This window comes from Bos javanicus, chromosome 8, assembly GCF_032452875.1.
Source record: "Bos javanicus breed banteng chromosome 8, ARS-OSU_banteng_1.0, whole genome shotgun sequence".
NCBI lineage: Eukaryota > Metazoa > Chordata > Mammalia > Artiodactyla > Bovidae > Bos > Bos javanicus.
The window spans coordinates 50,779,950-50,924,128 of NC_083875.1; the positions used below are offsets into that span (position 1 = coordinate 50,779,950).

General features: G+C 37.0%; 1 protein-coding gene across 1 annotated transcript; it reads left to right on the forward strand.

Moving 5' to 3' along the window:
• Positions 1–21,513: 21,513 nt before the first annotated feature.
• On the forward strand, positions 21,514–22,495 carry LOC133253414 (uncharacterized; the record flags this gene model as incomplete). The annotated part of the gene is made up of 1 exon (XM_061427044.1): positions 21,514–22,495. A coding segment is annotated over exon 1 (942 nt), but the record flags the coding sequence as incomplete, so codon positions are not given.
• Positions 22,496–144,179: the final 121,684 nt, after the last annotated feature.

Below are 144,179 nucleotides of genomic sequence, written 5' to 3' on the forward strand. Positions count from 1 at the left end.
TGGTAGAAAGTGAAAAGGAACTAAAGAGTCTCTTGATGAAAGTTAAAGAGGAAAGTGAAAAAGCTGACTTAAAACTCAACATTCAAAAAACGAAGATCATGGCATCCAATCCCATCACTTCAAGGCAAACAGATGGAGAAACAATGGAAACAGCAACAGACTTTATTTTCCTGGGCTCCAAAATCACTGCAGATGGTAACTGAAGCCATGAAATTAAAAGATGCTTGCTCCTTGGAAGAAAAGTTATGACCAACCTAGACAGCATATTAAAAAGCAGAGACATTACTTTGCTGACTAAGGTTCTCTAGTCAAAGCTATGATTTTCCCAGTAGTCATGTATGTATGTGAGAGTTGGGCCATAAAGAAAGCTGAGCACCGAAGAATTGATGCTTTTGAACTGTGGTGTTAGAGAAGACTCTTGAGAGTCCCTTGGACTGCAAGGAGATCAAACCAGTCAATCCTAAAGGAAATCAACACTGAATATTCATTGGAATGGATGACTGATGCTGAAGCTGAACCTCCAATACTTTGGCCACCTGATGCGAAAAATTGACTCACTGGAAAAGACTCTGATGCTGGGGAAAGATTGAAAACAGGAGAAGGGGATGACAGAGAATGAGATGGTGTGATGACAGAAAATGAGATGGTTGGATGGCATCACCGATTCTGGGACTTGGTGATGCACAGGGAAACCTGGTGTGCTGCAGTCCATAGCACTCTGTCAGACACAACTGAGCGACTGAACTGACTGACTGATTGATTTCTTTACTTAACAAATATGTACCTGGTACTTTCAATTGTCAGGAACTCTTCTAAGTATTTTAATGAATGTCAAACCAATTCATTCTCATGTAAGCCCTTTTTAGGCAGATACTATTAAACCCACTTTTGCAAATGAAGAAAGTGAAGTATAGAAAGGGCCTATGTAACAGGCCCATGGTCAAATAGCTAGGAAATGGAAGAATACACAAGAAACAGATACAAATGATAAGCTCAAGGAGACAGGATGGAGCACAGTGGGAGTAGATGGAGCGGGCAGAGGTAAGATAAAGGTCTCTATGTGTACCCTCTTACATTTTTTTGTTTTCAAACTGTGTGGATGAATTATATATTTGCACAAACAAAAGATAGAATTTTTAAAACCTTCTAGCATTTTTTGTTGTTTTCAGTTCCAAGGCTAATTTATAAATCATTTTTATTTCAGCCTTTCTTTTCTGACACAGAGATGAAAAGAATCTTCTCATTTAAATAAAATACTCTTTCCTATACCATTTTAAGTCAGAAAATGGTGATAGCTTTTGTGTTTGAGGAAGCTCTGGGAGTTGCTGATGGACAGGGAAGCCTGGCATGCTACAGTCCATGGGATCACAAAGAGTCCGACACTACTGAGCGGCTGAACTGAACTGATACATAAAATACACAGAATGTTTCATATAAAATATATTCCTAATTTATTGATTTCTCTTTTAGAATATATATACAAATGACTGTTTATGTGTATAAATATAAATATATGTGTATGTATGTATACATATATATGCACAAAAATAAATTAATGTTTCCTACATTCTGGTTTTTTTTGTTTTAAAAAGGCAACAAATTTGTAGAATATTTTTATTGGTGTACAAATGCTTTACAATTTTGTGTTAGTTTCTGACATACAGCAAAGTGGATCAGCTATATATATATATATTCTCTCTTTTTTGGATTTCCTTCCCATTTAGGTCACCACAGAGCACTCAGTAGAGTTCTCTGTGCTATGCAGTAGGTTCTCATTAGATATCTAGTTTATACATAGTAGTGTGCACATGTCAATCCCGTTTTCCCAATTCATCCCACCTCTCTTCCTCCCCTGCTATCTATACATCTGTTCTCTGTGTCTGTGTCTCTATTTCTGCTTTGCAAATGAGTTCATCTGTATCATTTTTCTAGATTCACATATAAGTGATATCATACATTTGTTTTTCTCTTTCTGACTCATTTCACTCTGTATTGCCATCTCTAGGTCTATCCACATCTCTGCAAACTGCAGTTTCATTCCTTTTTGTGGCTGAGTAATATCCCATTGTACATACGTACCACATCTTTATCCATTCTTCTGTTGATGGACATTTAGGTTTCTGCCATGTTCTGGCTATTGTAAATAGAACTTCAGTGAACTTTGGGGTGCATATATCTTTTGAAATTATGGCTTTCTCTGGGTTTATGTCCAGGTGTGGGATTGCTGGGTCATATGGTAGTTCTAGTTTTAGTTTTTTAATGAACCTCCATGCTGTTCTCCATAGTGGCTATATCAACTTACATTTCCAATAACAGTGTAAGAGGGTTGGTTCCCTTTTCTCCATATCCTCTCTAGTACGTATTGTTTGTAGATTTTTTGATGATAGCCATTCTGATTGGTGTGAGGTGTTATCTCATTATAGTTTTGATGTGCATTTCCCTAATAATAAGTGACATTAAATGTCTTTTGATGTGTTTGTTGGCCATCTGATGTCTTCTTTGGAGAAATGTCTGATTAGATCTTCTGCTCATTTTTTGATTGGATTATTTTTTAATATTATGCTACATGAGCTATTTTTATATTTTGGAGGATAATCTCTTATCAGTTGCTTCATTTACATAATATTTTCAATAGCAAGTTGCTCTAGAGCAGTATTCTTAAAAATTAAACTATTTTTTACTTAATTTAGTACTTTTTCATCCACAATATACTACTCTGAAACTCTTGTCTTATTAGAAGCCCCTGAAATGGAAGTGGTTTCCTCCACAAACTTCTGTGTACTTACTTAAGTGTATCTACATGTGGTATAAGAGGAAAAAATTGTAAAAAGCAAAAGGCATTTTCCCTCATAGAGTGTTATCTCATGCTCATTAGTAGCTAATCCAAAATTTCAACTTTGCCTTTAAATACTACAGAGTAAAAAAAAACAGAAAAAAAAAAAAACAGAGAATATCCTTCAGTTCCTAAATATGTGGTCCATACTTTTTTTACTTTCAAATACATCACCATTTCTTTTCCAAACCTCCCAAACCAAAATATATTTTCTTGAGAGCCAATAAAGGCAAACTCTCTTAATTTTAATGGATAGTGTAGTATCAGATAAAGTCTACAAAAAAGTATTCACATAAAGATAGATATACTAATTAAAACAGGAAGAAAAGTTAGATTTTATAAATCTTTAAATACTAAGCTATGTGTGATGAATTCTTCAATAGATAAATGGGGTTTCATCTTCACTGGCTCAAAGATGACAACACTGAATCCATACTTTTCTTATCAATGAAGAGATGATACTGAGTGCTCTCTGCATTCTTAAAAGATATCTGGATCACCTCAGGTAGCATTGAAAAGTCTTAAATAATCCCTTTGATAAATGCGCTTTTCTTAAAATTGAGGAGGCAGCAGAATCAGGACTAAGATATGAGCAGGAGAAAGAGGAACTATGAATCAGAAGACAGATGTCCCAGGAGGGCTAGATTCTAGTAGGGGGAACAATCTGGAAGAGAATAGAAGTAAATGTGAATAAGTAACAATGCTTTTGTCACTCTGATACTAACCAAACATTATGGCTCTCTCCAAGCCCTTGTTTATCAAAGACATTCTGCCTGTTTATTTGAATCACTTTTCAGGCATTAGCCTGTGACCTCACTTCTCCTTACTTCATTATTTTAAGGTAATTTTATAAATTTTTTTATGTTATCAAATGTCACGGACTGAACTATGTCCCCATAAAATTCATATGTTAAAGTCCTAACCCTCACTACCTCATAATACATCTTTGTTTGCAGATAAGGTCTTTATAGGTCTTAAAGTTAAAATGAGGTCATTAGAGTAAGTACTTACCCCACCATGACCAGAGAAGAAGAGTTTCTTCTTCTCATAAGAAGAAGAAATGTGGACATAGGCATGTATAGAAAGATAATACGTGAAAACTCAGGGAGAAGATGGCCATTAATATCCCAAGGAACAGATCCTCCCCTCATAGCTCTCAAAAGAAACCAGACTTGTCAGCACCTTGATCTCAGGCTTCCAATCTCCAGAACTGTTATGTTAAGCAGCCTGTGGTACTTTATTATGGCAGCCATAGCAAACTGATATATCCAGTTTTCTAAATTGAGTAAAATTTACATGCCATAAGTTGTATGTCCAAGAGGGTCTACCTATCAGAATGCCTTGATTTCTGAAAGTGTTGGCGTTAGGTTGGAGTATGAATACAATGAGTAGTTTGGGGCAGAAGGCATGATTTTGCCCCCAGATGGACAAATGCTATATGGTATCTGCTATGTGAACATAAGAGGTAAAAGCTGACCAGGGGATAACAAAAATAAACCAGAAGGTTCACCATATGTTGCTATTACAAATCCAGGGAAAGCATCTTCTGTGAGACCCAAAAGGAGCAAATCTTAGTGAGAGAGTTGTCACTTGTTTCTATTATTGGGTAATATTGAAATGCAATTGTTCTCAATTTAAATTAAGTCAGGTCTTGGAAAATGGCTAGTAATGCAAAATAAACTTAAACCTAAAAGAATTTTCTTATTAAAAAAAGAGGGAAAGCAGACCATCCTGCATTCTAGTATGTTGAGAAAAAGGACTGTTTTATCCATGGGGTCGCAAAGAGTCGGACATAACTGAGCACGCATGAGCACAAGCATGAGCATCTTTTTTGTTGTATTTCATTTAAAATCAACATGAAAATCTATACAAAATGGAATGAAATATTTATCCATGAAATAAATCAAAAAGGTCACTGACAGAGTTCAAAGGAGTCAAATAGTGGATTATAACCATTAATTACCTCTTCCTCCATCTTTAACATTATATAAATATTGATGTAAAAAATTTTTCTTACACTCTTACTTGTTACTTGTTGTGTATTGTTCTTATTATAACTTATAGAAGGTAACACATGGGACAATGTTGGTAATCTTTTTGCTTTTCAAAGGCAAGGAAGGTTTTCAGTACATGAAAATACAGGATATCCACTTATACTTGTATTTCCAATAAACTAGAATAGGTCTTCAGTAAAAGTATGTCCCATGAAACATTTTGGACATATTTTAAAAAGACTTGTACCTTGTTTGACTGATTTAAATTTAATTTGGCACTCCATATTTTATCTGGCAACCCTATGTATAACCTCTATTTTGACTTTTAAGGCAATCACCTTTTACTAGTTCCTCATCAGAGGCCTCGCTAAATATGTTAGCTGAACTTTTCTAGCTTTACCTAAAATCTTAAAAAAAAAAAAACAAAACTCAAGAAACATTTGAATTAACAGAGTTTTACCTTACATCACCTAATATTAAGTAGTATGTCACCAATTGATTATCAGTGGTAACCATGAATATTTCAATGGACACTTTAAATAATGTTATTCTGAAATTAATTCATGTGATGTTTCTAAAGGTATGAATGTTAATTCCAAAACCATGACAACTAGCCATGGAAAAATATGGATGCAAGTATGCAAATAATTAGACACAATTTTATATTTTATAATCACAGACTTTAGGATTCCCAAATGAAGTTAATGTTTATATTGTCAAACTTCTATGAATTATAAATCTGTATGTATATTCATTGTGCTCCAAGTAAATAAAAACAGCAAATAGTTGATAAATATTTTTTATCAATAACACAAATTAGCATAACTTACTTTTAATCCCTACACTCTGTTTTTCTGAAGAATTTTAGCTTAAATTGTGAAATTTTAATTCGGGAAGGTATACAGACAGTCCTCCATTTTCTGAGACACCAAACTTGCTATATGGAGGGCTGACTGTAATAAGCCATTTTATATAAGGGACTGGAGTATTCACAGCTTTCAGTATTCTCGAGGAGGTAGGGGTGGGAAATTCCCCTGGAACCAATCCCCCTGCCCAAACCCCTAGATACCAAGGTATGACTAAATGTAAAATGATTTTTATTTCAGTCTTTGTCATCAAATCTTCTATGTAACTACGTCTTTTCTATTCCTTAATTGTGTCTTGATGTAGGTGAAAGAGAGTGACCAAGCTGGTTTAAAACTCAATATTCAGAAAACTAAGGTCATGGCATCCAGTCCCATCACTTAATGGCAAACAACTGGGGAAAAAATGGAAGCAGTGACAGAGTTTTATCTTCCTGGGCTCCAAAACCACTGCAGACAGTGACTGCAGCCACGAAATTAAAAGACACTTGCTCCTTGGAAGAAAATCTATGACAGACATAGCGCATTTAAAAGCACAGACATCACTTTGTTGACAAAGGTCCATCTAGTCAAAGCTATGATTTTTCCAGTAGTCATGTATGGATGTGAGAGTTGGACCATGAAGAAGGTTGAGCACTGAAGAATTGAAGCTTTTGAACAATGGTGCTAGAGTAGACTCTTGAGAAGCCCTTAGACAGCAAGGAGATCAAACTAGCCAATCCTAAAGGTGTGTGTCTGTGTGTTAGTTGCTTAGTCATGTCCGACTCTTTGCAGCCCCATAGACTGCAGCCCACCAGGCCCCTCTGTCCATGGGATTCTCCAGGTAAGAACACTGGAGTGGGTTGCCATTTCCTTCTCCAAAAGAAACTACAGAAAGAAAGAAAGTGAAGTTGCTCAGTCATGTCCGACTTTTTGCGACTCCATGGACTGTAGCCTACCAGGGTCCTCCATCCATGGAATTTTCCAGGCAAGAGTACTGGAGTGGGTTGCCATTTCCTTCTCCAAATCCTTAAGGTAATCAACCCTGAATATTCATTGGAAGGACTGATGCTGAAGCTGGACCTCCAATACTTTGGCCACCTGAGGTGAAGAATTGACTCATTGGAAAAGGCCCTGATGCTGGGAAAGACTGATAGCAGAAGGAGAAGGGGGCAACAGAGGGTGAGATGATTGGATGGTATCGCCAACTCAATGTACATGAGTTTGAGCAAACTCTAGGAGATAGTAATGGACAGGGAAGACTGGCATGCTGCAGTCCACAGGGTCACAAAGAGTCAGACACAACTGAGTGACTGAACAACAACAGCAGTATCAGGCCAGAAACCCTAACTTTGTGATGAGCTCCAATTATTAGAATGAATAATATATACAAATTTAAAACTTCTAATCTCATGTCAGTTTCAAAGTTCTGTCTAGTTCTCAAGTACACTGAGGCAAAGAGGAAGGCCAGAACTGGAGCTCTTTTCTTGTTTAATCTCTCTGTTTCTTAGGCTGGCCAGCTTGACTGAGTGGCTCTTGTCAAGAACATTAGTTGTTTCTAGTGGTATCCTGAATAGTTTCTAATTTGGGAGATCCAACTTTTCACTTTCATGCATTGGAGAAGGAAATGGCAACCCACTCCAGTGTTCTTGCCTGGAGAATCCCAGGGACAGGGGAGCCTGGTGGGCTGCCATCTATGGGGTCACACAGAGTCGGACACGACTGAAGAGACTTAACAGCAGCAGCAGCAGCTCTGGTTTACTACTTCCTACCCTCTTATACCAGCAGAAGGCACTATAGCTTATTATTGCTGGGGTATCATACCTGGTGGAAAGAGCTCTTAGGTGGAATCTAGCAAGACACTTCAGGCTCATACTCTTCCTTAAGTATCCATTTTGTCAACAGGAATTCAACTATCTTTATTAAGTAGAACTTGGAGAATACATGCTACTCCACGGCTATTTCCTATTTTTGATCTCCATCTTTCCTTTCCCTTTTTTTTTTTCACTCAAATATGCATAGGGGAATGTAAAGAGCTCTACTACCTTGAGGTCCAACCAGCAAAGAGTATATTAATCTTTACAAATGAATCTTTTGGACCATCTCCCACAAACACACAGACCTTGCTGGTAGAAACCTTGATCCTTGCTCTTCTTAACATTGAGTCTACCCATAATTCTAAGATGATAGGAAAATACTCTCCCAGCACCCTATTATGTAATTAAGCACTGTTTTAAATACTTTAGTGGGTTCTTTAATAACCTATATGTCAAAAATAATTTTCTTATAAGATACAATGATAAAAAAGCTCATTATATCATGCTCAGGACACACTTCTCCCAGCTAGTTATTTGCCTGTTAATAGGTTAGTCTATGGAATTTTCAAGACAAATTCATTCCCTACCTCCTCAAAGTTACTATCATATTACTATATACCATTTTTATATTTTATATTTATGTTTTTCAAGTTACCTTTATGTCTTCAAAAAGGTAAAGAGTTGTAAGACTGAAGACCATTCTGAAAGATAAAGCATCCCCAAAAATACATTAGAAAGGAATCCTGTCTCCCAACAGTTTTCCATAATAACTGCTAAATGTTCTATCAACATGTAATGTTCTCCGTATACATATCCTAACTTAATCTTAATAACAGATTTATGAAACAAAAACTATTGTTGTGGCCACTCTTTATAAAATAAAATGAGACTAAAAGAGATTAACAGTATTTTAACCAATGCTTAAAATCACATTTCTCAGAAAGACTATGTTCTGTCTGACTCCAAAGTTTGGGACTCCTACTTATTTAATACCAGACCCTCCTGGAGCACCTGCCCTAAAGCGTTACCAATGGTCCATAGATCAGAGAGTCTTCACTCCCTTTTCCAGCAGATAGAAGCAAGGAACAGTGGTAAAAGAGGAATAGAAGTCCTAATCTCACCAACATTGTTTGGGGATATTTGAATTTCTGAAGTTCCTACAGTAACATGGTGTAATGTGGTGGGTAAATTCTAAAACACCATTAGCACAGTAACAGGGTGCTATCTTTTAGGTGTAACACATTTTAAATAAGCTTTTGCTATCTGGCTGGGAATCTACCCTAATTGCTTTGGGGGAAAGATCAGGTTAGAATAATTGACTTGTACATACATATAATCCATTCAAAAGTTGGAGTCTGCCTTTGATGTACTCTTGCTTATTTCTGTAAATTACACAAGATTTGTGTGCATGCTTATGTATGTTCCTTTGTAAAGAGGGAAAAAAGGTAGATTATAAGTAACTTGAATTACATATTTGTAGGTATGATCAAGAATATGGGATCTGGAGTCAGGCTAGAATCAAGTTAGGGCTCAACCACGTATTAGCTCTGTGACCTCGGTCAAGTTCCTGAGCCTATCCCTGCTCTAGCTAATAGCTGTTCCTTTTGAGACTGTTGTGAAGAGTAGATACAATGAGATAGAAATAATTCTAATGGTTCCTCATACACAGAAAATGCTTCATAAACGTTAGATAACCTTATTGTTGTGGCTGTTGTCACTGTTGTCAGGTAACCTTACTTTCTAAGAGAACAAGGAGAGGAGACCCAGGTATTTGTACCTGTGCCTTGTAATGCTGTTTGCTTTTTTAGAGTGTAACTTTCTTTATAGAATCAAGAAAACCTATACGTTATTTGCTTGCATATGTGAGCAATTTAGAGAGAAGCAATCCAACAAATTTGGTTTAAAAAGTCTAAAAATAGATCTATGTCCTGAAAATTTACTTGAATTAAGAAGAGGCAGACCATCCCCAATATCTTGAAGACACAACTTGTCTCTTACTTCTGAGAGACTGAAGAAAAACATTCCACCTGTAAGACCAGTCTCATTTCTTAACTCTCACTGAAATAAACTAAGAGTATATCTGTAAAAACACGTCATTTTAGTAAGAGTATTAGGGATCCTGTAACAAAGTGGGAAGTCAAGGTTATATATGAAATGCTTCTAAATTTTGGAATCTAGTAAACAAAATGTAGACTTCCATCACTATCTCTTCAAAGATACATTAAAGAATATTATAAAAATACTATATAACATAAACTATGATTACTTTCCACATTAAAATGAAAAATCAAATCAAGCTGAAATGCTACATTAGCTCTCAACAGGAATGTATTACTTTACCACTTCTTTTTAAAGAGATTATTTTCTAGTTATATAGTACTACAACTAGGAAAACAAAAGTATATAATTGAACATAAACATATTTATTTGATGACAGCAGTACACTAGGCACCGATATATTTTTCCTTGTTTTTGATTGTTTAAATATTGTACCCTACACCTTGTTCTTTTCTCTCTGACCCTTTATCCCTTCCTGGTGATTTAACTGAATGCTGATGATGCCTGTAAGTAACTTATGAGAATGGTTTGTTGTCATATTTTATAAATAAATACCAGGCACTGCCATATGAAAACAGAATGCCCAAGTCTGGTTTCAATCCCAACATTCCATCTGTTGTTTAAATAGAAAGAAGTGGTCATTGGTACATCAATCTGTAGCATATTTCAATAAATGTAAAGAGAACATTATCAGATGGTTAGTTGGATTAGAAATAAGAAAGAAGCAGTATTAAGAAGTGTTGTCTTACCTATTCTATAGCACACATACATATGTGTACATATGTGTGTATACATACAAATGTATGTATATATATTCTTTTGCAGATTCTTTATATGTATGTATATACATACGTATGTATACATATGTACACATGAATTAATCACTCTGCTGTACACCTGAAACTAACACATTGTAAATCTACATCATTTTTTTTTAAATGAAGTGCTATCTTTTTCAATTACATTCATAAAAATAGCCTAATTCTCTTGGTTACATAACCAATCCCAAAATTATCTTTTATAAAAAGTTTGTATTTATACGGACACAACTGAGTGACTGAACTGAACTGAACTGAAAGACTATTTATGACGTATTTAAAAGAAATCCAAAAGTCATCTGGTTTTTTATATGATAGGTCTTACTATTTATTTATAGGCTTTTTATGCCTTAAAAACTTAAAACATCATTCTAGCACGTATTATCTTATACAATATTCCACTGTATAAATCTACATACAACTATGACAACAAATTGAACAACCTAGAAGAAATGGATACATTTATAGAAACACACAACCTATCAAGACTGAATCATGATAACACAAAAAATCTGAATAAACCAGTAACCAGTAAAGAGGTTGAAGCAATTATCAAAAACCTCTCAACAAACAAAGGTTCAATACCACATTGATTCACCGGTAAATTCTTCCAAACATTCAAAAGAGAATAGCAGTATGTTTCTTATTCTTACAAAAAACAGAAAAGGATACCCTTCCAAACTCGTTTCATGAGGCTGACTTTACCTTGATACCAAAACAAGACAAAGACATCAAAAAAATAAAGTTACAAGCCAATATCCCCGATAAATAGATTTAAAAATCCTCAACAAAAGATTAGTAAACTGAATTCAACAATACGTAAAAAGGCTCATACCCCATTATCAAGTGGGACTTAATCCAGAGATGCAAGCATGATTCAACAGCTACAAACCAGTCAATATGATACTACAAATTAATAAAATGAAGGATAAAACCATATGATTATCTCCATAGATCCAGGAAAAGCATTCAGCAAAATTGATCATTCTTTTCTGATAAAATTTCTCAACAAAACAGGCATAAAGGAATACACCTTAACATAATAAATGCCATATATGACAATCCCACAGCTAACATCATGCTCAATTGCAAAGAGCTGAAAGCTTCTCCTCCAAGACCAGGAACAAATCAAAAATACCCACTCCTGCCACTTCTATTCAACATAGTATTGGAAGTCCTAGCCAGTGAAATTAGGCAAGAAAAAGAAATAAAAGGCATCCAGATTGGAAAGGGAAAAGTAAAATTGTCACTATAATATATTATATACAGAAAATCTTAAAATTTCATTAAAATCTGTTAGAACTAAGAAACAAATTCAATAAAATTATATAAAATAAAATAAATATGCAAAAATCTATTTTGTTTTGATATACTGTAATAAAATATCAAAATTAAAAATTAAAAAACCCATTTAAAACTGCATTAAAATGAATAAAATATTATTCATTATAATAAAATATCATTATAATATATTATTCAATATAATAAAATATCTAGGAATAAATTTAGCCAAGGAGATGAAAGACCTGTTTATTGAAAACTGCAAGATGTTAATAAAAGACATTGAAGAAGACACAAATAAATGGAAAGATATTCCATGCCCATGCACTAGAAGAATGAATATTGTTAAAATTTCCACAGTACTAAAAACAATACACAAATCTAAGGTAATTAAAACACTATGATATTAGTATAAAAGAGACACATAGGTAAGTGGAAAAGAATAGAGAGCCCTGAAATAAGCCCATGAATCTGGGAAATGCGATTCTAAACAACAATGAGATATCACCTCACACCTTTTGGAATGACTATTACCAAATGACAAGAAATAAGTTTTGATGAGGATGTAGGGAAGAGGAACTCTCCTAAATTATTGGTGGGGGATGTAAATTAAAATACTCCTCCCACATCCATCGTACCACGTGATTCAGCACTTCCATTTCTGGGTGAGGAAATGGCAACCCATTCCAGTACTCTTGCCTAGAAAATTCCATGGATGGAGGAGCCTGGTGGGCTACAGTCCATGGGGTCACAAAGAGTCGGACACGACTGAGCGACTTCACTAACTCAAAAAGATATCTGCACTTCCATGTTCATTGCAGCAGTATTCAACAAATGAAACAACAGAGAGGACGCGATATATGTGTATGTGCACACATACAAAGAGACATGACCGGGCAACTAAACAGAAACACACACACACACACACACACGTATTGTTGTTGCTTTTTAGTCACTAAGTCGTGTCTGACTTTGCAACCTCATGGACTATAGCCCACCAGGCTCCTGCACAGAGCTGTATACACAGAAACACACATACAATATTTCATAGATCTTTTAAAATTTAAAAGATAGTTTCACACTACTCAATTTTGACTTTATTTATACATCTTAGCACTTTAGCATATCATTGTAAGATCATGATAATGATAGTAATAGTTTGTCTACAGCTTACCTGAATTGATAGAAACTATCCTAAGCAGTCTACACACAACTCACAGAAACTCCTTAAGCTTTCCAATTCTGATACCCCATTTACAAATGAAGAAACTGGGGCAGAAGAGCGTTGACAAACTTGCCCAAGATGACACAGTTGTAAACTCTAAAGCTGGGATACAAATCCAGGCAATATTATTTCTGATATGACTCTCTTGACATTGTCTTACACTACCTCCTTTCCTATGCTATTGTTCTACTATTATCAAAAGTTTGCAGGTGAAAATAACTGAGCTCAGAGAAGTGAAGAGACTTGCCTAAGGTCACAGGGTTAATTGTGCCAGGGATGAGACTGAACCCAAAGGGTACACTCTTTTTTTTAATATAAATTTATTTATTTTAATTGGAGGTTAATTACTTTACAATATTGTGTTGGTTTTGCCATACATCAACATGAATCCACCTTAGGTGTACACGTGTTCCCCATCCTGAACCCCTCTCCCACCTCCCTCCCCGTACCATGCCTCTGGGTCATCCCACTGCACCAGTCCCAAGCATCCTGTACACTGCAATATAAATTCATTTGTTGCCTTCCTTAACATGGGGCTGGAGTTTCATTAATTCCTAGCTACTAAGTTGTATAATGTTTTACCTTTGGGTCAATGGAGAAGTTATTTTGCCTCTCTTTGCCTCAGTTTCTCAGTAAGGTAAAAGCAGGGGTCCTGTCCTCTGTCCAAGCAATCAAACTAATATTAATTCAAGTGTCACATGGCCATTGTAAAAATAAGTCTGGCCTCATATACACCAAACTGACAATATACCTATTTCTGAGTATGTCCTGGCTACATGAGGTAAAAAATTAAAAAAAAAAAAAAACAACTGGTCTTAAGTATATACTAAATAATTAAAAATACTACAAAGTGGACTCAAGAATTTCAGTAGTGAATATTTTCCAATTATCTATTTCAGATGAAACTTTAAATATGAGACCACTGCTAGAGATCATTCAGCATCTCTAGATTATATGAAGTTATCTGTGTGCCCTAAAAGTTCAGTTTTCTTTGATTCTTTTAGTATCAAACTCTGGACAAGTGAAATTGGATGAAAGACTTGGATCCTAATGTGAGAACAAATATCAGTTTCATTCTCTGAGGATGATGGAACAGGGAAGGAGAGGAAGAACTTTGCATTTCATAAGGAATTCACTGGAATGCCATCTTTAATCCCCTTGCCCCCCAAAAGGATATAAATGCAACTAAATTAAACAGCCACTAATACTTGCTTTCAGAGAAGGCAATGGCACCCCACTCCAGTACTCTTGCCTGGAGAATCCCAGGGACAGGGGACCCCAGTGGGCTGCCGTCTATGGGGTCGCACAGAATCAGACACGACTGAAGCAACTTAGCAGCAGCAGCAGCAGCAATACTTGCTTTGAGATCTGTAAAGGAAGACAGCTGATGCCACAGTCCAGAGTAGCCATTTATCCTAATGCTTAAATTTATGATTTTTTTTTATGCTGAATGATGCCAGTGGTGAATGTATAGCTACCCACTTATTTTCTTTTGCTACAGCCTCCTCTTGTCTGCCATTGAGGGACATGGAGCATTTCATAGATAAATGATTCTAAGGGCAAGCAAGAGCAGTCAAGTACAAGGTTACAAAGAAAATTGAGCCAATCCTTTATGTCAAAGTAATTTCACATTTTTCTGTATTGACCCAACAATTTTAATATAGAATTGAACAGTTTCACACTGATAGAACTTTATTTTTTACATCACTAATAGTATTATGGAAACCTACCTGCTATTTTGTAAAGGAACTTAAACTTCTTCATAACAGAAAACAATGCAGCCACAAACCTAGTCATCAGAAGTAAACCTAGGCAAATAAACTTTAGTTGTGACTACATGTCATGGTGATTTGAGCTTACTTTCATTAGCTACTATTTAACTACAAGGAAAAATCTCCTAAAAACGATGTCTGTCAATATGGAAAGACCAAATGTTAAGTGCAACAGCTTTGCCCATATCCATAAATATAATGGAACGTTCATGCTTATGTATATACCTTATAATGCTTTATATTACCATGCTATGGGATTGTAAAACTGATTTCACAGCAAGTGGCTTATTAAGACTCTGGCCGTCACACAGCATTCCTGTGCACTGGATTTTCAATTTTGTTGTCGCTCTTGATTCCCTTTTGCATATGTATTTGCTGGGAAAACCAATTACCAGCTGGCACATGGTTATTTTTACATTTTGTATGGAGGGCTTCCAGCTGATAATTATGACATTACAGGAAGACTCCGATGCTTTGCATGAAGACTCTTTGGCAGAGGCCGTCAGAAGTATTTCCATTTGACTCTACACCTTCTGACTGATACACATTTATAAATTATTTATAGATAACTCTCTTAGATATCAGGGAAGAATTTCCTTTCTTTTAAATGGGGTCCCACAAACATAATGTCCACAAAACAATGAAATGGTTTTTTTGTGGTTTTTTTTTTTTCCCATTTCTTCAGTTCATTGGCAGATTAATATCTATTTTAAATATTCTAGTTCAAGGTAACTCAGGACAAATTGGCATAACCATTGCATATCAGAAAGGTCATACAGTCCTGTGGTGTGTGTGTGACCGAGGCTTTCAGACCTGTCAGGTGGCATCTATGTGACAGCATCTAGTCATTTTTTTTATTAGCTCCCTTGCTTTAATGCCTCTGAGGGAGGTTTTAAGAGAGAGGCAGAGAGAAAAGGGGAAACTGAAAGCAAAGGTAATAGTACAAAATTACTATAATTACAATTATGTAGCAGTAATAAATCCAGAATTGCAGTGTAACACACCAGAGTAGAGTCAGGCCTTAAAACACATTAGAGTTAGAATTAATAGGCTATACTTTTGTTAATTTATCAACCTCCAACCCAGAATGCACCTCAGTTCCTAGAAAAACACCATGTTGTGTTCCTGCTGTCCTCCCAACATGCACACCTCTTTTCAGTTACCTTAATCATGTTATTTAAAATGTAGAGTATATAAAATGCTATTTTCTTAAATGTCACCAATGTTTTCCTCTTGACTCACCTCAGTAACAGGAAGTGCATTTTTCCCCTAAATACATACAGTATTGTGGTGGTTAATTTTTTTTTTTTTAATATAAGAGAAGGGTGGTTATTACAGTCCCACAAAACTAATATTGCTTAAATATAATATACATTTTAGGCATATTAATACATTTAAAGTGGGCTGTGAGGAAATGTTTTTAAACAGCTTAATTAAAATTCAGACAATTTTGCCAACTTGTTTCCCAGTTTAAATGATAAAAATAAAATGCTGTGTGGTTGATATGAGAATTAGTCCCTTGAGAATAAAGGAAGGACTCAGTAGAAATCTGTGTGCTTTCAGACTGTATTTTCTTGCTCAACCCAGTGAACATGAAGCATGCATAATTTGGCACCACTGTCTCTGTATTTGCATCCAGCACACATACATTAAGCTAATTAATCATGTTGTGTCCTACTCCCAACAAATAAATTAACTGTTCTATTAACTGATGACAAAAGTGCTATTTTTAAAACAATATCTGCACTAAAAATTTTGATTTGATTCTATTTCTGTTTTAGGTGAGAATTTATTGACAATGGATGCTTTTTGAGAATAACTCTCTTCCTTCTCAACATAATTTGCTTGGTTAATATGACAAAAAGAAAAGGCATGTGCTGAATAATCTGAATCTATGCAAACTGATTGTTCAAACAATTAATATACCTATTCTCCATAAGGAAAAACACAGTGGTCAAAGTGTCTTTATTTAAAGAAGCTTCTTATAAGTTCATAAGAGTAAAAATTAGAAGCATATGGAAGTAATGGGTAAAGGTATCACAATGGAATAGTTCTTCATAATTTCTGATATTAAAGTGACTCCTAAAGTAACTGAATGCTTTCTGAATGTTTTTACTGACTTGTGTCAGTGAAATGTGGATGGCCTCAATGCTGACTCTCATTATAAGGACACCAACTCTCATTAGGAGGACACATTTTTAATCCTCTTGCTGTTCTTGACCCTGATTCTGAAGATTAGCATTCTGCAAAAATGAATCATTGGGTTATTCTGGCAAGTTTTAACTTCATTGACTTAGAGTGGGGTTGTGATCAGTATAGTACACAAGTAAAATATTCCCTGTTCTTCCTGATATTTTTCTTCTCTCATTTTCCGTTAAGGAAAAAATCCTACGGCCATAAAAGATTTTTCAGAGGTCAGTGTTTGAAAGTTTTCTCTAAAACCAAGCTAGTGGAACAAAATAATGGGAAACCAATCAAGATTGAGACCTAATTTAAAGTCATTTCGCCAAATTCAGGTATAGTCTTTCACCTACAGCACTGTACACCCTACCTCCATTTTTCTTTGCAATTAACTTCTGTGGATTCACAAAACACTGAGTATCAAAACACCTAAAAGTAAGCACTTTAAATAAATCTGGAAGAATCTCAAGATTACTATACATATTGCCAACTTGGATAATACATTTTTCCCAAATGGTGGTGCTTGGAACATAGGAGAAAGCTTTGAGTTGTTTTAAGAGAATGTGTTCTGCATACTAAGATGAGAAACATGAAGCAGGTATGCAATTATCAGTTAAGAAAGTGGTTAGATGGTGGAGAATCTAACTTGATGGGCTAGAATTAAGATAAGGAAATTAGTTCATTATATAACTGGGGAAATAACTTTTTAAACTGAAAAAAAATGTGATTATTACACTTTGATTTTGTAGCTGCAGTCATTTAAGTTAAATTGAAGTTTTCAAACTCAAGACATAACAAAACAGTGCTTTCCTCTGTCCTCTCTTAACTTTCTCAAAGATAGTATATGCAAATAGAGTCACCTTATTTCCAATCCCAGATAAATTTAGAAGATCACCAAACCTGTTTTAAAGAAGAAGAAAGAAAGAAAGAAATGAATGAAGGGAAAAAAGGGGAAGATGAACAGGGGTAGGAAGGAGGAGAGGGAAGGAAGATCCTTAGATAGATATTTTAAAAGGAAAATAATTAAATCCTACCAAACAGCAACAAAAATACATACCATTGCAAACAAAAGGACAGGAAAATCAAGCAAAAAGTGAGTATAAAATTTTTACTTTCTCAATCTTATGTTTAGTCTTTTATTAATAAAAAAAACTTACTTTCATCTCTTTTTCTCCTAATTCTTTACTTCTTGAAAACTTTTGATGAGAAACTACTGTTGTAAATTTGAAGCTGATGATATGCCCATTTTTTTATCCAGGAAGAAGTCCTAATTTTTTCTGGACCTCTAAAGGAGCTGAGAGCTCTGTCCCCTACAATAAAAACACACATTTCTTGTAAGAATAAATAGTCCTTAAGTTACAAAATTTTTTAACTGACTCAGGGGAAATGAAAGATATTGATATGTACAGATATTCATGCATCCTCTTTTTTTGTATTTAAAAATGGAAGTGAGGCAACAACTATATTTTTTGAAATCTATGCGAATATGCAAATACAGAATGTGTCACTTTATAGGGTTTTAATAGAAATATTGTCCAGCTCTTTCTCTTAGTCTGCAAGTCATCTTGATTCTTTGATCAAAATGAATCAGGCCATTCTGGATGGCTGCAAGCTTGGCTGGACTGCCATTGCTGTTGCCTAGTGTCATATAGCTGTGTTACATGTCACACGACAAGGTCACTGCCCAGGATGTGCTGCTTCCCTGCTCATCAGCACTCAAGCAGCACACATCAGCTAGTCTGGCCCACGTGGGAAAAAAAAAGCTGATGTCACAGTCACCTTCTGAGAGGCCGGCAAGAGTGGAATGGGGTGTGAGAAAAGGATGCTACAAGACACAATCAAATGATTTTGTGTTTTTAGTGGACGTTAAGACAGCACGGTATCAATATCTTGGTAACTCTACATGGTGACAAGAGAGTAATCAGAACAATCCTTTGAAATCAAGCAACTGGGAAATAATTCCCCCATACTTGTTCTCTCAATCATGTTCGTGTCTTTTCATTTTATGTAAAGTGTAACTCGTATAAAATGAGAATGAAGTATAATCTCAGAATTTTCTTAGCCTTATAAAATAACCTCAATGGAAAGATATTGCTTATGAAATCGGGTTGCATGAGTCCATCTGTGAGGTGAAGGACAGGGTCCTTTCTTGAAGAGAGGTAAGCCTCTTACTTTCTAGGAGTTTGAGCTTGTGCAGAGGGAAGAGAAAGGAAGAAAGCATAAGCAACGCTGTTCAGAGAGAAATTGGTTTTGATTTGACACCTTCCATCTGAAAAAGTATATCATCAGCTTTAAAGTAATAATGAAGAAAGTCTGACTTACTTTCTTACAGCATTACTTTACCATGTCAGATATTTTTAATCAAATGCCATTGATTTATTTAAAACAAAGTTGAGATGTATTTTTAAGATTATCAGATCATAAAAGGCAAGAAGAAGAGGGAGAAGGAATATTTTCACTAACTTTATGTCAGAGCAGCACAAAATGCTTTTTAATTATTAATTTAGAAGATGTTGTTTGACAAAGAAGTTTTCCCCCCAAACCCCACTTCCTCCTTTATTTTTGTACATACCGAAAAGTCCAAAATTAAAGTAGAAATTAAATAAAACCAAAGTTCATGATCTCTCATGTTGACCACAAATCTGCTTCTCAGCTTCTATTCACTATTTCAATGTTAAAATCAAAGACAACAAATAAACACAGTTAATTTTGCTTTCAACTTTTAGAAAAATTTTCAACACACACTTAAACATAAGGTAGAAAACTGGGTAAATGTACTATTTGGTAGCAGTAACTTGAATTTTTTGTGAGATAAAATGTGAGAGTAAAATGAAGCTATAAATATGGAAGAAGGTAAAGAATGCTAAAAAAAAAAAAAAAGCTTGTCTCAGAACAGAAGCACCAATTAAAAAGTTAACATTTCAGCCAAATCATCAGCTTAAGAGTACATTTTTTGTTTTTTTTTTCCTCCCTCAGAACATATTTTGACATATTGCCAAATAACTTTTTTTTTTTTCCTACTGAATTGACCAAATTAACTGATGGCTTTCATTTACAAAATTTCAACCCAAGGATGGAGAAAGTTTCAAATTTGCAGGTGGATTGTTTCTACTGTCTGCTAAACAAATGTGTTGAACATCTTGCAATTTGTCCATCATGTGCAGACTGGGTGTTCTTTCTCTTTCAGACTTTAATTGCTTCTTGAGCTAAATATAAAACTAAGTCAGCCTTACTATTGTTGTGCACTGTTAACATACCACCTTAATAAATTAGTTTTGGGATGGAAATCCTGAAAGAAAACCATACAGATTACTGCTTTTGTTGAAACTGTTGTTATTGTTGTTTTAAGTATATTGCCTCAGTTCTGTTTCCTTTGTCCTTTACCTGCCATTGAAATGTGCTGTCACTCAAAAAGCTGGTTCCTCCTCCTGTCTCTGCCTTCATGTTCCTATGTGAATATCTCAGCTAAAGAGGCAGATACCAAGTCGCTACATTCTATTGCTCACTGTAAGTTTTAAGTTTTTGCACTTTGATGTGGTCTAGGATTTACAGTGGAGCAAAATCAAGAACATAGAAGTAAAATAAAGTTTATTTATAGGAAATAAAATGCATGTGAAATTTACACAGAAATATTCCCAAGGGTCTGAGTTGACCTACTTTTTTTTTCTGTAAAAATTAGAATGGAATAATATGAGTAGCTGTCCCTGAGGTCCTTTACAATTAGTCAGTCAATCAGTGCATATGTTTGACGCTCTAGCAGGTAGGAGGCATCATGCAAGGCTTGAGAAGAAAGAGACTGGCATATTCATCTCTGACCACAAGATTGCAAGGAAAAACATGGAAAGTAGGATGTGAAGAGACAGAAGATGAATTTTCATGTTCTAACACTTTCTCTTTCCTAGTCACATGGCTTTGGTAAAACTGCTTATCCCTTTCAAACCTAAATCTCCTCATCTATAAATGAAAGAAATATTCTACCCTACAGTGATTTTGTGCAGATCAGTAAGATAATACATATGCATAATGTTTTGAAAATGATGGAACCCCATTCTAATGAAAAGTATTATTTTTAAAAAGTTGGGCTAGGTCATTCTTTGCTGTGGGTCTGTTCTGTGCCTTATAAGATATCTAGCAGCATCAATGGCCTCTACCCACTAGAAGCCAGCTGCAGTCCCATCCCTAGGTTGTGATAAAGAGAATGGCAAATTGCCAAATGTCTTCTGACGGGTGGTGTGCAGGGAAGATTTTCCCATTGCTTGAAAACATTATATACATGTTCAAGAACTAAAAATTCAGAAATAAAACATCTAGTGTCTACAGATGTCACTGACAAAAACATGGTAAACAAACACCTACCTAAGAAGAGGACCTGTTTGGAATTAATGTTTGAGGGGGCTCTTTCAGACATGTTTTGCATGGTCATACAGACAGACTACTTTTTCCTTGAACAACCAATACTATCTCCATCCAAAGTAGTGTGACCTCTTTGGCACTTTCTCCCGTTATAGTGGTCTCACTAGTTAAAAGGAATATTTATTTATTTTCTAAGTGATTATAGAAGTTAAATGCTAAACTTCTCATTTTTATAAGCTTTATTAAAATATCTTTGAAAAGGATAATCCAGTGAAATGGATCAAAAGGAGAGTTTATGTTAGAAGAACCAACTGGGAAAAGCTAAAATGAAAGGAGAAGACAAGAGCAGAACCCAACCTTGAAGTTTTGTTATACTGATATGCCATTTGTTAACTGTGTTCCTGACATTGTACAGGAGACAGGGATCAAGACCATCTCCATGGAAAAGAAATGCAAAAAACCCAAATGGCTGTCTGGGGAGGCCTTACAAATAGCTGTGAAAAGAAGAGAAGCCAAAAGCAAAGGAGAAAAGGAAAGATATAAGTATCTGAATGCAGAGTTCCAAAGAACAGCAAGAAGAGATAAGAAAGCCTTCTTCAGCAATCAATGCAAAGAAATAGAGGAAAACAACAGGATGGGAAAGACTAGAGATCTCTTCAAGAAAATTAGAGATACCAAGGGAACATTTCATGCAAAGATGGGCTCGATAAAGGACAGAAATGGTATGGACCTAACAGAAGCAGAAGATATTAAGAAGAGATGGCAAGAATACACAGAAGAACTGTACAAAAAAGATCTTCACTACCCAGATAATCACGATGGTGTGATCACTCACCTAGAGCCAGACATCCTGGAATGTGAAGTCAAGTGGGCCTTAGAAAGCATCACTATGAACAAAGCTAGCGGAGCTGATGGAATTCCAGTTGAGCTATTTCAAATTCTGAAAGATGATGCTGTGAAAGTGCTGCACTCAATATGCCAGCAAATTTGGAAAACTCAGCAGTGGCCACAGGACTGGAAAAGGTCAGTTTTCATTCCAATCCCAAAGAAAGGCAATGCCAAAGAATGCTCAAACTACCGCACAATTGCACTCATCTCACACGCTAGCAAAGTAATGCTCAAAATTCTCCAAGCCAGGCTTCAGCAATATGTGAACCGTGAACTTCCTGATGTTCAAGCTGGTTTTAGAAAAGGCAGAGGAACCAGGGATCAAATTGCCAACATCCTCTGGATCATGGAAAAAGCAACAGAGTTCCAGAAAAACATCTATTTCTGCTTTATTGACTATGCCAAAGCGTTTGACTGTGTGGATCACAATAAATTGTGGAAAATTCTGAAAGAGATGGGAATACCAGACCACCTGATCTGCCTCTTGAGAAATTTGTATGCAGGCCAGGAAGCAACAGTTAGAACTGGACATGGAACAACAGACTGATTCCAAATAGGAAAAGGAGTACATCAAGGCTGTGTATTGTCACCCTGCTTATTTAACTTATATGCAGAGTACATCATGAGAAATGCTGGGCTGGAAGAAGCACAAGCTGGAATCAAGATTGCTGGGAGAAATATCAATAACCTCAGATGTGCAGATGACACCACCCTTATGGCAGAAAGTGAAGAGGAACTAAAAAGCCTCTTGATGAAGGTGAAAGTGGAGAGTGAAAAAGTTGGCTTAAAGTTCAACATTCAGAAAACGAAGATCATGGCATCCAGTCCCATCACTTCATGGGAAATAGATGGGAAAACAGTGGAAACAGTGTCAGACTTTGTTTTTTGGGGCTCTAAAATCACTGCAGATGGTGACTGCAGCCATGAAATTAAAAGATACTTACTCCTTGGAAGGAAAGTTATGACCAACCTAGATAGCATATTCAAAAGCAGAGACATTACTTTGCCAACAAAGGTTCGTCTAGTCAAAGCTATGATTTTTCCTGTGGTCATGTATGGTTGTGAGAGTTGGACTGTGAAGAAGGCTGAGCGCCAAAGAATTGATGCTTTTAAACTGTGGTGTTGGAGAAGACTCTTGAGAGTCCCTTGGACTGCAAGGAGATTCAACCAGTCCATTCTGAAGGAGATTAGCACTGAGATTTCTTTGGAAGGAATGATGCTAAAGCTGAAACTCCAGTACTTCAGCCACCTCATGCAAAGACTTGACTCATTGGAAAAGACTCTGATGCTGGGAGGGATTGAGAGCAGGAGGAGAAGGGGATGCCAGAGGATGTGATGGCTGGATGGCATCACTGACTTGATGGACGTGAGTCTGAGTGAACTCCGGGAGTTGGTTGATGGACAGGGAGGCCTGGCATGCTGGGATTCATGGGGTCACAAAGAGTCGGACACGACTGAGCGACTGAACTGAACTGAACTGAACTGTGACCTTAGGTCAGACACTCACAATTCTAAGCCACTGTTTGCCCAGTTGTAAAAATAATAAAATAATGCAATCTTCATAAAATATGTTGTAGCTATGTGAAGCTCTCAGGAAAAGGCTCTGTAACTTTATACAAACTCAATATGTTATTTTTTTCCTTCCTTTAATAACAATAAGCACGTTTTAGTTTTCTGTAGTTCATAAGACAATTCTTCAAAACATATTTCACTTGACTGCCAAACAAAAAATTAATGAGCCATGTATTAATATATTCATTTTACACTGAAGCTCAAAGAAGTTCACAAACTTGCCCAAAGTCACACAAAGATGTGATAGAGACAAAAAATTCAAATGGCCATTTTCTGGCTCCAATACTCACTGATTTCTTCTACATCACTCTTAATTTTATGACTTCTTTAACTATTTGCCTTCTCTGCACCTCATTTTTTTTTCTATTTGAGAATATAAAAATTAGACATTGTCCAAAATTTTTCCAATCTAAAGAATTTTTCCATTATCTCTACTTGGTATAATCTAATGTATACCAAGGTCAAAGATGGGATCACCATGGATAAGGACCCTGACATTTATTTGGGGCCAATAATAAGCTCAATGCCAAGTGATTTCATTTATCATTTATTTTGATCTAAACTTCTCTTAAAGGCATCCATGGTGGCTCAGACAATAAAGAATCCGCCTGTAATGTGGGAGACCTGGATTCTATCCCTGGGTTGAGAAGATCCCTTGGAGGAGGGCATGGCAACCCATTCCAGTATTCTTGCCTGGAGAATCCTCATGGACAGAGGACCCTGGAGGGCTACAGTCCATCAGGTCACAACGAGCTTGACATGACCGAGCGACTAAGCACCTAATTCAAAATTAGTTTTCAACTGTACATCAGACAGTTTCCTCTCATGAAAAAATGATGGTTACTCAGGAGTTAAATTTTCTCTTGCTTCTGCAATTATGACAATTTGTGTATTTCTGGTTTAATGTGTGACTATCCCAAGGGACTCAAGGTGCCATTAGTGAATGCAGAGCTATTGCTGAAGAAATGCTAAATAAAATTAAGGTCTTTGGATTTACTAACCCCAAACACAGCCTTATTCCCTAGGCACGTGACTGTGGAAAGGCCTGTGCATATGAGCCTTAAACTCAAGAGACCACAGCATTGTACTACAAAGAAGATCGCCATTTAGTAACATCTGGTCTTTTCGTTAAGCTGAAAAAGGTAGTAAAGATGAAGGGAAATGCATTTATTATAACTATGCTATAATTAATTTGAGAAAGATGACACAGCAGTAATGATTGTTTCCTTGAAGAATTCTTGCCTCACAAGGCTTTTCATTTCTGAAAGTAGGCTATAAATGAAGGTAATTTACTTTTTCCTATAAGGTCTATGAAGGGATGAGCAGGGATACAGAGAACAAGTTGTTATGGAAATCTCCAGTTCTTCTCTTAAAGTTCTGAGGTAAAATGGTAAACTCTTTCACTTTTCACTTTCATGCACTGGAGAAGGAAATGGCAACCCACTCCAGTGTTCTTGCCTGGAGAATCCCAGGGACGGAGGTGCCTAGTGGGCTGCCGTCTATGGGGTAGCACAGAGTCGGACACGACTGAAGCGACTTAGCAGCAGCAGCAACAGCTCACAACAGAAAAGCTGAGGAGACTCTAAAATCTTACCCTACTGTACCCCTTCTCTGTGATGGACTTCGGGAGAAGTGGAATGAAATGATTTCAATGAGGCAGGGGGTTCCTCCTCTACTGTCTTCCCTCCAGGGAGACTTCTCAGATTCAAGGTTCAAGACAGAAATCATGTCGTCATGTCTCAGAATCAGTGTCCACTGCAGAGAGACGCATTGCATCTTCTTCTCTGCCTTTCCCTCAGCTGGGGATTCTGATGCCCCACCTCTTCAAGAATAATCCTGCCCCATTGCTAAATAATCTTAAACAGTTAACACCCTCAAGCTTCATTACTTGCCAGTAAAGAAGAAAGAAGGATTTTTTAAAAACAAAAACCTCAATCATACTTTCCAAAGGCAAGGTCTGCTGTCTCAGCAATTAATTTTTTTCACAGGAAATATCAGCCATGCTTCAAAACCAGTCTCTCTGCCAATCAGACTCAGATACTGTATCACAGATATAGCCCATCATCTGGGAAAATCCACTGGTTCAATATTATTCATTTCCCCTATATTAGTTTCATTGATTTCTTCTTGTGATTGTTAAGTGTGTTGTTTTACTCTACATCCTGAGTCAACTCTAGTTAAATTCTGAGTACCTTTCCTAATTCTTGTTCACTCTTCATTTCTGAGCTGGATTCTTCCCTCTCTTTATATTTATTAGTAGGAAAAATGCTCTAAATATATGAAGAAATGCTCTAAATATATGAGGACATGCTCTAAAGTATGTTAGCATTATGATAAGCCCTTTGTCCCATCTTTAATATGTGCATTCTACATAATGTCAGTCAGTTGCTCAGTCATGTCCAACTCTTTGTGGCCACATGAACCACAGCCCGCCAGGCCTCCCTGTCCATCACCAACTCCTGGAGTTCACCCAAACCCATGTCCATTGAGTCGGTGATTCCATACAACCATCTCATCCTCTGTCATCCCCTTATTCTCCTGCCCTCAATATTTCCCAGCAACAGGATATTTTCAAATGAGTCAGCTCTTCGCATCAGGTGGCCAAAGTATTTGGAGTTTCAGCTTCAACATCAGTCCTTCCAATGAACACCCAGGACTGATCTCCGTTAGGATGGACTGGTTGGATCTCCTTGCAGTCCAAGGGACTCTCAAGAGTCTTCTCCAACACCATAGTTCAAAAGCATCAATTCTTTGGTGCTCAGCTCTCTTTATAGTCCAACTCTCACATCCATACATGACTATTGGAAAAATCATATCCTTGACTAGACGGACCCTTGTAGCAAAGTAATGTCTTTTGCTTTTTAATATGCTGTCTAGGTTGGTCATAACTTTCCTTCCAAGGAGTAAGCGTCTTTTAATTTCATGGCTGCAGTCACCATCTGCAGTGATTTTGGAGCTCAAAAAAATAAATTTTGACACTGTTTCCCCATCTATTTGCCATGAAGTGAAGGAACTGGATGCCATGATCTTCGTTTCCTGAATGTTGAGCTTTAAGCCAACTTTTTCACTCTCCTCTTTCACTTTCATCAAGAGGCTCTTGAAAGTTCTTCTTCACTTTCTGCCATAAGATTGGTGTCATCTGCATATCTGGGGTTATTGATATTTCTCCCGACAATCTTGATTCCAGCTTGTGCATCATCCAGCCCAGCATTTCTCATGATGTACTCTGCATATAAGTTAAATAAGCAGGGGGACAATATACAGCCTTGATGTACTCCTTTCCTGATTTGGAACCAGTCTGTTGTTCCATGCCCAGTTCTAACTGTTGCTTCCTGACCTGCATATAAATTTCTCAAGAAGCAGGTCAGATGGTCTGGTATTCCCATCTCTTTCAGAATTTTTCCACAGTTTATCGTGATCCAAACAGTCAAAGGCTTTGGCATAGTCAATAAACCAGAAGTAGATGTTTTTCTGGAACTCTCTTGCTTTTTCCATAATCCAGCAGCTGTTGGCAATTTGACCTCTGGTTCTCCTGCCTCTTCTAAAACCAGCTTGAACATTTGAATGTTCACGGTTCATGTATTGCTGAAGCCTTGCTTGGAGAATTTTGAGCACTACTTTGCTAGCGTGTGAGATGAGTGCAATTGTGCGGTAGTTTGAGCATTCTTTGGCATTGCCTTTCTTTGGGATTGGAATGAAAACTGACCTTTTCCAGTCCTGTGGCCACTGCTGAGTTTTCTAAATTTGCTGACATATTGAGTGCAGCACTTCTTGATTTGAAATACCTCCACTGGAATTCCATCATCTCCACTAGCTTTGTTCATAGTGATGCTTCCTAAGGCCCACTTGACTTCACATTCCAGGATGTCTGGCTCTAGGTGAGTGATCACACCATCATGATTATCTGGGTAGTGAAGCTCTTTTTTGTACAGTTCTTCTGTGTATTCTTTCCACCTCTTCTTAATATCTTCTGCTTCTGTTAGGTTCTTACCATTTCTGTCCTTTATTGAGCCCATCTTTGCATGAAATGTTCCCTTGGTATCTCTAATTTTGTTGAAGAGATCTCTAGTCTTTCCCATCCTGTTGTTTTCCTCTATTTCTTTGCATTGATCGCTGAGGAAGGCTTTCTTGTCTCTCCTTGCTATTCTTTGGAACTCTGCATTCAGATGTTTATATCTTTCCTTTTCTCCTTTGCTTTTGGCTTCTCTTCTTTTCACAGCTATTTGTAAGGCCTCCTCAAACAACCATAACATCTCATATTATGAGACAGTCATAATGTCTCCCTAACGTCTTATATTACTGAATTTCAGACAACCGCAACAGAAGCTCATAGGATCACTGGGTTGGATTGATGCTAACAGCCATGTAGAGGCATCTGTTACCCAAGTCAGAGAAGAAACATTTTACAAATGCTTTATTGTTATATCTATTGATTTCTTTATTGTTATATCTATTGATTTCACATCTTTTAACTGAAATCATCTACACATCACCATAACACCTCTCACCCCTTAGTAAGCAGGCTTCTATTACAGAGGGTCCACGAGAATAAAGTTCTGTTGATGTTTATCCATGGAGAGGAGGATCCCAGCTGGTACCTGTATAAACACTGTGAGACTCTGACATTTCATGATTCAATTAGGGTTGAAAGATTTCCAAATCCATTTCATTTTCCCAACATATGGCACTAGGCACGACAATAGACACAAACCTCTGTTGCCTCCAATTTCAACAGTCATGCATGAAATAAGGTGAGCAGCTAAGTTACAGAATGCCTAGATGGAAATATACAGGAGGGAGAAAAACCTAATTTCTAACATCTTCACTATGTCCCAATTTTATCCATATCTTCCCCTATCTATTACTACCGAGTTTGAATCTGCATCATCTCTCCTCTGGATCACTGGGGTATTTTCTGAACTGGTTCCTGTGCTTCTTCTGCCTCTTCTACATAGCATCCAAACTGATCTCTGGAATACAGAAATCAGATAGCATTACCCTCCTCCACTACTTAAAAATCTTTTTAAATTCCCCTGCACACTTCAAGTGGAACACAAAGTTCTTATCTTGCTTGCATGGTGGTATTTAATTCAACTCCTACATCATACTGCCAGCTTGCTAGCTCTGTTACCCACACTGGTCTTCTTTCCCCTTCTCCCAGCCAGTTCACACGGCATCAGGGCCTTCATACCACCTGTTCTTCATGTCTTGATGTTTTTCATCTCAGTACTCCTAGAGCTGCTCCTTCTGGTTATTCAGATCTCAATTCACTTATCCTGTTTAGATCAACCTTCCATGACCATCTAATGGACAAATGTGACACCAGCTCATTTTCTATCATGTCACCTCTGCCTAGCACAGAAAAAAATGTGCTTGGTCTCTCTTCACTTAGTGGATTTTTATCCCACAGGAGTGAGGCTTTTTGTCTGTTCTATTGACTGGTGCATATCTTAAATACAGTAAGCACTTAGGAAAAATTTGAATAAATAAATGAATAAATTACAAGTTACAAAGAGGCTAAAGATCCACTGAGCTAAAAGTGAGAACATCCAGACCTTAAATAAGTATGCGAAGCACAATGAGAAAAGTTATTTTGGGAAAACAAACAAAGGAAACCCTTCAATGAGTTTAGGGATAAAATATAATAATAATAATAATAATACAGTTTAAGGACTGCTTGCTGATGCCCTGCCTAACTGCCAAGTAAAAGAGCTGCTGGGAAAGTCTTACAATAGTTCTCTAAATATTGGATTACAACTCTCCCCCATCTTCACCCCAGATCTCACCACAATTCTGCCTGAGTCTGCAATGCACTTCAACATTAGACCACCCAGCTGCCCCTACTAAGCCCAGCTGTTGCTTCTAAGTTCCTGTTCATGTTATTCTAACTTGACTTTAGAGAGGGAACTTTGACTCACTGCTCTCTGCCATTCCCAAATTGCTAAAAATCTCAGCATGTTTTTCAATACAGAACCCACAGAATGTCAACACCTCAAGTAATATTATGTAAATATTCTAATTTAACTTCCTGCCTTTCTGGCAGTCCAGCTGAATCCAGAATTAAGTGTTGCAAATGTCCTGAAGAATTCAGAGCCCCCAAGGACATGAACATCCTCAAAAACCAAATGTCTCATGAAAATATTAATGGCCACATATTCCATGGTATTTTAATTAGATCATGGCTTATAAAAAACATGCATGGTCAATAGGAATATATTATTGTATAGTACAGTATGGTTACACAAATCTAGACATGTGTCAAAATTAATAAAACTGTACAAAGGAAAATACATTATATAATTTCTTAAGTAAAAATTAAATATATAAACATACATTATGTGTGTGTTGCAAAACATCCAAATAGGAGAAAGAGATACATATAAAGGAAAATCTAAAAGCCTCTTCCTTCCTCTAAATTCTGCTTTCAGTTGGTAGCTGTTAATGAGATTATGTAGTTCCATAAAAAGTTCCTAGGCATTCTTGAGTGTCTCTCTCTCTATAGCTAGCTAGATAGATAGATCAATACATGTATATAGAAATGCATGTCTATAATCTGTGAATGTCCATATATACAAAAAATTTGAACAAATGGTATCATGCAGTATTGTTATGTAATTTGCTCTTTTTAAAACACAGCTTCACAGTCATCTTGTTATATCAACATAATCAGAAGTAACATTGTTTTATTTTTACAACTACATGATATTCTAATGCACAGATGACATGATTTATTTAGGTGTGCCTTGTTGATAAGCATTTAGATTTTTTCTAAATGTGTTATTTTGTGTTTGTTTTACTGTTTTAAGTAAGACTGAAGTGAATGTTCTTTATACACATTTTTTTGGCATACTTGGATGAGTATTTTTGCAAAAACAATCCGAGATGAGTTACTAAGTAAAAGAGTATACCCATTTTAAGTTTTTGTAGACACTGCTAAATTTCTGTCTGTCAAATAAAAACAAATCCTAACAGAAGTAACAAGAGGCTCTAATCAGAAAGACTGGGGCTGCAGAGTGAAGCGGCCTATTACAGTAGGAAGATCATCGCAACTATAGAACTGCCAACATCTCAAAGGTCGGATGGAAAGGCAGTTTTATTTTACAGAGAGGAATAAACAAAACTATTAAGAATCGGGTGTTGGGGAGTGGGCTGAACGGGTGATGTAATGGGACAGTTGATCAGGAAAAGTTTTTCCCTGAGGTCAGATGATTCTTGCGAGAGGCATTAAGGACAGGTTGTTCCACGTTTAAGCTCCAGTGCTGAAGGGTGGGCCAAAGTTCAGGGGCCTGGAGAAGGAAGGCAGCCTGGCTAAAGCCTGGTCAAGTTGAGTTAGCAGGTATTTTTGTACAGATTGCTCATTGGAGACAGACAGTCCAGCCACTCATTTATGAGACCAAAAATAAAAACAAAGCAAAACAAGAATTTGGACATGTGTCTTGTGGTAAGTAAATACAGTGGTCATCTTTAGGTCTTGTCTAAGTCATGAGAGAAAGACTGGGTCTTTGAAATAAGCCATTTCTGGGAATACAAAAGGATGGCAGGGGGATTTTTTGGGCATCGTGGTTTCCAAGGCCATAGTGCTTAAGTAAAGCTAACCACTGCCCCCTCTAAAAATGATTGCTTTGATTTATTCTCCTTAGTGATGTGTCTATTCAATCTTCCCTGGCCAACACTCAATAGGAAAGGCTTTTTAATCTTCTCAGTGTGAAAGAAAAAAAAAATGTTATTTCACTCTTGCTTTAATACACAAATCTCTCATCGTGTGTCCCCACCTCATCCCTAACCTCTGAAAACCATTAATCTCTTCTCTGTCTCCATGATTTTGCTTTATTTCAAGAATGTTATGTAAAAGTAATGATATAGTATGTAATCTGTAATAGGTGGCTTTTTCACTCAGCATAATTCCTACAGATCCAAGTTGTTGAATATACCACTAGTCTCTTTGTTTTTACTGCTGAGTAATATTCCAGAGGACTCATGTAACACATTTTCTTTAATCATTCATCCAGTGAAGAACATTTGTGTTTCCAATTTTTGGCTATTCCAAATAAAGCTTCCATAAACATTTGTATACAGGTTTTTGTATAAACATAAGTTTTCATTTCTCTGGGATAAATTCCCAAGTGTGTAATTGCTGGAATGTATAGAATTTGCATGTTTAGTTTTATAGGAAACTGCCAAATTATTTTCCAGTGTGGCTGTAACATCTTAAATTCTTGCCAGTAATATATGAATGATTCAGTTTTTCATCATCCTCACCAGCATTTGATGTTTTTAATACTTTTTATTTTAAACAGAATTTCAGTCATTCTAATATCACTATCACTAGATATGATCATCATTACACCTAAATTTTCATTTTGCTTTTAATTTTAATTTTGTTATTGACTATGTTGAGTTTCTTTTCATGTGCTTATTTGTATATCTCCTTCAGTGAAATGCCTGTTGAAGAAATGCCTGTTAAATTGTTCAGTTTTGAGAATTGATTTTATTCTAGATGCAAGTCTTTGTCAAATATGTGGTTTGAAAATATTTTTACCCCATCTCTCTTGCTTGCAGTTTATCCTTTTAAAAAAGCAGATTTTATCTTTTGTGAGGTCCAATTTATTAATTTTTCCCTTTGAGTATCAGGCTTTTAGTGATAGGTTTAAGAACTATTTACCTAATCCTAGATATCAAAGATTTTCTCCTATGTTTCCTTCTAAAAGTTTTGTAGTTATACACTTTCACTTAAGTCTGTGATTCATTTTGAGTTACTTTTTATGTAAGATGTGAAGTTTAGATCAAGTTACTTTTTTGAATTTTTTTTTTTTTTTTTGCTTACAGTTGTCCAGTTGCTCTAGCACCATTTGTTAAAAGGCTGTTCTTCCACTGAATTACTTTTGCACTTTAGTTGAAAGATTAATTTGGGGAGTATTGACATCTTTGCTAATGTGAGTTTTCAAGCTGATGAGCCCACTATGTCTCTTCATTTCAGACTTTAGTTTCTTTCATGAGCATTTTGTAATTTTCAGCAGAGAGATTCTTAATCTGTTTTGTTATATCTAATTAAAGTATGTCTCTTTATTTGGAGCATGTGTATTTTTAACTTCAGTTATTAACCTAAGTAACAATGTTCATTATTAGTATGTAGAAACTCAATTGATACCTTCTGTACTGGCTTTAAGGGTATTTTTTCCGGCTTTATTGAGATATAATTAGAAAAAATATCTGCACATAATGTACACAATTTGATGTGTTTGGACATATGCATACATAAATGTTACTACCACCACAATGAAGGTAATAAATAATTCTTCACCTCCAAAAGTTTCCTTGTGTCCCTTTGTTTTCCGTTTGTTTGACCTGTGATAAAAAATATTTAGCAGGATATTTAACTTCTTAACAAAATTTTAAGTGCATAATACTTCATTGTTAACTATATTGTTAACTACAGGCACTTAATTATACAGCAGATCTCTAGAACTCACTCATGTTGTATTAACTCTATATCTTTTCAACAACTTCCTATACCTTCCTCCCTCCCATGCTCTGGTAAACACCATCCTGCCATCCTACTGTCTATTTCTATGCATATGATATGAAAGCAATCATGTAGTGCTTGTCCTTCTGAAATCAATTCTACTGAACTCATTAATCCTAGGAATTCTTTTGTAGATTCAAATTTTGCATAGACAACCATGGCACCTGTAATTTGGCACACTTTTATTTCTTCCTTTCCAATGTGCTTTTTATTTCTTTTTTCTATTGTGTTATAATTTCTAGTACTATGCCAAGTAAGTGTGGTCAGTGTAGACACCCCCGTCTTCTTCCTCATGATCATGGGAAAGTTTTCAGCAGTTCAACCTTAAGTATGGAAATAACTTCAGTTTTTTCTTTTAACACCTTTTAATCAATTTGAGGAAGTTCTTTTATTTTACTGAGAGTTTTCATAATGAATGGATGCTGAATTTTCTCAAATTATTTTTTGTATCAGTTGTTATATTAATTTTTCTTCTTTAGACCAATGAAATGATAGGCTACACTGATTAATAACTTTTGAGTGCCACATCCTTGCATACCTGGGATAAATCTCTCTTGGTCTTGATGTGAAAGTCTTTTTATACTTTGCTGGATTTAATTTCCTAATACTTTGCTGATATTTTAAAAATTAATCTCATGGGAGACATTCATCTCTTTCATTTTCTGGTTTTGGTATTAGGGTAATACTGGCATCAGATGAGTCTAACTCAAAGTTCCAAAGCTACTCTGTTATATAATTTTGCTGACTTTGAGAAGACTATGTCAAGTTTGCTAAATGAAAAATGTATAGTTTGGCAGTGCCTCAAGATATGTTACATTTTATTTTACCAGTGCTGTTTTCATTCTAACTGGCATTTGCAGAATTTTTCTAGTTTCTTCTTGTGAGCTTATTTTTCTCACACCTTGTCAACAATCATGTTATGATAGTGTATGTGTTGTTGACCTGTTGCTCTATTTAACACCAGAAAATTATATTTCAGAATTGAATGAAGTGCTATCCTAGAAATCTGCTATATGAATGCATGGCAAAATTACCAAATGTGGCATTTTGGGTAAGCATATCTGAAAGCAGTATTTTTTATGATATCAATTTCATTAAAATGTTTTTGACATCCTACCTCACAAAAATAATCAGGGACAATGATAAAGTAGGCAATGTACATATGTGCTTGCATGCTTTATGTAAAACATTTAAATGTATTTGATAAGCGGGCAGATCATTGAACATGGAAACACAACATTTAGTTCACATCCTGCCGCTTATTAGCTGTGACTTTGAACAAATCATCCAACTTCTCATATTGATATAGTATAGATATTACCACTGATTTTATCTAAGGGAGATTTAAATAAGATAATTTTTGGAATTAATGATATGCAAATTTTTACTATAACTACTTGTATTTCATTGTACCATTAACTGGCTTTAGTATATATTTTATGGAAGGGATATACAGCACTGATGGTGATATACATCAAATGATTTTGAAATATGGTCAATCTGTAGTAGAATCTTCAAATATCTCAAGCTGAGGGTCTCAGAGGCTGTGAGTAAATGAACTTTGAAAGAAAAACAATGTTTTCATGGAAGAAGAATACTGGAAAACACTTCTGGAAAAAAGAGGGGGTAAAATGAGAGGATTTTCTGAGTTTAAAAAAATGTCAAAATGCTATAACTCCCATTTAATAATTCACTATGCACATTAGTTAACAAATTCTCTGGAAAATCCTGAAATAAAGAAGCTGGTAGAGCTTAATTTAACCCAGCATTTAGCACTTCTTTATGCATGAAGTTCTTCTTAAAAAAAAATAAAAATACAAACAACTAATTTTCTTCATAAAACACTGTAGGAAATCCGTGGGTACTCAGAGAAAAGCAAAGCAAAGAAACTAACACAAGGAAATGATACTTGTGAAAAAAAAAATATTGTTTTCTTAGTAAACTTTTGTTAAACCTAGGTTAAGTAAATGAAGCTCAAAGAATGTAAGACATATAGAAAAGATAGAGGAGCCATATATATTTATTCAAATCATGTATACTTTTTGCAACATTTTAATTTATTGCATTTTTGAACTTTCATGAACATTCATGAACTTTCATGAGTATATATCATATCAGCTGCTCAGTCGTGTCCAACTCTTTGTGACCCTGTGGACTGCAGCATGCCAGGCTTCCCTGTCCATCACCAATTTCCAGAGCTTGCTCAAACTCATGTCCACCCAGTCGGTGATACCATTCAACCATCTCATCCTCTGTTGTCCCCTTCTCCTCCCGCCTTCAATCTTTCCCAGCATCAGGGTCTTTTCCAAGGAGTCTGTTCTTTGCATCAGGTGGCCAAAGTATTGGGAGTTTCAGCTTCAGCATCAGTCCTTCCAATGAACATTCAGGACTGATTTCCTTTAGGATTGAACGGTTTGATCTTCTTGCAGTCCAAGGGACTCTCAAGAGTTTTCTCCAACACCACAGTTCAAAAGCATCAGTTCTTCGACACTAAGCTTTCTTAATGGTCCAACTCGGACACAACTGAAGTGACTTAGCCACATTGGACTCTTTGCAACCCCATGGACTAAGTCCACCAGGCTCCTCTGTCCATGGGATTCTCGGTAAGAATACTGGAGAGGGTTGCCAGGCCCTCCTCTAGGGGATTTTTCCAACCCAGGGATTGAACGGGCACCTTTTCTGTCTCCTGCATTAGCAGGTGGGTTCTTTACCACTAGCACCACCTGGGAAGTGCTATATATACATATGTAGATTTACATATTTAAATTTATAAAACACAAATATATAACGTAAAATGTATTAATATATTATTCTATGTATATAACATAAGGAAAAATTATAAAAGCTAAAATACAAGATGAAAGTGAAAGTGAAGTGAAGGTTGCTCAGTCATGTCTGACTCTTTGTGACTCCACAAACTATAAAGTCCCTGGAATTCTCCAGGCCAGAATACTGGAGTAGGTAGCTGTTCCCTTCTCCAGGGGATCTTCCCAGCCCAAGGAATGAACCCAGGTCTCCTGCATTGCAGGCAGATTCTTTACAGCTGAGCCACCAGGGAAGCCATAAAATATAAGTTGGATATGTGCATTTGACATAAACTAGAGACATAAAATTTTAAAGGTAAAATCATGTGATGCATTTCTCAGGTGAATCTACTTTTCCTCTTACCCTAAGAATTTTACATGCACGGATGCTCAGTTGCTTGCATCTCCTGGAACAAAATTCTCAGTTCAACAGAACTGTCTTTAAAGTGAGGGTTTTAAAACTACATGAAGATTTAACTTAGTATTTTAGTAAAGGCTGCTTTTCTCTGTTCATTTTATTGTTCACTAATCATGATAAAGAATTGAACATGGTTCAAAATTGGGAAAGGAACATGACAAGGATTTATACATCACCCTATTTATTTATCTTCTGTGCAGATTACAGCATGCAAAATTCCAGGCTGGATGAATCACAAGCTGGAATCAAGATTGTTGAGAGAAATATCAACAGCCTCAGGTATGCATCCTATCTAATGACAGAACATGAAGAGGAACTAAAGAGCCTCATGATGAGAGTGAAACAGGAGAGTAAAAAAGCTGACTTAAAACTCAACATTCAAAATGCTAAGATCATGACATCCGGTCCCATCACTTCATGGCAAATAGAAGGGGGAAAAGCGGGAACAATGACAGATTTTATTTTCTTGGGCTCCAAAATTACTGTGAACAGTGACTGCAGCCATGAATTTAAAAGATGTATGCTCCTTGGAAAGAAAGCTGTGACAAACCTAGATAGCATATTGTAAAGAAGAGACATCACTTTGCTGACAAAGGTCCCAAAGGACCACATCATCAAAGTCAAGGGTAACTTCTTGTAGTACCAGCAGTACCCAATAGTACCAGCAGTTTTTTGTTTTGTTTTGTTTTACAGCAACCACACATGTAACAGGTAATATTCAGAGGCTTGCCATGTTTCCCACAGACTTATTCATATGTTAAGAAAATCTGAAATTAATTTTGCACTGAATTTGAAAACTATAATATTTGCAATCAACACCACAGCTAATGATACAAAGCATTTACATCATATATTCAGTGAACATATGTTGATACAACTATATGCTCAGCAAAACCAAAAAAAAAAAAAAAGAAAATAAAGCAAAACAAAAAAATATAGTTATAAATTTCTGCCTACATTCAGCCAATGCAGACCTCAGAGTAAAGAAGTATGAGTTTGCTGTCCCTATGCACCTATGACTTGATTACCATCACACCACTAGCCACCCTGCCACTCTGCCAACTCCACTAAGTATGAACCTCTCATCAGGCTAAAGAAGACTCCACTGGTCAGATGTAAACACACACACACACTGATTAGAACCATGAATCTTTTTCTTACAATAAAGGAAAAACTAACTTTGTTAGACTCAACAAAGATTTGTGTATGACACATATAATGTCCTTTATTGGCTACTTAAAGAGTTGTGAAGGATAATTTTTTATCTTTCACATAGCTTAATGCATTTCACTGATAATGTATTAGTAATGATCACTTGTTATGAATGGTAGTATAAATAATACAGTCTGCAACATATATGTGATTTTCATAGTATATACTATTCTAATTCTAATTTGAACTCTATCTATCTAACCTATCTGTATCAGAATGCCAATAAATCAAGCTAGCATTATTAGAAAAATAATCTTGAATCCCCCATAATTTACTTTAAACTCATATCTATAGGCCTGATGATAATTATATTAATGACAATAATAAATTCCCCTTGGCATATTAATGAAGACATGCCATAGTTGAGAACCACTGATTCAGAAAACATTTTTTTAAAAAATAATGAATGACACAGACATAGAAAACAAGTTTCTGGTTACCAAAAGCAGAAGGGAGTGGGGAGGGAAAAATTAGAAGTATGGAATTCAAAAATAGCAATTACTATACATAAGAAACAAGGATTTATTATATGATGCAGGAAAACATATTCAATATTTTCAATAATCTATAGTGGAAAATAAGCTAAAATACACAAAAATATATACATATGCAGTGCTGTGCTTAGTGACGCAGTCGGGTCCAAATCTTTGCAACCTCATGGACTACAGCGTGCCAGCTGTAGCTCTGTCTATGGGGAATTGAGACTCTCCAGGCAAGAATACTGGAGTGGGTCACCATGCGCTCCTCCAGGGGATCTTCCCAACCCAGGGATTGAACTCAGGTCTCCTGCATTGCGGGTGGATTCTTTACCATTTGAGTCACCAGGGAAACCCCATAAATATACATACATATATATATTGTGTATTAATATATATACACACATAACTGAGTGACTTCACTGTATGAAACTAACTCAATATTGTAAATCAATTATACTTCAATTTTTTAAAGTGAGTTAAATGTTAAAAAGGGGGAATTTGGGAATGAAGATGGTAGAGTAAGAGGACATGGTGCTCACCTCCCCCAAAGAACATATCAAAAGTACATTTACATGAGGAATATCCCCAATGAAAACTGAAAACTAACTGGAAACTGGCAGGAGGACTACTATACATCCAAAGCTGGAAGGAAAATGCACACATAATTGGATAGAAAGAAAGAAAGAAAGTGAAGCCGCTCAGTCTTGTCCGACTCTTTGCGATCCCATGGACTGTAGCCTACCAGGTTCCTCTGTCCATGGGATTTTCCAGGCAAGTGGGTTGCCATTTCCTTCTCCAGCGGATCTTCCCAACCCAGGGATTGAACCCAGGTCTCCCATATTGCAGGCAGATGCTTTACCGTTAAGACCAGAAGAAAAGTGGTCAGGTCAGGGCATGTGCCCCTGGGAGGGGACTCAGAGAAAAAGAGATTATAAGAGTGGACACCCATCATGGAGAGTGAGTGGTGGATCAAGCCAGAGAGTGGGCACCCCAGACCTGGGACCCTTTGTGGAGGGCAAGCCACCTTGGCTAGTTGGCAGTCTTCTGGGTCAGATGGGAAGATTGGAGAAGGTGGACTCTGCTCATGAGGAGCACAGTTGTCCTGACTATACCCTAAGGCAGGGTAGGGAGATATCTGTTCTAGCAGCTATCCCATTACCCATGACTGGCTTGCCACATGCTCCAGCCCAAGCTGAGTGAATGCACAAGAAACAGAAAAAGTCAGAGTGACCCATAAAATATCATAAGAGGCAGTGTGGTATAATTCTCACTTGTTCCTTGATATGTCTTCTGCAGGAAGTCAGTTGCCAAGTCATTTACTGCCTTATGGAGAGGTCCATATGACAAGGAGCTGAGAATCTCTGCCAATAACAATTGGAGTGGACTTGGAATTAAGATTCTCTAGCCCCAGGAAAAGTTAAAAGTGCCTGAAACCTCAACCAATATCTTGGGTGCAACTTCATAAGATACTCTTGAAGCAGAACCATTCACCTAAGACAACTTGAATTTCTTACATTCATGAACTTCATTAAATAATAAATTATGTTTTTAAGCTGCTAAATATTAGATTAATTTGTTATATGGCAATAGATTATTAATTCAGATCTTGGTACCCAATGCTGCTAAGAAAATAATATATATACATATATATACACACAGATATATATAAATACGGAAGTGTCTTTGAACTAAGCAGTGGTCAGAAGCTGGAAAGGTTTTGAAAAGAGGGTCCGCGAAAGCTTAAAGTGCCTTGGACACAACTGTTCATAGAATTATGAACTGGGGGGCAGATGATCTTGCAAAGGAGACTTTAAACCAGACACTGTTGATGTTGCCATCTGGTTTCTTCTTGCTGCTAATGGTGAGATGTAAGAGGCAATGCAGAAGCTAAAGGAAGAACTGTTAAACAAAAAGAAGCCAGCCCTGGCTTATTTTGAAAATTCTGTCTCCGCAGATGGCAAACAATGTTAAAATCAAGAAAGGACTTCTGAGTGGAGGTCAAATTCAGGAAACTCTCAGGATACCATGGTCTAAAGATATTGAAGTTGTGACTATAAATCCTTTGTTAAGACTTTGGAAATATCAGACATGACACCTTAGACTCCATTCTTTTAAATAAGAAGCTTTCTAACAGTATAACAAACAGATCTCAATCAATCAAGATTTAGTAAGCTTGATTTTAAATATATTATTCTTTAGCAGAAGCCCAAGTCAAAGAAGGGTTTAAGCTCTTGCATAACAAAGGAAACTATAAGCAAGGTGAAAAATCAACCCTTAGAATGTGAGAAAATAATAGCAAACGAAACAACTGAAAAAGAATTAATCTCCAAAATATACAAGCATACGAGCAGCTCATGCATTTTAATACCAGAAAAACAAACAACCCAATCAAAAAGTGGGCAGAAGACCTAAACAGACACTTCTCCAAAGAAGATATACAGATGGCTAATAAACACATGAAAAGATGCTCAAAATTGCTTATTATTAGAGAAATGCAAATCAAAACTACAGTGAGGCATTGCTTCACACTGGTCAGAATGGTCATCATCAAAAAATCTACAAACAATAAATGCTGGAGAGGGTCTGGAAAAAGGGAATGCTCTTACATTGTGGGAATGCAAACTCATACAACCACTATGGAGAATAATATGGAGATTCCTTAAAAAACTAGGAATAAAACTACCATGTGACCCAGTAACCCCACTACTGGGCATATACCTTGAGGAGCTGACTGTGGCTCAGATCATGCATTAGGTGTTTCAAAATTCAGACTTAAATTGAAGAAAGTAGGGAAAACCACTAGACCATTCAGGTATCAGTTTAGTCACTCAGTCATGTCCAAACTCTTTGCAACCCCATGGCCTACGGCATGCCAGGCTTTCTTGTCCATCACCAACTCCCAGAGCTTGCTCAGACTCATGTCCATCGAGTTGGTGATGCCATCCAATCATCTCATCCTCTGTCATCCCCTTCTCCTACTGCCTTCAATCTTTCCCAGCATCAGGGTCTTTTCCAATGAATCAGTTCTTCGCATCAGGGGCCAAAGAATTGAAGTTTCAGCTTTAGCATCAGTTCTTCCAGTGAATATTCAGGACTGATTTCCTTTAGGATTGACTGGTTTGGTCTCCTTGCAGTCCAAGGGACTCTCAAGAGTCTTCTCCAACACCACAGTTCAAAAGCATCAATTCTTTGGTGCTCAGTTTTCTATATAGTCCAACTCTATATCCATACATGACTACTGGAAAAATCATAGCTTTGACTAGATGGACCTTAGTCAGCAAAGTAGTGTCTCTGCCTTTTAATAGGCTGTCTAGCTTGGGCATAGCTTTCCTTCCAAGGAGCAAGCGTCTTTTAATTTCATGGCTGCAGTCACCATCTTCAGTGATTTAGAAGCCCCCCATAATAAAGTCTGTCACTGTTTCCATTGTTTCCCTGTCTATTTGCCAAGAAGTGATGGAACCAGATGCCATGATCTTCGTTTTCTGAATGTTGAGTTTTAAGCCAACTTTTTCACTCTCCTCTTTCAATTTCATCAAGAAGCTCTTTAATTCCTCTTGGCTTTCTGCCATAAGGGCCATATCATCTGTGTATCTGAGATTATTAACATTTCTCCCAGCAATGGTGATTCCAGCTTCTGCTTCATCCAGCCTGGCATTTCACATGATGTAGTCTGTGTATAAGCTAAATAAGCACGGTGACAATATACAGCCTTGACGTTCTCCTTTCCCGATTTAGAACCAGTCTGTTTTTCCATGTCCAGTTCTACCTGTTGCTTTTTGACCTGCATACCGATTTCTTAGGAGGCAGGTGAGGTGGTCTGGTAGTCCCATCTCTTTAGGAATTTTTCACAGTTTGTTGTGATCCAGACAGACCTTTCAGGTATGATCTAAAGCAAATCCCTTATAATTATATAGTGGAAGTGACAAATAGATTCAAGGGATTAGATCTGATAGAGTGCCTGAAGAACTATGGACAGAGGTTCATAGCATTGTACAGACAGCCACTCAAATGGCCTCTAACAATTCCTGCTACTCTACTCAAGTGTTAACTGTCTTAATTACTTATTTGTAATGAATATACGGTGATGGTGACAGTGTGTGATTCAGAGACTAGATTATAAAAGACAGACTGATGTCACTCTCTTTCAAATCGTTCACTTTTGAAGGAAGCCAGATGTGATATTATAATCAGCCCTACAGAGAGACTTATATGGCAAGGAACTGAGATAGCACCTGCCAACAGCCTCAAGTAAGCTTGGAAGCAGACACTTCAGCATTGGACAAAGGTTCTGATTGATGACTTTTGTTCAAGCCAACAGGTTTGAATATAACTTCATGAGAGACCCTGAGTCAAAATAAGCTGTCTTAGCTATTCTTAAAATCTTGACCTTTAGAAAAACTCTATGAGATGAAAAAAGAAAATGTTGATATTAAAGAGGAAAGAAGGTACTTAGTACTTTAAGGTACTAAGCTTTGAGAAAAAATTTTGTGTAGTGGTATATAACTAACAACCCACTCCAGTGTTCTTGCCTGGAGAATCCCAGGGACGGGGGAGCCTGGTGGGCTGCTGTCTACGGGGTCGCACAGAGTCAGACATGACTGAAGTGACTTAGCAGCAGCATATAACTAACACAACATGAAACTGAAGAAAGCAAATCTGAGCAAAGATATCTAGTAGAAATAAATATTAGGTGCAATCTAATGTCCCATTTACCTTGAGAACTATTGTATGTGGTTAGCCAAAAGAGAGCTAGCACTTGAAGACAGTACTGACATCTTTCAGTCACAGGCATTACCTCATAATACAGCAAATATTTTCAGCCAATACATTTTCTATACACCGTTGAGTTAAGTGAATTGCCTATTCCTTCTTGGCCTATTCCTCCCTGTTTCTGCTAATAACTACATTCCAATAAATAAATTTCTAACATAATGGCCAGCAAAATTTTTACTTTTTTGCCGGCCATAACAAAAGTTATACTTTTAAAACTATTCTCTGTAAAATGGTCAGAGATCAGCAGGAAATTAAGGAAAGTAAAGAATCTTTTGATAATACTGTAATTCTGCAGCCCAAGGAAGAAACCAATACAATGAAAGACATATCACAGTGCAAAAGAAAGCATACTATAATAAATAATTTATTATACAAATCCAAGTGGGAAACTCAAGTTTTGATTCCCAGTTTAGTTCAATGTTCAGTTCAGTTCAGTCCAGTCGCTCAGTTGTGTCCGACTCTTTGCGACCCCATGAATTGCAGCACGCCAGGCCTCCCTGTTTATCACCAACTCCTCTGAGTTCACTCAGACTCACGTCCATCGAGTCAGTGATGCCATCCAGCCATCTCATCCTCTGTCATCCCCTTCTCCTCCTGCCCCCAATCCCTCCCAGCATCAGAGTCTTTTCCAATGAGTCAACTCTTCGCATGAGGTGGCCAAAGTACTGGAGGGGTCCATAAAATTGTGCCAGAATCTCATCTGGACAAAATATCTTTAATGTTCATGTACTTTCTCCTTTCAATCAGACTAGCAACAGAGAGGAAACATTTTTTCCCATAGCATTTCAACACTGTTGCTCCTAGTCCTGGCCATATTCCAGGAATGGAAAGTTGAAAGAAAAATGTTAACCACAGTTTTTTTTTTTATTTTTAAACTTTACATAATTGTATTACCACAGTTTTTGAACTTTACTATCTGAGTTTTGGTCCCAGTTCTTAACAGAGTGTTAAAAGAATTTCATTTTGGTATCCTGTTTCTTGTTCTCATTAATGTGTCATAAAGGTGAGCAACAGGTCCAAAGATTAATAGCAAAGGCAATTATAAATTCAGGAAAAAATCTCTTTTATTAGTAGAATACAGATTTCAATATAAAAAGTTTTAGCCACAGTTTAAAGAAGAGATGGAAAGAGGCAATGAGAATTGAAGCTTTTCCTTACTTGAGTAATTTTATGTAGTTTGTTTTTCATGCATACTGTCATCAAGTAAGGCCATGCACTGAGAGTTTCTCAGTGACTACCATTTCTGAAAGTCTCTGAGACCTACTCATGTATCTTCCAAAGCAATTTGTATCTGAAAAACACTAGCTGAAGGTAACTATTCTACTACACACAGTTGTTTCCTTGATGTTATAACCTTGATCATAACCATGATGTTTTCACAAGCATTTGTTTCATTGTCCCAGTCAAGCCCTTAAATGAAGATGAATCCTTGCATTTTATAGAATCATATAAGACCATAGATTTACAGAAGTTTCGGTCATCCACATGGATTTTCCTTGCAAAAGAGTATTTGTTTTCAACTGTAACATTAAATCAATGCAGATACTATATTATAAAGCCAAATGGAAGGATGTCAGCTTGCAAGTTGAAGATTATAGGTAAACTTGAATGTGATGTCTCAAACCAACTATTAATAGCATGATTGATTGTAGTGACAATAAATCACCAGTCTGTGCAAAGCCATCCTGATGATCTTTTCATTTTCAGAAAATGCCAGAATTTAATGACAGCAGGATATATCTTATTGTTGATTAAATGTCTTTTTCATGTGGATCTGAGCTTTCAGAGGTCTAACATATTATGATAGAATATATTAATGAAGGCAAGCATGCAGATAGTTCAGGTAGTGAAAAACTTATGTTCAAGAAACCAATCACAAAGTTTGAAAAGGTCCTTACCTTCCACTCTCTTCTACCTCTATCAGTTCAGTTCAGTTCAGTCGTTCAGTCATGTCCGACTCTTGTGACCCGGTGAATTACAGCACACCAGGTCTCCCTGTCCATCACCAACTCCCAGAATTTACTCAGACTCACATCCATCGAGTCAGTGATGCCAACCAGCCATCTCATCCTCTGTCATCCCCTTCTCCTCCTGATCCCAATCCCTCAGCATCAGAGTCTTTTCCAATAAGTCAACTCTTTGCATGAGGTGGCCAAAGTACTGGAGTTTCAGCTTTAGCATCATTCCTTCCAAAGAACATCCAGGACTGATCTCCTTTAGGATGGACTGGTTGGATCTCCTTGCAATCCAAGGAACTCTCAAGAATCTTCTCCAACACCACAGTTCAAAAGCAGCAATTCTTCGGCGCTCAGCCTTCTTCACAGTCCAACTCTCACATCCATACATGACCACAGGAAGAACCATAGCCTTGACTAGATGGACCTTTGTTGGCAAAGTAATGTCTCTGCTTTTGAATGTGCTATCTAGGTTGGTCATAACTTTCCTTCCAAAGAGTAAGTGTCTTTTAATTTCATGGCAGCAATCACCATCTGCAGTGATTTTGTAGCCCCCCAAAATTAAGTCTGACACTGTTTCCCCTGTTTCCCCATCTATTTCCCATGAAGTGATGGGACCAGATGCCATAATCTTGGTTTTCTGAATGTTGAGCTTTAAGCCAACTTTTTCACTCTCCTCTTTCACTTTTATCAAGAGGCTTTTTAGTTCCTCTTCACTTTCTGCCATCCTTCACTCACACTGGTATCAGGGTCTAGAAGAAGGAAGTAAGGATCAATGTTGTATAGAAATGAGGACAATGAGGGGGAAAGAGAAAAAGGCACAATCTAAGAGAAATAAAGGCACAATGCTAAGAGAAATGTCATTTTAAAATGAAATACATTTAAGTGCAACAAATATGTAATTGTGCCTCTAGCAATCAGTGTTAGTGAAGGTTTGGTCAAATAAGATTTGAACAGATTGTTATTTACACAGACTGTACTGACAATTTACAGTGGTCTCACAGAAAGCTTGCTGATAAGGACAGAGAGGAGTGTTGTTTGGGATTAACTTAAAGGAAGAATAAAGCTAGGCCTCTGTTAAGTACATACTAGAATCTGAACAACATTTCTGTCAACTAGAGAAGGCTAACCTACTGACTGACTCTTGTTGGAGAGCTGAGACTGGTGCTGGCTGAGACTCATAGAACACTAGATCACAGGCCAAGTAGAAGAAAGGAAAATATATATATATACTGAAAACAAAAGTACTTTCCATGAACAGCTTGGTTCTGTGAAGGAGGAGTAAAAATGAATTAGAATTCTCTAAATATTGAGATTCAATTGTCCTAATATGCTTGCGGGCATTATTGTGGAGTTGAGTGCATGGAGGCAGATGAAGGATTTGACCCAATGCCCTTATCCTGCAGCCCTTCAACTCCAATCTAATGAACACATACTCATAATTATTTCTCAAATAGTTTTTATCTAATTTTAAAGTGGATAATTTATACCACTTGTATAAAAATGCATTAAGTTTCATTAAAATATTCAGCATTAGTAGAACTTTGAGCAGAATATATTTCTTACAGTTTCACAAAGTCATACATATTTATAATATTAAAACTCTTCAGTTGCTTTAATAATAGAATCTCTATCCCATAGATCTGAATACTAATTTTAATATGCTCCTGTAGAAGAAAGCTATATGCACAAGAAAATGCATTTGCATTTTATACTTTCTTGTTTTGTGGCTTATTTCTTTTTTATTATACTTTCTTTTAATTAAACTTTGCTTTTAAGCAAAATGCTTTTCTTCTCCCTTTTTTAATTCTTTTATTTTTTGTTTACTTTTGTAAGTTAAAAATACAAGAGTTTGGAAGGTATTTACCACACTCTGTTAAGGAACTCAGGCAAGAATTTCATCTTATCCTTCCAGTAGTGTGTTTCACATTATTTTGACTGGTTTTCTTTCAATTCAAGGCTTTGCCTAATGGGTCATTCATTTTTGAGACTACACACATTTGGGACAAAGAACACTATATGATGGTACATTGCTAGTTTCTTGTGGAATCTTTGAAAAGAGAAAAGGCAAAAGATCAAACTGGGATAGACCATTTCTAATGCAGCCTGCCTTCCACAATTCAGTCATCTCAGAGAACTTTAGAAAGGGATGAATTAAATACTCATAAAACAGTGACTCTGAAATCAAAGGAGCCATGATCCATCTATCACCTATCCATCTATCTTCAGAATCAGAATTTAACTGGCTGATGCACATAACTCTGAAAAGTGATCATGTATACACACATAATAGTTCCCATCAGCCTGGGAAATAGCATACTTTATTGAGAGAGGAATATGGGCTAGAACCCAGGAGCATTAGCTCTTCCCTTCCTCAAAGTGCTATGAAATCTCTAACTCTTACAGTCCCAATAAGAATGCAGAAAGAGATTAAATATATGCCTCTAAAACAATCCATAAACTAATGCTCAGATCTGATATTTCTGATCTCCAAGGAATTCAGACACCCAGAAACTTGACACTGAAAATCTTCTGTGGCCTTGTGAAGCTGGAGTGTAGTGGTTTATTCTGTCAGATAGATGTCTAAAATAGAAAGATATCAACCTGGGATGGCTGAATTCCTGACTCCATATATTATAGTTAATCTTAAACTAATTTAACATTAGGCCATTGTTAAGTCAGTGGTCTGAATCTGAAAATTAGGCAGACTTGGAGATTTCGCTCTAAATCTGAATTACTTCCTCAAGCATTAAATTTGGAGAGTGGGTTGTCATGTTGCTAAGGACAGAGTGAAGTCTGGTGAAGCTGACACTGGCTTGGGAATCTAGTGATCAGTATTCCCTTCCTTAGCTGCACATTAACTATTAGACCTAATGACAAACTCACTGAACATCTGGGAGGTTTTGTTTGCTTTTTTTGTAATGTAAAATGTGGATAATAATTTTCACTATAAGTTAAAATGGATTATTTTTTTCAAATTGGTTGAGGCCCAAAGACTCCTAACCTTTCAAAATGAGATGCTAAAACACCTAAATGGGACTTAAAGCAGTAGGGATAGACAATGTGGTTTCCCAGTCCATCTGCCCAATATGCTACTAGTGATCAGTGGAGAAATAACTCCAGAAAAAATGAAGGGATGCAGTCAAAGCAAAAACAACACCCAGTTGTGGATGGGACTAGTGATAGGAGCAAGGTTTGATGCTGTAAAGAGCAATATTGCATAGGAACCTGGAATGTTAGGTCCATGAATCAAGGCAAATTCGAAGTGGTCAAACAGGAGATGGCAAGAGTGAATATCGACATTCTAGAAATCAGAGAACTAAGATGGCCTGGAATGGGTGAATTTAACTCAGATGACCATTATATATACTACTGTGGGCAGGAATCCCTTAGAAGAAATGGAGTAGCCATCATGGTCAACAAAAGAGTCCGAAATGCAGTACTTGGATGCAATCTCAAAAATGACAGAATGGTCTCTATTCGTTTCCAAGGAAAATCATTCAATATCATGGTAATCCAAGTCTATGCCCCAACTAGTAATGCTGAAGAAGCTGAAGTTGAACAGTTCTATGAAGACCTACAAGACCTTCTACAACTAATATCCCCAAACAATGTTCTTTTCATTATAGGGGACTGGAATGCAAAAGTAGAAAGTCAAGAAACACCTGGAAACAGGCAAATTTGGCCTTGGAGTACAGAATGAAGCAGGGCAAAGGCTAATAAAGTTCTGCCAAGAGAACACACTGGTCATATTAAACACCCTCTTCCAACAACACAAGAGAAGACTCTACACATGGACATCACCAGATGGTCAACAGAAAAATCAGACTTATTATATTCTTTGCAGCCAAAGATAGAGAAGCTCTACATAGTCAGCAAAAACAAGACCAGGAGCGAACTGTGGCTCAGATCATGAACTCCTTATTGTCAAAATCAGATTTAAATTGAAGAAAGTGGAGAAAACCACTAGACCATTCAGGTATGACCTAAATCAAATCCCTTATGACTATACAGTGGATGTGAGAAACATATTTAAGGAACTAGATCTGATTGACAGAGTTCCTGATGAACTATGGAGGGAGGTTCGTGACATTGTACAGGAGACAGGAATCAAGACCATCCCCAAGAAAAAGAAATGCTAAAAAGCAAAATGGCTGCCTGAGGAACCTTACAAGTAGCTGTGAAAAGCAGGGAAGCATAAAGCAAAGGAGAAAAGGAAAGATATACCCATTTGAATGCAGAGTTCCAAAGAATAGCAAGGAGAGATAAGAAAGCCTTCCTCAGGGATCAATGCAAAGAAATAGATGAAACAATACAATGGGAAAGACTAGAGATCTCTTCAAGAAAATTAGATATACCAAGGGAACATTTCATGCAAAGATGGGCTCAATAAAGGACAGAAATGGTAGGAACCTAGCAGAAGCAGAAGATATTAAGAAGAGGTGGCAACAATACACAGAAGAACTGTACAAAAAAGATCTTTATGACCCAGATAATCACGATGGTATGATCTCTTACCTAGAGCCAGACATCCTGGAATGTGAAGTCAAGTGGGCCTTACGAAGCATCACTACAAACAAAGCTAGTAGAGGTGATGGAATTCCAGTTGAGCTATTCCAAATCCTGAAAGATGATGCTATGAAAGTGCTGCAGTTAATATGCCAGCAAATTTGGAAACTCATCAGTGGCCACAGGACTGGAAAAGGTCAGTTTTCATTCCAATCCCAAAGAAAGGCAATGCCAAAGAATGCTCAAACTACCGCACAATTGCACTCATTTCACACGCTAGTAAAGTAATGCTCAAAATTCTCCAAGCCAGGCTTCAGCAATACGTGAACTGTGAACTTCCTGATGTTCAAGCTGGTTTTAGAAAAGGCAGAGGAACCAGAGATCAAATTGCCAACATCTGCTGGATCATGGAAAAAGCAAGAGAGTTCCAGAAAAACATCTATTTCTGCTTTATTGACTATGCCAAAGCCTTTAACTGTGTGGATCACAATAATCTGTGGAAAATTCTGAAAGAGATGGGAATACCAGACCACCTGACCTGCCTCTGGAGAAATGTGTATGCAGGTCAGGAAGCAACAGTTAGAACTGGACATGGAACAACAGACTGATTCCAAATAGGAAAAGAAGTACGTCTGTATATTGTCACCCTGCTTATTTAACTAATATGCAGAGTACATCATGACAAATGCTGGGCAGGAAGAAGCACAAGCTGAAATCAAGATTGCCGGGAGAAATATCAATAACCTCAGATACACAGATGACACCACTCTTATGGCAGAAAGTGAAGAAGCACTAAAGAGCCTCTTGATGAAAGTGAAATAGAAGAGTGAAAAAGTTGGCTTAAAGCTCAACATTCACAAAACTAAAATCATGGCATCCAGTCCCATCACTTCATGGCAAATAGATGGGGAAACAGTGGAAACAGTGGCTGACTTTATTTTTTTGAGCTCCAAAATCACTGCAGATGGTGACTGCAGCCATGAAATTAAAAGACGCTTACTCCTTGGAAGGAAAGTTATGACCAACCTAGATAGCATATTAAAAAGCAGAGACATTACTTTGTCAACAAAGGTCCATCTAGTCAAGCTTATGGTTTTTCAAGTAGTCATGTATGGATGTGAGAGTTGGACTATAAAGAAAGCTGAGCACCAAAGAATTGCTGCTTTTGAACTGTGGTGTTGGAGAAGACTCTTGAGAGTCCCTTGGACTGCAAGGAGATCCAACCAGTCCAACCTAGAGGAGATCAATTCTGGATGTTCATTGGTAGGACCGATGTTAAAGATGAAACTCCAATACTTTGGCTACCTGATGTGAAGAGCTGACTCTTTTGAAAAGACCCCGATGCTGGGAAAGATTGAGGACAGGAGGAGAAGGGAACGACAGAGGATGAGATGGTTGGATGGCATCACTGACTCAATGGACATGGATTGGGTGGACTCCAAGAACTGGTTATGGACAGGGAGGCCTGGCGTGCTGCGGTTCATAGGGTCACAAAGAGTTGGACATGAGTGAGTGACTGAACTGAATTGAATCCATCTGCCCTCTTGCAATCTTTACCAAAGTCTTTAAGATATAAAAGGATTAATTTGGTCACCCCAGAGGTATTGGAGATTAGAGGAGGGTTTCCTTAGGGGCAGTTGTTAATATGAGAGGATTTCCTGCACTCCTATGGAAAGTAAGATGGGATAGATACTTTAATTTTGCCTCAAGGTTGGTGAGAAGGGCTTCAAGGAGACTATAGAGTGGATGTGACTCATGTGCCCTCTAATTTGGGGGAATATTATGGACTTGGATCTGGCTCCTTCCTTACAGAAGTTCAAAAGACTGTAGTTGGAGTTGTTTAGGCAGCTGAATGAAACAAGGCTGGTGGTGAAGTCAAAGGTACCTGGTTACTAATCTCTTTAGAATACTTCATCTACCAGGGTGAACAGACCTCAGCAAAAAATGTCAGGATGTATATACTGAACACCTAGATGCAAAAAAGGAATGATAAATCATCAACTGGAGTGGAAATATACACTTCCTTCATATAAACTGAAAGTGATAATTTCCCAAGTTAGAGGAACTGTGAATCACACATAAAAGTGTCCTATGAGAGAAAACATGAGCTTTAAGCATCTGCCATTACCAGAGAAAATCAACATCGAATGGGTACCTGCCAGACATGTAAGCTTTTCCTGTTCCCTAGACTCCCTCTCTTCTACGACAATGGAAATGACCTGAACCAACTGATCGAGTAAACTCTGGACTTGGAATTAAGAAGGACACAAGCTATTTTCATCTTACTTTGGATTACAATACTAACTTCACATTCATGTGACCATATTATAACAAACAGTAATTAGAATTTTAAAAATTTATGACTAACAAGGAAATCTGTGGGGCTTGCTCTAGGTTTCATCCAGAGGCTAGAAAAGGATCGGCCCTTCAAAGTGTATTTGAATGGCTGATATGGGGAAGTAATAAACTTGTCCGATTATCATAGAACTTTTTCTTCTGAGTTGTTACAAGGATAAAATAAGATAATGAATGTAAAAGCAGAGTTGCCCTATAAAATTCATGTTAAGGGACAAGTGCATATTGAGGAAGGAGGGCTGTTTATTACCCTTAGGATCCTGTTTATCATGGGATATTTTGGTAACATGTTTGCATGAATCCTTTGAAATACAGAAGGCAAAAGAGACAATAGCTAACGTACACAATAATTATTCCCTAACATTAGATCAGGCTTCTTCACCCCAGGGCTATGGAGGATGGTGGTTTGAATGGTTTCTGTAATTGGGTTGGAAAAAATGAAGGGGTGCATCTCCACTGGCTTCCTGAGGGTGGGAGTGGCTTGCTTCGGTGGGGAGACGTTTTACCCTCCTGTTGTTGAGAGTTGCTAGTGCATGGTAACAATGGCACCCCACTCCAGTACTCTTGCTTGGAAAATTCCATGAATGGAGGAGCCTGGTAGGCTGCAGTCCATGGGGTCACTAGGAGTCGGACACAACTGAGCGACTTCACTTTCACTTTTCACTTTCATGCATTGGAGAACGAAATGACAACCCATTCCAGTGTTCTTGCCTGGAGAATCCCAGGAATGGCGGAGCCCGGTGGGCTGCTGTCTATGGCGTCGCACAGAGTTGGACATGACTGAAGTGACTTAGCAGCAGCAGCAGCAGCAGCAGTGCATGGTGAATAGGAAGCAGTCTGACTTTCTAAGTCAGATCTGTTGTTTTTAGTTTTTCAACAGGCAGTGCACCCTCTCATTTCTGGCACTTGGGATGGACTGCTCTCATTGCCTCTTCCTTCTCTGCCTCGTATATGACACTGCATCAGACCCAGAGGTGTTTTCTTTCAGCTTCTAGTCCAAGAGACATCAATAAGGGTGTGGAGAAAATATATGCCTAACCTTTGTTAACCTATGATTTTCTAGAACTGATTCTAATACCTAGATGGACTAAGCAAGTCTCCTCTTGCTCCCCAACTCTCCATGAACATTTCCACACTGCCAGTATAATCTGCATTGCTGACAATGGCCTTCCCAGACAGATAAGAGCTGTTCTTAGTTACGAGCACACAGGTAACTTCAAACAAAGTTTTGTGGGAAAAGTTTCCCTGAAAAAAGTTAAGCTCAGTATCTCTACAGACAGGGCCTGTGGTAAAAGAAAGAGTCCAGAGGGTAAAAAGACTTCTTTCTTATAAACTTCTTAAAACCAAATATAAGATTAGAGGGGCTTCCTTGATAGCTCAGATGGTAAAGAATCTGCCTGCAATGCAGGAGACTCAAGTTCAATCCCTGGGTCAAGAAGATCCCCTAGAGAAGGGCATGGCAACCTACTCCAGCATTTTTGCATGGAGAAGTATACCAACAGAGGAGCCTGGTGGGCTACAGTCCATAGTGTCGCAGAGAGTGGGACACAACTGAATGACTAACACTTTAACTTGCACAAGATTAGAACCGTGTGGCAGTTCACAAGGGGGCCACATCCATCTGTGTCCAAGAGAGGCCATCAGCTTTAATTGTTCTGAAAATGGAGGAGTCCGGGTGGCCAAAAGAATAGGGACTGCAGTGGACATGAACATCTAAGAGTAAATTCAGGTATCATCACCTCCTACAATGAAACTGTGCTGATTAATTCATGTTTGTTATCAGTTTCCTTGCCTTTGAGATGAATGCCCATCCTGGAACTGTCCTGAGACGTTAATGAGCTGACATGGGGTCAATATCAAAATGACCAGTGTAGCTCCTGGTCCCACTATAGGCAACCAGTGTGCATTTGCCTAGTTAATTATATAATGAAGGACTCAGAATCATGACTGGCACAGAGCAGGCAATAAGAGATGTTCTTTCTCCCCCTCTTTTTGTAGAGCATTCAATAAATTAGATAGAATAAAAAAGCACCACATCTTCAGGTAACACTTTATGAAGGAAAAGACTTATATGTGTAAACATTTTTTCATGGTCAACTGGAGAATGAATGCACTTTGAAATTATGATTTGGTATTTTTACTACCTTGAGTAAATTAACATATATTGGTATTTTTCCTTCATCTGTAAAACAAGAGGTAAGAATTCATTTTTTCCCCAAAAATTGAATCATGTATCAAAGTGTCTAACAGCGGTTGGCAGAAAATCTTCAGTGCAAATTTTTTTTCCCTTGTTCCTGTCTTATGCTGAATAAGGAGGATGGAAACAAGATGATCTTTGAAGTACAATACCATTTAAAAAATATTTTTGGTAATAAGATTATCAGTTGGCCTATAGATTCACCTCAATTCTTCTTAGCACACTGTTAATCAAAAAGTAAAACCTACAGGGGAAATAAAAGTTCAAAAGCAGATACGTCTACAGGGAAAATGATAATCCAGACAGATAAAGCCCTGTACTGAGACATACAGTATCAAAGCTATTTTTAATTGGTTCTCTATAAAAATAAAAGACCATATCAGAATTGTAAATTGCTGATGTAGTGAAATCATTACCCAATATACATGATGATAATGCCTTAAAATATTTCTTTTCTATAATGCTAAGTCACTGTCAAACTACTTGGCGTTAGGGATGAAGGTAGGGCCCAGGGTTTATGGATACTCTCACAATTGGACATTTTTCCAAGTGGTGAGCAAGCTGGTCCAGTCCACACTTTCCAAGAACCGAGAATTTTGTTATTATCATGGAAATTTGCCCTATAGAGATGAAGGGGTGGGGGAGGGGGATGTTATCTTTGGCAGGAATTTGTCAATAAGAAGGCTAAATTCAAACAGAAAGCTCATAGATCTACTTCAAATGTGCTTTACAAGTGAATTAGAGTCACTGTGATTTATTCTAAGCCAACCACACTTCAGTCCAATTTGGCTAACTCCAATGTGCACCTATAAAATACTCTTCCTTAGAAAAGAAAAAATAGTGAAAGGCTTTCAAAAAGCATATACAAGGAAATCCTTACAACTGTATTTAATATATTAATCCACTCCTGTTAAAGACAGTCCTTAGAGTTAGTTCTCAAAAATATGTATTCAAATGCTGACTAGACTTTTGTTTAGCTTCTCATGACTATTCTCCAGTTGAGATTTCTTTTAGGAAAGAAAATGTTGAATACATGTAGAAACTAAGGTCTGCCTTTCTTCTCTTTTTCATCAAGTTAGCTTATATGTGATTTTCCTAGAATGGATTGAGAGGTATGAAATTTCTAATATTTATTATACAGATTTTCTTCAGATTTCAGCAGCCTCAGAGTTTGAAATGGAAGAAACTAAACAGCTGGTTCTTTATTTTCATCTAAGTAAACATAATTTAAATCCTTTAAGTTTTTACACTATATGTAACAGAAAAAAAATTATTAGGGAAAATTTTATATATCTTCAATATGTCTTTTACAAGGAGATTCAGATTATAGAGACAAATTTTTAGCTAACAATAATTTCAATATGCTGGGTGCTGTGATGGTGATGGTTGCTGTTTAGTTGCTAAGTTGTGTCCAACTCTTTTGCAACTCCAAGCACTGTAGCCCTCCAAGCTCCTTCGTTTATAGGATTTCTCAGGCGAGAATACTGTGCACTGTGGAAGATAACATTAATTAATTAATTAATATGTAAAAATAAAAGTAGAGATGATAAGTCAGTAAAGTTGCCCCGAATAAGAAATGGAGACATCTAGAAGGACTTAGAACAGGATAGCTGACATGGGTGAAACTGGCAGCTGAATGGGGCCAGTGGAGGGGAGACTGAAAAGAAACAAAAATATGGCTTCTGAGTAAGAGGAGAGACCATTAAAATGATGTCAGATGGGAGTTTTCCAGGGCTAGGGAGGTGAAATATTATGAGTTAAAGACTATGGCCTCTGTTCTCTTTCTCCTGTATGAAATCTTTAGGAAAATATCTGCTTTTTTCCCTCTATTGCCCCAAAGAGTATATTTTATTTGAATCGAAGTTCTGAGCTTTACTATAATACAGGGGCAGATCTCTTATAGCAGGGCCACATTTATTCAAATACTATATGGATGCAATGAGGGTCTTTCCTCATAGCTCAGTTGGTAAAGGATCTGCCCACAATGTAGGAGACCCAGGTTCAATTCCTGAGTCAGGAAGATCCGCTGGAGAAGGGATAGGCTACCCACTCCAGCATTCTTGAGTTCTCCTATGGCTCAGCTGGTAAAGAATCTACCTGCAATGTGGGAGACCTGGGTTCAATCCCTGGGTTGGGAAGATCCTCTGGAGAAGGGAAAGGCTACCCATTCCAGTATTCTGGCCTGAAGAATTTCATAGACTGTATAGTTCATGAGATCACAGAGAGTGGGGCATGAGTGAGTGACTTTCACTTTCACTTTTCATACCGATGAGAGTGAAAGTGTTAGTCCCTCAGTATTGTCCCACTCTTTGTGGCCCCATGGACTGTAGCCTGCCAGGCTCCTCTGTCCATGGAATTCTCCAGGCAGTAATACTGGGGTGGGTTGCTGGAGAATGGAATGGCAAACCACTTCAGTATTCTTGCCTTGAGAATATTCTTGCCATGAACAGTATGAAAAGGCAAAATGATAGGATACTGAAAGAGGAACTCCCCAGGTCAGTAGGTGCCCAATATGCTACTGGAGAGCAGTGGAGAAATAACTCTAGAAAGAATGAAGGGATGGAGCCAAAGCAAAAACAATACCCAGCTGTGGATGTGACTGGTGATAGAAGCAAGGTCTGATGCTGTAAAGAGCAATATTGCATAGGAACCTGGAATGTCAGGTCCATGAATCAAGGCAAATTGGAAGTGGTCAAACAAGAGGTGGCAAAAGTGAATGTCGACATTCTAGGAATCAACAAACTAAAATGGACTGGAATGGGTGAATTTAACTCAGATGACCATTATATCTACTACTGTGGGCAAGAGTCCCTCAGAAGAAATGGAGTAGTCATCATGGTCAACCAAAGAGTCTGAAATGCAGTACTTGGATGCAGTCTCAAAAATGACAGAATGATCTCTGTTCATTTCCAAGGCAAACCATTCAATATCACAGTAATCCAAGTCTATGCCCCAACCAGTAACGCTGCAGAAGCTGAACAGTTCTATGAAGACCTCCAAGACCTTTTAGAACTAACACCCCAAAAAGATGTCCTTTTCATTATAGGGGACTGGAATGCAAAAGTAGGAAGTCAAAAAACACTGGGAGTAACAACAAATATGGCCTTGGAATACGGAATGAAACAGGGAAAAGACTAATAGAGTTTTGCCAAGAAAATGCACGTCAAAGCAAACACCCTCTTCCAACAACACAAGAGAAGACTCTACACATGGACATCACCAGATGGTCAACACCGAAATCAGATTGATTATATCCTTTGCAGCCAAAGATGGAGAAGCTCTATACAGTTAACAAAAACAAGATCAGGAGCTGACTGTGGCTCAGATAATGAACTCCTTATTACCAAATCAGACTTAAATTGAAGAAAGTAGGGAAAACCACTAGACCATTAAGGTATGACCTAAATCAAATCCCTTATAATCATACAGTGGAAGTCAGAAATAGATTTAAGGGCCTAGATCTGATAGATAGAGTGCCTGATGAACTATGGAATGAGGTTCGTGACATTATACAGGAGACAGGGATCAAGACCATCCCCATGGAAAAGAAATGCAAAAAAGCAAAATGGCTGTCTGAGGAGGCCTTACAAATAGCTGTGAAAAGAAGAGAAGCAAAAAGCAAAGGAGAAAAGGAAAGATATAAGTATCTGAATGCAGAGTTCCAAAGAATAGCAAGAAAAGATCAGAAAGCCTTCCTCAGCTATCAATGCAGAGAAATAGAGGAAAACAACAGAATGGGAAAGACTAGACATCTTTTCAAGAAAATTAGAGTTATCAAGGGAACATTTCATGCAAAGATGGGCTCGATAAAGAACAGAATTGTATGGACCTAACAGAAGCAGAAGATATCAAGAAGAGGTGAAAAAATACACAGAACAGTACAAAAAAGATTTTCATGACCCAGATAATCACGATGCTGTGATCACTGACCTAGAGCCAGACATCCTGGAATGTGAAGTCAAGTGGACCTTAGAAAGCATCACTACGAACAAAGCTAGTGGAGGTGATGGAATTCCAGTTGAACTGTTTCAAATCTTGAAAGACGATGCTGTGAAAATGCTGCACTCAATATGCCAGCAAATTTGGAAAACTCAGCAGTGGCCACAGGACTGGAAAAGGTCAGTTTTCATTCCAATCCCAAAGAAAGGCAACGCCAAAGAATGCTCAAACTACCACACAATTGCACTCATCTCACACACTAGTAAAGTAATGCTCAAAATTCTCCAAGCCACGCTTCAGCAGTATGTGAACCGTGAACTTCCTGATGTTCAAGCTGGTTTTAGAAAAGGCAGAGGAACCAGAGATCAAATTGCCAACATCCACTGGATCACAGAAAAAGCAAAAGAGTTCCAGAAAAACATCTATTTCTGCTTTATTAACTATGCCAAAGCCTTTGACTGTGTGGATCACAATAAACTGTGGAAAATTCTTCAAGATATGGGAATACCAGACCAACTGACCTGCATCTTGAGAAATTTGTATGCAGGTCAGGAAGCAACAGTTAGAACTGGACATGGAACAACAGACTGCTTCCAAAAAGGAAAAGGAGTATGTCAAGGCTGTATATCGTCACCCTGTTTATTTAACTTATATGCAGAGTACATCATAAGAAACACTGGACTGGAAGAAACACAATCTGGAATCAAGATCGCCAGGAGAAATATCAATAACCTCAGATATGCAGATGACACCACCCTTATGGCAGAAAGTGAAGAGGAACTAAAAAGTCTCTTGATGAAAGTGAAAGTGGAGAGTGAAAAAGTTGGCTTAAAGCTCAACATTCAGAAAACGAAGATCGTGGCATCCTGTCCCATCACTTCATGGGAAATAGATGGGGAAACAGTGGAAACAATGTCAGACTTTATTTTTGGGGCTCCAAAATCACTGCAGATGGTGACTGCAGCCATGAAATTAAAAGACACTTACTCCTTGGAAGGAAAGTTATGACCAACCTAGATAGCATATTCAAAAGCAGAGACATTACTTTGCCAACAAAGGTCCGTCTAGTCAAGGCTATGGTTTTTCCAGTGGTCATGTATGGATGTGAGAGTTAGACTGTGAAGAAGGCTAAGTGCCGAAGAATTGCTGCTTTTGAACTGTGGTGTTGGAGAAGACTCTTGAGAGTCCCTTGGACTGCAAGGAGATCCAACCAGTCCATTCTGAAGGAGATCAGCCCTGGGATTTCTTTGGAAGGAATGATGCTAAAGCTGAAACTCCAGTACTTTGGCCACCTCATGCGAAGAGTTGACTCATTGGAAAAGGCTCTGATGCTGGGAAGGATTGGGGGCAGGAGGAGAAGAGGACGACACAGGATGAGATGGCTGGATGGCATCACTGACTCGATGGACGTGAGTCTGAGTGAACTCTGGTAGTTGGTGATGGACAGGGAGGCCTGGCGTGCTGCGATTCATGGGGTCGCAAAGAGTAGGACACGACTGAGTGACTGAACTGAACTGAACTGAGTTGCCATCCCCTTCTCCAGGGGATCTTTCAGACCCAAGGATCAAAGCTGGGTCTCCTGCACTGGCAGGCAGATTGTTTACAGTCTGAGCCACAAGGGAAGCCAGCTTTACATTGTTGTTGTTGTTCAGTCGCTCAGTCGTCTCTGACTCTTTGTGACCCCATGGACTGTAGAATGCCGGCTTCTCTGCCCTTCACCATCTCCCAGAGCTTGCTCAAACTCATGTCCACCAAGTCAGTAATGCCATTCAACCAGCTCATCCTGTGTCATCCCTTTCTCCTTCTGCCTTCAATCTTTCCCAGCATCAGGTTCGTTTGTAATAAGTTAACTCTTCAAATTAGATGGCCAAAGTATTGGAGTTTCACCTTTAGCATCAGTCCTTCAACGAATATTCAGGATTGATTTCCTTTAGGATTGACTGGTTTGATCTCCTTGCTGTCCAAGGGACTCTCGAGAGTCTTCTCCAACACCACAATTTCAAAAGCATCAGTTCTTCAGCACTCAGACTTCTTTATGGTCCAACTCTCACATCCATATATGACCACTGGAAAAACCATAGCTACAACTAGATGGACCTTTGTTGGCAAAGTAATGTCTCTGCTTTTTAACATGCTGTCTAGGTTGGTCAAAGCTTTTCTTCCAAGGAGCAAGTGTCTTTTAACTTCATGGCTGCAGTCACCATCTGCAGTGATTTTGGAGCCCAAGAAAATAAAATCTGTCACTGTTTCCATTGTTTCCCATCTATTTGTCATGAATTGATGGGACTGGGTGCCATGATCTTTGTTTTTTGAATGTTGAGTTTTAAGCCAGCTTTTTCACTCTCCTCTTTCACTTTCATCAAGAGGCTCTTTAGTTCCTTTTCGCTTTCTGCCATAAGGGTAGTGTCATCTGCATATCTGAGGTTATTTATGTTTCTCCCAGTAATCATGATTCCAGTTTCTGCTTCATCTAGCCTGGCATTTCACATGATGTACTCTACATATAAATTAAATAAGCAGGGTGACCATATCAGATCAGATCAGATCAGATCAGTTGCTCAGTCGTATCCGACTCTTTGCGCCCCATGCATTGCAGCACACCAGGCCTCCCTGTCCATCAACCAACTCCCGGAGTTCACTCAGACTCATGTCCATCGAGTCAGTCATGCCATCCAGCCATCTCATCCTCTGTTGTTCCCTTCTCCTCTTGCCCCCAATCCCTCCCAGCCTCAGAGTCTTTTCCAATGAGTCAACTCTTCGCATGAGGTGGCCAAAGTACTGGAGTTTCAGCTTTAGCATCATTCCTTCCAAAGAAATCCCAGGGCTGATCTCCTTCAGAATGGACTGGTTCGGTCTCCTTGCAGTCCAAGGGACTCTCAAGAGTCTTCTCCAACACCACAGTTCACATACAGCCTTGATATACTCCTTTCCCAATTTAGAATCAGTCTGTTGTTCCATGTCCAGTTCTAACTGTTGCTTCTTGACCTGCATACAAGCTTCTCAGGAGGCAGGTAAGGTGATGCGGTATTCCCATCCCTTTAAGAAGTTTCACTGTTTGTTGTAATCCACTCAGGCAAAGCTTTAGTGTAGTCAATGAAGAAGAAGTACATGTTTCTCTGGAATTTTCTTGCTTTTTCTATAATACAACAGGTGTTGGCAATTTGATCTCTGGTCCCTCTGCCTTTTCTAAATCCAGCTTGATCATCTGGAAGTTCTCACTTCACATGCTGTTGAAGCCTCACTTGGAGAATTTTGAGCATTACTTTGCTAGTGTGTGCTGCTGCTGCTGCTAAGTCGCTTCAGTCGTGTCCAACTCTGTGTGACACCATAGACGACAACCTACCAGGCTCCTCCATCCCTGGGATTCTCCAGGCAAGAACACTGGAGTGTGTGACATGAGTGCAATTGTGGGGTAGTTTGTACATTCTTTGGCATTGCCTTTCTTTGAGATTGGAATGAAAACTGACCTTTTCCAGTCCTGTGGCCACTGCTGAGTTTTCCAACGTTAGGTAGAATAGTGATATTAAATCATGTTTTAGTCACATAAATGTCTACTTTATTTATCCTCATTTCATCCATATAATGAAAATTTTTAATTCATTTTAAGTAATTCCTTTTTTAAAAATGAAAAAAAAGTTACCTCATTGATATAATAGCTAGAACTTTTTGTTTTTGTTTTTCCAAGTTTTTAAGTTGATATCCTTAATTGCTCTTATTAGCATCTGCAAGCCCCATTGAGAAGGCCTAAATGAAGCTTTCTAAACCAATTTTTCTCATTCAAAAAAGTTCATAAGTTAATTTGACTTTTATTTTATACTATACAGATAATCATTTGAAAAGAATATTCAACTCTTACTAAAATCAGGAACTATGCTCAAGAGGGAACATCACAAAGAATTTCTGTGATTTCAGTTGGAATTCTAATACATCAGTTGTAATTTCAACAAATTCAGTCGGATAGTTACTTTACATGTCTATTACACTGTATATTTTACATATATATGTATAAATATACATGTATATATGACATCTGCTATGCAATGAGCATCAGTGGTGGAAAGGTATAGATTTTGAATCTGTAGACACTATTGCTTGAGAAGCACATTGTTAATAAGTTTCAAAGTATCTTCCAAAATCAATTTGCCTATGACAGGCAGTCTATTCTCGAATATATATCACCAAACCTTTCTTCTCCTTGACTATCAACTTCTAAGAATCCAAAATTCTTCCCCAACATCAATCACATGCTCATTTCTCTTTTCTTCTCAATCCCTCTCATAGTAAAACACTTTTCTTCTTAAAGAAAAGGGAAATCTTCAAGAGGCAATGATATTTGATAAAAATAACACAAGCTAAGTAAGAATTGCTAGACGGAGAAAAAGAGAGGAATGTTCACGCCAGAGGGAAAAACAGGTACAAAGAATCTGAATGATAATGAACATGGACTGTTGAGAGTGTAGCTGATGTCTACTGGGAGTGGTAGAAGACAAAACTAAAACAAGAGATTTGAGGAGATGCTTAATGGCCTTGTATAGCCAACTAAAGAAAAATTAAATCATCTTGTAGACCAGAAGCCAATGAAAGTGTTTAAAAAAGAAAATAACATGATCAGGTTGTTTATTGGAAAGGTTACAGGCTAAGAAAGGATGAAAGAGGATCCATCCTGAGACACAGACAAACAGAGAAGTTTCTGAAATAGTCCAGATGATCTGTAGTAAGATATTAATAGGAGTTGCTGGAATAGGAAACAAATTAATGGGTACCGACAATAAAAAATTGCTAAGAATTGGTGAATGACTAGATGTGGAAATTGAGAGAGAGGTTGCAGAGAATGGCTTGAGCTTTGGGTGAAAAAGATATCAGAAGTGGAAGAGAGTTTACAAGAGTTTGCATGTGGTAGATGATTAGATGAAGGTTCTGTAAAAAGATACACTCTATTTGCATTACTTCTGATGCAGTTCTTATATAAATGTCCTACTCTTCAAAGTTCTTATAAAAATTTATCTTTAAAATATTCAAATTGTAAAATCATTGTTTATAACTAGAAGAAAGAAAAACATAGCTTTCCTAATTGGCAAAATCCATTATATAAGGGAAAAAACCAAAATCACTAAAGGTTTTAAATAATGAGAAAATAAACTTAAAATAAAAATTAGTAAAAAAAAAAAGACTAAATTTTCTTCAATTAAAAATAATTTTATTTTCACATCATGATTCAAATATGAATATTCTGTTTACCCTAAAATGCTGATTAACTTTCTATTTTCTATTTAAAATGTAAAAATAGATTTATTCTAAATATAAAGTGAATAATATGTTAAACACCATTGGTTTGTTAAATACTATTAGTCTTGAGCTATCCTACCAGTGTTTTTCAAGAAAATTTTTATCATCCAAATTGGTTTTGCTTGTAAGGTCAAAGATAATATCTCATTTCCTATTATTTAAAACTGAAGAAGAACATTGCTTACATTTTTTAATAAGCAATTTATAAACAAATAATTATAACAATCATTATTCCAGTTTCACATCAGTTAGTATTCTGGTCCTACTAAAAACTTCATTCTCTATGAGAACTAAGAGTTGTTTGGGACAATTACTGAGTAATAATTGTTTAGAAAAAAAGACTATCAGACTTTGCAATCAGCTATTTGGATTGGGGTTTGGGGAATGGAGGTGAAGCCATTGTTTTTTTAGACTGTATGATTTCAGATTAGATTCCTGGATCCCAAAGATGCCCTGAAGAATGAAAAGACAACCCACTCCAGTATTCTTGCCCAGGAAATCCCATGGACAGAGGAACCAGGCGGACTACAGCCCATGGAGTTGCAAAGAGTTGGACACGATTTAACAACTAAACAACTTTACATGCAGACACACAGTGAATAATAATCAATTTAAATACTTCTTTTTATAAAATTTAGTCCTTTCCAATTTTTGTTCTCTTAACCTTGTAAGGCTATCAAAAACATTGTTCTTATTCTCAAACTTTTAGCCAGGAATCAGCTTGAAATCAATAAATGTTCTCAAGGGAAAAGTGGGCACCCCCCGAGAACAGGAATACATCTCTCTGATTTTTTTCTTCCATATATTTCTTCATCCTGTATTAGATCTCAAATGTTTTTAAATTGATTTGTAAAATAAATCTGTTCAATTGTTCCAAGAGGATTCACCTGAAACATAAGAAGGAAACATCCTAGGGTTTGATTCAGGACCAAGGTATTTTTCTGCCTTTATCATTGAATTTCCTTCTCCATAACTGTTTTTCTCTGAAAAATTCTAAAGGCTTGGATTTACTAAACCATACCTTCCTAGCAGCAATTTTGCATTCGGAGAATGCTTTTTTAATTTGTTCATCATCATTAGTTTTGTATCTCTAGTTTTTACCATATTTGAGGGTAGGATAAAGGTTACCACTTTGTTAATCACATGGTTCACAGATGTGACCTTATACTGAGAGGATACTGAAAATCCCCCATCTTAAGAGTATTTTACAAGTGGCCAAAATAGCTCAGTTTGGAGAACATTAGACTGAAGAGTACATCAGTTTACTCAAAGACCTACAGCTGGAGCAACATACTAAAGGGGATATTCTGAGTTGCAAATAAGGAACTCACTGCCTGAAAGTTCTCTGTTCTGATCAGTTAGCTAGCTGGGCATAACTGGTTTCTCAGATCTCAGTTGTCCTCATACTAGCTGAACTTCCCTTGATGGACACACAGACACAGACTGACAGTCATTACCTGATGCACTTTCACATATATACACCTTTATCCTGTCATGACTTAAATATATTTTTGATTAATGATTAATCATATTTTAATATTTTACAGAAAATTCTGACAACCCAGTGGTGCTAGTGGTAAAAATCCTGCCTGCCAATGCAGGAGACATAAGAGACACAGGTTTGATCTCTGGATCTGGAAGATCCCCTGGAGGAGGAAACGGCAACCCACTCCAGTATTTTTGCCTGGGGAATCCCATGGACAGAAGAGCCTGGTGGATTTGGACACAACTGAAGTGACTTAGCATATGCATGTATACTCATGTACAACAGAACTTTAACACTGCAATATGGCACAGTTACTTTATCTAATGTAAGCTTTTTCCAATTAAAACTTCATTGGAAATCTTTCAAGATGTATTTACTATCAGTGACTATTCAGTAAAGCACTCTACCCCCACTACAATCAAAATTTTAGATAACATCCATCTCTACTCTGTCCTGTAAATGTCTATGGAGAACCCGTGAGAATGATAGTGTCAAAAAGACTAATATGAAACCTATGAAAGAAAGAGTTATGGTTGCCGATGTGACAGTTACATGAGAAGATACATCAAGTCCACAAGTTTGAAATCTAGTAAGTCAATAATGATGGAAAATTAATTCTGGTTTGTGACGTGTTTGGTATGCAAGGAAAGAATAGATATACAAATTGAAACAAGTAATGAAGACTTAGAAGAGAAGCAAGATGCATCAGAAATATGGAAATGGAGCCACTGTATATTTTTATTATTAAATAAAACATATAGTTAAAAAAAAATTAGTGTATCATGTGTGCCCAAAAATTCAGTTGTCTCTGATTCTTTGTGACCCCATGGACTGTAGCCAGCCAGGCTCCTCTGTCCATAGAATTTTCCAGACAAGAATAGTGGAGTGGGTTACCATTTCCTAAATAAAACATACTTTTTTTTAATTTAATATACCTTAATATGTTTATACAGTTAAAGTAACAACACAGATTATAACTGAAGTAGGGTGACTACATGAAAATAAGTTAAATGAGTTTAGAGAAATTATGTATCAGGACTCGGGCTGAATGAAAACTTTTCTGATGAGAAGAGAGAAACTAGAAAAAAACAGAATTACTAGCTTCACATATTCAAACCTAGCCTGTTTCAAAACATTAAGAAAAACAAACATTTGCATTAATTAAAAAACATAATTGAATTTTATACAATTGCATGTTTAAAACTGAAAATAAATTATGGACTAGTATTAATCTTGCATGCTACACTCAATATGTCAGCAAATTTGGAAAACTCAGCAGTGGCCACAGGACTGGAAAAGGTCAGTTTTCATTCCTTTCTCAAAGAAGGGCAGTGCTAAAGAATGTTTCAACTACCTTACAATTGTGCTCATTTTGCTAGTAAGGTTATGCTCAAAATCCTTCAATCTAGGTTTCAGCATTATGTGAACCGAGAAATTCCAGATGTACAAGCTGGGTTTAGAAAAGGCAGAGGAAATTGTCTTTTCTCCATTGTATATTCTTGCCTCCTTTGTCAAAGATAAGGTGTCCATAGGTGCATGGATTTATCTCTGGGCTTTCTATTTTGTTCCATTGATCTATATTTCTGTCTTTGTGCCAGTACCATACTGTCTTGATGACTGTGGCTTTGTAATAGAGCCTGAAGTCAGGCAGGTTGATTCCTCCAATTCCATTCTTCTTTCTCAAGATTGTTTTGGCTATTCAAGGTTTTTTATATTTCCATACAAATTGTGAAATTATTTGTTCTCCTGCTGCTGCTGCTAAGTCACTTCAGTCATGTCCAACTCTGTGCGACCCCATAGATGGCAGCCCACCAGGCTCCACCGTCCCTGGGATTCTCCAGGCAAGAACACTGGAGTGGGTTGCCATTTCCTTCTCCAATGCATGAAAGTGAAAAGTGAAAGTGAAGTTGCTCAGTCTTGTCCAACTCTCAGCGACCCGGACTGCAGCCTACCAGGCTCCTCTGCCATGGGATTTTCCAGGCAAGAGTACTGGAGTGCTCTGTGAAAAATACCATTGGTAGCTTGATAGGGATTGCATTGAATCTATAGATTGCTTTGGGTAGTATACTCATTTTCACTATATTGATTCTTCTGATCCATGAACACGGTATATTTCTCCATCTATTAGTGTCCTTTTTGATTTCTTTCACCAGTGTTTTATAGTTTTCTATATATAGGTCTTTACTTTCTTTAGGTAGATATATTCCTAAGTATTTTATTCTTTTCATTGCAATGGTGAATGGGATTGTTTCCTTAATTTCTCTATTTTCTCATTATTAGCATACAGGAATGCAAGGGATTTCTGTATGTTGATTTTATATCCTGCAACTTTACTATATTCATTGATTAGCTCTAGTAATTTTCTGGTGGAGTCTTTAGGGTTTTCTATGTAGAGGATCATGTCATCTGCAAACAGTGAGCGTTTTACTTCTTCTTTTCCAATTTGGATTCCTTTTATTTCTTTTTCTGCCCTGATTTCTGTGGCCAAAATTTCCAAAACCATGTTGAATAGTAGTGGTGAGAGTGGGCACCCTTGTCTTGTTCCTGACTTTAGAGGAAATGCTTTCAATTTTTCACCATTGAGGATAATGTTTGCTGTGAGTTTGTCATCTATAGTTTTTATTATGTTGAGGTATGTTCCTTCTATTCCTGCTTTCTGGAGGGTTTTTATCATAAATGGGTGTTGAATTTTGTCATAGGCTTTCTCTGCATCTATTGAGATAATCATATGGCTTTTATTTTTCAATTTGTTAATGTGGTGTATTACATTGATTGATTTGCAGATATTGAAGAATCTTTGCATCCCTGGGATAAAGCCCACTTGGTCATGGTGTATGATCTTTTTAATGTGTTGTTGGATTCTGATTGCTAGAATTTTGTTAAGGATTTTTGCATCTATCTTCATCAGTGATATTGGCCTGTAGTTTTCTTTTTTTGTGGGATCTTTGTCAGGTTTTGGTATTAGGGTGATGGTGGCCTCATAGAATGAGTTTGGAAGTTTACCTTCCTCTGTAATTTTCTGGAAGAGTTTGAGTAGGATAGGTGTTAGCTCTTCTCTAAATTTTGGTGGAATTCAGCTATGAAGCCGTCTGGACCTGGGCTTTTGTTTGCTGGAAGATTTCTGATTACAGTTTTCAATTTCTGCGCTTGCGATGGGTCTGTTAAGATTTTCTATTTCTTCCTGGTCCAGTTTTGGAAAGTTGTACTTTTCTAAGAATTTGTCCATTTCTTCCAAGTTGTCCATTTTATTGGCATATAATTGCTGATGGTAGTCTCTTATGATCCTTTGTATTTCTGTGTTGTCTGTTGTGATCTCTCCATTTTCATTTCTAATTTTATTGATTTGATTTTTCTTCCTTTGTTTCTTGATGAGTCTGGCTAATGGTTTGTCAGTTTTATTTATTCTTTCAAAGAACCAGCTTTGGCTTTGTTGATTTTTGCTATGGTCTCTTTTGCTTCTTTTGCATTTATTTCTGCCCTAGTTTTTAAGATTTCTTTCCTTCTACTAACCCTGGGGTTCTTCATTTCTTCCTTTTCTAGTTGCCTTAGGTGTAGGGTTAGGTTATTTATTTGACTTTTTTCTTGTTTCTTGAGGTGTGCCTGTATTGCTATGAACCTTCCCCTTAGCACTGCTTTTACAGTGTCCCTCCGGTTTTGGGCTATTGTGTTTTCATCTTCATTTGTTTATATGCATATTTTGATTTCTTTTTTGATTTCTTCTGTGATTTGTTGGTTATTCAGCACTATGTTGTTCAACCTCCATATGTTGGAATTTTTAATAGCTTTTCTCCTGTAATTGAGATCTAACCTTACTGTATTGTGGTCAGAAAAGATGCTTGGAATGATTTCAATTTTTTTGAATTTAACAAGGCTAGATTTATGACCCAGGATGTGATCTATCCTGGAGAAGGTTCCATGTGCGCTTGAGAAAAAGGTGAAATTCATTGTTTTGGAGTGAAATGTCCTATAGGTATCAGTTAGGTCTAACTGGTCTTTTGCCTTAACAAGTGGTGCTGGGAAAACTGGTCAACCACTTGTAAAAGAATGAAACTAGAACACTTTCTAACACCATACACAAAAATAAACTCAAAATGGATTAAAGATCTAAATGTAAGACCAGAAACTATCAAACTCCTGGAGGAGAACATAGGCAAAACACTCTCGGACATAAATCACAGCAGGATCCTCTATGACCCACCTCCCAGAATATTGGAAATAAAAGCAAAAATAAACAAATGGGACCTAATTAAAATTAAAAGCTTCTGCACAACAAAGGAAACTATAAGAAAGGTGAAAAGACAGCCTTCAGAATGGGACAATAGCAAATGAAGCAACGGACAAACAACTAATCTCAAAAATATACAAGCAACTCCTGCAGCTCAATTCCAGAAATATAAACGACCCAGTCAAAAAATGGGCCAAAGAACTAAACAGACATTTCTCCAAAGAAGACATACAGATAGCTAATAAACACATGAAAGATGCTCAACATTACTTTGATAATGATGCTCAACATCATTATCAGATAAATGCAAATCAAAACCACAATGAGGTACCATTTCATGCCAGTCAGAATGGCTGCTATCCAAAGTCTACAAGCAATAAATGCTGGACAGGGTGTGGAGAAAAGGGAACCCTCTTACACTGTTGGTGGGAATGCAAACTAGTACAGCCACTGTGGAGAACAGTGTGAAGATTCCTTAAAAAACTGGAAATAGAAGTGCCTTATGAAAAAAAACAAAGAAGTGCCTTATGACCCAGCAATCCCACTGCTGGGCATACACATCGAGGAAACCAGAATTGAAAGAGACACGTGTACCCCAATGTTCATCACAGCACTGTTTATAATAGCCAGGACATGGAAGCAACCCAGATGTCCATCAGCAGATGAATGGATAAGAAAGCAGTAGTACATATACACAAAGGAGTATTACTCAGCCATTAAAAAGAATACATTTAAATCAGTTCTAATGAGGTGGATGAAACTGGAGCCTACTATACAGAGTGAAGTAAGCCAGAAGGAAAAACACCAATACAGTATGCTGCTGCTGCTAAGTCGCTTCAGTCATGTCCGACTCTGTGCGACCCCATAGACAGTAGCCCACCAGGCTCCCCCATCCCTGGGATTCTCCAGGCAAGAACACTGGAGCGGGTTGCCATTTCCTTCTCCAATGCATGAAAGTGAGAAGTGAAAGTGAAGTCGCTCAGTCGTGTCTGACTCTTTGCAACCCCATGGACTGCAGCCCACCAGGCTCCTCCATCCATGGGATTTTCCAGGCAAGAGTACTGGAGTGGGGTGCCATTGCCTTCTCCGATACAGTATACTAACACATATATATGGAATTTAGAAAGATGGTAATGATAATCCTGTATGCGAGACAGCAAAAGAGACACAGATGCATAGAACAGTCTTTTGGACTCTGTGGGAGAGGGAGAGGGTGGGATGATTTGGGAGAATGGCATTGAAACATGTATAATATCATATAAGAAATGAATCACCAGTCCAGGTTCGATGCATGATACAGGATTCTTGGGGCTGGTGCACTGGGAAAACCCAGAGGGATGGTACAGGGAGAGAGGTGGGAGGGGGTTCAGGATGTGAACACATGTACACCTGTGGCGGATTCACATTGATGTATGGCAAAACCAATGCAATATTGTAAAGTAATTAGTCTACAATTAAAATAAATAAATTTATATTAAAAAAAAGGAAAAAGAAAAGGCAGAAGAACTAGAGGTCAAATTGCCAACATTCACTGCATCATAGAGAAAGCAAGGGAATTCCAGGAAAACATCTATTTCTGCTTCATTGACTACATGAAATCCTTTGACTGTGTGGATCACAATGAATTGGAAAATTATTAAAGCAATGGGAATACCAAACCACCTTACTTGTCTCCTGAGAAACCTGTATGCAGATCAAGAAGCAAGAGTTAGAACCTTACATGGAACAACTTACTGGTTCAAAATTGGGAAAGGAATAAGACCAGGCTGTATGTTGTCACCCTGCTTATTTAACTTCTATGCAGAGTACACCATACAAAACGCCAGGCTGGATGAATCCCAAGCTGGAATCAAGATTGTGGGGAGAAATATTAATAACCTCAGATATGCAGATGATACCACTCTAGAGGCAGGAAGTGAAGAGGAAATAAAGAGCCTATTGACAAGGGTGAATGAGGAGAGTGGAAAAACCTGGCTTAAAACACAACATTCAAAAAATGAAGATCATGGCATCTGGTCCCATCACTTCAAGGCAAAGAGATGGGTAAAAAGTGGAAGCAGTGACAGATTTTATTTTCTTGGACTCCAAAATCACTACAGATGGTGACTGCAGCCATGAAATTAAAAGACGCTTGCTTCTTGGAAGGAAAGTTATGACAAACCTAGACAGCAATTATTAAAAACCAGAGACATCACTTTGATTCCAAAGATCCATATAGTCAAAGGTATGGTTTTTTCAGTAGTCATGTATTAATACGAGTGTTGGACCATAAAGTAGACTGAGTACTAAAGAATTTATGCCTTTATATTGTGGTGCTGAAGAAGACTCTTAAGAATCCCTTGGACTGAAAGATCAAACCAGTCAATCCTAAAGGAAATCAGCCCTGAATATTCTTTGGAAAGACTGATTGCTGAAGCTAATGCTCCAATACTTTGGCCACCTGATATGAAAAGCCAACTCAATGAAAACAATTATGGTGCTGGGAAAGACTGAAGGCAGGAAGTTAAGGGGATGGCAGAGGATAGGATGGTTGGATGGCATCACCGACTTGATGGACATGAGTTTGAGGAAGCTCTGGAAACTGGTGATGTACAGGGACGCTTGCTGCAGTCCATGAGGTCACAAAGAGTTGGACAAGACTTAGCAACTGAACAACCACAACATTAATATTAATTAAATTACAGTGATATAGACCACTACTCTATACATTTGGTATAAGTAGATCATTATATTAGATATAGCAAAACAATGCAATTTTTAAAATTAATTAGAATAATTCTTGGGGTTGGAAAAAAGGGTGCATAAATGCTTCTCTCTGTAAAGGACCTCTATCTCTCCCCTTAATTCCATATGTGTCCTTTTTTATTGAAGTATAGTTGTTTTAGAGTGTTGTGCTAACTTCAGGTATACAGCAAAATGATTAAGTTATATATATAATATATATATATTCTTTTTTAGATTCTTTTCCATATGTATCATTTTTCCTGCTATTTAAATTTATAGTCCCTAAGAAATATATTTTCAAGAAATGCATTTTCAAAACTAATTTGACTTATGTTCATTATTACTGTTAATTGGAAAAGGAAGTCTTTTATGTAGAAATTGTATGTGTATACTACTTTATATTTTATATGTTGTAGATTTGTCTGAAAGTTGTGATATATTCCATTCCAACCCTTCATACCTTCTCTGACAAATAAATGTTGGTGTATATACCTTTAAAAAAAGAATCTGGGGCCAAAAAGCCAAGTATCCCATATGGAATAGAAGCTACCAAGCCAGAGTATTGGGAGGCGGAGTGGATACAACAAAGAAAGTAAAAGTACAGAATTGGCAAAGCTGGAGAATATATTACTAATAAGACACACATTTCCCAGAAAATTTTGTAGTCTGCGTAGACTATAAATAATGTGTGATCACAGGAATTCTCAGATAGTGAACCTATTGCTTCTAAGTAGAAGTATGAATGTGTTGCAGAAAGGGAGGGGACTTAATTTCAAGTTAAATGATACAGTTCTGCCACCAAGGATTAGTATGACCTTGGAAGGACAGACAGTTTCAACAACCTCATCTATACATTGACAATTTAAAGAATCTCTGAGATATTTCCTAGCCTGAAAATGATGTCTACTATGATGAGGAAACGGAGAAGGCAATGGCACCCCACTCTAGTACTCTTGCCTGGAAAATCCCATGGATGGAGGAGCCTGGTGGGTTGCCGTCTGTGGGGTTGCACAGAGTTGGACACGACTGAAGCACCTTAGCAGCAGCAGCAGCAGCAGCATGATGAGGAAATACTCAAGGTAAAAGTTAAATGACTCCAAGAAGAGGTTGAAAGCAAATCTATCCTAAGCAAAAAGGCAGCAATCCAAGCAATGGGATCTGAGAAGAACAGCTAGACTCTGTGTACATTTGGGGGCCTGCTATAGCATTATTCCCTCCTTTCACCTGCAATAAATCCTGCAGCACTATCTCTTCTCTTGGTGTTGTGAGCAGAAGGTGGTTTAAGGCCTAATTTTCACAGATGATAGTCCTCCCCTTTGATCACTGATCACTTTGATCACTTTTGATCACTGGTATCAACTGTGTTTTTGTTACTCCCTGACTATTTTTCTTTTTTCCTTTCTTTTTTTTCTTTTTCAGTTATTCTATATGGAATCCTATAGGATCTTCCCTGGGTGTTTTGTATTTACTTTGCATTTATGCTTTTACTTTTGAAGGAATATCTGAGTAACTTACAAACTAGTAACACATTGATTTTGACTCTTACCAAATATGTGGAAGGGGAAATTTAAGTCCTCATCATAACTCACTCTTCTATACTACAATAACAAAGTAAATATTATATAAATATGATAGGTTGATGGGGAAAAGGAGACCTTTTTTAACAAATAAATTATTATTTGTCATAACTTTAATAAGGTCAGGTTATTTAATTAGATTGATTTTACCTTACTGAAAAACTTCCATTTTTTTTTAACTTATAATTTTACATTAGAGTATAACCGATTAACAATGCTGTAAAAGCATCAGGCGGACAACAAAGGGACTCAGCTATACATATACATGTATTCATTCTCCTCTAAACTCCCCTTCCATCCAGGCTTCCACACAACACTGGTTAGAAAAAAAAAAAAATCTTAGATTAACTTGCTTGGCTTATTCTTTTTAGATTTATGAATACAAGGGAGACAAAACAGGGAAATGGAGTGTTTGTTAATGAGCTGAGGATCTACTGCAAGGAGGAAATAGGCCCCAAGGCAAGAACAACAGATCCCAAGATGATAATCTTGTTGCTCAAGCATTCTAAAGTATCAAGGAACAGAGTCAGGCCAAATAATATGTATTTTTATAATTTATAAACTTATTTGTATAAAACCTTACAAAGGTGTAGAATTTGCCTCACAGTAAACAATCAGCTGAACTGTTAAAAAAGTAAAATGCCAATTAAAACCCACCTAGAATGCATGATTGCCACTGTTTAGAGGCAATATGTTTAGGACCATAGTTGTAGGCATGCCAAAATGAGGGATGAGAATGTTTAGTGTGAGAAGGTTGGACCATTCTATTTATTGTTCAATCTCTCCATGCCTCAGTTTGCACATTTACAAAGTGGGGTTACTTATAGTACCTAATTTTATAAGAAAATATAAACCTTAAATTAATTAATGTGCAGTTCTTAAAACTGTGCCAAGCACGTTGAATCAACAAATTTCAGCTAATACGATCAGTAAGTACTGCTGCTGCTCTTGTTGTTGTTATATACATCACAGATATCTTGGCTAAGAACTGAAGAACATGCACTCTAGTTCAGAGATTAAGTATTTTGGCTATGGTCTTCACAGAAAAGACATTCTAGTTGAGAGATTAGGTATTTTGGCTATGGTCTTCACAGAAAAGAGATGACATGGTGAAGCAGTTTAATGGAGGAGAGTTTAACAAAGGGACTTTTTTATTTACAAAGTTATGGAGAATATTAAAAAAGAAATCAACAAAAGACAGCACTCCACCCCAAGGCTAGCAACATTAGGGAGTTTTAAAGAAGGCAGAGCGCTGAAGGCAGAGCGCTGAAGAATTGATGCTTTTGAACTGTGGTGCTAGAGGAGACTCTTGAAAGTCCCTGGGAAAGCAAGGAGATCAAAGCAGTCAATCTTAAAAGAAATCAACCCTGAATACTCTTTGGAAGGACTGATGCCTAAGCTGATGCTCCAATATTTTGGCCACCTGATGTGAAGAGCTGACTCATTGGAAAAGACAATGATGCTGGAAAAGATCAAAGGCAGAAGGAGAAGAAGGCGACAGAGGATGAGATGGTTGGATGGCATCACCAATTCAATGGTCATGAACTTGGAGGAGACTATAATGGACACAGAAGCCTGGTGTGTTGCAGTCCATGGGGTTGCAAAGAGTCAGACACTACTTGGCAACTGAACAACAACCAGTTGCTAAAAAGTGACAAGAAAGGAAAATAGTTACCAGAACCCAGAATGAATAGCTATAAGGGAGCAGAAGATTGGCTATGACCTTTAGTAGAGCAATGGAGACAGACCATAGCAATCTGACAAAGAATTCAGATGAGTAAATATCACAGTCATCCATTTTTCCCATCCTCCAAACCCACTGGCCATATACAGTTCAGTTCAGTTCAGTCACTCAGTGATGTCTGACTCTTTGCAACCCCATGTACTGTAGCACACCAGGCTTCCCTGTCCATCACTAACTCCTGGAGCTTGCTCAAACTCATGTCCATCCAGTCGGAACTGGACGTCAAAAGTGAGGGGACAATTTTATACTATCTATAGAGATCATTTTCCTGGGCACAAAGAAAGGTAGAGAAAGACAGAGGAACAAATGGGAATTATCCAGCACAACTGTGCAGATGAAAGGAAAGAAAAGTTGAATACATGGACCATTTTGAAGGATTTATCCCAACTCTAATTCCACCTCAGAATAGGGATTAAGTTTAGGTAGAAAATAGGACTGACAAACATATAAAAATTACTGAGGAAAAACAGATCCTGGGTTTTCCCCTGCTCCCGAAGTAAAAACAGCAACAAAAAAACAAACTTTTTCTAAAAATCATGTAAATTAAAATTTTATCATTTGAAAAACTTAATTCACATTTAGAGGTTATACTCTGGGTAAAACTTTGTATTTATATTCCAAGCTTCACCTTTCACGCATAACGGTTTATTTCTGTTAAAATTTTAATACCTCTGGGGGGACAGTCTACTTAACTGGGTTTTAATATCTTAAATCCCTATATGAAAGAAAAGTCTGAAGTAATGACGAGGATTAAGAGGGAAGAAGGGGAAAAGGTGGACGGGGCACAAAATGGTGAGTATAGAACGTCACTTTACCTTATTCACAACTTTCCTAAGGTCAGTTTATTTCACCCTAATAAAAAACAAAATAACAAAAGACTCTTTATCTTACACTTACTATCAGTAGGCAATTGATGAGGTGAAACAGACATCTAATATAAGAATGAGCCTCTAAAAATCTAGCCAGGTGGACAGACAGAACACACGCAAGAGCTCGGAAGAGAGAGCCATTATTTCCATTTGTATCAATGGATTGCTTCTTATTTCTTGAATACATTTATGAGAATCTCATATTTTTTCTAGTATAAACATGTCTCTATGTATCTTTAATATTTTGATTTATATTTTATCAGCTGCACTTTCATTTTTATTTATACTTTCCTTTGTTTATCTTATTTTTTTACTCATTTTACTTCCTATTTCACTTTTTACTTCATTTATGCACATTATATTATTAATAATGACAACACTTCAGTCTCTGAGTCTTCCTCTGAACTGCCTCATTGGACATATCCCAAAAAGAAGCACGGCATTCATCATTGCTTTTTCTAGAGTTTGTTGACCCCTGACTTTTCATTTCCAATTTTACTCAAATTCATTTCAGTTCAGTTCAGTCATTTAGTAGTGTCCAACTCTTTGCAACCCCATGTACAGTAGCACGCCAGGCTTTCCTGTCCATCACCAACTCCAGGAGCTTATGCAAACTCATGTCCATCCAGTCGGTGATGCCATTCAACCATCTCATCCTCTGTTGTCCCCTTCTCCTCCTGCCTTCGATCTTTCCCAGCATCAGGGTCTTTTCCAACGAGTCAGTTCTCTGCATCAGAGGGCCAAAGTATTGGAGCTTCAGCTTCAGCACCAGTCCTTCCAATGAATATTCAGGGCTGATTTCCTTTAGGATTGACTGGCTTGATCTCCTTGCTGTTCAAGGGACTCTCAAGAGTCTTCTCCAACACCACAGTTCAAAAGCATCAATTCTTGGGCATTCAGCTTTCTTTATGGTCCTACTCTCACACCCATACATGACTACTGGAAAAACCATAGCTTTGACTATATGTATCTTTGTCAGCAAAGTAATGTCTCTGCTTTTCAACATGCTGTCTAGGTTGGTCATAGCTTATCTTCCAAGGAGCAAGTGTTTTTTAATTTCATGGCTGCAGTCACCATCTGCAGTGATTTTGGAGCCCAAGAAAATAAAGTCTGTTACTGTTTTCATTGTTTCCCCATCTACAAATTGGGTTAGGTGAATACAGGGTTTTTTAACTTCAAAGTAGTTGGATTTCTTCTTCTTTGATCGTTTTTAAACTACTTGGTAGGCTTATTGTACTGTGCTCATGGGATGAGGTCCATACAATCTCAGCTTTCCAGATCACAAATATTTGGCCTCAAGATCTTTCTTTAAACTCTTACAAATCACAGAAGACCTTAAAAAGCTTTTCTTCTTATGAGTTATATCTATCAATACTTAGCTAATTAATTCTGTTTACACTCTAGAGCCAGGAAATGATTAGAAGGAAGACTTTTCTTCAGAATTTCTAGTAACAAAACAGATTTTTCTGTTTTTCTCTGCTTTTTATCACTGTTAATCAAGGCATGATGCATCAATGGGTCATTAGTAAGCTGAACATGAGTTTAAATCAGATTTTTAAAATCTCTCTAATGAAATTTAAAATTTTAAAAAGTTGTTGCTGATTGATTCCTGAGAGAAGTAGATCTTTCAGGGGAAGATATGATTTATAATAATATCAAGATCTACCTGTATGAGCCAAAATGCCATATTTTGTTATATTTACATAACTGATGGAATTCCAGTTGAGCTATTTCAAATCCTGAAAGATGACACTGTGAAAGTGCAGCACTCAATTTGCAAGCAAATTTGGAAAACTCAGCAGTGGACACAGGACTGGGAAAGGTCAGTTTTCATTCCAATCCCAAAGAAAGGCAATGCCAAAGAATGCTCAAAGTACCACACAATTGCACTCATCTCACATGCTAGTAAAGTATTGCTCAAAATTCTCCAAGCCAGGCTTCAGCAATACATGAACCGTGAACTGAACTGAAAATCTAAAATAACCCCTGTTCTATACCTGATTCAGTTCAGTTCAGTTCAGTCGCTCAACTGTGTCCGACTCTTTTTGACCCCATGAATCGCAGCATGCCAGGCCTCCCTGTCCATCAACCAACTCCCGGAGTTCACTCAGACTCACGGCCATCGAGTCAGTGATGCCATCCAGCCATCTCATCCTCTGTCGTCCTCTTCTCCTCCTGCTCCCAATCCCTCCAGCATCAGTCTTTTACAATGAGTCAACTCTTCGCATGAGGTGGCCAAAGTACTGGAGTTTCAGCTTTAGCATCATTCCTTCCAAAGAACACCCAGGACTGATCTCCTTTAGAATGGACTGGTTGGATCTCCTTGCAGTCCAAGGGACTCTCAAGAGTCTTCTCCAAACCCAAGTTCAGAAGCATCAATTCTTCGGCTCTCAGCTTTCTTCACAGTCCAGTTCTGATTAGAGACACCAAATTTTCCATTGATATACCTTACCTTAAGCCAACCACAGTCTCTCACACATTACACAAATACTACCATCTTTCACATATTATACACCTTGTACAGCAACTCTACATTCTAAAAGCTAGTTATCATCAGAGCACAACAATAAATATTCCAGGTCTTCTTAGGGCATATACATAGAACTAACAAACAGTTGTTTTTGCCACATTTCTTTTTTTTTTTTTTGGTTGAAGCACATCACAAGGTCAGCCAGATTCAAGGAGAGGGGTTGCATATACACGCATGTGTACTCAGAGGCATAGTTTATTTGGGGAGTGCCCAACCACAAAGAAATAACCTTCCTGTACAACTAGCCATACATGGATGAGTATTAAATAATTGTCTAAAAAAATGTGTCTGTGTTTTAAGTTTTAAAGCATTTCTTCAGAAAGCCTTGCTTTGCTAGTAGTACTCAAAGTCATGAAGCTAAACTTATGGCTGGATACCAGAACAAATTTTCTGCAGAAAGAGAATAACAATAAAGATTTCCAATTACACTGTGCAAGTCAATAACAGCAGTTAAAAGTTGCAGCATTGTAAATTTTAATAAGGCTCATTCCTAAATCTCATTCACAAGCCTTGCAGAGAACTGTAAAGAGATACAAGTTGATGTAGATAACTTTCCACACTACAATGATCTAAAATAGAATGAAACTCAATCTCTATAGATAATCCTATACACGCTGCTATATTTAAAATAGATAATCAACAAAGACCTACAATAGCATAGGCAGCTCTGCTCAGTAGTATAAGCAGCCTTGATAGGAAAAGACCTTGAAAAAGAATAGATACATGTACATGGGTAACTGACTCACTTTGCTGTACGCTTGAAACTACTATAACGCTGTTAATCAACTACATTTAATATAAAATAAAAAGCCACAAAATATAATGTATATCCTTCCTGTCCTTTTTCTTATGTAAATCTTTGAGTAATACGACAGTTAAATTTAGTTCCCAGGAATATATTCCCAGAGAGCATCAAGAAAGAATATAAATTTTTAAGCTAAGAAAAGAGTAGCCCCAAAACACAGAATCTATCAGGATCTTATGAGAAAGACTCAAATGACTTTTAGATATATAAGAATAATCACTAAATTAAATACGTAAGGAAAGAACACAGGGATCAGGCTTATCTCCTATTGTATTTAAGATAAAACACTATGAAGGAAATCTGTATAGAAGTAAAAATTGTATTGTTAAGAGAGACCAAAGCATTAAACATAGTAAAACATTACACAAAAATGTTTGGAGTTTTCTACTCCACGAACCATCACAAATTAACTGGATAATTCAAAAGTTTGAAAAATATTTGAGTGACAATTATAGGAAGTCACTCAAATTCAATACAATTGGAAACATAGGTTATTCTTTTTAATTTGTAAACAATTTCACTTATATCACCCACATAATCCTTCTAACTACTCAGTGAAGTAGATACTTACATTTTAATTTCAGTGATCAAATGATACCTTTTCTAATTGGCTGAAGTCTTATTTTCTCTAATTTAGTGTCATTTTCTATTATGAAAGCTCACAGAAGATAAAAAAGATACAAAATTTGTACTGAATTAGTAATGTATTATGTGAAGTTACTGGGAAGGTCTTGGACCATGAAGGCATATATAGCTTACATGATAAGATAATAAGTTGCCAGCACTCCAGCCAAATCCTACCCAAAGTCTCATATGGCAACAACTGAGTAAAGTAGAGTGGTGACAGTTCCTCATTCCAGATGGAACATGTATTCTTCAAGGGAAGACTTATGATCCTATATTTGTGATATTTCTACCACTGTATTTCCCTTTATCTTGCCCCCTTTTCTCACTTGTATTACATACCTGGTACCTGAAGGCATGTGTTTTATAGCTCCTAACTGACAATGAAAATAACAAATGGAAATTTATTTACTACAGTTAAAGTATGCAAAAGTGTTCATTAGATCCTACAGTTAGCTAGAGATTAGTTTTTGACCGAGGGATACACAGATGTAGGTTATTAATACAGCCCAGCCACTAAAGTTCTGCATGAGACATCCCCAGCTATTGATGGCCTTCTTTGGGGAAGGACACTCAGAGCGAGCAAGAGACAGTGTCAGGGCATAAAGATGCTAAAATAAGTGAACTCTTCTTTACTTGGAAACAGGCGCCTGCACAGATAGAACGAAGGCATTATCAAAAGACTAGCTGAGCTTGTGCTTAGTTGTGTCCAACTCTTTTCAACCCACTGGACTATAGACCACCAGGCTCCCCTCTCTGTCCATGGGATTTCTCAGGCAAGAATACTGGAGTGGGTTGCTATTTCCTCCTCCAGGTGATCTTCCCAACCCAGGGATCGAATCTGCATCTCCTGTGTCTCCTGCATTGCAGGCAGCTTCTTTACCTGCGGATCCACTGGGGACCTAATTAAACTTAAGAGCTTTGCACAGTGAAGGAAACTATAAACAAGTTGAAAAGACAACTCTCAGAATGAGAGAAAATAATAGCAAACAAAACAACTGACAAGGGATTAATCTCCAAAATATATAAGCAGCTCATGCAGCGCAATACCAGAAAAACAAACAACCCAATCAAAAAGTGGGAAAAAGACCTAAAGAGACATTTCTCCAAAGAACACATCAGTTCAGTTCAGTTCAGTCACTCAGTCGTGTCTGACTCTTTGCATCCCCATGAACTGCAGCACACCAGGCCTATCTGTCCATCACCAACTCCCAAGCCTACCCAAACTCATGTCTACTGAGTCAGTGATGCCATCCAACCATCTCATCCTCTGTTTTCCTCTTCTTCTGCCCTCAATCTTTCCTGATGCTTTCTTTTTTTTTTTTTTTGACTCAAGAAAAACATTTATTATGCTTATGTTTTGACTTGTTCTGTAGATTCTTTTTTTTTTGACAGAATTTAATATTTTTTATTGATTTTTATTATTTTTTAAATTTTATTTTATTTTTAAACTTTACATAATTGTATTGGTTTTGCCAAATATCAAAATGAATCCATCACAGGTATACATGTGTTTCCCATCCTGAACCCTCTTCCCTCCTCCCTCCCCATACCATCCCTCTGTCCTGATGCTTTCAAAAGCATCAACGCATCAGGGTCTTTTCAAATGAGTCAGCTCTTCACATCAGTTGGCCAAAGTACTGGAGTTTAAGCTTTAACATCAATCCTTCCAATGAACACACAGGACTGATCTCCTTTAGGATGGACTGGTTGGATCTCTTGCAGTCCAAGGGACTCTAAGGAGTCTTCGTCAACACCACAGTTCAAAAGCATCAATTCTTTGGTGCTCAGCTTTCTTCACAGTCCAACTCTCACATCCATACATGACTACTGGAAAAACCATAACCTTGACTAGATGGACCTTTGTTGGCAAAGTAATGTCTCTGCTTTTCAATATGCTGTCTAGGTTGGTCATAACTTTCCTTCCAAGGAGTAAGCATCTTTTAATTTCATGGCTGCAATCACCATCTGCAGTGATTTTGGAGACCAAAAAAATGAAGTCAGCCACCATTTCCACTGTTTACCCATCTATTTCCCATGAAGTGATGGGACTGGGTGCCATGATCTTAGTTTTCTGAATGTTGAGCTTTAAGTCAACTTCTTCACTCTCTTCTTTCACTTTCATCTAAAGGCTCTTTAGTTCTTCTTTGCTTTCTGCCATAAGGGTGGTGTTATCTGCATGTCTGAGGTTATTGATATTTCTCCCAGCAATCTTGATTCCAACTTGTGCTTCATCCACGCCTGCATTTCTCATGATGTATTCTGCATATATGTTAAATAATGTTTGGCTCTAGGGTGACAATATACAGCCCTGACGTACTCCTTTTCCTATTTGGAACCAGTCTGATGTTCCATGTCCAGTTCTAACTGTTGCTTCTTGACTTGCATGCAGGTTTCTCAAGAGGCAGGTCAGGTGTTCTGAAATTCCTATCTCTTTCAGAATTTTCCACAGTTTATTGTGATCCACACAGTCAAAGGCTTTAGCATAGTCAATAAAGCAGAAATAGATGTTTTTCTGGAACTCTCTTGCTTTTTCGATGATCCAGGGGATGTTGGCAATATGATCTCTGGTTTCTTTGCCTTTTCTAAAACCAGCTTGAACATCTGGGAGTTCACGGTTCACGTATTGCTGAAGCCTGGCTTGGAGATGTTTGAACATTACTTTACTAGTGTGTGAAATCAGCGCAATTCTGTGGTAGTTTGAGCATTCTTTGGCATTTCCTTTCTTTAGTATTGTAATGAAAACTGACCTTTTCCAGTCCTGTGGCCACTGCTGAGTTTTCCAAATTTGCTGGCATATTGAATGCAGCACTTTCACAGCATCATCTTTCTGAATCTGAAATAGCTCAACTGGAATTCAATCACCTCCACCAACTTTGTTTGTACTGATGCTTCCTAAGGTCCACTTGACTTCACATTCCAGGATGTCCGGCTCTAAGTGAGTGATCACACCATCGTGATTATCTTGGTTGTAAAGATCTTTTTTGTATAGTTCTTCAGTGTATTCTTGCCACCTCTTCTTAGTATCTTCTTCTGTCAGGTCCATACCATTTCTGTCCTTTATTGAGCCCATCTTTGCATGAAATGTTCCCTTGATACCTCTAATTTTCTTGAAGAGAATTCTAGTCTTTCTCATTCTGTTGTTTTCCTCTATTTCTTTGCTTTGATTGCTGAGGAAGGCTTTCCTCTCTCTCCTTGCTATTTTTTGAAACTCTGCATTCAAATGGGTATATCTTTCCTTTTCTCCTTTGCTTTTCGTTCTCTTCTTTTCACAGCTATTTGTAAGGCCTCCTCAGACAGATTTTGCTTTTTTGCATTCCTTTTTCTTGGGGATGGTCTTGATTCCTGTGTCCTGTACAATAATAGATGGCTAATAAACCCATGAAAAGATGCTGAACATCATACATTATTAGAAAAATGTAAGTCAAAACTACAATGATGTAACACCTCACACCATCAGAATGGCCATCATCAAAAAATCTAAACAATAAATGCTGGAGCGGATATGGAGAAAAGGGAACTCTCTTGCACTATTGGTGGGCATGCAAATTGATAGAGCCACTATGGAAACAGTATGGAGGTTCCTTAAAAAAACTAGGAATAAGACTTCATATGACCCAACAATGCCGCTACTAAATATAAACTCTGAGGAAACCATAATTGAAAAAGACACATGTACCCCAATGTTCACTGCAATACTTTTTACAACTAGGACAGGCATTTTAGTAGAATATAAGAATTCATGATATGATATTTTTTCTGAATTAGTTTTTCTTCCCAATCAAGAATATAATATATTTGACTACACAACGTTCCTCATACAAATACTATGTGGTAAATTTCTTCCAGATCTCAAAAACAACAAAATATCTGCTTCTAGAGACATGGTGACATGCTTTATTCTCCTAATTCCCAAATCTTTTTGTTTTTCTCTTTCGCATGGTTGCTGTAAAGTTTAGTTTATTTGTTTTACGAAATTGTAGTAGGTTTTTAAGAAACATAGATTATTGGGATTTCTTTTTTTATATCCTTCCCTTATCCTTCATTGACTGATCTGTCAACAGAAACAAACCAAAAAAAAATCTTATATTAATTTTTAATTAATTTTTTAATTTTTAAATTAATTTTTTGTGTGCCATATAAATTTTATGTTTCATTGTAATGTTAAATCTTCTTATAAGTAAATAATTTTTACATATATCTCTTTGTACATTTTTCTGAGGGATAGTACTGATATCAAAATAACTTTTTTGACTAATTCTTGATAATCACTTATTTGTCAAATTACTTTTTCCTGATATTTGAGATTTGGAGTTATAAAAAAGATGTGCATTATTTCTTACTTAGAATTCATTTTCTCTGTGTTATTAAGTCAGTCACTTAGATTTCTCCTGTTTTTCTACTTGTCATATAGAGTCAAGGATGTCTATTTCTCAGGATTATTGAGCAAATCCAGTGAGATAGTATATGTGACACCATTTTATAAACTATGAAAGTGAAGTGAAGTTGCTCAGTCGTGTTCAACTCTTAGTGACCCCATGGCCTACAGCCCACCAGGCCCTCCGTCCATGGGATTTTCCAGGCAAGAGTACTGGAGTGGGGTGCCATTGCCTTCTCCGTTAACAGTGGCTTTATATTACCTGAAGTATACCAGCTCCAAGTAAATATAATAAACTATGAAGTGATAGCCTAAATTGTTACATTCTTTCATCACATAATAAAGCACAGGAAAGCTAACTTTTGATAAATTTATATTCAGGATTAGTTGGAGTTTAATATTAATGGAACATGAGATTTAAATGTCTTCCTCTTGAAATGAGCATATATGGTTTAAGTAAACCTGATAAATTACTTAATGGCTGTCAATCACATAAATAAAGCAAGCTTTACATGGGCTGTGTTATTGGGTCAGCCTCAAAAAGCAATGAATAAATATTTGTCAATTTCATTCATTTACTTTCCTTTTACTCTTCTCTTACCAAACTATACTTACTTTGGATAGTATTTTGGATATGCACTTTGCTTTTTTATGTATATAGTTCCTATCATATTTTTCAAATGTTCATTAACTTTGTCTAATACCAATGTTGTCTGTCTTCAATCACCAGTCCTAACAGGCAGAGAATCCATTCACACAATTGCCAAAAACATCACTTCATAATGATCCAAGCATAAACTGACACAGTTATGAATTCTATCTGTTAGTAATCACATACAAGAATGAACATTTTCATAGTAAAAGTATATCCCTCCTCCTTGCTCCTCTTTGTAGTAGTATAAATCTAGAGAACTGAGACCTAATCTACTGATGTAACTAAAATATATGCAAGTGGAAACATATAGCAATTTTAATGTATGTTTTGCTACATTACTTTCAACTAAAAGTAATCTTTTAAAAATGCATTTTAGTATCCAGATGGGAAAGTAGAAATGGAAAATAGGAAAGATATTTCACTTGGTTCTGGAAGGAAAGCACATCAATTAACAGATTTTAAATTATTGGCCTGCTTTCACAAATTAATGTATTTTGAGGCAGTGTGTATATGTAGAAAGGAAGTTTCATAGTATCTGTTACTATTCCTTTAAGAGCTGTAACTTCAGTAAAAAAGTAATGAGTTGAAAGAATTAGAAAGACATCAGGAGCCTTCTAACAATTAGAAGAATCTGTTAATTAGCACAGAATATGAATCTTAAGCTGCCTTGCTCATCAAATCATTTATTTTAATGAAGCAATGTAGATCAGAAACCTTGCTAACACAAAAAAATAATTATAAGAAAAATATTTAAATAAGCAAAAGCCTTCTATAGCAATATGGCCCAAGACTACAAGATGTAGGAGCACTTAAAACTGGAGTTATCATGCCATGTACCTTCCTCTTAGGGATTCTGTCAGGATTTATTAACTGGAATTTGCTTCATGAGTATTAAAGAAGAGTAAGGAGTATGTCCACCATTCCAAAATGGTGCAAATGGCTCATTCAGTTCATCAATTTAAAAGGTCAGAGAAAATAGGAGTGGCTCAGAGTCAGTCTAAATAAGAACCATGGGAGTTCACTATTCATAATGATAAAGAAATGACAAAATTCTATGAGCAGCCATTCAGACTTCATTGATTGAAATTTCACCAGATTTTAAAGTATCAAATATGAAAGATAAAAGAAATATCAGTGAATGTAATGGAGACACAGAAGAATATACAGTAGAATGGTATGTGTGCTTGCATAGATACAAACATCATTTATGGCTTATCTAGTTTCATCATCTTTTGAGAATTCATTTCATGTGCCCAGTCAGTGTAATTTTTCTTAGTGTCTCTAAAACTCCAGTAATTTGTCCTTCCATTAGGAGCCCCTTCTGTGTGTTCCACTGCGTGTATTTAGTTTTTTAAGTGAATTTTTTTCTATCTAATGTGCACTGCAAAATGCTGGCTGCCTACTTTACTTAAAAGCAGAATGTTTGTGAAGTCTTATTACTGTCTAATCTGAGAAGACACTATGATGTGAATCTGAAGCAAGAGAGAGACAGAGAGAGAGAGAGGAAGAGGAAAAGATTAGATATTAGGAGCAATAGACACAGTGCCAAGAGTCCAGGATACATTCATAACTCCAAGAAAATGTTTTAATTTCTTTCAAAATTGGGGGAAAATGAATTTCTGGCTTGAAGAAAACATTGTACTATATCTTTGTACTGATACTGTAATATTCTTTTTATTAATTAATTAATTTTTAATGGATAAAAAGATCCATGAAGGCAAAAGTGCCTAAGGTCCACCAAAAAAACACTATACAGCCCTGAAAAAGACAAAGAAAGAGAAAGTAAAAAAAAAGAATCTGTTGCCTTCTGTGAACAGAATTACTTCCTGGTTAAGGTATGAGATGAACTTCATTGTGATACTTTTTTTCATGTAACAATATCAAATGTCTCCTATCCCCAGGAGTTCAGGAGATATTTCTGTTTTTCGTTTTTCTACCATCATATAACTTAACTTGGTTATTCTAAACTAATACGGTTTAGGTTTTAAAACTAGATTCTTGAACAAAGACCTAAGTTCAATGTGTTGCTAAATAATATTGCCAATTATTGTGCATTTACTTTGTGTCAAGTTTCTGATGTAATACCTCATTTATTTATCTTAATAACCCCATGAGACAATGAGTAATGTTAATAAACTTTCAAATATGAGAACTGAAGTATAAAGACATTAAAAGGATCTATAGATTCCCAGCATATTATGCCTCAAATGGCTTACAGGATTAGAGGGAAAGAATCAAAAATCCATTTTATTATCCACACACTTGTTCAGATTCTCAAATGCATGTTCTTTCAAATTTATAAAACTTTTTTAACCGACAAATATTTCCCACCTAAAGACTTCTTATAAAAATAGAAGTTTACTTCTAAAGAAGAGTTAATAACATTTTAATTTCAAACTGCTAATGTTACATATTAAATCTATTTAAAAAGCCATTCTTGGAAAAATTGGTATAACACCTTTAAAAACCAGCTTGGTAGTATCTGGTAAAGATAGATATATGCACATACCAAGACCCAATAATCCCATTCCTAGATATATATTCCTAGAAAGAAATTTGTGTATATGTGTACCAAAATATTCAAGAATATTTAGAACTGGAAATATCTTATATATTCATCAAAGTATAAATAAAATGTACTATATTCACATTCATACAAAGGAATACTCCACAGCAATAAAAATTAACTAACTATACACCCACATAAAACCATGGATGAGTTTTACAAATATATTGTTGTTGGACTGCAAGGAAATCAAACCAGTCGATCTTAAAGGAAATCAACCCCAGATATTCATTGGAAGGACTGATGCTGAAGCTGAAGCTCCAACACTTTGGACACCTGATGCTAAGAACCAACTCACTGGAAAAGACCCCGATGCTGGGAAAGATTGAAGGCAGGAGGAGAGGGGGACAACAAGGAATGAGGTGGTTGGATGGCATCACTGATTCAATGGACACAAGTTTGAGCAAACTCCGAGAGATGGTAAAGAACAGGGAAGCCCGGTGCTGAAGTCCATGGGGTTGCAGAGTTGGACATGACTGAGCAACTGAGCAACTGTTGAGTGAAAGAGACCCTATACAAAAGGATGCAGACTACTGTATGATTTCATCTGTAGAAAGTTCAGGAAAAGCCAAAATGGAACTACAGTTCTAGAAGTTGAGACCATTGTCCAACTGGTTATCTTGGGCAATGATAAGATAGGTTGTGATTGAAATGGATCACCAGAATGACTCCTAGGTTCTAGCAATAATCTACTTTTTTTGACCTGGGACTGATTTTAGTACTGTATTCACTTTGTGATAATTTATTAAGCTTGTGGTTTATGTACTTTTGTATGTATGTCATATTTTGGTAAACATTTTTTTTAAAAACCTAGGGTAAAAATTCCTGCAACTTAATTTCTACATAGTATTTAATATATTGTGTTAATACTCTATGCAAATAAAATATAATAGATTGGAATTTTTCTTATGAGACTTGCTAACTTGAAATTATTAAAGAAGAAGCAAGTGTGAATTATTCTGACATACTTTGTGGGAATAACTCATATGGTTATAGTACAGAGACAAATTTCTGAGATGATAAATGATGACACAGAGAATTAATTTAATTGTGATGAGGATAAAATCAACGCAGTAGATTAACACATCTCCTAAATTTAAAAATCTATGTATGTCCCCCTGAAAGGATTTAGTTATATTTTCTGAAGTAGCAGTCTGATTTAATCATAGAATATTCTAAGGTAGAAACTTACTAAATTGATAGCTCCTAACCTGTTTTTCTAAAACACTGTGTGTTAAAGTTATATGAGAGAAACATTATAACAATAACTTTAGAATTTAAAAATGAAAGGAGAGCTTAAAGCTAGAAAAATCATATTTGACAAATATTTATAGCTTGGTAACTCTAAATAACGTCTTCTATATTCTTTCTGACATGTTTTGGTCTAAAATGGATTAGATAAATGATAAAATCCATGCTGGGCTCTGCTTTCGTCTGCATGCTGCTGAGCAATCATCAAAGTTATCTAGTAATTTAAGGGACTGATCTATTATTATATCCTAATGATTAGGTCAAATCAGTCAGGTTGGAATCCTCATTAGCAATGACAAGGGTCTCTGTGCCACTACTTCTTAATAACTTACAATACAGCAATGCTGTGATATTTAATAAACTTATAAGCTATACATGAGTGGTAAACTTCCTTCCTTTCCATCATGAACAACCTGCTATGCTCAGCAAAGCACTTTTTAAAAAGCCCTTGCCTGGCAGCCATATCTATGTTTTACATAAAGGACAAGCATTTCATCATCACCTGCACAGAAGATTCACAATGAACTACTGAGAAAAATAACAGAAGTATAATTAGCCTACTATTTAAACTATACAGGATTACCCTTAGGCTCCCAGATGACCTGCCACTTCTGAGAAATCCTTGCATACAAGAAGGCTTATAGATACTCTTGCCAAATGCTAGTAATGTTTGTGAAAATGTACAGAAGGTAAGTCAAACTTTCAGTTCACAGTTGATCCACCTACCAGCTCTTAACTGAGGTCCTCATTTTCATTGTGGATTCTATTTCCATATCCCACAGAAACCCATTATCTCATCATTATTTATCATATCAAACACCTCCTTTTAATTTTAACTTCAATAGATTTTTTTTAAGTTGAAGGGGAGCTACCCTCCTCTTTCCACTTTCCTTCTATCTATTTTTATAAAGATATTTACAACCTTTGGGAGAAAAGGAAACTGTTTACACATATAATTGCAGCTAAAAATCAGATTACTAATTCAGTGTAAACTGTTTGATCCAGAACATTGCTAGAAATTTAATTACTTGTCAAAAAAGTAAAAATACTTCTACAGTTCTGGGTCCATTAAGCAAGTAAGGTCTGCTAGTGAGACATTTAAAAAAAAAATGAAGCTTTGATGAAATCAGAATTTTAATTGATAGATACTCAAATAAAGAAAATGAATAATCATCAAAATAAATCCCACAATGGCTGATGTCTTTTTAAAAAATATTTTAATGGAAAAATTAGTGGTTAACTTGCATAGAGAGGGGAGATTGTGCTTCATTTTCTTTAAGATTAAGGCTAAACTGTTTATCCTAGAATTTTTATCACGGAATCCATGGTTTTAAGAAAACACACCGTTACGTACATGAGATACAAAAACTGGATACACACAAAATGGATCACAGAACTAAATGTAAGAGATAAAACTATAAAACTCTTAAAAGAAAATGTATGATTTTGGTTGGAAAAGCCTTTTTAAACAGCACATCAAAAGCACAAACAACAAAAGAAGGAAACAGATCAATTAGAATTCATCAAAATTAAAAATGTCTTAGCTTGAAAGTGACACTATTAAAGTGAAAAGAAAACCTACAGAATCAAGAAAATATGCACAAATTATAGGTCTGATAAGGGATTTGTCCCCAGAATGTATAAACAACTCAAACTTAATGAAATAATAAACACATCAATTTTTTTTAGATGAGCAAAAGATTCAAATAGACATTTCTTCAAGGAAGACGTAAACATGCACATGGAAAGAGGGTCAGAATTACTAACCATTAGGGAAACATGAAATACTACTTTATACCCACTAGGCTGCCTATAACCAAAAAAAGATAGTAACAAGTAATGGTGAGAAAATGAGAAATTGGAACCTTCATATACTGAAGGAGTGAATGTAAAGTTGAAGCTGCCTTAAAATATTGTTTGACATAAACATGGAAATATCATATGACCAGTAATCCCACTCAGGTAAATTCACAAAAGAAATGAAATACACCTCCACACAAAAATTAACACAAATGTTCACAGCAACATTATTCACAATAGCAAAGAGTTAGAATAACTCATATGGCATCAACTGGTGCATGATAAATAAAATGAGATATATCCACATGATACAATCTTATTGAGAACTAAAAGAAAATGAAAGACTGAAACATGCTAAATCATGGATGACTCTTGAAAATATTATGCTAAAACTGAAAGAAGCTCACATCACAGAAGACCACATAATTCCATTTATATGAAATGTACAGTATAGACAAATCTATAGAGACAGAAAGAAGATTATTGACTGAATAAGATGTGTGTAGGGGTAGTGGAAAAGGGAGGCTGGGGATGTGGAGTAACTACTAATGGGTGTGGGGTTTCTTTCTGAGGTGATAAAAATGTTCTTATATTGACTGCAGTCATAGCAGCACAACTCCATGAATATACAAAAATCAATAAATTATACACCTTAAACGGGAGAACTAAATAGCATGTGAATTACAGCTCAATAAAATTATTTTAAAAATTTGAAACTCCAGTTGGTCAAGCACATATGGAAACAATGATGTAGAACAAGGATCATAACAGATATATACACGAGGTGCTCCAGGAGCACAGCAGAGGGAAACGGAACTGTTCTGTGTCACTGATTTAGTTCTTATTTCCCTCCATGTGTCACTGTGTGTGTGGCTGTCAGAGTATATGCGTAAATACATGTATACATATATAACAGAATGGCCTGGTTTAGTCTCATATGCTTGGTCTGTGGAGTAATAACAATACTTTAAAAATGCAGATGTTTATATTCATGGTTCATTACAGAGTGTAAGGAATGGTGTGCTGGAGTTAGCTCACATTCGTTCCAGAGAACTGACTGTAAGCATCACTTTCCAATTCCATGTACACATTAGAACCCTGAAATTGGCCATGCTGGGAGCATTTACATCATGGAAATCAGCAAATGCTACAGGTCAGGGCTCCTCCATCCCAGACTGCTGGTTGTTGAACATTTACCAAAATACCACTAGTTCTAAAAGTCCCTTTGAAAAATAATTCACAAAGTATCATACTTGAGATTCAGATATATTCATAAATAGCTAGAAAACTGGAGTCATTCAGAAGCCGAATTGCCTGGGGGGCACCACCAAGTCTCTGAGAAAAGATGTGTCATAAGGGACCATAGCATGATGATTCCCTTTAGCAACAAAAGCTGAGTATCAGGAAGAATCAAGCATTCTAGGTAAAACTCAAAGGCACATCAGCACCTCGGAAGAAAATCACTTTGAAGAAAACTAAAAAGTGCTAGACATAAAATTTTGGAATAAATAGGTGCTCAAGTAACCCTGATATTGGGCCCTTTTTAAGATACAAAGGGCAGTCACTTCAGAAAAGACTGCCCAGTACGCCCAGAGTTGGGATGAACTGCAAGGACCGGAAGCAGGATAGTGCAGGCGGCCCCTCAGTTTGCACTGAAGAGCTGCTGAACTGACCATCAGGGTGGCAGTGGTAGCAAGTGAAGATTACTCAGAATAAGATGGCAAATAGGATTGTCTGGTGAAGCGGGGCACCTGAATGAGTAGAAGCCAGAGCAGCAGCAGTGTGGCACTGGAGAAATATCTGGGAGAAGGGAAAACCTTAACTGATATGTGAATTCAGAATACCCTGAGATATTCGAGGGTTGCTGCTGCTGATGCAAAGTCGCTTCAGTCGTTTCGGACTCTGTGTGACTCCAGAGACAGCAGCCCACCAGGCTCCCCCGTCCCTGGGATTCTCCAGGCAAGAACACTGGAGTGGGTTGCCATTTCCTTCTCCAATGCATGAAAGTAAAAAGTGAAAGTGAAGTCGCTCAGTTGTGTCCGACTCTTAGCGACCCCATGGACTTCGAGGGTTAGGGAATCTCTAAGAGAATCTAAGCAGCCACAGTATATGTATGTGGCTCTGGGGGAGGTAGCTATCACCACCATAAACTGATCCTATGTCTATGGTAAAATCCATGCCGTAATTACTTATTTTCTTAACTTGACACCATAATATACTGTCAGCACCTTAGAGAAAATTTTCTTTTATTTCATCTTACCTCCTATGGCATTCAGAGGGCACAGTATGATCATTTGATGTTTGTTAATAATAGTAAGTGCTAATAACTACTCTGTGTAGCATTTACCATGTGCCAGGCACTGCTAAAAGAATTTTACATACACTCACTTGCAGTTTACCAGAAGGTATTAATATTCTTTCTGTCTTCCAATGTAAAAATAAACTGAGACACAGAGAAAAATAAGTAACTTACTCATGATCTTATATCTACCAGAAAGCTAGACATACAAGACAGACATGAAGTCATTCAGAGAACATAGTTTACTATCCAGGTTTTGTCACTTTTTGATAATGTGTTCTTGGTTGTTTCAAACTATGAATGGAATATCTAATTTAATGGGTCACGGAGATCAGTTTAGTGGATTACACCTAGAATTTTCTGAAAAAAGTAAAATAGATAAGCGTGCATGTGTAGCAAATGTGAGTTGTTTTGTAAAATCATTTTTTACAGTTTTGCAAGTATGGAGGGATGTGCTTTAGGTCATAATACAAAATATTTTTTCTACTGTGGTTTGATGTCAAAATTTGAGAAACTTTGATCTAGGGCATTTCATCTTAATAGCCTCTGACCTTTAGTTTCTCTAAAGGTTTCACAGGAACCTTATTGTGGGTATGCAGTTTTCAAGAGTAGGTATTCTAAAAGAGATAAGTTTCACTTTAGAGGCTTGAAGCTTTTTTAATAGAATTAAAACATTGGGGAAAATAATTTAAATTAATGAACTACTATATTAGGGAAGTAACACCATGATCTGATTTTTCTTTTCAGAAGAGGTGTTACAGATGTTATGACGAACATGTAAGATTTTTTTAAATTGCTGAGAGCTGTGTCCAAATCACTGTGGCTCTGGCAATATTGAATAGAAAACACTACCCATGAGATTACCTCAGATGTATTATTGAAGTTATGACTGGATCACAACACTTCATTTCCACACCAAGAATGGGATAATAATATCACTATTAATGCATGATTAAATTAGCTCTCCTCTTTTAAGCAGGCTCCCAGTTCTGGAGAAAAGCCTCTTCTATCTACCTCCACCTCAAAAAAGAGAAAATCCAAAAACTCCTGACACCTTTCAGGGAAAAAAAGAAATCACCCAAGCAGAAGGCTGAAACCAGTGCAAGCAGGATATGACTTTTGTTTAACTTTGTTTTGGATAAAAAGATATAAAGAATTATATGATTGCCATTGTCATTCGTTTTCTGAATTTCTTACTTGTTACTATACTATGTAAAAGAATGAGAATTCAGAATAGCTCAAAGAAGGGAATCAGTTCTTTTTGCATATTCTTAAGTGCATATATTTAAGTATATGCAAATTATATAAGCTATGACAAACCTAGACAGCATATTAAAAAGCAGAGACATCACTGTTCCCACAGAGGTCCATCCAGTCAAAGCTATAGTTCTTCCAGTAGTCATGTATGGATATGAGGGATATGTGGAACCATAAAGAAGGTTGAGTGCTAAAGAACTGATGTTTTTGAACCGTGGTGCTCAAGAAGACTCTTGAGAGTCCCTTGGACAGTAAGGAGGTCACACCAGTCAATCCTAAAGGAAATCAACCCTGAATATTCACTGGAAGGACATATGCTGAAGATAAAGCCCCAATACTTTGGCCACCCTATGTGAAGAGCTGACTCATTGGAAAAGACCCTGACTCTGGGAAAGACTGAGGGCAGGAGGAGAAGAGGGTGACAGAGGATGAGATGGTTGGATGGCATCACTGATTCAATGGACATGAGTTTGAGCAAACTCTGGGAGATTGTGAAGCACAGGGAAGCCTGGCATGCTATAGTCCATGGGGTCGCAAAGAGTCAGACATGACTTAGTAATTAAACAACAACAACAAAAACATATAGTTATTTGCAAATTATATACTGTATATAAATCCTATTTATTTAACCATCTAACTTGTGGAATATTATTTCCACAAATTGAAAATTAATATTACCCTCTTTTTAATCTCCTTCAGCATCTAGCAATTCTCAAAAATTTAAAACAGATTCCTGAAATAACAAATGCCTTCTAGTGAAATGTGTCGAGTCTTAAAAACTAGGACTCCACATATTAATTGTCTGTCTTGGCTAGAGATTTCACATATCTTATCTCATTTTATTTCATAAAAAGTCCATAAAATAAGTGTCATGACTCTGATTTTAGGAAAAGAGAATGAAAAGTTATTTGGCTAGTAAGTTGTTAACTCAAGATTCATACTGGGAAGGGAGTCTGGGGGAGAATGGATACATGCACATGTATTGCTGAGTTCCTTTGCTGTTCACCTGCAACTATCACAACATTGTTAATCGGCTAGACCTCAATACAAAATAAAAAGTTTAAAGTTTGAAAAAAAAGAGTCAAAGAGAAAAACAAATTCATGCTGAAGCCTCTCTATGCCCAAGTCTCTCCATTACATTTAAGAGCAGCTAAGCCATCGCTAAAAGGGAAATATAAGCATTATATACCACCACTTCACAAAGCATAACCTAGAGATACTTTGCCCTGTTTTTAGAGTCAATGTATTATCGAAATGAGAGGGACTGATCCATAAATAGGAGACATTTAGGCACTACAGTGACATTTTCTTTCATGATTGCATTTCATGTCATTTGCCACATGTTTGCCTCTAATCCCGTGCATGTTCCTGTACCTATGCAATATTCAGTGTGAAATTCTGTGTCAGTATATTTAAACTTCCAAAAGTCAGTAGGTTCAGAGTTGTGATTCCCATAGCAACCATAATTCCACCCCTTTGTTTTTATATAGCATTTGTATAACTGGGGAAGTTGTTAAGTTTTATATCTTAATATAAATATGCAGTCATGTTGAGTGTCTTTTTATAGCTGCTCTGGGAACCACAATTTAGAATTTTCTGATTTTCTTTGCATTTCAATTCCCAATCAGATTATTGCAATTACCGGCATTCCTCTCATTTTATTGAAGCAGTGGAAATGGGAAAAAGGAATAGCAATTTTGTTATACATTCCCATAGCTTCTATTTTAAGACATTATTTAACTGCTACAAAATTTTAAAAGATGAAGAAAGCATATTTTAAAATAAAATGGTACAAATGAAAGAATACTATGGTAAAAAGTGAATTTTATATGTGTGCAATCACCAAATATTTTGAAATGTTTCCTTTTGGTCACTAAGAAGTAAGTGTTAAAATATAGAGACCTATAAGGTTCTTAGGTCTCTTATTAGCAGGCACTGATGTGCACTTTACAGGAGTGAAAAGAGTGTGTGTGGTTGCAGTGTGTGTGTGTATATATGTGTGTAATGCATTTCTCTTTCCATTCAATAGAAGAGTTAAGTAGAATTAATCTTGATACACACATAGTATTTGCATGTGATTCAGTATCCTTATAAGTCCTCTGGGACTACAATGCGAATGTGTGTTTAACACCAGGAATCTTCTATTTAATAAAAGCTTACAAAAATCTTGTATAATAGTGTAGGTGTTTGGATTGAAGAAAGGAGTTTGAAGTCAGAATGGATATGCAAACAAATGCAGTAAAAAATTTAACTCATTAATACTCCCCTCCTCTACAGCAGCCCCAGTTGGTTGTCTGCAGTATGTCCAAAACTCACAAGTCACAATTTAAAAACCATTAGTGTAGACAAACTTCTACAATAAGAAATGAGCCAAATTACATGACCTGGTAATGTATTTCTTTAGTGATTTCTAGATAGTATCTCTGAAGCCATATAGGTGGCAATGTTTATGATGATTGGTCTGTTTTTTTTTTTATTTTCCAAAAAAATCAACCAAAAATGTGTTTTGATAGGCAACAGTATCTGTTGCCTCAAAGTTGATTAAAAAAGATTTTGTGACTTATAAAATCATATCCTTTTACTCTGAATTTTTTTTTTTTTGGTAAATATTCCTACCAGATTGAACTGACAAAAATGGGGCTTTGGTGAAGTTATAGAAATATAAAGCATTGTAGAGCTTTTTGGCTTTCCAAGGTAGAAAGAAAGTAAACCCCTAATATTCTATCAGTAAAGGACAAGATAGTTCTACAGGTTCTGAGTAACAAATGTCTCTCTGTTGAAATCATTTACTGCCAAGACTCCTTGGCAGTAATTCAGACTGGTGGAGTATCTCCCTGAAGGGACCAGAGCTGATGTTCATCAACAGGACTCAAATCCCAGAATAAGTCAACATGGGTCCCATCTCTTTCCCCCAAAATCCATCATAGCCTCAGTATCAATCAATAGAGCTACCTGTAGGCCTCAAGCTTAACTTGAGAAGCAAAACTTTATCCAGGTCATGAAGCAACATTAAAACAGTCAAAGATAGAGCCAGTGTCTGCTTAGGAAGAGCCTGAACTCCAGTCACACAGCCTGGGTCATCCCAAGGTCAACCTGGATACACTGACAATCCCAAAAGTGAACTATCAACTTGGATGAACCAAGAAATGGTGTTACTCTTTGAGAATCTGTACTAAAATGTCTTCAGCTAGATTGATTCGAGGTGTGCCCTATCTCTTCTCTGACAGTATGATCAATGTTACAGTAATTTCATATCTGAGTGCTGTTGGACAATGGAGCAAGACTCAGCAAGGTTCAGTTAAGTTCGGTCACACAATTGTGTTTGAATCTTTGTAACCCCATGGACTACAGCATGCCAGGCTTCCCTGACCATCACCAACTTCTATAGTTACTCAAATTCATGTCCATTGTGTCGGTGATGCCACAAACCATCTCATCATCTGTCATTCCCTTCTTCCACCTTCAATCATTCCCAACATCAGGGTCTTTTCAAATGAGTCAGTTCTTCATATCAGGTGGCCAAAGTGTTGGAGTTTCAGCTTTAGCATCAGTCCTTCCAATGAATATTTAGGACTGATTTCCTTTAGGATGAATTGGTTGGATCTCCTTGATGTCGAAGGGAGTCTCAGGAGTCTTCTCCAACACCACAGTTCAAAAGCATCACTTCTTCGGCATTCAGCTTTCTTTATAGTCCAACTCTCACATCCATACATGACCACAGGAAAAACCATAGCCTTGACTAGATGGTCCTTTGTTGGCAAAGTAATGTCTCTGCTTTTTAACATGTTGTCTAGGTTGGTCATAACTTTTCTTCCAAGGAGTAAGCGTCTTTTAAATTCATGGCTGCAGTCACCATCTGCAGTGACTTTGGAGCCAGAAAAAATAAAGTCTGTCACTGTTTCCACTGTTTCCCCATTTATTTTCCATGAAGCGATGGGACCTGATGCCATGACTTTAGTTTTCTGAATGTTGAGTTTTAAGCCAAGTTTTTCACACTCTTCATTCACTTTCATCAAGAGGCTCTTCAGTTCTTCATAGTTTTCTGCCATAAATGTGGTATCATCTGTATATCGGAGGATACTGATATTTCTCCAGGCAATCTAGATTCCAGTTTGTGCTTCATCTAGTCCAGCATTTCTCATGATGTACTCTGCATATAAGTTAAATTAGCAGGGTGACAATATACAGCCTTGACGTACTCCTTTCCTGATTTAGAACCAGTCTTTTGTTCCATGTCCAGTTCTAACTGTTGCTTCTTGATCTGCATACAGATTTCTCAGAAGGCAAGTCAGGTGGTCTGGTACTCCCATCTCTTTAAGAATTAGCCACAGTTTGTTCTGATCCACACAATTAAAGGCTTTGGCATATTCAATAAAGCAGAAGCAGATGTTTTTCTGGAACTCTCTTGCTTTTTCGATGATCCAGCAGATGTTGGCAATTTGATCTCTGCTTTCTCTGCCTTTTTTAAATCCAGCTTAAACATCTGGAAGTTCACAGTTCATGTACTTTGAATCCTGGCTTGGAGAATTCTGAGCATTATTTTAGCATGTGAGATGAGTACAATTGTGCAATAGTTTGAGCATTCTTTGGCATTTTGTTTCTTTGGGATTAGAATGAAAACTGACCTTTTCCAGTCCTGTGGCCACTGCTGAGTTTTCCAAATTTGTGGGCATATTGAGTGCAACACTTTCACAGCATCATCTTTTCGGATTTGAAATAGCTCAACTGGAATCCCATTACCTCCACTAGCTTTGTTTAAAGTGATGCTTCCTAAGGCCCACTTGACTTCACAGGATGTCTGGCTCTAGGTGAGTGATCACACCATCAGGATTATCTGGGTCAGGAAGATCTTTTTTGTATAGTTCTTCTGTGTATTCTTGCCACCTCTTCTTAATATCTTCTGTTTCTTTTAGGTCCATACCATTTCTGTCCTTTATTGTGCCTAGCTTTGCATGAAATATTCCTTTGGTACCTCTAATTTTCTTGAAGAGATCTCATCTTTCCCATTCTACTGTTTCCCCCTATTTCTTTGCATTAGTCACTGGGAAAGTCTTTCTTATCTTTCCTTGCTATTCTTTGGAACTCTGCATTCAAATCGGTATATCTTTCCTGTTCTCCTTTGCCTTTCACTTGTCTTCTTTACACAGCTATTTGTAAGGCCTCCTCAGACAACCATTTTGCCTTTTTGCATTTCTTTTTCTTGGGGATGGTCTTGATCACTGCCTCCTGTACAATGTCACGGACCTCCATCCATATTTCTTCAGGCATTCTATCAGATCTAATCCCTTGAATCTATTTGTAACTTCCACTGTGTACTCATAAGGGATCTAATTTAGGTCATACCCAAATAGTCTAGTGATTTTCCCTACTTTCTTCAGTTTAAGTCTGAATTTGGCAACAAGGAGTTCATGATCTGAGCCATAGTCAGCTCCTGGTCTTGTTTTTGCTGTATAGAGCTTCTCCATCTTTGGCTGCAAAGAATATAATCAATCTGATTTCAGTGTCAACCATCTGGTTGGTGATGTCCATGTGTACAGTCTTCTCTTGTGTCGTTGGAAGAATGTGTTGGCTATGACCAGTGCATTCTCTTGGCAAAACTCTATTAGCCTTTGCCCTGCTTCATTCTGTACTTCAAGGCCAAATTTGCCTGTTACTCCAGGTGTTTCTTGACTTCCTACTTTTGCATTCTAGTCCCCTATAATAAAAAAGACATCTTTTCTGGGTGTTGGTTTTAGAAGGTCTTGTAGGTCTTCATCAGTTCAGTTCAGTTCAATCACTCAGTCGTGTCCGACTCTTTGCAACCTCATGAATCACAGCACGCCAGGCCTCCCTGTCCATCACCAACTCCTGGAGTCCACTCAGACTCATGTCCATCGAGTCAGTCATGCCATCCAGCCATCTCATCCTCTGTCGTCCCCTTCTCCTCCTGCCCCCAATCTCTCCCAGCATCAGAGTCTTTTCCAGTAAATCAACTCTTCGCATGAGGTGGCCAAAGTACTGGAGTTTCAGCTTTAGCATCATTCCTTCCAAAGAAATCCCAAGGCTGATCTCCTTCAGAATGGACTGGTTGGATCTCCTTGCAGTCCAAGGGACTCTCAAGAGTCTTCTCCAACACTATAGTTCAAAACCATCAATTCTTCAGTGCTCAGCTTTCTTCATAGTCCAACTCTCACATCCATATATGACCACAGGAAAAACCATAGCCTTGACTAGATGGACCTTTGTTGGCAAAGTAATGTCTCTGCTTTTCAATATGCTATCTAGGTTGGTCATAACTTTCCTTCCAAGGAGTAAGTGTCTTTTAATTTCATGGCTGCAGTCACCATCTGCATTGACTTTGGAGCCGAAAAAATAAAGTCAGCCACTGTTTCCACTGTTTCCCCATCTATTTCCCATGAAGTGATGGGACCAGATACCATGATCTTCGTTTTCTGAATGTTGAGCTTTAATCCAACTTTTTCACTCTCCACTTTCACTTTCATCAAGAGGCTTTTTAGTTCCTCTTCACTTTCTGCCATAAGGGTGGTGTCATCTGCATATCTGAGGTCTTCATAGAACCATTCAATTTCTTCAGCATTATTGGTCAGGGCATAGACTTGGATTACTGTGATATTGAATGGTTTGCCTTGGAAACAAACAGAGATCATTCTGTCATTTGAGATTGCATCCAAGTACTGCATTTCAGGTTCTTTTGTTGACTATGATGGCTACTCCATTTCTTCTATGGAATTCCTGCCCACAGCAGTAGATATAATGGCCATCTGAGTTAAATTCCCCATTCTAGTCCATTTTAGTTTGCTGATTCCTAAAATGCCGAGGTTCACTCTTGCCATCTCCTGTTTGACCACCTCCAATTGCCTTGATTCATGGACCTAACATTCCAGGTTCCGACGCAATATTGCTCTTTACAGCATCAGACTTCACTTCCATCACCAGTCACATCCACAACTGGGTGTTGTTTTTGCTTTGGCTCTGTCTCTTCATTCTTTCTGGAGTTATTTCTCCACTGATCTCCAGTAGCATATTGGGCACCTACCAACTCATCTTTCAGTGTCCTCTCTTTTGTCCTTTTCATACTGTTTATGCGGTTCTCAAGGCAAGAATACTGAAGTGGTTTGCCATTCCCTTCTCCAGTGGACCACATTTTGTCAGAACTCTCCACCATGACCTGTCTGTCTTGGGTGGCCCTACACGGCATGGCTCATAGTTTCATGGAGTTAGACAAGGGTGTGGTCCATGTGATCAGAGAGGTTCAAATAAAACCTGACCATCCTTCCAGTATCCTTTGTAATGGTCAATGTCCTATAAAATATGGTGTCGGCATTTCAAGGGAATATAATAAACACTATATTTAACTGTCTCATATTATAATACCCAGGAATACAAAGAAGAAATGCCCAAGGTAGGAAAATCTTCATTAAACTGACCCTAGGTTTTGACATGCTTACAACTGCTATTTGCAAAAGATGGCAATAACCACTGCTGTCAAATATAACAGACAGCTGCAAGGAGTAGTAGTCACTTGGAAGACTCAGCATAAATGGATAATTTTATACCAATTTATGAGAATTGGTGCTCTGAGACAAAAGACGTTATTGCCACCAAAATATAGGCTGTCAAAAATGGGGATCTTAGCCCCTAGAATGTGTCTTATCTGAGGAAGAATTTGGTTCAGAGTACAAACTCCTCTATCTTCATGTTGCTTCGTATTTCACATTGAGGCACAATTTAAACTGATTGAAAGACATAGGATAAATATTTTAATTCCAAGAAGTATGAATAATAAAATTAAGGAAAATTTCTCTACAATAAAACATTTAATGAAATACCAGAATGGAGTCTATCAAACAGAAACTCAATAGCTCTTTCCCACTTAACCTATATTTCTCTGTCATCACTATGTTTGTACTTTTTCTGCCTTCTTCCCATTTAAATCCCTAATGAGGAATAAAATAGAAGTAAAAAATTTGCACATTAAATGAATGCTATCAAGTTTATTGAGACTGGGTTCAATTGCAGATTATAGGAAAATTCTTGAGGATGATAGATATTTCAAAATCAAAAAGTTCATTGCCTTTTCTGTCTGCAACATTCTCCAGTCCAATGTTCTAATTTTCTTCACTTTATTTTCTCTATAGAATTTCTTTTCACTCTTCCATTGAGATTTCTGGTATCTGCTCAGTCAGGAATATGTTAATTTCCAGCAATCTCACTGTAGGGGTTTCCCAGGTGGCGCTAGCGGTAAAGAATCTGCTTGCAATGCAGGAGACATAGGAGACGTGAACTCAAGATCCCCTGGAGGAGGAAATGGCAACTCACTCCAGTTTTCTTGCCTGAGAATCGCATAGACAGAGAAGCCTGGCGGGCTACAGTCCATGGGGTCACAAAGAGTGAGACACGACTGAGCGACTAAGCATGCACAGATGCAATCTCACTGTTGCCCACTTTTGCTCAGTGATGCAAAGCGGGTGGGGCAGAAGCCATCAAAAGTAAACAAAACCAGCCATCTCACTTTAGATATCTCTTAGACACTATTTTCTAGTGCTCTGACTCTCACAGTATTCGATTTTTTTTTACTTAGAGACTTAGCTGCAAATCCAGCAGGAAAGACCCGCCCAGGCAGATTATCTGACGTTTTCTATTATCTGTGCTTATGCTCTCCTCTGCTACTTTTGGTAACTGGCAGTGGACTCGTGGTGATATGTCTACTTTCATTGTCTAGCCTTTTTATTTACAAGAATGTAGTCCCTTTACATATAACAGGTCAAGAAGAGGTCTCTAATTTTAGGCACCCCCTTCAGTCTTCAGTATAACTAAAAAATTAGCTAAACACTAAATTGACAGTTTCATTCATTCCACATTTATTCAAAAGATATTTAAATAGCTCATTTTATCAAAACTATGTCTAAACTATTCAACATATTTTGAAAAGATGGGAGGAATGACCCTTTCCTCTAAGGTAGTATAGTCCATGGTTCCTAAAGTGAGTTAAAAAATATGTATATATAATACATATTGTAGTGAAGTTGCTCAGTCGTGTCCGACTCTTTGCAACTCCATGGACTGTAACCTACCAGGCTCCTCGGTCCATGGAATTTTCCAGGTAAGAGTACTGGAGTGGGTTGCCATTTCCTTCTCCAGGGGATCTTCCCAACCCAGGGATCGAACCTGGGTTTCCTGCATTTCAGGCAGACACTTTACCATCTGAGCCACCAGCTGCTGCTGCTGCTGCTAAGTCCCTTCAGTCGTGTCCGACTCTGTGCGACCCCATAGATGGCAGCCCACCAGGCTCCCCCATCCCTGGGATTCTCCAGGCAAGAACACTGGAGTGGGTTGCCATTTCCTTCTCCAATGCATGAAAGTGAAAAGTGAAAGTGAAGCCACCAGGGAAGACTATAAAAACACACAACTGATATATATAGAGAGAGGAAGGAAGTAAGAAAATATCTCCTATGTCTACATTCCCTCACTTAGTGTCTCCAAAAAAAAAAAAATGGTAAAATTCAGAACATTCACTGGGCCACTCAAGCAGGTCCTTTTTTTTTCTACCTCTTCCTGTTGTTGATATGAAGATGATGCCTTCATTAGATATATATCACTATGTAACAAATCTCCCCAAAACTTGACAGCTTAAAACAACAAATATTTATTATCTTATACAGATTCTGGGAGTCAAGAGTCTGGCTGCAGCTTTGGAGACAGTTTATGGCTCAGAGGCCCTCATGAGGTTGCAGTCTAGAAGCAGAACAGAACTTCAGTCAGCTGAAGCTGTGTGGTGTCCGCTTCAAGCTCCCTCATGCGGCTATCACCAGGAGGCCTCAGTTCCTTATTATGTAAGTCTCTCCACGGGCCTATTAAATAACACCTGGATTCTCCAAAGTGATCAAAGACACAGTGTGACCAAGATGGAAGCTGCAGTATCTTTTATAACTTAATCTTGAAAGTGCCTTACCATCACTTCTGCTATATTTATTGGTCACACAAACCAACTTTGGCACAATGTGGGAAGGAAGTAGACAAGGTTATGAATCTTAGGAGTCGGGGATCAATAGGGCTATCTTGAAGATTGACTACACAGTTTTGAGTGTTCTCTTTCTCTTCTCTCTCTGCGTGTTCATGCTTCAAGCTCCTACCGTATAGCTTGACCACAAAAAGTAAAATCCCTGGATTTGTATGTGGGTTTATAGAAAGGATGCTGAGGTCTGAGGTTAATCTACATGCTTTAAATCAGTTTCAACAATACTCTGTACTTTGCTTCTCACTTTTGTGTATAGCTCCCTTGATGAGAGGTTATTTAAAGGACAGGATTGGGCACTCTCAGATCTTCTGGTTTGGGGTTAAAAGTCTTCAAAACCATCAAAACTCTTGACCTGCATGGTGTGTGTGTGTGTGTGTAGGTGTCTCGGATAAGACAGTGAATAAACACATTAAAGGGGACTTCCCAGGTGGCACTAGTGGCAAAGAGCCTGTCTTCCAGTGCAGGAGACTTAAGGGACACAGGTTCAAACCTGGGTCAGGAAGATCTCTTGGAGGAGGGCACTGCAACCCACTCCAGTATTCTTGCTTGGAGAATCCCATGGATAGAGAAGCCTGGCAGGCTGCAGAGCTGTACATGACTGAAGTGACTTAACACACATTCTTAGGACATGAGATCTTAGAGATGGATGAGGGAATGCATTTCGAGGGACCTGTAGGCCATTGGAAATATTGGTTTTAATATGGGTGTACTGGGGAGACATGAATAGTTTGTTTTGAGCAAAGGAGAGTAGATAAAATTTAAACCAACAAAGAAATAAAGATACTATCTATATATAAGTAGGTTTTCTCAGGTAGCACTATGATAAAGAACCCGCCTGCTAATGCAGGAAACTTAAGAGACATGGGTTTGATCCTGGGGTCAGGAAGATCCCCTGAAGGAGGCATGGCAAGCCACCCCAGTATTTTTGCCTGGAGAAACCCATGGACAGAGGAGCCTGGCGGGCTATTGTCCACGAGGTCACAAAGAGTCAGACACTACTGAAGCAATTTAACACACACACACACACACACAAGTAAGCATAGGGCTATGTTCTGTTTGTATTTATGCCTGTGGTGTTTTCATGTCCAACTGGATGATATCCAGGCACAACCAACACTACTTCTCCCTCAATTCCACTCTCAACATTTTCCCCTTTAAAATTCAGACATTAACAGCTGGCTCTCTGCAGAAAGCATGCCCTGATGGTATCATGTGTAATTTCCATGATATAAATCCTCTCTTCATGACTGATTTCAAAGATGGCTGTGCTTACCAACTCACTCTTGAAGTTTTAACAGTTATCCCTGAGAGTATGTATGAGACAGTTCCAGGATGCTATTGTTTATATCCCACAGAGAAAACACCAAACATGACTTTTACTTACAGTAGATAGTAAACAACCATTTAACATACTAAAGTCAGTAACTATCAGTTTCCGAGTACCTATTATGTGCCAAGCATATAATTCTTCCCTTATCTATCATTTCGTCACATGTCTTAAAATTACATATATAGAAAGTCATCATGTTTTTCTGTATTATAAATGAATACACTGGTGCTCCTGGAGGAAAAAGTTGCCCAAATTCACTAATTAGTGATACAGTCATGATTCGAACTGCAAACTGTTTATGAATTAAACAAATGAATATAAGATTCACTATACAGTTTCACATATCTGCTTATTTTAGGTAATTCTACATGTCACAAATTTATGATAATATTTAAACTATCATATACTTCAAAAATTAGAATAAAGCACTGGTTAGACGAGCTCTAGAATGAAACTTAAGCTCTAATTGGGAAACTTACTTCATCTTTCAAGGGCTCATTTTCTTCATTTGTAAAATGGGGGTGATTTTATAACAATACATACATAGCAATAGAAGATGATTGGCAAACAGTAAGCTACCAAATAAATATTAACAATCCATTCACTGTTAAGTTTTCACTGGAGAATCTCATGGACAGAGGAGCCTGGTGGGCTGCAGTCCATGGTGTCCCAAACAGTCAGGCATGACTGAGTGACCAACACATAATTACTTTTCACTGTTAAGTAGATTGGTAAACAAAAAATACATTTAGTTGATTAAATAATGATTTATGTTAAGGGCCAAGGTCATGGATAATTACGTTGCTTAACAGATCATCATTTATAATACAAATAATAATAATTGCTGCTACTAACTGGACATGGAACAACAGACTGGTTCCAAATAGGAAAAGGAGTTCATCAAGGCTGTATATTGTCACCCTGTTTATTTAACTTATATGCAGAGTACGTCATGAGAAACGCTGGACTGGAAGAAACACAAGCTGGAATCAAGATTGCCGGGAGAAACATCAATAACTTCAGATATGCAGATGACACCACCCTTATGGCAGAAAGTCAAGAGGAACTCAAAAGCCTCTTGATGAAAGTGAAAGTGGAACGTGAAAAAGTTGGCTTAAAGCTCAACATTCAGAAAACGAAGATCATGGCATCTGGTCCCATCACTTCATGGGAAATAGATGGGGAAACAGTGGAAACACTGTAAGACTTTGTTTTTTTGGGCTCCAAAATCACTGCAGATGGTGACTGCAGCCATGAAATTAAAAGACGCTTACTCCTTGGAAGAAAAGTTATGACCAACCTAGATAGCATATTCAAAAGCAGAGACATTACTTTGCCAACAAAGGTCTGTCTAGTCAAGGCTATGGTTTTTCCTGTGGTCATGTATGGATGTGAGAGTTGGACTGTGAAGAAGGCTGAGTGCTGAAGAATTGCTGCTTTTGAACTATAGTGTTGGAGAAGACTCTTGAGAGTCCCTTGGACTGCAAGGAGATCCAACCAGTCCATTCTGAAGGAGATCAGCCTTGGGATTTCTTTGGAAGGAATGATGCTAAAGCTGAAACTCCAGTACTTTGGCCACCTCATGCGAAGAGTTGACTCATTGGAAAAGACTCTGATGCTGGGAGGGATTGGGGGCAAGAGGAGAAGGGGACGAAGAGGATGAGATGACTGGATGGCATCACTGACTCAATGGATGTGAGTCTGAGTGAACTCCAGGAGTTGGTGATGGACAGGGAGGCCTGGCGTGCTGCGATTCATGGGGTCGCAAAGAGCCGGACACGACTGAGGGACTGATCTGAATCTGAATCTGAATTTTCCCAAAAGGCATATAACATCAAAACTTAACTCACACTTTCCTAACTATTCTAAGGAATCTCACAAGTACAATCTACTGCTGATTTCACATTGAGTTTGTTTCTTTTTTAATTAATTTTTATTGGAGTATAGTTGCTTTACAATGTTGTGCTTAGTGAGTTTGTTCTCTTAATTGTGTACTATTTTCTAGCATAGATGATACATGAAAATTGCCATGTCCCTTTCATTCCTGGATTATGCCATACTATCAGTATCTGAAATACAAAGTTTGCATTACACAAAGAATACGGGAGCGAACAGGGGAATGTTTTAACACAGTTATGATTACCATATTTGATCTCTTGCTGAAATCATTAGCTTGATAACCACTGTTACCCAAAAAAATGATTTTTTCTATATTCTCTTCCATCCTCTCCTTTATTCAATGTTAGGTAAACTTCAGCTTAAAAATAAATAATTTTAGAGATTTTTTAAATAAGCCCATTCCCTAATCCTGTAATGGGTTTCTTAATTTCCACAAAGTTTATTTTATCCAATTTGGTTTGGTTTCCCCATGTTATTCTCTCAGCTAAGATATAGCTTTCACAAAGCATGCTCTCTTCTTTTTTTCTTTTACTTTCCTTAATAAGAGTTTATGTTTTCTTGTGAATCTTGCTTCCAAATTACCATTATGTCCACAATTCTTAGGGTTGTAGGATGTGCGCAAATTTTTTTAGAGCAAATTCTGCTAATATTTAGCAAAACTGGCTATACCATAAGGGCTGATAATTTGTTAAAAGCTCCTTAAAAATAATTCTGACAACTTTTGTCATGAATTCTACATTATTTTTCCCTTTGTGAGGACAACTTTGTATGTAAACAAGCCAGATAATCAACCTGACTCTGTGTACACAAATAAAATTTTGGTTTGTGTAACAGTTTTCACATCTAAAAATACAGCTCAAACATATTTACTGAAATTTACTTGTTTTTCCAGATTTATGGTTTTCAAGACAAGCTTTGAAGGTGATTTATTATAAAATATATAAAAAATCAGAAACACAAAATGAGTTTGTTTTTAAAAAAAAAAAAAAAAGCTCTGGGTTTTCCTCTTAGATATGGCCTTCTTTCTCCTTACTTTACCACTTCAAACTCTATAATACATTACACTCTCCAAGTTCTTCTTATACTCCTTTTATAAAAACATTTAAATAAAACATCAGATTGCCTCTTGCCTGACCTGGAAGGCCCCAAGCCGATTAATCCCATTCGTATACTATTCCTTTTACAATATGTAGTCAGCTCCTTTGTTAATGGCCAGCTGAGAAGGAGTGATGATAAGTAAAAAGGAAAAAAAAAAAAAAAGATTTGCTTCCATTCTCTTCTGGAAAGGAAGAACTGTTTATTCAAGACATAACAGTTTCTCTGCAATTCTCCAGTTTTGTTTGGAATTCTATAGTTAGGCCCGTTTAAGACAAACACTATTTAATAGAATTTAGCTTTATTGAGACCCGGTTTTGAATGGGCAAACCTATCTAGAGGGACACTTTTAGCACATGCCCCTGCCCTTCCCACTATCCCCGACACCATGGCTCTGTACTGGATGTGTGCTGTCACATTAATAAAGGACATCAAGTCTAATAGAGACGTGCTGGGGTTCTGCAGAGTGTGAATTATTAACTCGGGTGTAGGAGAGAGTTTTAAACGAACCTGGGAGGCAGAAGGCACTGTTTAATGCTCTGTTTGTATCTGATTCTTTTCTGTTTTCATACACCAATAGAAACCAGGTAAGAATGCTAACAAGAAATTTTAAATAGATAAGAGAGAATTTTGAACTGTTGCCATCAGTCTCTGCATCTGTCAGTGCACGAAGTAAACAACTTCAAATGAATTAGGCAAAACTGAGAAAGACAAAAGATACAGCAGAGAGGGAAATCAGCACCAGCGCTGTTCCTGTATACTCATTACCAAAGCTCAGTTAGCTAAGCCCTACACTCACGTGAGACAGAGGCCCAACACCTCCTTTTATTTCTGTGCCACTTCATAGGAAATCTGAGCGCTTATGAGAAAGATTGGCCTGAAAATACAGACCAATTTTTTTATCACATCACTTTTCTCTTGAAATACTTAATTTTTATAAAATATCCCATCCTTATGGTAAAATGGAATAATCTAGAACAATACCACACAGAAAAGAACATTCTTACTAGGAAAACTAGGGCTAGTCTGGGTGTTTTAATTAAAAAGTTGTTTTAAACTAAGGACTCATAAAAGTAATTCATACCTATCCAAATACTGTAAACATTTCAACTTAAAACAAAAAAATGTGCATGTGATTGCCGATTGCTACCCCTTTGATGTAGTACCAAAGTTTTTTCCTTCTTATTTTAAAATAAGGCCTACTCACAATATACCTTCCATGATTTTTAGGATCTAGGATCAGCTTTTTTTGAACTTGAATGAGTATTCAAAAGCTGTGAACATCCTTTATAATAAGTAGAACAACTATTCTAAGTGATTATTACTAATGCCCCACTGGTTGAATATTTTGAACACTGTATTTGCTTGTAAAGTAATGTGAATGAACAATTTTCTAGATTTGTAAGATTTTCTTCTCAACTATTTTATAGTTGTGTCATCCACAGTTAAACTGCATTTTTAGCAACATACCTTTATCAAGTCTTTCCCAAAGAATCACCCATTTTCAAAGGAGCAACTATCTTTCTCTTTACACTTCTATTTGATCCATTTGTGAAATAGTAAATTAAATAAGATGAGCAAAACAGTAAGTACAATCACTGAAAAAGTTTGAGGATAAACCATGGCTCTTGGTGGTGGGTGCAAGCTCAGTCATCTCCAACTCTTTTCCTACTCCCTAGACTGTCGCCCACCAGGCTCCTCTGTCCATGGAATTTTTCAGGCAAGAATACTAGAGTGGGTTGCCATTTCCTACTCTAGGGGATCTTCCCAACCCAGGGATCAAATCTGCATCTGTTGCATCTTCTGCATTGGCAGGCAGATTCTTTACCACTAGTGCCACCTGGGATGACTCTTGGTAAGCATACAAATAAACTTTAGATGCATTAGATGTCTTAGAAAGCACATACAAGATGCAAGAACTCAGTGAGTCACAGGCCATAATCTATACATCACAGAAGAATGAGAAAGCACTGATCAATCCAGTAGATTAGTTGCCTTGAAGTTAGTTAAGAGAGTATACACTACATTGTCATAGTGGTTAATTGCAAAGATAAAACTTTATATATAATATCTCAGCACATAACATAAGTTTATGAAATTATAAATCTTCTATAAAGAAAAATGAAGTCAGGACTCAACTCACCAGCTGCCTCAAAACTATTTGCTTTGTTCACATGGGAAACTAAACCATAAGTTGATTACTGCTTAACTATTGTTGTTCAAGTTGTGTCCGACTCTGCAGCCCTCGTGGACTGCAGTACATCAGGCCTCCCTGGCCCTCACTATCACCTGGAGTTTGCCCAAGTTCATGTTCAGTGCATCGGAGATGCCGTCCAGCCATCTCATCCTCTGACACCCAACCTCCTTCTGCCCTCGATATTTCCCAACATCAGGGACTTTTCCAATGAGTCTTCCGTTTGCATCAGATGATCAAAATACTGGACCTTCAGCTTCAGGATTGATCCTTCCAGTAAATATTCAGAGTTGATCTCCCTTAAGATTGACTGGTTCGATCTTGCTGTCCAAGGGACTTTCAGGAGTCTTCTCCAGCACCAAAGTTCAAAGGCATTAGTGCTTTGGTGCTCTGCCTTCTTTATGGAGCAGCTCTCACAACTGTACATGACCACTGGGAAGTCCCAGGAAAATAAAGACCGTTTATTTCATGTTTATTGGTACATAGATAGGGTGATTCTTTGTACTAAATGGGTTCCATTTATATTTCTAATGTAGAACTAAAATAAAATGTCTATCTGAGTAAAGTCCAGTGACCTCTTTGAGTATAATGAAAAACCCTGATAAGTCAGAATGTACCTGTGGTAGAAAGACTTCTAACCTGACCTTTACCCCCAAGATTCTCAGCCCCAGAGGTTAGCATATGTTCCCCCAGGTATTCAAACAAGTGCTAACCTAGGTACTTCTCTGAAGGCATTTTGTAACCTTAATTAAGGTTCAAAATCAGTTGATCTTATAATAAAAAGATTATCCTTTCAGGAAGATGTCATGAGTATGAAAGTTCAGGACTTGAAGGTCAGGGACAGAGGAGAACTGTTATGCATAAGAAAAAGAAAGGGTAATACAGAGAGGCAAAAAGTTTCTTGAGTGTGGTTGGATGCGAAATGGATTAGAGACCTTATGAGACAGGACTTGAAAATCAAAAGCTGGCAGGCAAAATTGAAAGCAAGGGTTAGGAACAATGGCTATTGCCCAATAGGAATTTTTGTTAGAAGTTGTTAATCAAGTTAAATTTTCTTTTCTACTACTCCATTAAATGTTCAGTAGAATTCTACATCCATTGCCACAACAAATTATCAGTGATTATCTAGGGGTATTGATAATAACATTGTATTTATTTTCATATTTCTTCTCTGCTCAAATTTGCTTCAGTGAACATGCACTAACTTTGTAATCAGAAAGTATGACAAACATTATTTTATAAAAATCAACTTTGTTTAATTATGGCAGAGTTGAGCTCCTTTTCTGAGGATACAATGGAGTACTGAGTGCTGTTTTATGGGGAGGCTAAGAAGAAAACAAAGGCTGCTCACCAACGATTATTTACATGTGGCTTACAGTTGTTCATGGACATCAAATTAGCCTCTGAACTTCAAGTTTAGTAACTGAGTAGAAATAATTAATTACCAATTTTCCTATACTCTATTGAAATCATTAGCAGAAAATAAAATTGACATAATTCTGATAATATATTCAGATAGACCCTATCAGTTCAGTTTAGTTCAGTCACTCAGTCATGTACCATGGACTTCAGCACGCCAGGCTTCCCTGTCCATCACCAACTCCTGTGCCTTGCTCAAACTCATGTCCATTGAGTCAGTGATGTCATCCAACCATCTTGTCCTCCATAGTCCCCTTCTCTTGCCTTCAATCTTTCCCGGTATCAGGGTATTTTCTAATGAGTCAGTTCTTCACATCAGGTGGCCAAAGTATTGAAGTTTCAACTTCAGCATCAGTCCTTCCAATTAATATTCAGGACTGATTTCCTTTAGGATAGACTAGTTGGATCTCCTTGCAGTCCAAGGAACTCTCAAGAGTCTTCTCCAACACCACAGTTCAAAAGCAGCAATTCTTCGGCAGTCAGTTTTCTATACAGTCCAACTCTCACATCCATACATGACCACTGGAAAAACCATAGCCTTGACTAAACGGACCTTTGTTGACAAAGTAATGTCTCTTCTTTTTAATATGCTGTCTAGGTTAGTCACAGCTTATCTTCCAAGGAGCAAGTGTCTTTTAATTTCATGGCTGCAGTCACCATCTGCAGTGATTTTGGAGCCCCCAAAAATAAAGTCTGTCACTGTTTCCATTGTTTCCCTGTCTATTTCCCATGAAGTAATGGGACCGGATGCTATGATCTTAGTTTTCTGAATGTTGTGTTTTAAGCCAATTTTTTCACTCTCCTCTTTCACTTTCATCAAGAGGCTCTTCAGTTCTTCTTAGCTTTCTGCCATAAGAGTGGTGTCTTCTGCATATCTGCATATTGATATTTCTCCTGGCAATCTTGATTCCAGTTTGTGCTTCATCCAGCTTATAAAGAGGTGATTATCAGTGTGGTACCCAGACTAACAGCATCAGCATCATCTGGGAACTGGAAAATGCAAACACTTAAGATCCACCTCAGATCTACTGAATCAGAAACTCTGAGAGTAGGTTGAGAAATGTGTGTTTTAGTAAGCACACCAGGTGATTTTGATGCATGATCAAGTTTAATAACTGTTGCTAGAGAAGACCCGATCATTGCTACAACCTTACTGCCTGCTTCTGGTCACATACCATTAGGACCATGTAAAAGTTGTCTGTCTTTATCACAATCTTTGTATGTCCATTATGTTACACATAATTCATTCTTTACACATAATTCATTATTTTCCCTTGGGTTTTGTCTCTTCAAAAATATAGATGTGAACATGTTATTGTTGTTCAGTCACTAAGTGGTGTCCAACTCTTTGCAACTCCATGGATTGCAGTATGCCAGGCTTCCTTGTCCTTCACTTTAAAAACCTTCCTTGTCCAGTGAATGATGGTAATGCCTTCTAACCATCTGATCCTCTGCCCTGCTCTTCTCTTTTTGCCCAAAATCTTTCCCAGAATCAGGGTCTTTTTCCAATGAGTCAGCATTTCACATGAGGTGGCCAAAGTATTGGAGTTTCTGCTCCAGCATCAGTCAGTCCTCCCAATGAATATTCAGAGTTGATTTCCTTTAGGAATGACTGGTTTGATCTTGCAGTCCAAGGGACTTTTAAGTCTTCTCCAGTGCCACAGTTCAAAAGTATCAATTCTTTGGCACTCAGCCTTCTTATAGTCCAACTCTCATATCCATACATGACTACTGGAAAGACCATAGCTTTGACTATATGAAAATTTGTCAACAAAGTGATGTCTCTGTCTTTTAATACACTGTATAGCTTTGTAATAGCTTTTCTTCCAAAAATCAAATGTCTTTTAATTTCATGGCTGCGGTAACCATCAGAAGCAATTTTGAAGTCCAAGAAAATAAATTCTGTCACTGCTTCCACTTTTTCCCCATCTATTTGCCATGAAGTAATAGGATCAGATGTCATGATCTTCATTTTTTGAATGTTGAGTTTTAAGTCAGCTTTTTCATTCTCCTCTTTCACCTTCATCAAGAGGCTCTGTAGTTCCTTTTCACGTTCTGCCATTGGAGTGGTATCATCTGTCTATCTCAGGTTGTTGGTTTTTCTCCCAGCAATCTTGTTTCCAGTTTATGATTCATCCAGCCTGACTTTTAACATGATGTACTCTGCATATAAGTTAAATAAGCAGGGTGACAATATACAGCCTTGACATACTCCTTGCCCAATTTGGAACTAATCCATTATTCCATGTAAGATTCTTTCTGTTACTTCTTGACCTGCAAACAGGTTTCTCAGGAGATGTAAGGTGGTCTGGTATACTCTTCTCTTTAAGAATATTGTAAAGTTTGTTGTGATCCACACAGTTAAAAGGCTTTAGCATAGTTAATGAAGCAGAGTAGACAATTTTTCTGGAATCCCCTTGCTTTCTCTATGATCTGACAAATGTTGGCAGTTGACCTGTGGTCCCTCTGCCTTATCAAAACCCAGTTTGTACATCTGGAAGTTATTGGTTCATGTACTGCTGAAGCCTATCTTAAAGGATTCTGAGAATAAACTTACTAGCATGAGAAATGAGTTCATTTGTATGGTAGATGGAACATTCTTTGACACTGTTTTTATTTAGGATTGGAATGAAAACTATTATTTTTCCAGTCCTGCAGTCACTGCTGAGCTTTCCAAATTTGCTGACATATTGAGTGCAGCACTTTAATAGCATCATCTTTTAGGATTTGAAATAGCTCAGCTGGAATTCCACCCCTTCCACTAGCTTTGTTTGTAGTGATGTTTCCTAAAGCCCACAGGGCTTCACACTCTAGGATGCCGGGCTCCAGGTAAGTGACCACACCATCATGGTTATCCAGGTAATAAAGACCTTTCTGTATTATTCTTCTGTGTATTCTTGCCACCTCTTCTTAATCTCTTCTGCGTCTGTTAGGTCCTTACCATTTCTATTCTTTATCATGCCCATCCTTGCATGAAATGTTCCCTTGATATCTTCAATTTTCTTGAAGAGATCTCTAGTCTTTCCAATTCTGTTGTTTTCTTCTACTTCTTTGCATTGTTCATTGAAAAAGGTCTTCTTATCTTTCCCTGCTATTGTCTGGAGCTCTGTATTTAGTTGGGAATATCTTTCTCTTTCTCCCTTGCTTTTTGTGTAAAGCTTCCTCAGACAACTACTTTGCCTTCGTGCATTTCTTTTTCTTTTTGGGGTGGTTTTGGTCACTCCCTCTGTACAATGTTATGAACCTCTGTCCATAGTTCTTCAGGCACTTTGCTTACCAGATCTAATCCCTTGAATCTATTTGCTACCTCCACTGTATAATCATAAGGGATTTGGTTTAGGTCATACCTGAATGGCCAAGTGGTTTTCCCTACTGTCTTTGATATAAGCTTGAATTTTGCAATAATGACTCACAATCTGAGCCACAGTCAGCTCAAGGTCTTGTTTTTCCTAACTGTATAGAACTTTTCCGTCCTTGGCTGAAAAGAATGTAATCAATCTGATTTCGGTATTGATGATCTGGTGATGTCCATATATAGTCATCTCTTAGATTGTTGGAAAAGGGTATTTTCTGTGCCCAGCATGTTCTCTTGACAAAACTTTGTTTGCTTTGCCCTGCTTCATTTTGTACTCCAACGCCAAATTTGTCTGTTACTCAAGGTAACTCTTGACTTCCCACATTTGCATTCCAATCCCCTTTGATGAAAAAGACCTCTTTTTTGGTGTTAATTCTAGAAAGTCTTGTAGGTCTTCATAGAACAGGTTAACTTCAGCTTCTGTGGCATCAGTGGTTGCAGCATAGACTTGGATTATCATGATGTTGAATAGTTTGCCTTGAAATAAACAGATCATTCTGCATTTTTGAGATTGCACCCAAGTGTTACATTATGGACTCTTTTGTTGACCTTGAGAGCTACTCCATTTCCTCTAAGAACTTCTTGCCCACAGTAGTAGATATAATGGTCATTTGAATTAAATTCATCCATAGAATAAACCTATTTAGAATTCTATGTTCAAAGTGATATTTTTACAAGTCAATAATGTGGTAATATAATTTAATAATTTAAAGATCCAGAATATCTGATTACCCTTGTGATCACATGAATGTATCAGTCTATTTTCTTGACACTTAGTGCAAGCAAGTAGCTTTTGAGAGGAGACAATGGCAATCCTTTTCTTAAGTAAACCCATGTATAAATATCATGGGCTTTCTAAAGACACTTCATTTTCACTTGTTCATTCACACAGCTCTGTTGCTACATTTCTGCAAAGATTAAGGCTACTGTAATAAAATATTTTCTACCAGGACTGAAAAAATCAGCTTATATCATGCCAAATGTCTTATGGACCCATTAATTATAAGGGAAAAAAGGGTAGAAGATAAAATGTGTATGGAACATAAATGTTTAACCACCACATAGAGCTTGAATAATTAATGGAATGATACCCTTTAGTGCAGAGCACCATATCTTTAAAATATAGGAGCATATAAGTGCACTATTTCAATATTTAAGCCAAAGTAAGTGATGTAGTTTCTGCATGTGAACTATATGTCTGGGCAAAGGATTGAACAAATGCTTCATAATAATAAAATGGCTTTTAAATGTGAATTGGTCTCATAAGGCATAAGGATTTCCCTAACCAACACAATTTATTCAGAGTAAGATTAGCAAAGACAATTTCTGAAGCAATAATATTCATTACCTCCACATTTTATAATATTGCTAGTTCAGTGTATCTGAAGTGGTCCAGTGTGTTTAGATTGAACTTTCATCACGTCTAAACAGCTTAACTGATAGTTACTTGATAACTCTTTTATGAAGCAGTTTTTTTATTAATGCTTTCATATTTCTGGTTTATGATGCCATTAAAGTCATCATTTGTCACATTAGTAACAGAGAGATTCTTAAAATATCCCTAGCAGCAATTCAGGATGGCTTTTAATGTCAGCATAAATTCCTGTACTACTAAACTAGCTATTTGAAATATTAACAGCGTTGTTTGCAATTTCAAAATATATATGACAACCTAAGTATATGATGTAGATCCCTGGTTCAAGGGAACCCAGTTAGAAAACCTAAAGAAATGAAGCTAAAGTAGTTTGGCATGACCTAACATTTGCTTAATAGCAAAGAAAATACAAGGTTCCTCCTTTGGTTGTGCAACAGATTGGTGAAGTTTCTGCCATAGAATTGTGTATTCTCCAAGGGCAAAACAATTTAAAATGGGAAGAGATAAGAAAAATCTAAATTGTCTAGAGTGCTATTCTATAGTGAATCCATCTCAGTTCATAAACTCACAGCTATGGTTTCCAATTTTTTAGAAGCTAAAACACTGTATCAGACATTGTTGTTTTCTCTCCTGGCATTGCATCCTGATTTGGGGACATTTTCTAGAAGGCCATGGATAAGACTTCAGAGATCTAAAATTAGACTGGATTAAATGTGGTTTGCTGCCACAGGCTTGTGTACATATGTAACACCGTCCTAACACACTTTAGCTGTTCTGTACTTGGAAATAAATGGAGTATTACTGTCATGAACCCCACTGTTGGGCTGCTTTGGAGTCAGGCTTCACATGATGTATGGTTCTGGTGTATCTTCAAAATTATTGAGATAATAGAAAAGGGCTTCTTTATTCTTTCATGGATGTGTGAGGACAACAGATCTCATCTTCTAAAAGGATTGACTCTTCACAGAGGGTTAGTTAGCTCTTATGCTTGGTAGATATCTAATGAAAGGTATCTCATAGGTCAATCCATTACCATAGTGCTCTGAGGTAGCTTTATGTTTGTAAAATGGAGACCTAACAGGAAAATGCTCATTTGTTATTCCACTATCCTTCCTTGGATTGTAGAGTGCTGCTCTTGAAATATCTATCATTTAATCACAAAGAGCATCACAGTAATATAAAAAATGAGCACTGAATTAGAAATCAGAAAGTTCTTGTTTCCAAACCCACCCATGCCCCTTAGTAGTTGCATATGCTTAGAAAGAAAAAGAAAGTGAAGTCGCTCAGCTGTATCCGACTCTTTGTGACCCCATGGACTGTAGCCCACCAGGTTCCTCCATCCATGAGATTTTCCAGGCAAGAGTACTGGAGTGGGTTGCCATTTCCTTCTCTAGGGGATCTTCCCAATCCAGGGATCGAATCTGGGTCTCCTGGATTGTAGGCAGACGCTTTATCATCTGAGCTACCAGGGAAGTCATACACTTGGTCAACCTTTAAATCTTGCTGACCTTATTCTCTTCAATTTATAATTACTAGAAATATCTGTTTTATCTACTGCAAAATGTAATTAATATAAAAATACTTGGAAATATAAAATATGTGAAACCAGGGCTACTAATTAAACCATACCTGACATTTCAAAATGCTAATTTATTATATAGCTATTCTGCCTTGAAATTATTTGTCAGTTGTGAAATTGATCTGTATATTATCATTATTAAAGCTTTTACTTTTTAAATGTGCTTTTGGACATGGTATTAAAACAGGAAAAGAGTGTCATGATCAAAATTTTCATGCCTGACTACACCAAGTTATTCCTCTTTCTGAAAGTGCTATGTTGAAATAAACTGTTTGTGGTCATCACTGTGAAAGGACTCTGAAATATTTTTTTGTTGAAGAATTCATTTATCCATTGGAAATGTATCATAATTCTCAGTGGTATAAGCCTTAACTAGCTCTAGATGTTAAGTGGACCCATGAGGAGTAGGGTTTTCATGACCAAGAGACCAAATAATTACTAGCAATTATGAAGAGAAATGGTCATCACAATTTTTCACCCATCTGTATCAATCAAGGTTCGTTGGTGAACAAGAACCAATAGGATGTGTGTATGTGTGTGTTGAAAGTGTATACACACACACACACATATAGGGAGAAGAAGAGAGAGAGTATAATTTATCATGAGGCTCTGTTTCCTTGTCTTTAGTTTCTAGAGCTGCCTGTATTCCTTGGCTCATGGCCCCTTTATCCATCTTCATGGTCAGCAATGTGACATCCCTCTGTGCCTTCTTCTAGGCTCACATTCTCTCTGACCACAGCTGGGAAAGGTGCTCCACTTTTAAGGACTCATGGTTAGACTGAACCCTTCCACATAATCCAAGATAATATCCCATCCAGAGGTTCTTAACCTTAATCGCATCTGCAAAGTCTCTTCTGCCATCCAAAATAACACATTCAGTCACTATGGATTAATATGTGGACATTTTTGAGGGTCATCATTCTGTCTACCTAATGTTATAAAATTATTTTAGAAATATATGTTGATTAAAAAAAATCTTCTTACTTTTCAGCAAAGTGGCTTGTACAGTATTAGCTCCTTCAACTGGGAAAAATAGAGAAAAAATCTATGTGTTTCCATATGATACTTAGAACCAAGAACATGTTCAAATTTAAAAAATAACAAAATTACAGCATTAACTATATATCCTAATCAATATCCTTTCTTAATTACTAACAAAGCAGCTTGTATTATAATTGAAGTTCATTTGTCTTCATTTTAAAAAATATATTTTCTGCACAGTTGTGGCTTGATAATTAAAACACTGTGTTCAGGGACCATCTCCTTCTAAATCAGAGTCATTATTGTCTGGTGAAGTCATTAACTTGGATTAATTGGGTCACAGTGGTATAAAAAAATGTGGATGACTTCCAGCTTTTAGGAGAGCATTGAGAAACTAGTTCTGTTATATTTAGAGTAATATAAATTTAAGCTCCATGAAGTCAAGTGCTGTATTTTATCTGGTTCACTTCTAGGGCAGTGCCTATTACAGAGTAAATATTGAGTATTTAAATATTTTTGAAGGAAAAGTTCAGTTCAGTTCAGTTCAGTCATTTAGTCATGTCCGACTCTTTGCAACCCCATGAATCGCAGCACGCCAGGCCTCACTGTCCATCGCCAACTCCAGAAGTCCACCCAAACCCATGTCCATTGAGTCAGTGATGCCGTCCAACCATCTCATCCTCTGCTGTCCCCTTCTCCTGCCCTCAATCTTTCCCTGCATCAGGGTCTTTTCAAATGAGTCAGCTCTTTGCATCAGGTGGCCAAAGTATTGGAGTTTCAGCTTCAACATCAGTCCTACCAATGAACACCCAGGACTGATCTCCTTTAGGATGGACTGGTTGGATCTCCTTGCAGTCCAAGGGACTCTCAAGAGTCTTCTCCAACACCACAGTTCAAAAGCAACAATTCTTCAGTGCTCAGCTTTCTTTATAGTCCAACTCTCACATCCATACATGACCACAGGAAAAACCATAGCCTTGACTAGATGGACCTTTGTTGACAAAGTAATGTCTCTGCTTTTTAATATGCTATCTAGATTGGTCATAACTTTCCTTCCAAGGAGTAAGCGTCTTTTAATTTCATGGCTGCAATCACCATCTGCAGTGATTTTGGAACCCAAAAAAATAAAGTCAGCCACAGTTTCCACTGTTTCCCCATCTATTTGTCATGAAACAATGAACAACTAAATGAGTCACTATATTGACCGAGAGGTATAGAAGTATTTGGGAACCTAGAAAAAGTTAAGAAGAAAGGTAAAGTATTATTTGAATGTTTCACATTAATCCGATTTGCAAGAGACTAATGGTGATTTTTTTATTGCCCCTTACCTAAGAGCATGGTGACCAATTTCGAAATTTTAACTCACAATAGATTTGAATCTGATGTACATACAGAACTAGTAGTTACTTCAGATCACTCATCCTCTTTTCTTGCTTATTGATTGTTCAGATACATGCTAAAAAATAATTAGAATATCTTACCAGGCTCTAGAAATGATTAAGCACATACATGTAACTGGATCAAATAAAAAGTTTCTCTGAAGCTCTCATGATAGATACTGAAAGAAACACAGTTTTCCCTTGTAAAAGAGAGCCATGCCATATGAGGGAAAGTTCTTTGAACTTCATGGAAACCAAATGCTTGCTGACTTTAAAAAAGCACTAACTTCTAAAGTGGACCAATCATACTCTCAAAAATAGGCTTACCAATTCCTATAATGCCCCTTTCTTTCAACTCTACACCATCTATCCTTCCCTCTAAAGCAAATTTTGTGAAGAGCAAATTCTTGGAAGAGTAGAACTAAATCCCACCAAGGTCTTAAGAGAACTTGAGGTAAAAATGCCCTGCAGCAAAACTCTTTGCTTGGTACCAGCTGATATTGAAGCAGAAGTTGCAATGATGTGGCCTTTTTCTTACTCAGTAAGGTGTTTTACTAACTTTTCTTAATTGCACTCTGACTGAATAACATGCCCCTTTAGTATTTGATTGTCTACAGAATGAATATGACCATACACCAACATGATTCATTTACTGTGAAGTTCTGTCAACGTATTAAGCACTTAAAAAACACACAGTCATTCACCTAGCTTTTTACATCAGCCCCACAGTTAAGCCATTAATATGCCAAAATAAGGAGATAGTTGGAAAGGAATTAAATAACTTGATAAAGAGGGTTCAGAAACTAGGAATGAACTCAAGCTTGACGAACTAGGAATAAACTCAAGCTTATTAACCAAACTAAACGTCCTAAAAAGAGACTGGAAAAGAAATATTATAAAGAGGAAGGACAGTTTTCTGAGATGATCATTAGGCATGATTTGTCTCACATGCCTGATGTATTTGGAATCTCTAGACATTATTATATTTAATATCAAGAGTGACAATCATCTATTGCATGTAGATAATCAGACAACATGGATAATTTTTCTTTTAACTTTGCCTTATTGAGATGTTTTATGCCTCCATACTGATTATACCATAAGGAGCCCAGAATGTAAAGACACAAATATTTTTTAAAAATCTTTTTTGTGTGTTTCTCCCAAGAGAAAAACTGCCATCATCAACAAAGTAACTCTCTAGTTGCATTCTAATCTATACCCTTACAGGCACAGAACACTAGCAAGGAAGAAAACATGGTGGAAATACTGAAATGGATATAGAAAAATATGAATGCATGAAAATAACTGTCCATATGTGGCTTATTTAAGACTCTTTTTCTGTTATTTTACCCAACTGTGATTTTCTCTCTGATATGCTGGTAGTATTTACAAACTTTAAAGATGAAGAAATGAACTCCTTCCTGAACATATCTTCATTTACTCTGAATGCCCCAGCATAGAAGTATTTAGAAAATTCAAAGGGCAAGTTCCCATGAGAAATATATGAATTTTTTTCTATATAAAACAATGTCATACTTTTTCTTTCTCTTGAATCAAGTAGTACTTCACTCAGGCAGTCTAAATAAAAAAAAAAAGATCATAAATACTCATTGAAGTTTTGACTGGGAAAAATGCCTTGGGGTATATTATTTACACCAATGTGTATATACCACATTATGCAATTGCATAAAAGATACAATACTTTAAAAGTGTGCTGCTGTCTCCTGCTGCTGCTGCTGCTGCTAAGTCGCTTCAGTTGTGTCTGAATCTGTGCGACCCCATAGATGGCGGCCCACCAGGCTCCCCCGCCCCTGGGATTCTCCAGGCAAGAACACTGGAGTGGGTTGCCATTTCCTTCTCTAATGCATGAAAGTGAAAAGTGAAAGAGAAGTCGCTCAGTCATGTCCGACTCTTTACGACCCCATGGACTGCAGCCCACCAGGCTCCTCCGTCCATGCGATTTGCCAGGCAAGAGTACTGGATTGGGGTGTCATTGCCTTCTCCAATTGTGATCTCTAATCAAACATTAACTTTTCCCCACACTTAAAGATCTATAAAATGAACATATAGGTACTATATTTACTGATAAATATCTGTTTATAAGTGGAACCACGTAGTTTGAACTCATACTTTTCAACAGCCAACTGTACATACAATGGAATAATATTCAGCATTAATTAAAACAAAGAGTGAGATTCTGATACATGCTATGAAATGGATGAACCTTAAAGACATTTTGTTAAGTGAAATAAGCCAGTTACATAAGGACATTGTATTAGTTCACTTAGAGGAAGTACCTAGAGCAATCAAATTCATAGAGACAGAAAGTAGAATAGTGAGGACCAACTTAGAGAAGAGGGAATGGGGAGTTAATGTTTAATGACTTGGGGTTTCCCAGGTGGCACTAATGGTAAAAAAAAAAAAAAAAAGAAAGAAAGAAAAACCACCTGTCAATGCAGGGACAAAAAGATGCAGGTTTGATTCCGGGGTCAAAAAGATTCCCTGGAAAAGGGCACAGCAACCCACTCCAATATTCTTGCCTAGAGAATCCCATGGTCATAAAAGCCTGGCCAGCTACAGTCCATGGGGTCACAAAGAGTCTGACACTACTGAAGTGATTTAGCACGCATGCACTGGTTCAGATTTGGCAAAATGAAAATCTTCTGTGGATGGATATTGGTGATGATTACATAACAATGTGAAAATACCGAATGCCACTAAACAGTACACTTAATTAAAATGGTAAATTTTATGTTATGTACATTTTATCACAGTAAAAGAAAAAAGATGTTATTTTTTTGTAAGGGGACTGGTAAATTTTATTCACTAAATTAAAAATACATATATAAATAAACACACTAAAGCCAAGAAAAGTCAGAGAGATTAAGAGAAAATATGTGCCATACACATAACCCAGAAAATCAGTACCTCAAACATACGAAGAATTTATATTTAACAATAAAAAATAAGTGTAAAATGTGCATAAGCTGTTAACAGAAAAAGTCACTATCACAGAAGATGTTCAAACATCCCATAAGTATATCAAAAGTTGAGTCACCTCAGGTTTGTTCTCTATGTCTGTGTCTCTATTTCTGTTTTGCAAATAAGATCATTTATACTGGTTTTCTAGAGTCCATATCTATGCATTAATATGTGATAGTTATTTTTCTCTGACTTACTTCACTCTATAGGACAGTCTATTGTCCATCCACATCTCTACAAATGATTCCATTCATTTTTTCTGGCTGAGTCATTTTCCATGGTACATGTGTACCACATCTTCTTAAATGTATGAATACCAAAGAGGAGAATGGGTAGGGAAAGAAAGGATGAACTGGGAGCTTGAGATTGACATATAGATACTATTGATACTGTGTATAACATAGATAAATAATGAGAACCTATTGTATAGCTCAAGAAACCCTACTCAATGCTCTATGGTGACCTAAATGGAAAGGAAATCCTAAAAAGAGGGGATATATGTACACATATAGCTGATTCACTTTGCTGTATGGTAAAAACTAACACAACATTGTAAAGCAACTATATCCCAATAAAAATGAATTTACAAAGATAAAAATAAAAGTAAATAAACCAAAAGAGCACTTGATTTTAAAAAAAGCATTGATCCATCTTACATAAGAAAACAGACAGGAAAATATTTTTTAAAATGTTGTGTCACCTCAGGCATAATCAGTTAAAATGTAACACTATTTCACATACAAATGATAATATTGTGAAGGAATTAAACCAGTATCTTTTTTATTTTTTCTGTTTTTATTGGTAAAAGGTACATAATATAAAATTTATCATTACTCAATCTTTGTTAAAAGAAATATTTTTTCTTGATTTCCAAAGCCTAGCTTTGTGATTTTTTTTCTAAATCATTATTTTAAAGAAAACAGAGAGCTCTTCCCTTTACTCTTTCTTTTCCTCTCCTTCACTTCTAGAACAATTTATCCCAAAAGCCATTACTTGGGTTCAGCAATGTAAGTATTTACATGGACAGAGGGATAGAGACACAGCGTGCTGTAGAAGATGTCACAGTTGGATCCAGGTAAAGAGGGTGTCCATGTGGGAAGAGCAGATTTGTATCATCTTACTGTTGTCACCAAGATCAGATGCTCACATAGTAGAGAGGGAGCCAAGGAAGGTAGTTAACAATGGAGACTGTCCACTGTGGGGTACTAGAGTTTCAAGAGGTACAGAGGCTCTATGCTGGAGGACAATCTGGTATAAGATACTAGAACCTGGATGCATCTGAAGAGGCATTGTGCTGTGGGTGTTTGAGTCTCAGGGACATTCTCCTGAGGCTCCTGTGCAGGAGGAGGAGATGTCTTAGTATAGAATATTAGACCCAGCTGCGATGAAGAGGGATAAGACAGTGATGGGAGTTCAATTACATATAGGAGAACTGAACAAATAAATAAATATATTAAGGACAGTGGCAGCAAGGTTTCTTGCAAAAAAAGAAGAAGAGTTACAATAATAAAACTCTAACTCTATAGAACTGGACTTAAAATAGAAATATCAGTGTAAAACCATTGATTTCAATACAAACAGATAAAGTCAAAATAAGAAGAAATGTGAATGTGCATGTACACATACTTTCTATATTTATCTCCTGAGAAGGTCTGGGAAGAGTGACATTCCAACACAAAAGTATGGCTAGTGCCCAGACTTAGGCTCTAAATGTCATTCTCCAGTAAAAGGAACCAGGACTCCTTGGAAGTGGCTGCTTCTTGGTCTAGAGGAGGAAAATATAACACAAGCCTGGTATATCATTGTGCCAGACAGCAAGGAAGCAATCAAATAATAAAAAGAATTCATTGAGAAAATGAATAAAAGTGAAAGCCAGCTTCAAACAGGTACCATAATTTGGAAATGACTTGAAAGGCATGAAATTAAAATAATTACAATAACAGTTTATAACTCTAGTATTCTTGCCTGGAAAATTCCATGTATAGAGGAGCCTGGTAGGCTACAGTCCATGGTGTTGCAGAGTTGGACAGAATTGAGTGACTAAGCATGGCACAGTATACATAAATATAAAATCAGGTAAATAATAGGATACTTACACAGTCTCAAAGCATCTTATCAAAAAATATTAATCACAAAAGGAAAATGTGTGAAGAAGCCTTAGAAGACACCACCTTAAATAAAAATGAAAGTGAAACTCATGACTACTCTTTGCAACCCCATGGACTATATAGTCCATGGAATTCTCCAAGCCAGAATACTAGAGTGGGTAGCCTTTCCCTTCTCCAGGGGATCTTCCCAACCCAGGGATCGAACCCAGGTCTCTTGCATTGCAAGCAAATTCTTTATCAGCTGATCTACAGGGGAAGCACAAGAATACTGGAGTGGGTAGCCTATCCCTTCTCCAGCGGTTCTTCCCCACTCAGGGATTGAACTGAGATCAAATTTAATAGATCACTAGAACAAATCAAAATCATGTATATACCTAATAGGATGCAATGAGTAAATATGAGACAAAACCAAATCGAGGTCATTCTCCAAAAATATTTGGTTTATGCCCTTCAAATGTCTCAACATAAAAAAGCTGTAGCAGGCTGAATAGTGTCTCTCAAATATGCCCACATCCTAATCCCCGGAGTCTGTGCATGTTACTTAACATGGCAAAGGGATTAAGTTAAGGATCTTGAGATCAGAACTTTGTCCTGGATTATCCCAACACAACAATCCTTCTAAGAGGGACCTATGAGCAACTGAAATCAGAGGAGAAGGTGATATGACAGAAGCAGAGATAGGTGTGATGCACATTAAACACAGAGGAAGGGGCCATAAACCAAGGAATACAGGAGGTCACCAGAAGCTGATAAGTAAGTTCTGAGAAAGGCATGGGTTGGACATAAAAATGTGGGTGTCACTGACATATTATGTGTATAAATTATGATGGTATATAGAAAAGAAATAAGAACGAATTCTCAGCATAAGACATAGTTGGGGATCTAGGAATTATTCTTTTCTCAGTGCTGAAAGATCCAGTGATCAGACAATTCCCTGGCTCTAAGATTAAATATCGGAGAAGGCAATGGCACCCCACTCCAGTACTCTTGCCTGGAGAATCCCATGGATGGAGGAGCCTGGGGGGCTGCGGTCCATGGGGTCACTGAGGGTCGGACATGACTGAGCGACTTCACTTTCACTTTTCACTTTCATGCAGTGGAGAAGGAAATGGCAACCCACTCCAGTATTCTTGCCTGGAGAATCCCAGGGGCCGGGGAGCCTGGTGGGCTGACGTCCATGGGGTCGCACAGAGTTGGACACGACTGAAATGACTTAGCAAGATGAAATATAAAATGGAGGTAGAAAGTGGGGGAGCAGAGGTTTTATATTAGGAAAAAAAAAGAGAAAGGACCTATATGTTACATTCAACATTACACACTTTAAACATGAAGTTTTAGAGACAAAGAGACAATTATCTCATGTGAACATATAACATTAAGTGAAAAAAAAAACCAGGATAAAAACCTAAATATACATCATGATTTCAGTTGATTATATATATATATGTATCATATATGAGTTTGAGTATGTGTATGTAAATATTATAATTCAGATATACTTCAATCTAATGTGTAGAAAGTTGACATTTAATTTTGCTATCAGAAATGAATTCTTTTTTGAATTCTCATTTCTGTATTATAGCAGAAAAACTATTTTGTTTTCTGATATTTTAGTCCCTTCTAATTTAAATATTTTTCTCTTTCAAATAAATATTTATTATAAGTATTACTATTTTATATCATTATTTGCTACATTTTCTCTAAATTTTCCCTACTGCCAAATATAACCTCCCCAACTCCGAGAAGAATTTTTTTCTGACATAATAACATGTAATATTAATAATCAAAAGAAATTTTAAATGGGTCAAAATGCCTGCCCTATCTTCCAAAGTTGTCACAAGGATTTTAAAATGCAATGAGTACTAAAATTTTAGAAAACTATAACATATGCTTCAAATAAATTCTCATCTTTTCAGTTCACTGGGATGCACTAAACAATTATTTTAATTTCTGGTTATGTTTTAAAGACCAATAATGAATATTGTACATATTTAGGTCCATGTGTAAAAATCTGCTTATGTGAATAAAAATGCATTTCTTTGTGTAAGATCAATCAGAAAAATGTGGAGTTTCTCTCTGGGAATGGCTATATCAGAAAAACTCTAAGGAAAGGAGACATGGCAGTGTGTAGTTTTAAAATGATTACAAGATAATACTGATACATGTCTCATCCCCTCTACCTACCCAGATTATGAATGACTTCTCCCTGTTATCTACATTTTATTATTCTACCAAATTAGATCACCAGAAGAAACATGACTGAACTGTATTATCTCAGTCCCTGTAGAAGTGTCTTTACTACTATGATTTCATTTTATATCATTGTTTACTCTAATAAAGAGCGATGTAGAGATATTTCTGCATCTGCCATAAAACCGCTAAGTATACTGCCATGACTTTATTAAATGCCCTTTAAAATCCCAAATGCTAGTTTTCCCCCTAGAATTTAATAGCAAAAACAGTTTATCTCTGCTGAAGAATCAGTCTTCTTCCATTTATCAGACACTGATAACTAGGTAATCTGTCATCTTTCCCTCTTTCCTTTGGCTTTCAGGAGACAGATTAAATTTCAGGCTTAATTACAGAAATGTCTCATAATTTATTTTCCTCTATTTGTTTCCCCTTATATCTTTTACATAATTTTTAATCTTTAGCTTTCACTTAGCTAATTAGTATTATAGCATTTTAGAGACAATTTTAAAGAAGATGAAGTATAAACTACAAAAACAAATTTAGAAAAGTTGTGGCCCAGAAAAATCTCAGTAAATAAGTGAAGCAAGGGGAAAAAGTAGAGCTCGGATCAGGGCCTCAGTGGATGAGGGATCACTTAAGGAATGAGGCAGGGATGAACACTGAACCTCTTTTTCAGTGAGGATGAGGAACAGGAGAGAAGGTCAGCACTAGAGGATAGGTTTGATACAGCAACCCAGGCAACTCCATAATTCTTGATAAACAATGAATGAAAGCAGGGAATGAAAGATAGTAAGCTCAGAAAGGAAGTCTGAAATTTTCCCAGAGAGAAAAATAATTTTAGTAAAGCCCATGTGGTTTTCCCTGAAGCTTGTCATGTTCCAGGCAGAGCTCCTTGGAGGATAAGGGAGCCTATCTGGTATAAAAGAGAACCTGTCCCTATATAGCCTACATCATTAGAATGCAGACCACTCAAATGCAAGTTACCTCTTTGTTGAACTATATCCCCACCACCAGCCTGGTAGAAGCTATCTCTGTGAAAGTCTATTTAAAGAACTCAGTAATGTATAGAAAAGAAGCAGATAAATTTCTTTGGTATTAGAGATCTGTATGCTTTTCATTAACTCCTGGAACAACTGTAAATTTAGATCGTTATCAGACATAATACAAAAGGTATTGTTATGACCATTTCTTTGGGGTTAACACATACCAGTTCTGTGAATTTGGTAGATCCCTCTGACCATCCCCAGTGAAGGCTGTCTGCAATACCTGTGGCCTTAACATGGAAACGTGGCCAATAATTAGTGCCAGTAAACTGTATTTCTCAAAAGAGGCTCAGTCACCATTGCTGCTGCTGCTGCTAAGTTGCTTCAGTCGTGTCCAACTCTGTGCGACCCCAGAGAAGGCAGTCCACCAGGCTCCCCCGTCCCTGGGATTCTCCAGGCAAGAACACTGGAGTGGGTTGCCATTTCCAGTCACCATTAGAAGATGACAAATAAGCAGTGCTCATATCTACAAAACTCCTGACTATGAACTGTACAATACTACAAAGGCTTTATGGAAAACTTTGTGCTGTCACTCAGTTGTGTCCAGCTTTTTGTGACCCCAGGGACTGTAGCCTGCCAAGCTCCTCTGTCCACGGGATTTTCCACACAAGAATACTAGAGTGGGTTGCCATTTCCTTCTCTAGGGGATCTTCCCGACCCAGCGATTGAACCTGCATCTTCTGTTTCCTGAATTGGCAGGCAGATTCTTTACCACTGACCCACTTGGGAAGTCTGGCAAACTCTAGTAATTAACATAGTGGCAATAAACTCTCATCATTTTATCATGTTCATTATGGATAGAGATTCTGGTTTCAAAAATTTTCAGTGTCCTTTCTTACCATTCCAGATAGCCAAAGAGTCTTCTGAGCATTACACTATATATTTTATTATTTTTTATTTTGTGTAATAATGGACATTTTGTAGATTAATATACTGCTAAAATTATTTATATAGTATACCTTGCCTGAAGGAAAAAAGAAGTTTATTTTTCCCCCAGATCATTGGAAAAGAGGAAACCAAGGCAGCTGTATACTACATATGTTTAGAGATTGCCTGTCTCTTACTTAAAGGAAATCATAACAAATTTTAAAGGTGGCAGAGGCATTAATTTTTTTAGTATGTTTCTGATAGATCTTGTTGTTAGTAAACAAAAGCCAAAAAGAGATGTAGCAGCAGTTGAACACAAATAGTTGCTTTAAAACCAGAAAACACACTAAATAGATCCCATAACATTATGCACATGCATATCTTGTTTTGTGTTAAAGTTTAGTAGGACTACTATTACAATTACTGAATGTAGAAATAACAATGAAACTGCATATGAAACCCTTATTCAACACTTTGCTTTGCTCTCCCTTTTCTTTGAGTAAATCTGACATTATAAGCATAACTGGTTCTCTGTGGACCTCTTAAATAATTTAAAGATGCTGAGCCTCATATTCTACAACCCAAAGATGCTGACATTATTTTAAATTAGGTTTTTACACTTAAAACGTATTGAAGTGCATTTGGGGGAGATGAAGTTTTGCTACCTGTGCTTTTTTTGTTGTTGTGAGAACAGTGTTCAGCAGTTAGAGTTGGAATAAAATAATATCTCCATGGTTTGTTTTTAATTCTTTACCTCCAGTCAAATGACATGACCTAGGGTAACACACATACAACAACCTGGTAATTTCAGAAAAATGGTTTGTTTTTAATTCTTTTCCTCGAGTCAAATGAAATAAGCCAGAGGTAACACACATATGACAACCTGGTAATTTTAGAATAAATTCTGAATGCAAAGAGAGTTGCTCACATCAAGTGAAAAATAGCAAAACCTAAACATTTTCTAAGAAAAGTAATAGTGTTCTTATTGAGTCTTACTATCCGATGAATTTGGATTTTGCTACAATTCAGAAGATGTCTGTGGTACACATATATGTAAGGGATCTTTGAAATGCCAATATGTGGCCATTTCTTTACCCCATGGCCCCAGTTTTAATGGAGTTCAGCTGGCTGAACAGTCTGAAACCTAACAAGTGTAGTCTTTTTGTCGGCACCTTCATGTCTTTCCACACAGAGAGAGAATGTCAATTCCATCCTATTCCCACATATAACTGCCACACATGGTTTTTAAGTCCCTAGGTTGTATGTATCTGGGTCAGAGGCAAAGCTCAAAGTTGAACTATGGCTTCAGACACGGCTTGGCCTCAATCAGAATTTTCCTTATGTGATCAGGCATGTTCCCAGTTGCCACGCAATGCAAGTTGGCAAGGGAGAAGGGGAGTTTTTTAAAAAAGGAAAAAAATTCAAGAAATGGGCACCTGGCCAAGTTTTATAGACTGAAAATTGGAGCCCCTGAGAGAAACAAATGTTTGGAACGGCTAACCCTTCTGCCCTATCACATTCCAACTCAGTCAGATGGTCACACCCATCACTGCCAAAATATGCCATGTTATTGAGCACAGAGACAGGTTTCCAGCCTCACAGGATATAGGATCGTGTGCTGGGGATTCATATGAGTTCACAAGAAAGGTTCTTCATTTGCTTGTACCTGATGCCGAGGTTTCTAATGACTCCTTTTCTAAGCCACTATTCTAGATTTTATTTCCCAGGGAATTTTAGATTCTCTTCTCACCTAACTTTACTTATTACATTTTACTTGCATGAATCAAATTCAGGGTCACTAAACACAGGTTCAATATCCAACGAAAACTATGTCCCAACTTTTTGCTGTGTAACCAACTTAATTATTCCAAAGCTTAATGGTAACAAGAGAACAACCAGTTTAGTATATTCACTGTTCCCATGGAGGAATTCAGACAGGGACTAAAAGGGGTGGATTGTGCCTCCACCTTACCGTCAACTGGAAAGACTCAAACAGTCAGGGATGATACACAAGTGAGGTTTGAAGACCAGAGAACCTGTATGTGACCTATACAAGGTTCTAACAATACAGAGGCCTCAGGGAAGTCAGACATGGAAATCAGGGCTCTAAGAGCAAGAATTCAAGGGATCAAAGATGAACATTCATTGCTTTTTATGACCTAACTCAGATATAAAAGAATGTCAATTCTGTCATGCTTTTTATTGGTTGAAGCCAACACAGGCCCACTCAGATTCAAGTTGAGGGAACACAGAATCAAAATGTGGATTCAAAGAATGTTCAAAAATTTTCAGTCATGCTTTAAAACTACCAAAATCTGCATATTAATGTGAATCTTTTTATACATTTTTCTCTCTTCATGCATTATTTCTGTAAACTGCCTATTCACATAGTTGCTCATTATTATCACTAATTGTTTATCACTCATTGATTATTGGAATCTTTATATTTTTTATTCTAAATTTTTGAGAGTGAGATGAATGCAAGCATCTTCTCTTTGTATTTTAAGTTAGTTTGTGATATCTTTTCTGGTATTGTCAAATTAAAGCAAACAAAATACCCAATGAGTAAATTTGACTGAGTATAGAAAAGAGATATTCTTCTCAATAGAAAGAAAAAATAATTAAGCCAAGAAAATATCTCAAACATGCTCAGATGGGGTTTTGACCGTTGTACAGCAAGGAAATGTCTTGGCTGGCAATCATTTGGGGAGAAATTCAAGTCAGCCAGAAATGGTGGAAGAACACTGGACTTAGATTTTCTATCTGCTAGAGATGGGACCTTAGGAAAATCACTTAATTCCCCAGACATGTGTTTACTCATCTTCCAGCGCATACTAGGTTCCGTTACAATGTTATTAGAAGAATTAACTCATATGGCATGCAAGCATGTTTTGGAAATGTAGAACGCTGTACAAGGGTGAAAAACTATCATCTACTTTCTCCAGTGGGCCCTATAAAGACATACAATTGCCATTCCTTCCAGAGGCAGTTCTTTATAAAATAGTCAAGTGAGTTCTTGATTTAAGCCTTCAACAACTGGTGGCTTTGTTTTGTTGTATTTTGTTTTGGGTATGTTTTGACAGCTCTATTGACACATAATTCATATACCATACAATTCATCCATTTAAAATGTATAATTTTTTCACATTTACACAACCATCATTATAATCTAATTTAGAACATTGTTATCACTGGAAAGAAAAAAAGATTATTAGCAATCAGTCTGCATTCCTTTTGGACAAACTCTCACTCGTGGCTCTAGGCAATCACTAATCAATTTTCTGTCTCTATGGATCTGCCTATTTGGAACATTTCACATAGACTGAATCACACAATAGTGGTATTTGGGGACCGGCTTCTTTTACTTAGCATAATGTTTTCAAGGTTTGAGTTGCAGTGTGTATCAGTACTTAATATTCTTTCTGTGGCTGAATAATATTCCATTGTAATTTTCCATTCCACTTTTGTTTACCCATTCATCAGGTGAGAATGGAGAAGGCGATGGCACCCCACTCCAGTACTCTTGCCTGGAAAACCCCATGGACGGAAGAGCCTGGTAGGCTGCGGTCCATGGAGTCACGAAGAGTCCGACACGACTGAGCGACTTCACTTTCACTTTTCACTTTCATGCATTGGAGAAGGAAATGGCACCCCACTCCAGCGTTCTTGCCTGGAGAACCCCAGGGACAGGGGAGCCTGGTGGGCTGCCGTCTATGGGGTTGCACAGAGTCGGACATGACTGAAGCGACTTAGCAGCAGCAGCAGCAGCAGGTGAGGAACATCTGAGTTGTTTCAATTTTTTATTACTATGAATAATGTTGTTATGAATACTCATGTGTAAGTTTTGTGTAGACATTTGTTTTTCTTTCTGTCAAGTAAATATCTTGGAGTAGAATTTCTGGGTCATATGGTAAATCTATTAAGCTTTGGAGGAACTTTCAGACTTTTTTACATCATTTATATGCCCACCAGCAATGAATGAGGGTTCCAATTTCTCCACACTCTATAAGTTTTGTTGTCATCTGTCCTTTTTATTAGAGCCACCCTGGTGTATTTAAAGTAATATATTGTTGTGATTGTGATTTGCATTTCTTAATAATCTTGAGCATCTTTCCACAGACTTCTTGGCAAATTGTATATCTGCTTTGGAGACACATCTATCCAGATGCGTTGGTTATTGTTAACTGAGTTATTTGTCTTTTAAACTTTTAACTATAAGAATTTTTATACTTTTTAAATAAATACCCTTATCATATACATTATTTCTAAATATTTATTTAGAAATATCATATACATTATTTCTAAATATTTCTGTTCTATGGGTTGCCTTTTTATTTTCTTTGTGGTATCATTTGCAGCAAAAAAAAAAGTTACAGCAAATTATTTTTGCAGTTCAAAATTATTTTGATTAGTCCAAATTATTTTTCCTTTTGTTGCTTATGCTTTTGGAGTTGAATCTAGAAATCACTGCCTAACTCAAAGTCAAGAAGATTTACTCTTATGTCCTTTCCTAAGAGTTTCACCATTCTGGTCTTTACATTTAGGTTTACAATATATTTTGAGTTAATTTCTGGGTATGATTTGAGATGTGTCCAAATTCATTATTTTGCATGTAGATATCCAGTTCTCCCTGTTTTAGTTGTTGAAAAGACTATAGTTCTTCATTGAATTATCTTGGCACCCTTGTCAAAAATTTGTTGACCATAAATTTATGGTTTTACTTTTTTTCAGCTCTATTGATCTATAGTCTCTTTTCATGCCAATAATATACTATCTTAATTACTTTAGATTTTTATTAAGTTTTGAAGTTAGGAACTAAGTGTCTTCCAACATTGTTTTTTTTCAAAACTGCTTGAGTTATTCTGGGTCTTTAAAATTTCCATATGAATTTTAGAATCAGCTTGTCAATTTCTGTAAGGAACCCAGTTGGAATTTAATTAGGATTGGCATTAAGTGTGCAGATTAATTTGGAAATATTGCCATCTTAATATTAAATTTTCCAATTCATGAACATAAAATTCTGTCATTTATTTAGATCCTCTTTAATTCATTTCAATGTTTTCTAGTTTTCAGTGCACAAGTCTTACATATTTGTGTTGTTTGTACCTACATATTTTATTCTTTTAATGCTATTGTAAATGGAATTATTTTCTCAATTTCACTTTTGAATGTTCATTGACAAAAATTCAGTTTAATTTGTAGAGTTATGTTGTATCCTGAAACCTGGCTGAATTCATTTATTAGTTCCAATAGCTTTTGGTGGATTTCTTAGGATTCTCTCTATACAAGATCACATGATCTGCAAACAGAGATGAATTTACTTCTTCCTTTCCAATTTTTATTTTTTTATTTCTTTTTGTTCCCTAACTCCCCTGGTTAGAACCTTTGACAATTGGTGTTAATTTAATTAAGTCAGAGGTGAAATTTTGCTGCTTCAAGAGAAAATAGTCTTAGAGAAAGGACAGTAATGGTAAATGCAGAGTAAGTATATTTACTTATTTTTGCTATGACTATTTTAGTGGACTTGGGATTTTAGTTGTTCATTTGCTGTTGATTTTCATTACGTTACATTTTTATTTGTATGTTTATACCTCACTTTATTTCCTTAGAGATATTAAGGGACCTAATAAGCTGTGTAAGAGAAGAAAGCAATGCTGCAGGCCTGTCAGAATTCCAGTTTGCTCAAGTTGTCACAACTGCTCCAGGGCCATTCTTGTTTCATACCTAGTTTAATTAAATGGTCTACTAAAATCTGATGCCTGAAAAGCAAGTGTATTTTTCAACACAGAAACAGCCAAAGTCATCTGAATCATTGTAATTTCAGAAATGTATAGAAATGTTCAGAAATAGAGAAAATTAATCAAGCCTACAAACCTCAATATACAAGTTGTGGTCATATATTAATCATTAAGTTTGAATAAGCAAAAGAATCTAAATTTGTTTAATATCCTGTTGCATCTTCATGAGGCATATTGTTGGCTTTCCACTTTGCTTTCACTAGTTCATCTATGTATGTAATTCATTTTTATAGCTGCATCCTAAATTGGAGAACTCAAAAAAGTTCTCCAATTTAGAATCTCATGGACAGAGGAGCCTGGTGAGCTACAGCCCACAGGGTCGCAAACAATCAGAGACAACTGAGTAACTAACAAGTAGTCAAGCAGTAGTTATAGCACAGGGAACTATATTCAATATCCTGTGATAAACCATAACGGAAAAGAATATGAAAACAAATGTATGTATAACTGAATTACATTGTTATATACCAGAAACTAACACAACATTGTAACTCAACTACATTTCAATAAAATTTTTTTTAAAGTTCTCCAATGTATCCTGTGAACTCAGTACTCAGTTATTCTGCAGATCGTTGATCAAACTCCTCTAAAAGAGGGGCATTCATTTCATTTTTCTTTAATATACATATATTTAGAAATAAATAAAGATCATGGCAATAAGTGAAACAAAACTAATATGCATGCATGAAAATTATTCTCACTTTGCTTTCTCCTTCCAATCACTGACCTCCTCCTTCTCCCATCACAGTGAAAAGTAATTCCTGATAGCAGCCAAGTTTGCAATCCTCTGCACTCATGTAAACACAAACACACACACACACATACTAATCATTGAGTTTATAGACTGGAGATTTTATAAACAAAGTTAAAGACACCCAAAGCACATTATTGTAATTGCTTTTGTTGTTTAATAGTATAATATGCCACATCCAAGTCAGGAGCGGCGGCCGAGAGGAGATACCCCACGTGCAAGGTCAGGAGTGGCAGCTGTGAGGAGACACGCCAAGTCCAAGGTCAGGAGCAGCAGCCATAAGAGATGGCAAACAGGAGATGGCGAGAGTGAACGTCGACTTTCTAGGAATCAGAGAACTAAAATGGACTGGAGTGGGTGAATTTAACTCAGATGACCATTATATCTACTACCGTGGGCAGGAATCCCTTAGAAGAAATGAAGTAGCCATCATAGTCAACAAACGAGTCCAAAATGTAGTACTTGGATGCAATCTCAAAAATGACAGAATGATTTCTGTTCTTTTCTGAGGCAAACCATTCAGTATCATAGTAATCCAAGTCTATGCCCTGACCAGTAATGCTGAAGAAGCTGAAGTTGAATGGTTCTATGAAGACCTACACCTTCTAGAACTAACAGCCAAAAAAGATGCCCTTTTCATTATAGGGGACTGGAACACAAAAGTAGGAAGTCAAGAAACAGCTGGAATAACAGGCAAATTTGGCCTTGAAGTACAGAATGAACCAGGGCAAATGTTAATAGAGTTTTGCTAAGAAAATGCACTGGTCATAGCAAACAGCCTCTTCCAACTACACAAGAGAAGACTCTACATATGGACATCACCAGATGGACAACATCGAAATCTGATTGATTATATTTTTTGCAGCCAAAGATGGAGAAACTATACAATCAGCAAAAACAAGACCAGGAGCTGACTGTGGCTCAGATCATGAACTCCTTATTGCCAAATTCAGACTTAATTGAAGAAAGTGGGGAAAATCACTAGACCATTCAGCTACAACCTAATTCAAATTCTTTACCATTATATAGTGGAAGTGAGAAATAGATTTAAGGGACTAGATCTGATAGAGTGCCTGATGAACTATAGACAGAGCTTTGTGACACTGTACAGGAGACAGGGATCAAGACATCACCAAGAAAAAGAAATGCAAAAAAAGCAAAATGGGTGCCTGAGGAGGCCTTAAAAATAGCTGTGAAAAGAAGAGAAGTGAAAAGCAAAGAAGAAAAGGAAAGATATAAGTATCTGAATGCAGAGTTCCAAAGAATAACAAGAAGAGATAAGAAAGCCTTCCTCAGTGATCAGTGCAAAGAAAGAGGAATATAATACAATGAAAAAGGCTAGAGATCTCTTCAAGAAAATTAAAGATACCAAAGGAACACTTCATGCAAAGACGGGCTCAATAAAGGACAGAAATGGTACGGACCTAATAGAAACAGAAGATTTAAGAAGAGGTGGCAAGAGTACATAGAAGAACTGTACAAAAAAGATCTTCATGACCCAGATAATCATGATGGCGTGATCACTCACTTAGAGCCATGTATCCTGGAATGCAAAGTCAAGTGGGCCTTAGGAAGCATCATTACGAACAAAGCTAGTGGAGGTGATAGAATTCCAGTTGAGCTCTTTCAAATCCTAAAAGATGATTCTGTGAAAGTGCTGCACTCAATATGCCAGCAAATTTGGAAAACTCAACAGTGGCCACAGGACTGGGAAAGGTCAGCTTTCATTCCAATCCCAAAGAAAGGCAATGAAAAATAATGCTCAAACTACCACACAATTGTACTCATCTCACATGCTAGCAATGAAATGCCCAAAATTCTCCAAACCAGGCTTCAGCAATATGTGAACCGTGAACTTCCTGATGTTCAAGCTGGTTTTAGAAAAGGCAGAGGAACCAGAGATCAAATTGCCAACATCTGCTGGATCATCGATAAAGCAAGAGAGTTCCAGAAAAACATCTATTTCTGCTTTATTGACTATGCCAAAGCCTTTGAGTGTGGATCACAATAAACTGTGGAAAATTCTGAAAGAGAAGGGAATACCAGAGCACCTGACCTGCCTCTTAGAGAAACCTGTATGCAGGTCAGGAAGCATCAGTTAGAACTGGACATGGAACAAAAGACTGGTTCCAAATAGGAAAAGGAGTACATCAAGGCTTTATATTGTCACCCTGCTTATTTAACTTGTATGCAGTGTACATCATGAGAAACGCTGGGCTGGAAGAAGCACAAGATGGAGTCAAGATTGCCAGGAGAAATATCAATAACCTCAGATATGCAGATGACACCACCCTTATGGCAGAAAGTGAAGAACCAAAGAGCCTCTTGATGAAAGTGAAAGAGGAGAGTGAAAAAGTTAGCTTAAAGCTCAACATTCAGAAAACTAAGATCATGGCATCTGGTCCCATCACTTCATGGGAAATAGATGGGGAAACAGTGGAAACAGTGGCTGACTTTATTTTTGGGGGCTCCAAAATCACTGCAGATGGTGACTGCAGCCATGAAATTAAAAGACTGCTCCTTGGAAGGAAAGTTATGATCAACCTAGACAGCATATTAAAAAGCAGAGACATTACTTTGCCAACAAAGGTCTGTTTATTCAAGGTTATGGTTTTTCCAGTAGTCATTTATGGATGTGAGAGTTGGACTTTAAAGAAAACTGAGCGCCGAAGATTTTGAACTGTGGTGTTGATGAAGACTCTTGAGAGTCCCTTGGAATGCAAAGAGATCCAACCAGTCCATCCTAAAGGAGATCGGTCCTAGGTGTTCATTGGGAGGACTGATGCTGAAGCTGAAACGCCAATACTTTGGCCCCCTCATGCGAAAAGCTGACTCATTTGAAAAGACCCTGATGATAGGAAGGATTGAGGACAGATGGAGAAGGGGAAAACAGAGAATGAGATATTTGGATGACATCACGGACTCAATGGACATGAGTTTGGGTAGACTCTGGGAGTTGGTGATGAACAGGGAGGCCTAGCATGCTGCAGTCCGTGGCATCAAAAAGGGTCAGACAACATGACTGAGCAACTAAACTCAGTATAATATGAACATTCTTCCAATTCAAAACAGCTTTCTTTAATTCATTGCTTTATTTTTTGTAATAGTTATATACTTAATAGCAGGACATTCCTTAATGATTCAAGCTGCCCCCAGTTTTAGCCACAGCAAAAATCATGTATATACATATATCTCTTTGGGATTTTCATTTTTTCTTAATTTTTTTTGTCCTATATTTGCCCATCATTCTATTGCTTTCCTCCTCTAGTTATTAATTTGTAGCAGTCTTTGTATGATAAAGATATTTATAGTGTGTCTATCATTTGCATTTCATTTTTTCCAGCTTATTTTGACATTATAAAATAGTATCTCATATCAAGACAAATTTCTTGATTACATATTCAAATGCATCCTCTTCTTTATGCATTCTATGTTTCCTAACTAATATAAAAAGATAGACAACTGATAAGTATATATAGATAGATGGGTGCATATACACTTATGCTGATTAAGCAAATAATTTGTTTCAAAGGACATACTAGAATTTGCAAATACAGGTTGCTTCTGAGAAGAACTGAAAGGTATTTACTTTCCCCTGTATGCCTCCTTTTGCTGTTTGAATTACTAGAATATTTAAACAGTATTGCAAAATGACAAAAGGTAGAATCTCTGAAATCAGAATGCTGGATTAAAATCTCTACTCTGATACTTAGTAGCTGTGGGAATAGATTCACTTACCTGAGTTCAGACATTCCTCTAGAATTGTTTCTAGAAACTAATAACTCTCTTGGAACATTTTTAACATGTTTAAGCATTTTTAATATTGTCTATTCACTTTAGTTGTTCTTCAGCTGTACATTTTGTTCAAATAGTCAAAGACCTTGGTTGTCTTATGTCTGACTTGAATAGTAATAATTCCACTGCTTTGACAGTGAGCTTATTACTGGAGAGACACACGTGTACACACACACATCCATTAAAAGTCTACTTATTCATGTTTTATGAAAGGTTTTTATTAAGGATAAATATTAAATTTAACTCAATATTTTCAACATCTATGAAAATAATCTTAATTGTAGAATTCTACTTCTTTGATTCATTGTTGTTATTGTTTAGTCGCCAAGTTGTCTCCAACGCTTTTGCAACCCCATGGACTGTAGTCCACCAGGCTCCTCTGTCCATGGGATTTTCCAGGCAAGAATATTGGAGTGGATTGCCATTTCCTTCTGCAGGGGATCTTCTCAATCTAGGGATCAAACCTATGGTTCCTGCCACATCTCCTGCATAACAGGCAGATTCTTTACCATTGAGCCACCAGGGAAGCCCTCTTCGATTTATTGCTCTAGTTAATTTCAATAATAGGTTTCATAACATTCATCTGTCGTTAAATTACTGACATGGACTTCACATGTTGACTTGCTAATATTTAATTTAGATATTTGTATTAACATTCATAAGTGAGATTGGTATGTAGTCTTTATTGTTCATTTTCACTCTCAAGGTTATATTGGTTGAATTTTAAAAAAAGCAGACTTTAGAATCTTTTATTCATTCTCTATAGTCTGGAAGTTCTCAATTTGTTCATTGTTTGGTAAGATTCATGTATAAAACTCTGTGGTCCAGTGCTTTATGGAAAGAAGTAGCCCTTTGAAACTTCATTAATTTTTTTTTTTACTTTATCAGTGTTTTTTCTATGGTAAATGATTTCCTTTGATTTTATATCTCATGGTTAGTTTTGGTAAATTATTGTCATCACCATTAATTTATTATATTGTCAATTTCTTTCAGGTTAAAAAATATATTTGCATAGAATTGAATTAAGTGTTATTTTATTCCAAGCTCATTATTCCTTAAAACTTTTCAATATCTATTTTCTTTTCATCTTTGGTCCTGAAAGTCAAATCTATTCATTTTTAATTTTTAAAAAAGAATTGCTTATTGGATTCACATAATAATTCTTATTTTCCCCATACTTTAGTCCATTGACTTCTGCTTCCTAAAGACTTTTAATATTCTGAAGTGGCTATCATCAATTTATTTTTATTCTTTAGGTTTTAACAATATAGCTTTATAAAGGGTATGGGTATAACTGAGCCCTATTTCAAGGGTTCCTCCATAGATCCTAATACATGGTGCTTCATCATTTGGTTTTTGAACTATTTTATAACTTTATTTCTTCTGTGGCATAAAAGTCATTTAAAACGGTTTTTATAGTCTGTTCTCTAGTTTCTAGGGCAGGGTTTTACTTTTCCTACAAAAAGATAAGAGTTATTGATCTGCCTTATTAGTTAAATTAGATAGATTTTGATTTGTCTTTCTTTACTTGATTATTCATGAACTGAGAAAAGTAAATTAAAGTCTCATATGATGTATATGTTTTCTTTTCTCATGTACCACATCTTACTGAGTTGTATTTGTAATTAAATGATAATTTTTTAACAATATTATTTTAGAAATGTAGTTTATTTCCTTTATATTACTTGATAGAATAAAAATAGTTGGTAATTAGTTAATATCAGTTTATTTTCTTATATCCCTTTTTAATGCAAATGAGATGCATTAACTAAAGGACCCCATGAGACAGAATGAGAAAGTTTAAAGTACCTTTTTGACAAAGAGAATTTATGGAGGTAGTTAGATGAAGCAGGAGGAACCACAGCATTCCCTCAATCCCCAATGTCCTTATGTCCCTACAGAGACATATGGTTTCTATGAATATCACCTTCATGGAGTAAGTATTCCTCTGTTTTTAAGAAAGAAGTTTCCCTTTACCATGGCCACCCAGGCTTAGAAAACCTGGCTCCTTTCCTGCCTGCTCATCAGATACAAGAAACTGGTACAAAACAGCTTTAGCACATCCTTCAGTGTTTGGGGAGAGATAAGTAGAGCAAAAATCAGTTTCCCAGGTTTATCATCCTTCAGTCAAAACAAACCAAAGGCCTAGCTAAACTCTACTTCAGCAGCCCTCTTTAATGATTTTAATCTTGAATCTTCTTTGTCTGAATTTTTTCCTTCCTTCCTTTTTAATTTTACATTAGTCTGTAATATTTTTATCCATTTTTAATATTTTCAACCCTCCTCTGTTCTTAAAAATAACAAAATATTTAATTTTATGTTTTTTACACCACTTTCTTTATTTGATATAGAAATATATGCAAATTTCCTGATATAATCAACACCCAAGTGATTTTCACTCCATCATATTTATTGTTCAACACATTTATTATATAACATATTTTATCATTAAGTGTCCTTTCTTTACCTTTCATTAATTTTGTCAGCTCAGTCAAATTTTTCTTCATTTCCTCTTCCTCCCTCTTCCCTCTGTTAATTTTACAGTACTTCTATGCACTTTAATTTTACTAACAGCCATTATCAAACCTATATTACTACATTATTTTGTCAAAATTAATAGCTATGGTCCTTCTAATATCTTTTCCTTACTCTTCCTAATTCACAATTTCACTAAGCTGAAGTCCCTTAAAATCAAGATTTCCTATTAATAGAGCAGTCCAAGAGAGCGGGAAAGGATCTCTCTCCTTTCCAAACACATGTGTATGCTAAAAAACAAAATCTCCCTTTTAAAACACTTAGGAAATGTTGATATATAGAAAGCTATCAGAAGCGAAGGGAAAAACAAAACCAGATTTTTTTATTTAGCAAAGTAAAGGGCTCACGAGAGTATAGACTAAGGCTTCAATGCCCACGTTGGGAGGATGTCCAGGGCATAGGACCACTGCATGTGACAGACAGACAGCAATCATAAAGGACAGCTCCGTTTCTGATATAAGAAACTGAGAATTCTCCCTTCATGCTTCAAGAAGGAAACTAAATGCTTCTTCTCAGGGTCGTGGGTAGAAATAAATTCAACCCAAGAAAACTCTCAGTGCAGAACTTCTCAAACTAGAGGTGAATCACCTGGAAATCTTGCTAAAATTCAGATTCTAATTTGGCATGACTCAAGAGTCTGCATTTCTAATGAGATGCCCACAACTTAAGCGGCATTTGTGAGTCTGAATGAACACCACCCTGAGGAAATGGGGACTCCATGCTTAGTATAAAAGCTAGCCTGTAGTTGTTTCAAGGTAGAATGTGGATGACTGAGCCACATTCTTGCCTTTCAAGTGAGATTTGCCTATAATCAACTTGTAACATAGACATGAAAAAAAGTGTCTAAATTATATTTCTGGAGTATCACAGGAAAAAAAATGATTCTTTAGAATTCTTTCAGGACAAATGCTGAAGCATAAATACAATACTGCTTAAATTTTGGACAATTCTTTTTATGTATATACTCTATATGATTTACTTTATCCTTTTGATGTCTAAAAATGAATTTAGTAAGAGTGTTTCAAATATTGACAGCAACTCGATAGCTGTCTGAATCATAATGTTGAGAGTTAATCTAACAAGAGATAAAATTTTAGTGACAATTAAAATCATGAACCTACTAAAGATAAGCACTCTATTAAAAGTAATATATGATAATATATGAGAGGTTTCCTATCTTCTGTTTTCAGCATATAATCTGTAGGAAACATAATATTTTTTTTTCTTTCACTTTCTTTTTTTTTTCCAACTACAATTTTATTTTATTTTTAAACTTTACAAAATTGTATTAGTTTTGCTAAATATTAAAATAAATCCACCACAGGCATACATGTGTTCCCCATCCCGAACCCTCCTCCCTCCTCCCTCCACCCTCCCCATACCATCCCTCTGGGTCATCCCAGTGCACCAGCCCCAATCATCCAGTATTGTGCATTGAACCTGGACTGGCAACTCGTTTCATACATGATATTTTACATGTTTCAATGCCATTCTCCCAAATCTTCCCACCCTCTCCCTCTCCCACAGAGTCCATAAGACTGTTCTATACATCAGTGTCTCTTTTGCTGTTTCGTACACAGGGTTATTGTTACCATCTTTCTAAATTCCA